General features: G+C 34.4%; 1 protein-coding gene across 1 annotated transcript; it reads left to right on the top strand.

Annotated features, from left to right (window-relative positions):
- The first annotated feature begins 31,120 nt into the window (after positions 1-31,120).
- LOC118203437 (putative cytochrome P450 301a1, mitochondrial) lies at positions 31,121-142,980 on the top strand. Its single transcript, XM_085818675.1, has 10 exons — positions 31,121-31,157; positions 48,344-48,574; positions 80,710-80,944; positions 105,975-106,165; positions 119,350-119,560; positions 124,751-124,913; positions 128,822-128,991; positions 132,350-132,428; positions 140,832-141,032; positions 142,651-142,980. The coding sequence occupies exons 2-10, from the start codon at positions 48,352-48,354 to the stop codon at positions 142,756-142,758; spliced, it is 1,581 nt and encodes a 526-aa protein (XP_085674801.1). The 5' UTR covers positions 31,121-31,157; positions 48,344-48,351; the 3' UTR covers positions 142,759-142,980.
- Positions 142,981-144,179: the final 1,199 nt, after the last annotated feature.

The raw sequence follows: 144,179 nt of genomic DNA, 5'->3' as shown, positions 1-144,179 counted from the left end.
CGCGTTTATAACAAAATCGGACACTTATGCATTTTTACGCATGCCCTTTGGGTTGTGTGGGGCCCCATCAACATTCCAGAGAGCTATGGACATTGTTCTAAAGCCTGTCCTAGGAAAATCAACTTTAATTTATCTAGATGATATAATTATAACGAGTAGTACGTTGGAACAACACATTAATGACCTCGAACAAGTTTTTAAATTATTAAAAGAGGCCGGTCTTACAATTAACGCCTCAAAATGCAAGTTCGCAACTAAAGAACTTAAATATCTAGGTTATAAAATTTCGCAAAAGGGTATAGAAACGCAAGATTCAAAAATAAAAGCTATTAAGAATTTCGCACCGCCCAACACCGCCAAGAAACTTTCGTCTTTCCTTGGATTATGTTCTTACTATCGATCTTTCATAAAAGATTTCGCTAATATTGTTGAACCCCTCTTAGTAATCAAAAGAAAAAAGATAAATTTACGTGGACAGAGGAAGCTAACACAGCTTTTGAAAGATTAAAAGAAGCGCTCATCAATGCCCCTGTTTTAAAATTCCCTGAGGGGGACGAAAACCTGGAAATTGCAGCAGATGCGTCAGACTATGCGGTGGGGCGGTTCTTATGCAAAATAACCATCCGCTGGCATTTTTTAGTAAAACATTGAATCAGACACAAAGGAATTATACAGCTACAGAAAGAGAAACATTAGCCGTATTAATGGCTGTACACAAATTTCGAGTTTATTTCGGCAAATCGCCAGTAACAGTCTTTTCGGATCATGCGGCTGTTGGTAGACTTTACTCGGGAAAAAACCTAACGCCCAGGTTAATAAGATGGGCTTTAAAACTCCAAGAATATAATATCAAAATAAAATATAAACCGGGTAAGGAAAACAATGTAGCTGACGCACTTTCTCGTATAAAACTGGACGATGAAGGAAATGAACTTAAATGCGCTGTGTTGACTTCAAAAATTTTAGATTCTAGAGATACGATTATCACTGAACTGAAAGCTGATCCTAAATTTGGAAATATCTATGCATATTTGAAAGACTCAGAAAGCTTTGAGCACACAGATATTGATGCGATAAGAAATAGAGCAGAAAACTATGAAATAATAGATAATTTATTATTTTATACGAAAACAACAAACGAAAATCTTGAGTACAAACCAGTCATCCCAGCCTCGCTTTGATTAAGCATTTTGAAGGAATTACACGACGCGAAAACAGCGGGTCATTTAGGGGTCAGAAAGACTTTAAAAAGGGTACGCTAGGCGGTATAATTCCCGCAATTATACAAAATAGTAACGGCGTATGTCAGGTCCTGCAATCAATGTCAGTTAATAAATGATATTAATTACAGCCCGGCCGGGTACTTAAATAGCATTCGCGCTACATTTCCGAATGAAATTTTAGGCATAGATCTTCTTGGTCCCTTCCCCCAGAGCGAGTTAAATAAAAATCGTTTTCTTTTAGTAATAGTAGATCATTTTTCAAAATGTACAGAAATTGTTCCACTTAAACGCGCGTCAGCCAAAACAGTCGCAGATGCATTCTTACACAGATACGTTTTAAAATACGGTGCACCGATAAAAGTCATTAGCGATAACGGAAAACAATTCATTAGTCAAATATTTGAAAACATATGCAATGGACTTGGTATACGCCATATCAAAATGGTTCCGTATAGACCACAGGCAAACATAGCAGAAAGAGTGAATAAAAACATAGTAAAAATAATTCGCAGTTACGTGAGCACACATCACAAGCGCTGGGATGGCTACATAAATGAATTAGCTAAGCTTTAAGAACGGCAAATCACGATACTACGGGAAAAACCCCAGCAGAATTATTTTTAGGCAGAAAGTTAATTACGCCTTTAGATAAATTATTCTTTGTGCAACAGAGAGATCAAGAGTTTAAACAGAAAAATCTGCAAAAACTGATTGATCAGGCGCTTAAAAGCTCGGATACGGCAAGAAATAAGCAAAAAACATATTATGATAGAAAACGCCGTGAAGCAGATTTTAAAGTTGGGGATAAAATATTGAAGCGGAAATTTTCCTTATCAAGTGCCCCAGACAATTTTACGGCAAAGCTAGCTCCAAAATTTGAAGGCCCCTATGTAATTCAGGAAATCAAAGGTGTCGTATTATATCTTAAGAACGAGAGAGGGGAGGTCTGTAAAGCAAGTCCCGACCAGGTGAAAAAATACTATAATCCAAATGATTTTGAAATCCTTAAAAGTTTCTTGCAGGACTCAAGTCTAAACGAAGTAGAAGGTCCAGAGATAACAACTGTTCCACCACCCAAGAAGCAGAGAACTGAAGAGAGACCTAGTCCTTCTACAACTCGGACGACGGTATCAAAAAGAAAAAAGAAAAACTTTCAAACTCCAGCATTTAAGAAAAACAAGAATACAGATGCACCGCGTAAAGAAACCGTGGTAAAGAGCAAAACACCACCTACAACGGATCGCAGGAGAAATTATACATCAAGGAGAACGCGCCCAGGGCCAGAGAGTCAGGTGCCAGCAAGACCGCCGTTCCGGAAACTGAAACGGCAACAGGAGGAACAAAAATACCAGGAACAGAAGAAATTCAAGAAGGACTCCAGGCCAGAGGACGTCACAGCCGTCCCATGGAAAAAGGGAAACGACAACAACCAGACGATTACTCCGCGAAGAGGCCAGCATGCAGAGGACGCAAAAGAAAAACTAATGTGGACGACACTCGGAGGTCAGTAAGGAGAAGATTGACGTCCATGAAACCTATAACTTGGGAACAATATTGCCACAAAAGAATGACGGAGTTTCAAGCATCGAAAACTCAAAGATAAGTTAAAATCTTTTATAAAATTTTTTTTCTCTTTTTTTCCGAAATGTTATGCATAAGTACGAAGTTCTATGTTTTGACGAAAGTCAATATGTCTCGGTTGAGACTTAGTTTTGTTTTACTTTATTTAGCTAAGGCAAAAGTATTATATTCTTTAAGTATAAAAGCTAAGAACAAGCATTTTCTGTTGGTGGAAAGACTAATTCTGTTATGTTAAAGCCAAAATTTGGCCGAAGATAAAAATAACTTGGTATTCTTGTATTAATAAGAATTTTAGTTTCAGTGCCGCCAGCTTGGCGAAGAATGAGTAAAGTAAAAATTTATTTCTCTTATTCATTTTATGGTTAATTGTAAAAATCATATGTATTAAAATTTTGTAAATGTACGTAAATACTTGAATGTTATGTAAAAGTAGAATTTAGTCTAGAAGCATAAAATTTTAGATGCTAAAAGTAAAATGCTCAAAAGGAATGAATTCAAAATTTAAGTATTAAACTGTAGATAAAGTCATGCTTTAGAGCGAAAGCCTGCATGTTTAAAGATGAACGAGGGGGAAGTTAGAATGAATGTGTTTTGTAGGGTTCTCCACCTACACTTGAATTTTTAAGAATGTTAAAGTAGCTCATTGAGTTGTAGAATGTCGAGTAAGGTGTGTCTTGGTCGTTGAATTCTAACAAATCATGGTGGTTAGGGGAAGTGTTGTAAGACTAAAACACGAATATTCCCGTTTGACACCACACATGGTGGAGAGCCAGGGTAAAGTTAAATTAATGCTTGAAAAATTGAATGAATGTGAATTAAGCAATAACTAAGGAAAACGAATCGTTTAAAAACAAAAATTTATTGTGTCAAGAAAGTGTAAATTATAATGTATTTAGAAAGATACTGATACTTATTCCTTCCAGATGTTGTAAGGAAAAGACCAAGATTGATTGATGAAGTCCAGGAAAAGTTGCTGTAAGAAGAGAGAGTTATAAGTATACACAGAATTTTAGTATACAATTTGTTACATAAGGTTTTTTTTTGTGTAAACGAGGTTCTCGAGAGTTAGTTCAGAATTATAGAAACTTACAACAGGTCGTTTGTAGGACCTGCTTCCAAGTTTTCCAAATTCTGGCAGCGGCAAATGTAGGGTTTATATTTATTTTAACTAACATTTATTTTAAGTTTAAACTACCTTTCCTGTCAAGCCTTACTTTCCCCTGGAACTGCCAATGCCAGAGTATGTAAATTTTAGTAGAACGCGCAAGGATTCAAATTATCAGCGGAAGTATTCTGAGTTAAATAGAAAGGAAACGAGTTCAAGGTGTGCTGTTCTTACTTCACGAGCGCGGAGGTAGTTAGACAGAAATTGAAGAACCCCGCGTTTCGGCTTGTGTGCTGGCCTGGGAGAATTGTTAATCGTTCAAGTGATCTTCCAGTTTGCTGAATTAGCAGCGGTATTGTAAAACGCGGTGAGGTTAGTTACTTTTAGAGAGTCTCGTAGTTAGAGTCTTGTCTTTAGTTTCTTTTCAGGTTATTATTTTTATTTGACCGCCTAGTTGGCGCAGTTTGTGAGTGTCAAGAGCACGCACTTGTAATTTATTACGTTGAATAAAAAGGGACTTAAACCCTTAACAAGACTCTGTCTTTTATCCAGTTTTCACAGTCACCTCTTGGTTGCGTGCAAGTTGGAGGCGCGCAAAGCTACAAGGTTTATATAGGAATCTTTGTTTGCTTAGTTACAAAAGCGATTCATTTAGAAATAGTATTTGACTTAACATCTGAAGCCTTCATTGCATGTTTAAAACGATTTTTCTCGCGTAGAGGTAAAAGCTCATGTCTGTTTAGTGACAATGCAACTAATTTTGTAGGAGCTCACAAAGAGGTTAAGAAACTTGCTTCTTTAGTTACTGTCCCTGATGAAGTTTTGGGTAAGTATTTGGCATCTGAAAATATCTCTTGGAAATTTATTCCTCCTCGTGCTCCCCATTTTGGTGGAATTTTGGAGGCGGGAATCAAATCTTTTAAATTTCATCTTAAAAGAACTATTTCTGGTGCAAAACTAACATATGAAGAATTTTTAACCATAATTGATCAAATTTCAGGAATACTAAGTTCGAGACCTCTTTCTCCTTTATCGTCTGAACCTTCAGATTACGAATCCTTGACGCCAGGTCACTTTTTAATAGGTAGACCCATAAACTCAATTGCAGAACCTCAAATTTTAGACTTGTCAGAAAGCGGATTGTCAAGATGGCAAAAATTAACTAAAATGATACAGGTTATATTGAAACTTGCAACAACCAAAGAAATGGTATTTTTCAAAGGACAATATAAATAAAAATACAATGGTTATTATTAAAGATGATTAGTTACCTCCATTTAAATGGTTACTAGGAAGAATTGATCAGACAATTCCTGGTAAAGATGGTAAGATACGAGTAGCAGTCATTAACATAAAGTTTGGTTCAATTAAAAGGCCAATATCAAAAATTTGTTTATTGCCTATTGAAGATAACTTCAAGGATTAAGTTTCATTGTTAATAAAATATGCATTGTTCTTTATTATACTTATATTTTGGTAATTTTGATAAAAAAATGTCAATATTTTTTACTGTTTGAAATGTTGATATACTTACCATAATTATTGAAAAAATTTCCAGATGTTCAAACTGTATGGAATTTTCTGAATCGTTTATTTCATTCTCTAAATGATTTACTAACTTTAAGTCTTTGTTAATGCTTAAAAAACTGAATAGCTGAATTGTTATTGATATTGAATTGTATACTTAGAATTAGTTTGCATATCATAGATATTGCAACGTGGGACGGTATGTTTCCTCCTACGTGGCAATATAAGTTATGTACAGCGCATTGTTTCTGCGCAACTTCAAAGTTATGTACAGCGCATTGTTTCTGCGCAACTTCAAAGTTATGTACAGCGCATTGTTTCTGCGCAACTTCAAAGTTATGTACAGCGCATTGTTTCTGCGCAATTTTTAGTTAGTTAAGATTCGAACTCCTAGCGTAGCATACATGTTTTGGTCCCGTATGGTCGGGAATTTATCGTTTTCGATTTAGATTTTTAGTTATGATACAGTCCACTAAATAAAATTGTTGCTGTTGTTATAAAGTTGTCTTTAGTATAGAGTCTAACCAGCGACCTCAAAACACAGTTTGACGCTGTTCTGGCTGTACCTCTTCTACCATAGGCTCGACCAAAAGATCAAAAGATGATGAAGGTAGATTGTTCTCTTTTAACCACACTGGTCCATTGAACAAAAGTTTATTTCCCACTACATTGAAGCTCTTAATGCACGTGAAACTATGTCAGGCAGATTGTCATTTCCCTTACAGTATTTCCATTGCGAAGGTGATACAAGATCTTGTATTTCAAGTACACGAAACAAAAAGTTTCCATTTATTAGCGGTACCCTTGATCCAGTGAAGAACGATTTTAGAGTCACTAAAACAAAATACATTATCTTCTTGGATATTAAACAATTTCCTTAAATATTTAAAAATTCTTGCGGCAATAATAGCTCCCATAGGTTCTAAACGAGGCAAGGTTAGTTTTTTAACTGGGGATACACGTCTCTTTGAAAGCACAAAAGACGTACAGCAAGAATAAGGATCACGAAAATATGCAACAGCTCCATATCACTTGAGGCTGGCGTCACAAAAGACAAAGTGCCCACCAGCGGCCGAGCGGTAAAGTCGCTGAACACTAGTAGTTCGGTCCGTGGTTCGAATCCCGCGAACGGGCTGGCTGCATGGGCGTTTTCGTGGTTTTCCCCATGTGTAACGTGTATACGAGCCAGTTTCCCTTAGAAAGTCCTCCACGAAGGCATCCCTCCCCTTAAGTAGATAGCCCTCGTGTGCTTTGCTATAATTAAATACACCACCACCACACCACAAAAGACATAAAGCTCTATTTTATCAAAATTTACACATTTCTCCTTTAATATTTAAACAAATTTAAATTCTTAACAAATACGTATAAAAGTAAAAAAGTAAAAAAGCAAAAACAAAAGGTGAAATGTAGCCAACTAGGTCATAAATTTTTGCCACAATCTGTAATATCTTTCACTTTGTAACGTGTTTCCAATCAACTGGTTAAAAAGGGGGCACAGTTCTATATCTCTCGTTCTAATGGGCCGATTGACGAAATTCAAATTGCATTCTTCATGTCTCGAAAGCACGACTTAGGATATATATTAGATTTATAGGTACTATTCGGTTTCGAGGGCCGTAAAAAGTCGCCAAACTATTGTTGATGCCAATGCTGCCAAAAATAATTGCGTCAACCCTAATAATTGCAGCAAGAAAGGAAGCATAATAGTAAATAACTACTATTTAAGATTGATGTTTTAATTTAGATGAAAGGTTAATTTCATATAATACTTTTTTATTATTATAATTTATATGAAAATGGCTAAACATGACTGAATGTAAGGATAAGAGTAAATAACTATTTCAAATCATTATTATAATTTATATAAAAATTGCTAAACATAACTGAATGGATGCCTGCATCGCTATTTCACTACCGACTTATCGCTAAAGCATAATTTCATCTCGTTGGTTGTTCAAACGTAATTTTCTATAATGAATGATGCCTTTTCTTTGAAAATATTCTCGGTAAAGTGCAGAATCGCTCACTTAATTGTTCGCCGCTTTTTACAAGGGTAAAAACAATTGGATTTTTGTCAATTTTCTTTTACTTTTTAAGTGAAAATAGGTCGATGTGTACATAGCTAAAGTCAAGGGTGTGCGCAATGTCATTTTTGTGCAATTCTAGGATTTTTTTTAAGTGAAAATAGGTCGATGTGTACATGGATACCGAGTATGTGCAATTCTTAAAAACGCGTCAAGCAGTGGGTGATTCTGCACTTTACCCAAAATTCTATTGCCGACTTTTCGTCATGGGCAATTCCCAAATTGTTAAAGCCATAGGATATCAAAAAAGGATTTAAAATCAAAAAATAATTTAAAAATTAAACTAGTATTTCAATGGCATCTTAAGAAATATAGAACTATATAAACTTACGCAATCTAAAATCAGCGCCGTACGCTAGATTTGGCGCGCTGTTAAATGGGCGCGTTTGCTAAATTTGGCGCTTTTGCGCGTACATTTTCTCTGCAATTTTTTTTTCGGCCCTCGAAACCGAATAGTACCGATTTATATATAGCTCTACTCTAACATAGTTATTTTGACACGAAATCGGGCTTTTTCTGAAATAACATACCAATTTTTTTCCATACCTAAATATTAAATTTTGTAAAATTTGGTGCGAAATTTACGGAAAAATTCAACAATTTATGTTGGCGCTTTTTATTCAGTTTGCGCCAAAATTAGTTCACTTGGCGAACTTCTTAATATGTGGCAACCTATTTTCATTTCCATTTTTACATAGTGCGTGAGAGGAAAAAAGACGCAATCGTTCCTTCTTTCAAATAATGTTCTTTATATTATATTTTTAATTATAATTGTTATTAATTTTAAGCAATTTTTTTCTTTTTCGAATTTTATTTTAATTGTTTAAGTTGCATGGTTTCTTTCGAATAACTGTTTTAAAAATTTCTATTTACTCATTCGAAGTGCGTAGTTTAAATCAAAGGTGCATCGTTTATTTTTTTTTTCAAATAGTTTTCTTTATATTTTTAGTCATAGTTACTATTTTCGGTAATTTTTAAATTTTTAGACTTTTATTTTAATTGTTTGTGTTGCTTTGTCTATTCAGATAATTATTTTAAAATTTTCTATTTAGTCATTTGAACTGAGTATTTTAAATATAGTTATTAATATAAATTTTCTAGAATTTGATTTTATTTATTCGAATTGCGTTTCTTTCGGAAGAATACTTTGTAACCCAGACTACGATGCATTTGAAAACTGCATATATTAAAAGAGAAAATACAGTTAACACGCCTTTCAATGTTCCGTTCAGAAAAGATATACTATATAAATAAGAGAAATGTATAACCGACATTTTAACTTAGAATGATGACTTGCATACACTGCTTTAAACAGTTTTATCATTGTACCCATTGCTTTACACAATTTTATCCTACATTTGGTTTCTTAAAATGTTATTCATATTTTAGTCAAATATTTTATTTTTGAAATTGCAAGAATAAAATATCATAAGATTAAAATGTTTTAAAATTAAAAAAATACAAATACTAAATTTTACGCATTTTTTTCTCTTTTTCTTCAGGCATTCTGCTTCATTCTTGCTCTTTTTCTTTAGGCATTTTGCAAGTATATTAAAAAGCATCCAACTTTTCGAAACATCTTGGTATTTAAGACAATCATTTCAAATAAAGTTATCCCCTTCCATTTCGTAAAGGCCCACAAATGGCCGAGCGGTAAAGTCGCTGAATACTGGTAGTTCCTTCCGGGGTTCGAATCTAGGTAAACGGGCTGCGTGCATGGGCGTTTTCGTGGATTTTATTATGTGTAACGTGTATACCAGCTGGTTTCCCTTAGGAAGTTCTTCACGAAGGCATCGTTCCTTTTAGGCAGATAGCCCTGCTTTGCCGTAACTTTTAATAATCCAATTCAATCCAATTCATCAGTATTTAAATCAGAGCCTTTATCAATCTTTAGAGGTTAGCATTTTGAAGGTATGAGATGAAAGGAAAGGCTTGTTTCATCAAGAGGTTTTGGTTTATTTAATTATGGCAAAGCACACCAGGGCTATCTGCCTAAGGGGAGGGATGCCTTCGTGGAGGACTTTCTAAGGGAACTGACTCGTATACACGTTACACATGGGGAAAACCACGAAAACGCCCATGCAGCCAGTCTGTTCGCGGGATTCGAACGTCGGACTGAACTACCAGTGTTCAGCGACTTTAACGCTCGGCCGCTGTTTCATCAGGAGGGAAAAAAAAACGTCTTTAGGTGATATCCACATACATCACTGGTTAAACTCCTGAATCTTTAAATAATTCGACTGAGAAATCATGGGATTCTCCGTTTATGATACGATATGATGTTTTATAACGTAATTTAAATTTATACAACCATTAGCTAAGTCTAAAACCAGTCTCTCTTCACTTGAATCTGCAATGATATCGTTTTTGTCTTTTATGTTAACACAAGCTGAATTGATGGTATTTGCTGGTGTACACGTCCAAGTGTTTTCTCTTTGAACACCTAAATTCTTTGAAGTATCCTGAAAGTATATTCAAAAGCGTCCAACTTTTTTAAACATCTTGGTATGTCTGACAACCAAATTTCCCTGCAAATTTTTGCTTACTTTTCTCCCTAATTTTCTTCTTTCCTTCTACAGTTATTTTCAGTGCTCACACAAGAAAATTAAGATTTTTCGATTGCTAGACTTCCATAAATTTTGCATTTTTGTCAATTTTTTTTAAATATCAGTTACATGAATTGCGTTTAAGCTGAAGACAGCTTTTCATTTTCTAGTCATTTTAACTATAAATAAAGTTTAAAGCGAAGTCCAAAGGATAAATATTTTAATTAAAAGATTTTTTGCTAAATGATAAAGAAATAAAACAGTCCAGCAGTGTTTATTCTGTACCTCCGAGTGACCTGATTCTTATATCGGCTGAAACAATGCAAATCATATTAAAGATCATGTTTTTTATACAATCTATGACTAGCTTCTTAAAACATTCTTTCTAAGAGGATTAACATAAAAATTTATATTTATATATATATTTTTAAAGCTGGGACTTGAACCAAACTGTCAAACTTTTAAAGTTTAATTTACATGGTGGTTATAATTAAAGTTCCACTTTGAAATGGTCATAAAAGGAAAACTACCGGACCAAATGGTTATCGAACTTGGGAATCGTGTAAAGGAGGTATGGGAATTTATTTTCTGCTGAAAACAAAGAGTTAAAAAACTCACCACCAGGGGAAAACTGCCTCTGTTTGCAATATTGTTAAATGAAATAAGACGTGAAAACAACGGTTTAAAATGTGTTTAATCGTTTCTGAAACGTGTTACAAAGCATGTTCAATGTAGCGTCCGGCATTTTCCGAAAACAAGTTAAATTCTGTTACTGCATTCTCAACAGCAGCTCTTAGCATATCAGGAGGAATGTTACGCACATGTCGGTGTATCACATTTTTTATTTCTGACAAATTGCTTAGATTATCACCATAAACAGTGCTTTTGAAATACTCCATAGCTAAAAGTCACCGAGGTTGAAGTCTGTTGGGAAGCGTCGGCCTATAAGACGTTCATTAGTGAAATGTTGCCTAAGTAATTGTGTCACACATGTGAGGTGGGGCCCAGTCCTGCATAAAAATCCTAGTATCTAAAATGCCACGTTACTGCAGTTCATGTATCACGAAACATTTTAACATTGACTCTAAACGAGCTGCAATCACTGTGGTCCAGCTGTCGACTGCTCTTCAGAGAAAAATTGTTCAATTATGAAACTAGCTGTCATTCCACTCCAAACGGTGTGGAATAACTGCTATGCAATGGAATGCAGTATGTTACCTATACCATGTTACCTATACCATAACTTCATTGCTAGATATGTAGTATTGCAAAAAAAACCACATATACGGGTAATAAAAGTTGCAAGAGTTGAGATATTAAAACTAAAATATGTTATATAGAGCATATTATTTAGAGTGATATATTATGGAGCAAATATTGCATTTATTTTAGCATATAAATTAGGACAGTGTTTTTCAAACTGTGGTCCTTAAAACCTGACATTGTAGTCCTCCTAGATTAAAAAAAATATCTTGTTACTTGTAAATAAAATAGCAAGATTTTACATCGTTTCTTGATGATGATATATGGTTAAGTATACTGGCATAACTTTCAGATGTATTTTCAGAACTAACTGAACTAAATTTTTGTCTGCAAGATAATTCTTTCACTGTTCTTAGTGCCCATAAGAAAGTGAAGAGGTTTGAGCACACAAGTTTGTTCTACACACAAGTTTGTGTAAAATTTCTCTATTTTACACAAACCAAGTTTATGTAAAATAGAGAAATTTTTCACCATTTCGAACATTTGAATCTTTTTAGTATAAAATTATATATCGTTATTGGAAAAGAATTATGCAATGATATATGACTCGAAACTCTGAGGTTACGGTTTGAAACTTATTTCCCAGGTGATAAATATAACATATTTTCATGGATGTTTTTTATACTCTCCATTCCAATTTTAAAAATGACAAACTATCAAAGAAGAAAAGAGCAACAGTTAATTGAACTCTCCAATGAAGCCTCAGGTAAAATGAAATTCCAAGCAGAAGGTATGGTTAGTTCCTAAACCATATTACAAGTAAAAATTAAATAGATATGTAGACCTGTACACTAGTGTTCTAAAAATTATATTTCAGTTTACTTCTACGCATTTGTGTAAAAAAGAGTTTTCAGCACTAACTCGGATAAAAATAAAACACCGAAATCGAATCAGTTTATGTGCCGATCTCAAGCTTACTAGCATACATCTAACATGGAGCAAGAAAATAAAACTCGGGCAAGAAAAGAAAGTTATCTACCTCATTAATGTGAGTACCAAAATTTATTAATTTTTTAAAATAAGATTATCCAAACTCTAATAGCCTTAAATTATTAAAAGCGAATGTAACTTTTCTTCTATGAATTTAATTGATTGCATCAGGTCGTTTGTCCGAAGCTCAGTTGTCTGACAACTCATTGGCCGATAGGCAAGTTCGCTTGAAAATTCCATTGCCCAAAAAGTATAGACTTACATTTACAGGCCTGACAGGCATACATTTACTCCTGTTATCATCGCTTCCCTTCCCTTTAATGTTTCTCAGATGTACATACTGCTCCCGAGCCTCTCACTGTTGAAGAATTTCTGAACTTCTATATTTCAGTAGACGGAATTCACAAAGATATGTCGTTAGTGATTTCGGTCGCTAATTGGGTGGGGAAGGAGTTACTTTTTCTCCCATTTTGTGCATACAGAACCCGAAGAGCGTAGAAAATAACGCTTTACCTTACTGGCTGAAAGACTAGAAAGAAATGAAATGTAGCATATTATGCTTCACCTCGCTTATCTAGTCTATTACTATCTCTTTTACTTCTTACTTCTCATTTTTTGACACGTTTCAGCTGAATGCGTTAAGGATTAGCGTATATATTACTTTTGAAAAATGGGTCAAGTGCGCAAAGTTGTACTTCAAAAAAGAGTCATTTTAAGTTAATTGATGATGGTTACTTTTGCAAAAATGAGAGGTGACTTATTTTATTGCCATTAGGAGAAGCGCAAAGCTCTGAATTGTCAAGTGTATGCTAACACCGTATTTGTAGCTGGACAGCTTCACCTTCAGAGCCAAAGAGAACATAATCGTAGACCTGATGCTAAAAAAAGAAATTGCCATAATAGTGGATAATATTAAATGAAATTCCTACTGAATTCGCGACACACTAGAGCTAGTTATTCAAGAGGAAACCAGTACTGCCCCGGAGAAAACTCACTCTGCTGTACCAGGTTTACATCATGCTCTGTGTCAAGTTATAAAAAGAGTTGTGAGTTATAGAAAGAAATTTTGCCTCCGCAATTTTGGATGATATTGATATTCCATTAAAACTTAGGACTACTATTAATGAAAAATTTATAATAAATGATGACTTTAACAATGAAAACATAATCTTGTTCACGACCCCTCAAAAAAAAAAAAAAAAAAAAAAAAAAAAAAAAAAAAAGATGCGCTGTTTAATGAATGAAAGAAGCCCTTTATTGGATTATGGATGGAATATTTAAAACTATTACAATACTTTTCTTTCATCTATATACTATTCACGTCCCTGTTGTAATGGTAAAAAATCGAAAGTGTTTTGTCTTACTTACGCTTTAGTCACCAGCAAATCAGAGGAGTTATATATGTATTTATTTCAATATTTGAATAATTTTGGTACTGAGCATGACCTAGATTTAAATCCCCATTTTAATATGAGTGATTTAAAAAAAGAAATAATTAATTTTTCTAGTGACGAATTTCGAGATGTCCCTAATAAAGGATGTTTCTTTCAATAAGGCTAAAGTGTGTAGCGTAATATTGAAGCATCAGAACTTAATAGAAGGTATGGTGAAGATGAAGATTTTAGTTTGGAACTTTGAAAAATTCCAGCTCTTGCTATTCTTCCGTCTGGTGATATTCCATAAGCGTTTGTTGAGATAAAGACGCTTATTCCTACAATGGTTCGAGGATAAATAGGAACATGGTAAAATCAGATGTATACGAGAAACGGGAGGATTACTTGAAGTGATCTTTTATTTTCTCCATATATCTGGTTCATAACCGATCATGTAAATCTTGTTAATCCAAGAACACAAAATCGAGCAGAAGCAGGGCTTGAAACGCTTGATAGACAAATATCATGTTGGTGTTTACGCAGCAACTGATGAGCTAAGAAAATAAAAGTTTCAAGTGCAACGTAGGACAGAGGATATCAATCACGGAACAGCTCTTTCGCCAACTCTCAAGGGATACGTTGAACGAAAGAACATTACTACTACATTTAACAACAGTACAAACCGAACAAATCTAGATTTCTTGCGCGGTATTTATTGCACATAATATTGCATTCTAAACCATTAAGAATGACGAAACCAAACCCTCTGTGGAGATATCCGACAAATCACTTTTAATGTTACCTGGAATGAATTAAAATTCTTGAAGGTCCAGTATTTAAAAAAGGGGGAAGGTTACTACTTTACTACTTATACTATACATATATACCTGTTGAGCAACCAAATATTTGGGAAAACGTACCTGTTTGGCAAACGTTTCAGAAAAACAAATTAAAGAAATATTAATTCATTCCTAAAACATAAGTATATTAATAACAAATACATGTTAAAAACTTACCATTGAAGGTGACAAGATTAAGGTAGTCCGCAAAACATGCTAATGTATAAAAGTGGTCCTTACTTGAAAAAAAAAAAAAAAGTTTAGAAACGCTGAACGCAGATTAATTGTAATAGAGGGGACAAAAGCAAATTCAGAAGCTCATCACCGATTATATTATTCAAATAAATATGGTACGGTTGTTGCGTGTCAAATCACTTAATGGAAAACGAAATTAGAAAGACTGGACATTGGCAAAATATAAATTCTGATATTTATGTTCATTTTGCTGTTATGTAGACTTTCACGCTAACGTCAAAGAAGAATACACTTTAGGAAATAAAGGCGAACAATCTTTTAAACGAATTCTACCAAATCAATAAGAACAAACTAATAAGAGTTAGAAAAGTTTTATCTTACAAGCAATGAGCTAGAAATAATTTTTTTTAGATGAGAGAACATCACTTATGATAGAAAACAGAGACATTCAAAACCCGATAAATGGTGATATGGAAATCTCAATTGTTCCATAAAATCATGACTATTTATAAGTATATGAAAATGCTGCCATATTAATGAAAAATGATAGGTCAACATTTCTGAGATAAATAATTTATTGCTCGGAAAGAAACAAAATTTAAAAGTGAAAACTTCTGTAGCAACGCTCCTTAAACGATAAAATGCTTGATAAGCTTAGAAAAATTCAAGATGCGTTATGATGTGTCTTTGGATTGAACTGTTAAGTAGCACATGAGTATCACAAATTCGGCGGTTATAATGTGCTTTGTATGCATTTGGCACAAAGCAATACAAGTAATGATTCAGAAGATCACCAAAGGGAGAGAGAGGGAGGCTTGTAAAATAAATAGTAAAAAAGAAACTGTATTATAAGCTCTGAAAATATTACAGAAGGCATATGCGAATAATAAATTAAAAATATAATTGATGGCAAGTGAATCCCATTCACGAAATGGCAGTGGAAGTCACGAACTCGAGACAAACACTATTTCTTTACATATTCAAGATAAACATTATACTTTATAGGGGAGCAATAACTGTGTCAAATGTACATAGCTATCCACCAGCGCAGTGAGTTAAAAAGTGCAGTAGACATAATAATGTATAGCACTGATTAAGTTTTTTTCAGAACTATTCTGCGAGATTCAATTTTTTTGAAGAGAGAAGGTTTTGATATGCGTGATTTCATCTAACAATAATGATAACAATCAATCTTTATGTATAACATCTAAGTATAATTATTTACAGCTCAAATACTATACTTATTGCAATAAAAATTTATTATATAATTAATAAAAGGCATTAGAGAAACTGAAATACATATGATGATTTTTGATTTACGTTTGTAGGGAATTAAATGCATCCCTTCCGCATGCTCTTGTGATATTGATAAGTGAAAGACCACGGATAATTCGAGATAAGATATGCGGCAAATCTTCCAAAAATTCCTTGTTGTCGATTTCATGGTATCTCGTTCTAGCACACAAATTAAAACGGTAAATGATAGTTCTTCACAAGACTTGGATTGGGGATTGTTTACTGTCCTCTAATTGGTTTTTGGGCTACAGAAATTTAAGATGTTCTTCACATATGCTTTTATAATGTAACTACATCGATCCGATATTTCGAAAATCCCGAGTTCGATTCTGGAGAATGTATTACAAATTTTTCAGATGGTAGCTGGCTTCAAACTAATCTTGTCTTTACTTACTACCACAGGCTGCCCTTTCTTCTATTTCCTATATTATTTCATAGACTGTTTCAAAATTTCGATGTCACAATAGTGATAACAGTACTCTATATAAAATCTCTCTTATGGACCGAAAAATACCCGCTTAATGAATTTTGTTTTGCATAACGAACCACACCTTAATTTTGTTACTCATTAAACACGGATTTACTTTCGGATTACAAATTGGATTTTCTTTCGGGGACTGTCAAATATTATCTCCCCCTCTCAAAGTGTCTCGTATAAATAAAGACTATAAACAAAGGACGAGAGAAAGAAACATATTTCTTAATGTTATTTGACCACTGAAGATTACAATCCATCCTTTAGTAAGGGGATGAAAAAGCCGAGAAGGTTTTTCCTCCGGTAATTAAAAAAAAAAAAAAAAAAATTCGAAGTACCATAGTTACTGCACTGAACAATCAAAGAGCTTTTGAAGATGTCCAAGTCAAGGCCAAGCAGCGGCATTCAAGTCAAGCTGAGATGAACAAAGAAATTGATCTGTTCAATGACTGTCTCCTGAACCAAATAAGAAGGCCAAAGGCCAATTTTCATTTTGAGTAGAAGACTGGAAAGATTTAGACTGGATTGGTCTGAACTGAAATAGCATTTGCATACATTGCTTATGCAGATATTTTTTATAGTTAATAAATTAGATAATTATTAGCATTTCCAGCATCGATGGTGTTTTTCGTTTTCTCTAAACTTTTTTTTTTTTTTTGCCATTTTTCGTAATTTTTAATCGAGATTAAAATTTTTACTATAGTAGGCCACGGGAAAGAGCATCCTGTAGAAGCCTATGACAGAATGAGTTACTTTGACTACGTAAGGCACCACTTTACTATTCACTGAAAAGCCAATTTCTGCCAATTATGGAACTGTTTTATTCTTATATGGAATCCATTTTAATATTTGAATTACTGAGATAAGTTAATGAGCTGCTGATATCAAAAACTGCTGAGATCAGCAAAGGAATATTTTCACTGGCTATATAACTACCGAATTTGATCAAGATTTAGTATTGCTATTCGTGATAAAAGTTCCTTCTCTTACACGAAGCATGTCTTAGAACGTAAATACGAGGAAGGTCGATAATTTAACTGAGTAGTACATTTTAATGGGAGACTAATGAGAAAATAAACAGATATTATCTTCCAGTCCTGATATTGACTAGCAGATTAGATTTGTGTATTTTCATCAATTGAGAAAATGTAATTTTATCTGCTGTATACCCAGGAGCAGATGATTTTTAGTTTATATTAATGGTTTTGGACTACATAATTAGTTGAACTCATTAAAGCTAAGCTAAAAATTTAAAAACACGTGTATTTTAATAACCCATATTAATGCCACTTGAGAGGCAAAGGAAAAATAATTCTTTGGGGATCGAGCTTGTTCTTTCAGCAGCTCTTCAGTGTTAGACCAGAAGGTGCTGGTTTTTCTCACTTACTGAGTAGTACTAGAGTCTTGTTATAACTGTGAATGGTTCTGTTCTGTAATGGCTACACAAGTATAAACAAAGAAAATGTAATGTAAAGGCCCTTATTTTCGCGGGCCGTAATTTTCGCGAAAATGAATTTATCGGTGATTTCACGACCTGAAAATTTCGCGAATTTTATATAAACAGAACCAAAAGTTGAAAAATTTCAAAAGTACCTAAGTAAAGTTGAGAAAGTTGAAAAATTCCAAAAGTACATCTTTTCCATTTTAAGAAACTTCCTTTTGCCCGAAAAGTTCGTTCCCCCCGTTCCCGTCTAAGTGGCGAGTTCAAGCGTTTGCTCAAGAATGAGTGTATTGAGTGGTATTCTAATGAGTTTCAATTTCTAGAGGAAAAAGAATCTGTGGACTTGCGAATATCACGACTAAAACCGATTCATGCTTCTTGGCTTGTGCGCATATTTAACGGTATTGAAGCCAAACATGAGATAATTTTGAATGGCTTCAAAGAAGCTGGTATAGAAATAGTATTCTAAGTGAATGAGCTGCCTTCTATTAATTTTATTGTTTTATATTCGAAAAATATAGTTGTATATTATTCAAAAAATAGTTATAAGAAAGAAAATTGTCAAGAAAAAGCTTGAAACTGTGCAATAAATCATTAAATTTTGGGTAAGTGAAAAATTTTCTGATTTTTTATTATTATTTGAGGCGGAAAAAAAAGTATTTCGCGAAGCGATTACGACGGGCTCGCGAAAATCGCGGAAATGAAAGCCTCGCGAAAATAAGGCCACTACAGTATTCAGGGTTGGTTTAGTTTCCTCCCTCAACATTTGCAGTTTCTGCTGGTGCCGAGCTCTTGAGTGAGGCCCCGAAAAATTTCGTATATTTACCGTAAATCTTCACGGAGGAATGAAAGGTGAATGCCATCGCTAGGACCGTTATATAGTAAGCATAAGCTACATTGTAAGCAAAGTCTAATTGCTGTCTAAGCTAACAAATATCAGAATTATGGCCTAAGGTTATAGAAGTAAGGAAAGTGATCACTGAAGGCTCTTGAAAGAAATCGGTGCCTAAAGGCTTTATATTACCGTAATCAGCCCCAGCTAACAGGTTTACGTTTGAGTTTGGTTTCATAATTAAACCAACTTACAACTTTTGCATTTAAAATAGTTGCTTATGAATTTAAACTAATATCTAAAGCTAATTTAGAAAACACACAAATTCTTTCACAGAAACACATCAGTAATTTATCTTCTGACATTTAGTAATTAATTAAATTACTTGATATAACACTCTATACACAGTAAATCAGTGAAATGCTCAAAAGGCACACCGTGTCTGTAATCACTATTAGCTCAAAATAGGTTCCAGTTCTAACCAACTAGAAAAAAGGGAATATCTTTATCAAAAATTGAGATTTCTCCCATCTATAATTTAATTTAAGTGCAGACTCAAGACAATTAACATTTAAAAATAAAAATCACTTTCTCAGCTTTTAATTAAATAACCAGTAACAAAAACGAGAGGAAAAAATACACTCACGGATGCCGAATACACATCAGTCTGTGGGACTCGGGGAGCTGCCGGACAATTTCTTTAGTACATCGAAAACTATATTCGGTCGAAATCTTCTCAACCTCTCTAAAGTCTGCTCAAGGCACTCACAGTTGAATATTTCTTCCTTTTTTTCCCTCATAGTTCCCTCACAGTACTATGTCTGTAGCAGTCTATCATAAAACTGCCTTCTCTTTTGACGGCACATAAGGAAATCTAGTTTAGACGAATGTTCACAAACTTCGATGTTCTCAATGAAGACAAGTGCAAGCCGCTCTCAACTTGAAAAGATGATCTCCCTCTTTATAAACCTTTCCTGAGAAATCTGGAGTCGCCACATGAGCGTCAGGAATTATTTTCCGAAAAGAACAAAATATCAGCAACAAGGCGAACTTATTTTTAGAAGGACAAGGAATTCGAGTAACGCGGAATTACTCGCCGGACAGTATCACGCCAACAACCCGCATGTCACATGGTCCGGTCCAGCAGCAGGCTAGCCACGGGGAGGCAGAAAACTGGACTCACTGACCGCGGTCGGCCCCCAGAGACCGCTGGGCTACGGTCGAACGTTTCCGCTCGCTCTTCCCTTCCACTTGTAAATTTTTCAAAAGTGAAAAAACTGCAAAAGTCTGGAAAATCTGCTAATCATCTGCACTTGCCTCTCGTGCAACTACTTTTAAAACCTCGGTAATGCTCAAAAGGCACACCGTGTCTGTAATCACTATTAGCTCAAAATAGGTTCTACTAGTTCTAACCAACTAGAACAAAGGGAATATCTAACCTTCAAAATTGAAAGAAAATCAATCCCCTCTTTTAAAATAATATACCATTTTCCCACACAAACAACATAGAATATTTTAAACCCATAATTATGTCCAGTTGCGCCGCCTGTTAAGACCTATTCCCCACCAAACCAGCAAAACACGTGTTCAGCATTGAAAGATAAGGCAAGGAAAAGTCAGCTGGGGTTGACTTTAGATCCCAAAGTGGTCGCTTAGTGAGAAACGAAAAAAAAAAAAAAAAATCACCCGCCTTTAGCTGTACAAGACTTTCCGCTAGCTAAATAAGAGCTTTACAGTATTCAAACGAAAAATGAATTTAAACAATAGTATATTAAAAAATTAATTCTCACAGATATTAACATTAAAATTTCACTATTCACAGTGAATTAATATAGTATTAACTAATCACTGTAAGATAATACAGAAAAATTCTACGTAAATCAATATAATCGCTATGCACTGTAAAATAATGCATAAAAATTCTACACAACACACTTGAACTTTTATATTGTTGATAATTCTGCAACTATTGCTGCAAATTAACTAAAAGCATAAAAATCTCAACCAGAACATAAGAACAACATAGTTCAACAAATTTTAGCAAAAAATTAAGCAAAAAATTCACAATTTACTGACATATAAGATTACTGAGCTCATTGAGCCGGGTGACAGGGTTGAAATATATATATATATATGTGTGTGTGTGTGTGTAAAATATAAAAAAATACGATGGCTTTGCTTTGCGCGAACAGGCAACCTGTAATTAATTTTCCGCAATTTCAGGATCTTTCCCTATACCAGTATTTTCGAGAACATTCTGGCATGTTATATAACCGCTAGTATAAATACAAAGTTCGCCCCATTTATCGTCAGACTGCTTTCTACTCCTGCTGCTACTACACTTTGCTGCTGCTCTTTCCATCTGTCTTTCTTTTGTTAGAACAATTATATGATGTAGTAAGTCTAAACTTAATCTTACTTAGTTTAAATCATTATTGAATATGTAATTTGGAGAATTTCATATAAAGGAAAAATGATCTGTGAAGAGAACTGAATAAAAATGTGGAACTTTAAAAGAGAGAGCCTTCTCTGTCATCATTTTTCTGCCTTCTACTCAGCCACGACAATGCCCGGACTCTGATGTAGTTATATCATCATATATACTTTGCCATTTCTGTGCCTGCCTACCAAAACATTATATATATATATACACATTTTTGCAAAAATTCGAAGCACCAAGAAGGACTTTTACGATCGTGACGAAATTTGGTATGCACAAACATCATAATCGAACATGCAAATGATCAAAGTTTTAAGGCAAATCAACAGAAATTGCGATCATAGCGCGCATTTGTAGTGTGCAATTCGAAAAGTATAAAACCAGTAACAGAGGCGGAAAAATGATCCTTTTTTGTTGCTGCCACTGTAATTCCGTAGAGAAGGAACTAAAGATGCCATTACGATGATATCGAAGACCTTACAGACAATTAAACGACTTCGAACGTGGTCGCATTGTAGTGTTGCGAGAAGCTGGCTGGCCATACCGAGCAATAGGCCGCCACCTGCAGCGTACAGACACTGCTGTGCAAAGATATTGACAGCAATGGCTGCTACAAGGAAATTGCCGACGAAATGAAGGCTCTAGAAGGCCAAGGAGCACAAATGCGAGGCAAGATAGGAGGATTGTTCGCCAGGCACGAACCGCCCAACGGTATCATTGTCGACTATTCAATGCACTACAGTCACGTCTATACTTTCTGTGGTACCGTCCATCATCTCACGACGCTTGTGTGAGGCGGGGTTACGCTGACAAAGGCTTTTAAGACGTTTGCCTTTGACCCCACAACATCGGCGAAGTGGTGTCGCAGCCGATTATGATTACTGCCATTGGACTGACATCGTCTAATGTTCAGCGATGAATTCTGCTTCACTCTTGAAGCAGATGACCACCGTGTTCGTGTCTGGACAAGACGGGGCCAGCGGTCCCAATCAGCCTTTGCTTTACAAAGGCGTACAGCCATAACCCCTGGTGTGATGGTGTGGGACGCTATTTCTTATGATAGCAGGTCATCTTTAGTCATCTTTAATGACTAAAGATTAATAGCTCAATGATAACTTTAACAGCTCAATGATATGTTAATCTTTAACAGCTCAATGAAATGTTAATACCATACTGCGGCCGGCTACATTACCCTTCATGGAACGTCGTCCTGGGGACATTTTCCAACAAGATAATGCCAGACCACATACCGCTCGCATATCTCTGGACTTTCTCCGTGCGGTTGATACTCTTCCTTGGCCAGCAAGGTCACCAGACCTTTCACCAATCGAGCATATCTGGTGCATGGTAGGCCTCCAGACTCGGTCATAATAATATATCGCAGATCTGGAGGACAACTGATGAATGCCTGGCACAGTGTCTCGAAGGATGACATTAGGAACCTTTACCATGCCTTGCCTCGACGAATTCAAGTATGCATTGCCGCCAGGGGCGGTTTGACCAGCTACTAATTTGAACACTCAATAGGTGTTTGTGAACCGTGAACAGGTACATGACCTTGCTTTTTTAATCATTTTATTATCTGTGTATGAGCTATACGTATATTCATTTTCATCAAAAACAACCACTTTTTGAATTCATTTTAAATCCATTTCACTATCCGTTCTGGAAGAAAGAGTCGTGTATTCTGTCCGTACGAGCGGCTGTCACGCAAATGACACAAATCAAGTCACGCAAGTCACTCAAATGTGTCACGCAAGCCACTCAAATGAATTCGGGAGCCACCAAAATGTACATTTTCGTTTAAATAGTATAGTACCCGAAATGCTTCGCGATTACAATACTTCTTTTACTTCGTACAAAGAAGCAAAAACATATATATCGAATTTTGGTAACATTCTTTTAGACTATTATACTGTCACCATAAATATGTATGGCTGAAAAAGTTTTAGTAAATCCGAAAATTAATTTCAGTATTTTGCTCAAATAAATAGACAGACAAAGGCAGAAAATGAATTTACAGAAAATGCTTAAGATCAGTTTCATCTGATGTTAGACACGGTAGAAATTATAGTTCGGATGCAGTGTGAATTTTCTGCTTTAAAGAAATGTGAGCTTCTTTTTCTAATTTTGCTACATTCTGCAAAGGGTAATAATAGTCTTACACCAAAAATAATTCTTTTATCATTAAACAAATATGCTGGTTTATTTCACCTCAGTATTTATTTACTGAAAACTGAGTTCGTCTAGCTTAAATGTTCCATATTAAAAACAAATTTATTTGCATAGAAAGTACATTAAAGTCGTGACCTGGTATTTTATTTAAATGTTTTATTAAGCTATGATTAAATTTCTCAAATAATTGGGAAAAGTATTCATTAAGTATGGTTTATTATGCATTAAACTTTGCGCTGAAACGTTGCTGCTTCAGAAACATAAATGTTTATGTCATCCATTAATCGTTATCTTGTATTAACTGATAATACGAACTGATGTTACTATAAAGAATCGTACAACATGCCTGAAATAAGATTAAAAAAAGACAGAGATCTGATTATTGTAGTAAAATTTTAGAAAACATGCTTTGCGTTTCGTGTACTTGCGTATAAGGATAATACGTATAAAGGTCAAGGAAAACTGATTACAAAGGCGAGCGGAAACTAGCAATCGAGCGAAGGACAAATCAATTGAAAGTGACAGAGCATAAAAAACATTGCCAATAACACATGATCACTTACGTCAATTTTATCAAAACACACAATTTCTTCAAGAACATTCTTTAAATAAGAGGATTCCCAAAATGATGTTCGCTAAAGAATTTACATAAGCTTATGGCAATGTTAACGCAATGTTATTACTGTTAACAACTCAGTCGTTTACAGAGTCAGCAAAAGCATATAAAATGTATATACCGCTGCATCATTAATGAATTGTACCCAGTGAAGATTATAATCTACAAGAAGAATACAACCTAGAATTTATCATAATAAGTAAGTAAATGATTTCTGTATTTACGTAAATTTGTAACTTCTTTATATTAGATAATCGTTAGCTAGAAATTTCATGCTTAATTCTAAAATATGTCAAATATGCTAAGCATGAATGAAGTGATAATGATGTGCGCTAAAGAATTTACATAAGTTTACGGCAATGTTAACGCAATGTTATTATGGGATTTAGTACTGTTAACAACTCAGTCGTTTACAGAGTCAGCAAAAGCATATAAAATGTATATACCGCTGCATCATTAATGAATTGTACCCAGCTAAAACTATAATCAACAAGAAGAATACAACCTAGAATTTATCATAATAAGTAAGTAAATGATTTCTGTATTTAAGTAAATTTGTAACTTCTTTATATTAGATAATCATTAGCTAGAAATTGCATGCTTAATTCTAAGATATGTCAAATATGCTAAGCATGGATGAAGTGATATTTAGGATACACACGAAGACACACACACATATATATTTTTATGTGATTAAAAAATAAAATGCAGTGAGAAAGTAAAATATTCAAGAAAAAATAAAATTTAGTCAAAAAGATAAATTATTTAAGAAAAAGTAAAATATTTACATATGTATTAATTTGTTGCTGGCTTTACATGAATTAACAGTGTGATAAACAAAATGGAATCTTGTCCTTAGATTTACATTGCTAAACCGATGATCAGAAAATTAAGAGCATGTGATCCAGAGTTGGATATGATTCAGTTACAACTGTAATTGATTAGTAATTAAATTACAATTTAATTGCTATTACTTGTAATTGTAATTTGGAAATCCTTCAGTTACAATGCAATTAGTAATTATAAATCGAGCAATTACAATTAATTCAGTTACAAAGTAATTGTATCATAAAGCTTAAAATTACCTTGTAGTTGCAATTGTAGTTGATTCAGTCACAGTATAATTCCAATCACATTTAATTCAGTTACAATGTAATTGCATTATAAATTGTAAAATTACAACGTAATTGTAATTGGAGATAATTCAATAAAATGCAACTGTAATTGCACGTTTTATAATTACATTACAATTTCAACTGCAATAAAATTATAGCAGTAGTTATAATTATACTGTATATGTACATTAAGTAGAATTATAATGTAATTAGAATGAAATTTATTAGTAGAGGCTTATTATACCTTGAGAGCGGCGCATTATTTTTACTTACGATGTAAAATATTAGTCTCGGAAACTACAATTTTCAGACACGATCATGAATTGATATGATCAGACACATGACATAATCTCTGAAAATGATGGAAGAAATGCTGTCAGTGCGTGAAGTATGAGATCTTAATTAAACTTTTCATGTCCTCTTGCGTGAGCAGGTTCTCAGAAGACTGTCATTCGGCAAAGCATAAGATCTTTAAAATTTAAACTATCTTTTATTGATTAAACGAAGTTGGTGATTCATTGTAGTTATTTTATCTTTAAAACTATATAACTAATGCAGCTACAAGTTCAGTTGTAATATAATGCTATTTAAAGTTATAATATAACTACAAAAGAATAAAATATTTGGCTCAGCAGAAACCGAGTAGCTAAGACTTTTTTTTAAATTATGGTAGATCGATTAGGATTCAAAGTCCGGGTAACAATCTAGATGTTTGGACATTTTCGTGGATTTCCTTCCATGAATACAATTCAGTGTTATGTCGCGAATTTTAATTATTAATATGCGTTTTAAGTTATTATTATTCTAATATTTTTATTTGTATTCATGTATATTTTAATCTGGAAAAAAGTATTTTTAAATTGTTAAAGCCTTATTTAACTGGTAGTTCTTGAAAGTGTAGTGTAACAACGATAGGAAACGGTTGTAAGAGCCATCTGGTTTATTTGTTTATGGCTTTTTACTAACAGTGGAGGCAGTAGGGTGTTTTATTGTCGCCTTTTACTAATGGCGTTTGAAACGAAAATTGTCTTTCTTTCGCTTTGTTATAGTTTCAATTTGTCTACTTCAAGACAGTGGAGGGTTGAACTAAGCTTAGGTAATTGGATTCTCGTAAAGTTTAGTTCCGCTTGTTAGTTGGGGTGTCCATTTTTTTTCTCACGTTGTGTATACAGATGTTTTTGGACTGCATTGTCAGATTTCTGGTGTTTGATTCGTCATGGGTGTGTCATTTTCTCAGTCTAGATAAAGTAAAATTCTGGCATTGGTGTGATTTTAATTTTGTGATATTTTGGAAAGCCTATGAACTCATAGAGGTGGAGAAACCGAGATTTCCTGGGTGCTTGCACCAGGCTAGAGTTCATTATTCTGATTCTGATTTTCAAGCTAAGAGTAAGAGGAGAAAAGAGTGGGGGCTTGACCCCTTGCGGGTCTTGCTCTCGCTAGTGACGTGTACCAGCGGCTCTGGTTATGGTTTTTCCTTTGGAGTCTGATATAGAATGATTTTGAGCAGTCGCGATGTGAAGTTCGAGCGGCGTTTGCCCTGTGATCGATTTGCCGTGCTGCGGGCTGCTTGAGCAAGAGGGTTGGAGTTGCGTTTACTTTTCTCCAGAAGAGGCATTTTTTTTCTGCGAGATGATTAAAAATTTTGTAATAGATGTGAAGAGCAATTTACTACAGATTTTCCCTCTTCACCCGAATCTCCAGATAATCCTTCGGAAACCGAAAATTTGACATTCCCGAAGTGAATATGTCTGACAGTTGGAAGTTTCAAACAGAAGTATGTGTCATTAGAATCCGGCACCTGAGGTTCCAGACTCATAAACATTCCCAGGTAGAAGTATTTGTTATTACTATCCGGCACCTGACACATAGACGTTCCACACAGAAATATGTTCCTGAGGAACGAACTTTTCTCTTATCTGGCGGTTAGTTTTACAAAAGGGACTTCATCTCGTTTCCAGGTATTCTTGTGCAGAATGGACTTCAATGCGCGAGTGTTAGTTTATTAACTGTGATCAAGGTGTTGGCTCAAGGAAATAGACTTCTTCCGTGAGAAAAATTGGACACTTGCCTCAAGATTATAAAATCTGTGAGTGATTTTAAATTTGTCTACCTCTCTATCTTTTCAAATTACTTAAACGAAAATCATTTATTTTATATATGTAAACTACTAAATGATTAGAATATTTTGAATAATGACCAGTTAATTTAAAGTCTGTAAATAGAGGTTTAAAGATTTGTTTTACCAGCTTAATTAGTGAGCTATTGAATGTCAAAAATAGTAAACTTACAAATTAATATGAGTATGTTAATTTTGGAATGAGATATGTGTTATTTTTCTTCTTAAGGTATATTAATTTTTTGTAAGCTGTAATTGCGTGTGACATTATGTGTTACTTTTCATAGTAAAATATGTGGTAGGGAATGCTGATCAGTTACCCAAGTATTTTCTAATAATATAATATATTCAAGAAATCAATAAATGTGTTTGATATATATTTTATGTTTCATTTGTTTAATTTAGTGTATAATTTACTGTGGTTTGTCATGTCCCTCCATTTGTTTGAGTCGGGAGGCTTTTAAGAAAATACGGAGTTTTATTGATTTTTCCATAGTGGGCTTCAAAACGTGCCCTTGTACTAAACAAATACCACTATACGATTGATTGATAAGATATGATATACGATTGTTTATTTGATTGATCTTTTGATATATCATGAATTAGATTTGTTTGGATTATATTATTTTTTTTTAGTTAACTTTGTCCGGCATCAAAGTTAAAGTTCAAAGTTTAAAAAAATAATTAAAACACTAATTTTCAGATATTTAACATCAGTTTCCCTTAGAAAGTCCTTCACGATGACTCCTTACCTCTGTATACTTTTCCCACGTTCAGTTAAACAAACAATCAACTTATACTTTTGCTTCAGAAATTGTATACGTATTAATTTTTATCTGGAATATTTTCTGCACAAGCTTACATTAGCTGTTTATTGCGAATATGCTTTGTATTTAATAAAAGCCTTATTCATAGTTAATACCTTTAGTGGAAGTTTCAGTTCACACATTAATTAAGCAAGATGGTCTCAGATAGAAAAATAACACATTTTTTTTTCTGCCGGCAGTTATCACCTTTAAACTCTTCTTTTTAATAATATTATGTTCGTTTATTTCTAGCTGAAGTTATGGAAATTAGTTTGGGGGAGGTGCACTCACCTGTAAAAAATAATATGTTTTAACATTTTATTGAAAATGTGGGTTATTTCATATTTAATATCATTACTGCAAGCTGGACTTCACACAATAATTATGCAGGATGGTCTCGAATAGAAAATAATTCCATTTTTCTACTGGCAATTGTCCTCTTCATAAATTTCTTTTTAGTAAAATTATTCTTGTTTATTTCTACTTGAAGCTATGGAAACTACTTCGAGCAGGTGTATCCATTTTTTAAGGGGCTAGTGCGCTTCGAAGCGATTTTTTTCAAAATTCGAATCATTTATTATTATTATTTTTTTTTTGATGAAATCGCATCATTTTGAATAGTTTCATTCTTTTTTAAATGTGGTTTTAGCAATAGTTTTTCATTCAATGCTTTGTATACCGGACTGTTTACTATTCAAAATATGAGATAAAATATTATTAACCAGTTAACTGTGGTGCTCTCGTTTAAGAGTGCGCACCGTTTTGTATCGCCAGAATCGAGCCATGACGAGTATATTCGTCAATCACAGAATAAGTTGCGCTGGTAAGATATTGGATGAAAAACATGGGTTTCTTTTATTACTAATATTTACTTATTTGGTTAACATAAAGCATATATTACAAACATATTAAACTAAAAACGCAATAATTTAAATAAATTAAATATTATACATATAAAAGTAAGAATTTAAATTCCTGCTGTGGAGTGATATTCAGCAAAACAGGGTACTATACACATGGGACTTTGCAAATCGAACACCAATAACGCGATTCCTTCCTGATCTTACGTTTGTAGCAATGCCAACATCTTCGCGTAGGGTTTTTTTTCGATGTTCCGGGTATATAATCCGGAACATGATTCCTGCCTAATTGGCTTGTATTAGGTCTAAATGGCCGAGTTTGTGTCGATTTATTTCTTTCAAATGGATAAATCGCAAAAGTTTCTTCAATAAATTTGAGCAAAAGGTTGATACGTAATAAATTATTTTTTTTATATAATATAAATGCATTTAGACACATAATGTCTAAGAAATGGAGAAATATCTTTTTGTAGTACTTTTTGAGTCGTTTTCTTGCTGTGGAGTACGCTTTGACAATTCTATCGCTCATATCCACTTTTTTATTATAATCAATCATTAGCTAAGGTTCTTTGTTATTATTTTTCTTTTCTCTTTTTCTATTACGTTGCTTTATGCGCGCGTTGCTTACACTGCTTTAAACGTATGACGAGTATACTCGTCAATACACAAAATCATGCCGCTTCTCCATGACGAGTATACTCGTCAATCACAGTTAACTGGTTAATTATACACGCAGCATACACAATGTTCTTATTCTCATGCGCATGTGTCTCGTGAGGCACAACAGAAAGCATTTCCTTTTTTTCCTTCTCTCTCTCTTTATTAGCTAATGGCAAAGTGGTTTGTATATTTTGAATTATGTCATCCGCAAAGAACAATTTGGATTGGTTATTGCTTTCTGTCGATAGTTTCATTCTTTTAGAAATATGGTTTTGGCACATTTTTCATTCATTGCTTTGGATATCGGACTGCTGCCTATTTTCTCTTGAAAATATGAGATTTATTGCTTATTTCATTGTGATTTTTTTGTATTGTGTTTTAATTATATAAAAAGTTTTGCATGATTTTTTTTTAGGAAACGAAGTTCTGAACTTCCTTTATACTATTTGAATTCTTAAGATTTTGCAACAGGAATTTGATCAATTTATTTATTAGGATAATTAATATTCGTATTAAAGGATACTGCTTTTTTCATTGTAATTTTTTTTAATACGTGATACATTATTATTATTTTTTTTGTTGTTCTGCAGAGTAAAATTCTACTTACCTTTTAAATTTAATATTTGGTGTTCTCTTTAGCCATTTTTACAGTATACTTAAAAGCGAGACGAAGGCTGGTCGCGTAGCGGCTAGTATTTAATTAAGGTCTGTTTCATAGTTATATCATTACTGCAAGTTAGACTTCGGTTAATAATTATGCAGGATGATCTCGGATGTAATATAAGGCCATTTTTTCTGCATTCATTATCCACCAGAAGCCGAGCAGTAAAATCGTTAATATTATTAGTTTGATACTGGTTTTAAATCTCGGAGAAACGGGCTGGCGGGATAAGTCTTTTCGTAGGTTTTCTCTATTGTAATGTGAATACCTTCCAATTTCCCTTAGAAAGTACTCTACAAAAGCATCTCTCTCCTCAGTCAGATAGTCTGTATTTTTCCGTAATTTATATAAACTAATCTTTTGCAGGTGGAAGGGTGCAGGAACAATGAAATCTGTGTGTGCTTATAACATATAATTATAACTCAATCTTTGTATGCTTTGCTGTAATCCATATAATATAATCTTCTGCACCCAAAATGGTGCAGGAACTATCATCTACAGACATCTATTATGCTTGTTTTATTTTTACCTAAAGGTCTCGTACAGGAAGCTCTCGAACTGAATATATCGTACAGGTGCAATCACTCGTAAGTAAATAATATCTTTTTAACTATTTAACGAAAATATGTATTGTGTTTAATAAGCTATTTTGAAATTAATACAGTTACTGAAAATTTTAGGACACAAAACAATTTAGCAGGATGATTTTGGATCAGAGTTATGTTTCTATCAGCTAAGCTGGAAAAATGTAATTCAAGCGGTAAGGCTAAACGAAACTTCGGCGGTTTTTCTGTATAATATACCAAGACCAGTTCCCTCAACAAATTCTCCATAAAAGAATCTCTTTTCATAGGCATATAGTTTGCTTCCTTTCTCTTTCTCAAATAATTCAAATCCGTATATCTGTTGGCAAACATCATAAACACATATATTTGCTTAAGCAATACGTTCGAAGCTCTCGAACTCAGTACATCGTACAGGTGCAATCACTCGTAAGTAAATAATATTTTTGAACTCTTAATTAATTTGACATTTAAATTAAATTTAAATTAAATTTAATAATTAAGTAAATTTTTATATTAATTAGTTATTATATTAAATTATTATTATTTATAATAATAAATATAGTTTATAATTGCATATAATAATATAAATTTATTAGATGATTAAATTTTTATAATTAATAATTATTATATTAAATGATTATATTATTTTAATAATTAAATTAATAGTTAAATTTAATTAATATGCAATTAATTTTGATTGTAATTAGATTATATGAGTTCTATATGACAGCAGACTTTAACTGTATTTCATTTATGCATTTACTGAAAACATGTGTAGCATTTAATAAAGAATTAGTTAAAATTTATGTTGCTATTACAAGCTGCAGTACACGGAAAATTTGAGCAGGATGCTTCCAAATGAATCATGTTAATAATATTTTTACATGCGATTATCCCTATGTAATATTTAAAAACTCGCCATCTAAAATAGTGATCATTGACATTAGGATGATTAGAGACAGTAGAATTTTTTGGAAGCAGGCAAGAGGAAAAATGAGCAACGCCTTCGCCGGGAATCGAAACAGAAGACCACCACACCACGAAAGCATGCCAAAAAGACGGGAGAAATACCTTATACCTTTCCTAAATTACGTATTTGTAATTACTTACTGAAATACAGTTGCATTGCAACTACAGTTACAATCAAAATTATATTGTAATTATTAGATTATATAATTGCAATCAGTAATTGTAATTAGTTTATATGTAATTGTATATAATGTAATTGTAATTAGGTTATAAAATTGAAATTACATTGTAATTAGATTACACAATTACTTCGTAGTTACAAGTTTAACAGAATTGCAATTATATTGTTGCGTGCGTACGGGATCCAAAACGCAGAGAAAGCTAATCCGGTCTCACCGCAAATTCACTACAGTCATCAACAACTAAGTAAACAACTGAAGTGAGATGTTTCTCTCCTGCCTTTTTAAAGCTTTTTAATCGTGGACGAGAATGTTCTGGTAATTTCTGTTTTCTGGAGATTTCTGGAAAGCAAAAGAGTAGAACTGCGAGATATCTATTCATTAAATGTTAAATGCGCGTGCTCCTGTATTTTTAATTTCCCGGCGTAGCTTTCTCTTAAAATAAGTCTCGTGCTGCATTGCACGGAGAGATAAAACAATTTTAATTATAATCCTAACTAAAAATAGCAAACTAAATACCAAATCTGTAACAATATTATAATCAGATTTCTCAATAATTATGCAATTGCAATTAAGTTATAATATTACTTTGTAATTATGATTATAGTGTAATTGCGATTGCATTGTAAAAGTAATTATATATCGCGATTATAATGTAGTTGTAATTAGTGAAACTGCATCTGCATTGCAACTATACTTACTCATTTATAAGTATAGTTGCAAATTTGGTAAAAACTGCATAATTTGGTTAACTACAATTATATTTTGCTCAATACTGACGCGGTCAAATATCTATAGATATAAAGAAGGAAGTATGTGTGTTTGGTTGTTCTCTAATAACTCTGTCACAACTATAGCTAACGTCACCAAACTTTCTACAATTCTTTTCTGGGTCCTGGAAAAGGTCGACGTCCACTTTATCCCCCTAAAAAGTAGCTAAAATCAGAGATATTAATTAAAAACTCGGAAAGACGAGAGTTTTGACCCTCATTTTTCAGAGTAGCAACAGTCTCGCAAGTTGGAGATGAAAATCTGCTTTATTTCGAAAGTTGTTGCCACTGCTCGCTTTCAAATCCTAGTGTCTGTTAATAAAAAAATTCTAAGTTTTGCAATGAAATAAAAATAGCATTGCGAAACATCAAATACATTATTCCCTATTACAAAAATTCGTGGGAAGCCATTTTGACTATTCCCATCTTCGTACAACTTACAGCCCATCTTCGTACAGCCGAAATACTAATTAAAAAGTCTGAAAGCGCTAATTTTCGCACTCATTTTTCCGAGTGGCAACAGTCTCGCGCTTTGAAGATAAAAATGTTTTATTTCGAAAAGTGTTGCTACTGCTCGCTTTCAAATCGTAGAGTTTGTTAATCAAAATTTTTTTAAGTTTTACAAAATTTTTAAGTTTTACTCTCAATCTAACTTAACTGGCATCGTGTACTTCCGCTAGTTTATATAAAATTTACATGTAGTTTTTACATGATCTTTGAATAAAACACGTAAATATAACACATAAATGTACCAAAAATGTTTGAAAATGGTAATTCTTTGCATATATTTTCTCGCTAACATATACCTATAAATTATTAGTTCAAAGGGGCTTTGTCCCTGAGGGACTATTGTCTTCGTTTTGCGATTTTGCGTGGAATTACTCTGAATATTCGTTTTACTTTTCAAACTGTTGCCAACAAATATTACCGCCCGGTATTATATTTGAAGAAATTAATGAAACATCTGCATAAGTATATGTATGTTTCTCACACTGTGATAAAACAACGGTACCTAGAGGCATTAAATTTTGAATGATGTAATCCTACTGGGAATATGGGCATCTGGAAGGCCAAATTTGAAATTTGGAATTTGTTTCATTATCGATTTCATATTTTGTAAAACTGTAACTAATTTTTGATTAATAAACTCAAACATTTCAAAACGAGCAGTGAAAACGTTATACAGAAAATAATTTTTATCTCCAGCGCCTGAGACTGTGTATCGGAAATTCTAAAAATATGCTCAATTTAAAATTATTTTGCGATATTGCTCTTGAACTGAATTTTTTGCGAAGAACATGATATTTAATAAATAAAGGTAACACACAAACACGTAAATATAACACGTAACACAAATGTTAAAAAACATTAAAAATGTTAAATGTTAAAAAAAAAATGCCCTTTTGGACGTAATTTAAAATCTGAAATCTTTCAGATTTTTTTTTTTTTCTTAGTTGGTGCAAAAATTGCACTGTTCTTATTAATTTTTTGAAATTAAAGTCTGAAGTTTTAAAAACATCTTTTTAAATAATTTTTTGAAGTAACATTTAGAGTCCACGCCCGCTGTAACGAACTTGAAGGAACAAAAAGTTTGTTTGCTGTATCCTATCGAAAAAAGTGGACCATTTTACAAAAAAGTGTTAAAAATAATTGATAACTCATATTTTCTGTGCGATTCATCAATCATTTTCACATTTCTAAAAAAGATGTCAATATCAACTGTAATTATAACATATTAAGACTGCTGAATCATACATAAAGATTGGTTAACATGCCATTTCTGTCTAATGTACGGATTTACAATTTTGAATGAATATGAACCTTGAACAGAGTGCTTTCTCAAAGCTCAAAGAAAGAACTCGAATGGAACTGCAGAACTGATTCAAGCTTTTTTTCTCAATGGATCAATGGTTCTTCGGCTTTGTTCGTGACACAGTAGGATCTGCTAAAGCAGTGTCTCAAACTTAAATCGCATGCATGCTGAATGCAAGATTTGAAAACAGCTGGCGGGCAAATTTTTTTAATGAAAATTTTTTATAAACAAATTTAAAAATACTTTAAATGACTTTTAAATTCTGCTAAATAAATATGCAATAAACATACCTAAACAAAAACAATAATAATAATATCGTCACGGAAAAAATTCAAATTTATATTTGTTTTCTGCCTGGAAACTAACGTTTGGTATCTGCAAGACGTTTTTGTTGGTTACACATTGTTATTAAAATATTCTGATAGCTAATTATTAAAATTTTCAAATGACATTTATTTAAAATAGGTTTAATATTCTTAATTAGTCTTTAAATAATTTACTTGAGTTTAAACTAAAAATTTTCGCATAAATACAAGTACGTATGTATGCATATGAGTAATTGTAAACTTTATTTCTTACTACAGATTGACATTTGATGGCCATTCGATTCTATTATAAACCTTGCGAAAGATTAAAAAAGATCAAGAAAGGAGCTTATTATAAGGTATAGGATAGGTAGGACGGACATGTATGCATGATGAGTACTGAAGAGTTTCCGTACGCATATATCGTAAGTGCACATCTGTATTGCTACTGAGGGAGTAGCATCTATAATGGACCAATGGGATTCTAGTAATATTTATATCATATTATATATAACCTTTGCCGCGTTTTAAGCAACGTGGTTGAAAATGCTTTGCTACGCAATTTTCTGTACAAAATAATTAAAGCATCGTGGACTTCCTGTGAAATTTTTGAATGCAAAGTTCGATCAAATATAACCATAATCATTTGTAAATAGTAGAAATCCGCATTTTTTATTGCAGTCTATATGGAAAAGATGTTCTATAATACAGTAGGGTTCTGAAAACTCGGTACTCGATGACCCAGCAGTTCGGATAACTCAACCACAGCCTGGCAGGTCAAAGAAACCCCGCGGGCGTACCCATTCAAGGTTACTGTCTGCGTGCGTGTGCAGTGCCTCCTCTGGCATGTGTCCTTTGTCTCGCGTCACATTCCTACTCCTCCAACACGTGACTGGTGCCGGTGCGCGTTCAGCTTTTAAGTCTACTTGCAGCCTTTGCCAGGGTTAGTCGATTTTTTAGCCGCGTTGCGTAAGTCGATGTGAGTGATTGTACTATAATGTTCAGAGCTGTTTTGAAAGTTTGTGCGTGCTGGACAGTAATCTTCAGTTAAAAGAAAACAAGTGAACTTGTCTACGGAGCAAAAGTTGGGAGCATTATAGAGACTGGATATTGGAGAAAGTGTTAGTGCAGTGGCTAAGGATTGGCAAAAGTAGGATTGAATACTGAAAGAAGCAGCGGACGGGAATTGAATAGTGGCGTGTTAAGAGAATGTGTGCAGAAACATTGAAAGAAAGGAAAAATATGAAGACAAGTGAGTTTAATGAGGCGCTTTACAAATGGTTTCGCCAAGCAAAAGAGAAGGGCACGCCAATTAGTGGGCCAATCTTGCAAGAGAAGGCTTTGAAATTTCACGAAGTATTAAAAAATGGCAACGATCCTAAATTTGTCACAAGCACTGGCTGGCTTGATCGCTGGGAGAAACAATATGGAGTGCGACATCTTAGTATTTGTGGGGAAAAACTATTTGGGGGCAGGAAGAGTATGTCTCAGTTTAAGGTAAACTTTCAGAAATTTATCAAAGTTGAAAGCTTGACTGTAGAGCAGTTGCATAATTGTGGTGAAACAGGCTTAAATTATAAACTACTGCCAACAAAAAGTCTTCCTTTCAAGGAAGAACAGTCAGCCCCTGGTTTTTTAAAGGAGCAAGGAAAGGGTAACAATCCTTGCAGTAATGCAACATGTGACCACAAATTAAAATTTAGTGTCACAGGAAAATTAAAGAAACCACGTGTGTCTAAGCACATTGAAATGGATAAACATTCTGTTTGTTATCTAAACCCAAAGTTCCTGGATGAGTTGTGCAGTATTAAAAATATGGTTCCATGAAGTATTAGTTCCATCGGTTTAGCGGTTTTTCAAATCCAAAACTTGCCAAGGAAGGCAATTCTGATTTAGGACAACGCGTTTTCGCAACCAGACATTGAAGAGTTTTTTTAACCTTTTACCACCCAATGTCACAGCGTTATGCCAGCCAATAGACCAAAGCGTTTTGATTAGTCTCAAGAAAAGATATAGATGCAAGCTGTTAAATTGAAAGCACTACGAAATTTTCTGCTCAAATGATAGCAGCTTTTATACGCTATACATTATAACTTCGAAACAAAAACAAAATGAGACCTAAACAACAACATATGCTCATATGCAGTTTCAAAGATCCAGCGTCTTAGAGACTACAGAAATAGAAGATCATTGGTCCATTTTTGAAACCCCTCCCTCAGTGCACTTGGGAATTTTGCTTCTCGTACAAATTATTACCACGGAATCAACTAGGCAAGACACTGAATATAAAGTCTTCAGATTATAGTATAACATTTGAACAAATTTGGTTTTACGAAATTGTGAAAGGAAATTAAAATTTTCAAAAGGGTTCTTCATAAATTGTGTACCATACTGCATTAAAAAAGTATTTTATAAATTAAAAAAATCAAAGTTTCATAAAATTTATGAATTAGACATATCAGGAATCAAATAGATTTTCACTTAAATCAACCAGGTATATTATTAAAAAAGGGAAAAAATATATTACCAAGGGTTGCGTATATTGCTTTTAAATGGCTTAATCTGTTACTAAAAAGCAGATTAAATTTGAAAGATAAGTAACTTACTCTTTCGCATATCAATACACTGGCACGTGGAAGATAAAGCTATTTTATTTCGCACATTGATAACACATTAAAATCATTGAGTTTGTTGATGAAATTGAGAGATAAAAAATAAATATCTTACGTTTTGCGGAATAACAATACAACTAATACGCTAAGATAAAAGTATTTTTCTTCTATCAGCATCAACGTATTCCGCTTAAATTGCGGAATTTTTTAATAAAAAATTCATTAAGTTTGCATGAAATATAAAATAAGAGAAACAGATTTAAAATCCAAATTTCGAGCATCGAGGTGCACATCTTTTAATGCAGGACTACGTGTATTAAAAAATTTGTACTTCTAGATGGCGTCATCGTGTCACAATGTGAGGTAAAAACATGCAGGTTTTTCATTATTTCAGAATAAAAGACAATGAAGCTTGCAGATTAATTTCTTTTGCCACGTAGTGAGTCATTACTGTTATTACAGCATTTAGAACTAGTGTTTTCGGGAAATCCGGTTCCTTTTGAAAGTTTCCAAGCCATATATATGAAATACTTTTTCATGCTTCTTGAAAAGCAATCTTTTCAACATTAAAAGAATAAACATTCTGTTTGTTATCTAAACCCAAAGTTAATTTCAGTCATTGATGTGATGAAGGCTGTATTTGAAAGGATGAATTTGACTCTAAATAACTACTATTTATATACGGCGTTAAATAATCTGTACTGTAAACAATTCTCACTAGCTCTGGAGAAATTTGATTTGTATTGTATGTTGTTCCATGGTGGTCAGTGGAGATTGAAAGTATGTGTAAACAAGTAAGCTTTAAAAAAAGATGCTTCAGAGCTAAATTACTTTTAAAGGATCTCTATAGGGAAAATAATCTTTGCATAATACATAGTGAAAGTGACAGTAGTCGTAACTTTTATGTACTATAGGAATTCTTTTCGGAAATAACCAATACAAGTGAACGATACAATAGCAACTGTTTCGCAAAATGTTTTTACCTCCCTCCAACCTATATACATTTTTAAGAAATTATTAAGAAAACTGAACATTGATATCATGAATTGAGAAAAGACTGAGAAATATATGGCAACGTTTAACATTCTATTGGGAATTCTAAAATTTGATGCTTTGAAAAATTATGTGGTTGTTAAGTCACTAATTTGTGAATCCAAAATTCTATGTGACTAGACGACATACTACAACTGATGCGATATTTCCAAATCAAAGCATGAGAACGGATGTGTACATAAGCAAGTATAGTTATAATTTTCCATTGTATGGGAGAAAAGAATAAAATAAAACTTGAGTGTTTATAATTAATACTGACCCATAAAGTTTGCAAACAAATAAAATTTTATTTACAAGCGATCAACCTGAAGTGAAAGCGTGTTGCTGTTTAAAATATGGAATTAGAGGGAGGTTAGGCGACACCCACATCAGATGTTTTCAGTTCTGCCCTCAACAGCGTATTCCAAACACATGAATAATTGGGCGATCAGGGAGTTAAGCAGGACATGAAAGATGATGAAGCTGATTTTTATGCTCATTAAATAAAGCTTCACCAGTTTTGCGGTGTGCACAATTATGGTACTGTAAAAGTTCCAACTCGCCAAAGTAACCGTAAAAGACTATCGGAAGGCGTTTTGTCCTGTCTCACTTGTAGCTAGAAATAAAAGCCAAAGAAAAATATTTATTGAGCATATTAACTTGACGGTTAAGCAAACTGAAATTAACTCAAACAAAATGGCCGTTAGCTTGCAGGTAGAATAACAAAGTCTTAACGAAAATTCAGGTTAAATCGAATATAATTCGCAATTCCAGTAAAGTATGGCTCTCCTCTGACTTATTACTCTCAAAGAAAAATCGCAAGTTAGCAGAAAATTAAAGTAAAATTACAGCAAACATAAACTGCCAAACCTTTTTGATAAACTTTTAAACTTGACAATTATTTATATTTTAAACTAATTTGTATCCTGTTGGAAGTCGATAAAAGTAGAAGTATAGAAAAACCAAAAGTATAAGATAACTGGTTAATTAAAACAAAACCATACATACTGATGCATTGTCACTCTGATACGCGGCGCATCTTTCGAGATATAAAACATTTGAATAAACTAGGCATGCTGATAAATGGTGACAATAATGTGCTATAAAAAATCGTGTCCCCCAAAGGTCTCCTCACAGTATGAAAACCGAGCAAAAAATACTTCGTATTAATTTATAGAAAAATAGTACTCGATTTGAAAAAAAAAAAAAAAAAAAAAAAAAGACTATAGTCTTTTTTTTTTTTTCTTTTTTTTTTTTTTTTTCTAATCGAGTATCTAAATTTATATTTCGCTATGCTTAACTCTTTTTGTGGTATTTTAGTATTTTACTCTCCCTTTAACTTTATTCAGAGCATTTTTCATTTTTCAGTATTACCTCATATACACATAAACGAACTCAATGTAAAATTGTTAAATTGACATCTGAAAAATATAGAAAAAAGATAGTAAAAATTAATTGTCCCATTTATCTATGAAACTTTTATTGTTTAATTTTCCTACGAACATACTGATTTTTAGTTACTTCATATGCTATGTATATGCTATATATGTTTCATTTATTTAATATGCTGATTACACAAAAGAAGTAGACGATGAAATTGAAACTCTTGCCGAATATTTAAAATTTCAGTTCAGAACACGCAAATTTGATTAGGAATCTTGAATGATTTCGGATTTAACCAATAACCAGCCTCAGCAGAGCCTGTCTACAAACACTGAGAATTGTAAGACATAAATATTAATAACGTGAAGTGGGTTTAAGTATAGAATAATTTTTGTAAAGTTGGAATTTAAACCTGTGTATCTTCTGTCTGGTATATAAGTATTTAACGCTGTCGGTATCAAACGCTTTGCGCAGTTATTACTGATAAATTAATATTCACGTGGAATTCTAATTTTTCTTGAAAATTTTCATTTTAATAGGATATTGTACAAAATGCCAATTACTCTGCACACCCAACGGAAAACTGGGCAAGAACGTAACCTTATAGTTAAAAATATGTACTTTCAAAAACTTCGTTTCATGTGCAATGGGGCAAGAACAGAACTATTAACAAGCCTGCTATAAAATGCTTTTTATTGCATTAAATTATATTGTTTAATTTTATAGTTATCCATTTTTAAACAAACAAGTACTTTACTGATTTAAGAGAGAAAAACATCTGTATTTTTGGGCGACATCTATAGCTCATATTAATTTATGTTAGGCTATGGTACATTAATAAATACAGGCTAGAGGAATTTCGCTCGTATTATAATAAAAATAAAAGGTGTACTCAGTTGCCCCGTTTACGAATATAAACAACTCTGCCTTATATCGGAATTCAGATGAGGATAGGTTGCTGGCTTTTCTCAGGCTGTTGAATCTTTTATTAACAGAGCAGATCCTTTTTATGTATCGAGAAAAACAAAATATCTAGGCTCATGTCTGTTAACATGGGAATGAGAAGAACGTATTACAATAACAGTAATTAGCGGCTTAAAAGAGACTTATCTAAAAAGAATGCGGGAGGTAATTTACTTTAAATGTTAATACTGGCTTTTGTAGATAATCAGAGAACTTACCTCTCCATTTTAGGTCTTAAAGGAAAGAACACCTAAGAAGGTTTAGAATAAATCTTTATATTAAAACTTCAACTTAACAGCGTACAAGGCTCGTGTAATTACAGAACGAGCCACTGCCTTTTATGAGGTTAACAGAACATAAAAGTCAAGCTAATTTAATTATGCAACTCACAGCATAATGTCTTACTAAGTTTTGGCTCAAGTCTCCCGAATAACATGAGCGAAACACGGTTAAAAAATGCGAAAGCTGACTCAGAAAAAATCTATAAATGTTCGAAAATACACTTATGTACAGATTTATCTTTAAATATCTAAAATAATGATATTCCATGAAATAGCCGATCGATGTAATCTCTTTTTGCAAAAAATATGTGAAAGACAAGTGTAATTAGCATTATGCAATCTAAAGTGATCTAACTGTTTCTGATGTGAAAACCAGACGTTACGTCATCTGACGATGAATCATACGCTTTTCACAAAGTGAGTATCTGAGTGAATTTCAGCAGTACAGTTTGTTTTAAGTGTGTAAGGACTCAAAACAGTTTGTTATTGTTCCGGAGTATCATTCGGAAGAATCCGTGAAGTGGTGAATCATCGGCCGTTTAGAAGCCGTTTAGTAGAGAAATTATGACATCAATGAAATGTGTGAATACTTCACAACAGAGAATCTTTAAGCTATGGAAACAATTTCAGAACCTTGGAACTGTTTTATGCAGGCCTGGGCAAGGTTGCAAACGAATAATAGGTACTTCTCAAAGATCGAACAATAACCTGTCTTTAGTAGCAAGTCTACTGCTGGGCAGTTGAGTTCAGAGCTTGCAGTCGTCAATAGATTGTTGCATCACGGCAAACTATATACGCAGAATAACGAAAAAGGCCTTTATGTTCAGAAAGCTAACTGGAATGAACTACAATGGTGCCATACTCTCTTTACCGATGAGTCGACGTTTAGTTTAACATCTGATTCTAAATGCATTTACATTCGGAAAGAATCAGAACACGAAATTTTCCCTCAAAAATTATAAAACGTCATTGTTTCGGTAATATTGGTTTGCTGGTATGAAGAGAAATAATGATCAATCGACGTACACTGAAACAATGAGTTTGAGAGCGGATGTATAACAGGCTAGAGTTATCGGGGTTTGGTCTTAGAATCTTTTATAGGACTTTTCAGAAGTGCAAATTTATCAGCCTTTTATTATGGGCGATGATGTTCGTCTACATAGAGCAAACCTCATTGACAAATTTCATGAAAGTGAAGACATTGAACGAATAATGTAGCTAGCAAAATCTCCTGGTCTTAACCGGATAGGAAACTTCAAAGCAGTCGTATGGAGACTTCCTCCTTCTAAAGATGTAAATGCCCTGAGTATCGTATTGCTAGAAGAGTAAAACTTATAGAGGCGTTAAGATATTTAAGCTGGAAGCGTAATAAATGAGCAATGCCCTCGCCGGGACTCGAACCTCGGACTTCTCGAATACGCGCTGAGTGTGCTGACCATTACACAACGAAGACATGCTAAGAAGGAGGGAGAAATACCTTATAAACTTAATTTATCAAACTCTGGTTAGCAATGTCATTGCTAGCATGAAAACATGTTGTGATATGTATGTATCATATTTTGCGTTAAATTCATAAGACTTAAATTTATGCTCTGAGTTAGTTGTTTTCCTGAACTCTCCTTGTAAACTATTATTGCCATTTTTATCATTTCACGTTACAGTTTTCTATCATATGCGGTGCTTTTAAATTTTTTGTTTTGTATTTATGTGTTATTAGTGCTCACAAATTACCAACACTAGTGGCTAACTTAAATTAACAGAAAATAAGTATGTAAATGCCCATTATAATGGGCAATGTTTTGAGATAACTAACGACTGGCCCCTTAGCTTAAACTAACCCTAAACTGACTGCACGCAGCAAAACCGAGCCGAGAAATGGTGTCAAAAAAACTGAAAGGTGTCAAACATCGAACTAGAGAGTTAATTTGAAACGCGCAGCATAAAAACATCGGGACTAAAGTCCGCTACGGCTCTTCTTGAACCAATACCAATACCAGTAGTAATGAATTACTGCGACGTTACCAGCTCTGCTGAAACAATGCCGTGAGAACGGCAATTGAGATTGTAATCTACGTGAAGGGTATTGTGTTCATGGGACGGTGACTTGAGTCCGGGATAAGAAGGGGGTGTCGATGTTACACCATGAGGTGAGGATTAGCATGGCTATACCTGTCGCCGTTCAGGAGAAACTGAAGCTCTGGCAAAGAACGTCTAACAAATGATTACAAATAAATGATAGAAGGAAAAACTATGTATATTATATAAAGATACGTATGTATAAATTATCCAGCAGACCTTAATTTATGTGACAACGTTTTCATTTGCCAGTGAATGGGCGGCGAAAAGGTCGAAGTAATTTGCCGTTGTCAAGAATCTCATAACCTAAAATTTTTGAATAGTTGACAGTCCGGCAATTTATAGCCTTGGTAAAAAATCTGTCATTCAGATCAAGTAGTGTATGCATTCTCGGGATCTTAAGATCTCGGTGCAGAATGTCCGTGCTTACTACGAAATGTGCGTTTGTGATTATTCTTAACACCCTATTTTGGAAAATATATTTTTTTAAATTTTAGTCTTTTCTCATTTTTTTTTTCGATTGAAGAGGAAATCTATAATCTATAATAGAAATCTATAATCTCTACATATAATAAAAGAAAGAGTCTGTCTGTGTGTATGTGTGTCTTTCGTTCGCGCTGCGCGTAAGCTAATAGACCAACGGCTACGAAATTTGGTACATAGGTGCATCTAGACAAGAGCCAGTGCACCTCGAAGCGATTTTTTCGAAATTTGAATTAGAAATTTTTAAATTTTTTGTTTTGTGACGAAATCGCGTCATTTTGAGACATAATGGGCTATAGGAAAGCGAGATTTTACTCTGCACACTCCATTTTCACATCGTCATGAAACGTAGGCTCTTAGCTATTTTACGAACTTAAAATAAATTTCGTGTTTCAATAAATCGATTAAATACGAATTTATTTAACAAAAGGAGCTTAACACCTTTACAACGGGATTTTTTTAAAAAACGTTTATTTTTTAAAATGTACAGTTTATTTTTCTTTGATTTTTGGACACGTTGAACTTTCATCCTTGCGACTGCTTTTACAAAAAGAATTTTGGAAAAATGATAATATTTTGTATTTAAAAAAATTTTTTTAAATGAAGCTTCCGAGTACACTTCTCACACCTCACATCTTTAAAAATGTGATTTTGGCAACAATTTTCCTTTCATATTGTTGTTAATAGATTTTTGATGAAATCGCATCATTTTGAATAGTTTCATTCTTTTAGAAATATGGGTTTGGCAACAATTTTTCATCGTATTTCTTATGTCACTGTTTTTAAGAGATTGGCATATTTCATTTATATACTATATATATATAATATTTTTATTGATTTTTTTATAAAGTTGTTTTGGTGCTACTTTGGTAGACGGTTGCACGGATTTTGGCGAGTTTTTGGCAATTTTTCTTTTGGCGAGTAATAGGACTTATGGTAAACCCATTGCTGGATAAGTTATTTATGGTAACCGATACTTTGTTGACATTTTATTTAAAAAATAATGCGTGTTATTATGCATAAATTCCGTGTTTTAAATAGTATTTATGGCTTCTAAATATTAAAAATCAATTTAATTTTGCAATTTATTTGAAATAAAAATTTTATTCTTTATCATATTTTATGAAATTTTATGCTGTGGATGATGTAATCAGTGACGTCACCTTACTATAAAAGTAATTGGTTTTAATATCTATAAATTTAATCTAATGTTTTAAACATTATTTATGGCTGTTAAATATTAAAATACAATTTAATTTTGCATTTCTTTCTTAAAATGATTTTATTATGTATGATTATTTAAATAATTTTAATTCTAGGCGTGATGTAATCAGCTCTCTGATTGGTTATAGAATATTTGTGCATTAATGAGCTGTAATCAGCTCCCTGATAGGTTGCTGAAAATTTGTGCATTACCGCGCCATTTTAAAATTTAATTTATATCTTCGAATTCCTTCAAAAATGTCTCCTTCAAAGATGAATGTTGTTTTTGATAAGTACCAAGAATTTTTGGTTTCGGAATCAAAAAATTGTCCTTTGAGACCTTATTTTCGCCAGCCTGGCTTTCCTAATCAAAGATTTATTTATAAATTCTTACAAGCGTCAGAGGAAATTCATTTTAAATTTTTGGAGGAAACGTCGCTAATTGTTTCTTCAATGAAGTGCGAAAATGTAGATCACAGATGAAGACCGTTAGAAGAGCCGATTCTGAGACGGCCGTATATGATATTGTGGTCATGTTGGAAGAAATAACTGCTGTAACGGTAAGAAAATTATTAGACATTCCTCCTTTTTTACCGACAATAAACTAATTGCTGTCATTTTAGCTCTAGTGTACGAAGCGTTCTTATTTACTTATTTTAAAGTATTTAATTTAAGTAATATTTTAATTCTTTTAAACGTTGGTATGATGGTTTTTAATTCGATATTCAATTTACGTAATATTTTAATCCAATTAAACGTTGGCGCAATGTTTTTATAGTGGTATTTTTATTCTATGCTATATGAAAGTAATAATAACCTTACTTTAGTATTTTATACTCGTAGTAAATGTATTTATTCTATATAATATATATATATATATTCTATTCTATATAACGTATTTTAAATTATTTAAATTTAATAATACTCTAATTCTTTTAAATGTTGGATGATGTTTTTTATTTCGATATTCAATTTCAGTAATATTTTAATCTAATTAAACGTTGGCACAATGTTTTTATAGCGGTGTTTTTATTCTCTTCTTTGCTATATGAAAGTAATAATAACCTTACTTTAGTATTTTATACTCATAGTAAATGTATTTATTTACACTTGCCTGCCATCTTAAAAAACGACATTTTCAACAAAAAAATTAATCCGTTATTTTTAACAATATTTTTTTTTTTTTTTAAGTTTCGAATACTTTACTATGCGTAAAAACAGCGTTTTTCAAGATGGCTGACGTTTGTAGAAATCGCTCCAACAATTGCGTCAACGTAAATCGCCAAAAATCCGTGCAACCGTCTACCAAAGTAGCACCGTTGTTTGTTCTGCACAGTAAATTTCTGCGCGGAATTTTATGTTTTTTTTTGAGTTGCTTTCATGTTATTTTTTGCTTATTTCACTGTTTGTAAGATATTGAAAAGTTTTACATGATTTGTTTTCTTCAACGGAAAGTTGTTAATTTTTTTATTAGAATAATTAATATTTGTATTAAGGGATATGGCTTATTTCATTGCAATTTTTTTCTCTTGAAAATATAAGATAAAATATCATTAATTATACTTTGCTTTTCAGAATTTTTTGTTTTTTGTATACTTTTATGTTATTTATTGCTCATTTCACTGTTTTTAAGATGTTGAAAAGTTTTTAGTGATTTTTTTTTAGGAAACAAAGTTCTTAACCTCCTTTATACCATTTGAGTTCTTAAGATTTTGCAAACGGAAGTTGGTTAATTTATTTATTAAGTTAAATGTTAGTTGGTTATTATTAATTAATATTTGTAATAAGAGATACTGCTTAGTATCATCAAATTAAATGGCTGCGATATGACTGCTGACACATTTTCTCAGAAGATTCCTGAAGTATCATAACATTTCAATATTTCAGAAAAAGAAACATTCGAACTATCGAGTAAGAAGCTGTTTAAAAAATTTAATTTTATTGTAGAATTTTTATATAATTTTTATGTAGTTATGGTGGTGGTTAAGAAGGGGAATATAAATTATGCTTTAACAAAGTTTAATGCACAGCTCATGCAATCAGTTTGCTAAAAATTCAAGATTTTTTTTTTTCTGGAGATACATCAGGCCGTATGCAAGGGAGGGTTGGAATCTTAACAAAGAGAAAAAAGTTGGAAGAACTTACGCGGCCATCGGTTCCAGGTTTTTATTTTAGGCATTTTTCCGGTACGTTTAAAAGCCAGACGAAGGCTGGCCGCATAGCGGCTAGTAAATGAATATTAGAGTTTCTACATTAAGTAATTTGGTTTCTGTATTTTGGTATAGTGTGGAGAAAGGATTATTAACTTTTGGAAAATTCATTCTTGAGTATGTATTTAAAAAATGTGGTTATATATACATGTTTACAATGGTATATATACATGTTTACAATGGTATATATACATGTTTACAATGTTAAAATATATACATGTTTACAAACTGGTACTGCAAAATTATTTGCGAGCAAATAAAATGCTTGCTCTGCCTTAAAATATTTATAAAATCTTCCTAATGTCTCGTAAAAGTTTCGTTATATATATATATATATATATATATATATATATATAATTTTGTAAATTTACTTTTGTCGTGCACGTCTCAGCTCTTTAACGTAAAAGCACGAATAATACTATTATTTGAATTTCGATATTTCTGGCCAGAATTAAGTTAGAAAGAGAAGGTTAGCAGGATTTAAAATAAAGCTCTTTAATAGTTTGTATAGTTTCTCAATACTTTAACTATGAACTCACAGAACCATAAAAACAGACAGTCAACTTATTGTCATGTCTTACTTCTATACTACAGTAAACGTAAACTCAAATGAAGGTTTAAAATAAACCTTTTTATTAACACATCAGCCTGATGGATACACAAAGCTTAGTGCAACACAGCACAATCTTCGCACCTTGCAAGAAATTCAGAATAGATCATTCACACTGGAATACAAAATAACATGCTCTTAAGTAAGTTTTGGCTCAAGCCTAAATATTTTCATTAAGTAATTATGGGTGGCCAGGCTAAAGCAGTTTAAGAAGTTCAGTAGCAAGGAGATATAAAAAGGTGACTGATCTGCGATAGATGACTAATTCTCCATCTAAAATTCTGCGCTTCAAAAAATTAACTAATTTGCATCATAGTCGGAGCTGAGAAAAGTAGAAGAGAAATTAATAGCAAAATAATAATATAATTGAGTTAATTAACAAATGACTTTAAAATGTATACAATGTATATTTTTGCTCCAAATAAATCGCATTCCTCTGTATCATGATCTCGCGGTGTTAGTGGTCAGCTAGACTTGCTAGTAAAGGAAGACCACTAGTTCGAAACTTAAAGTGACGAAACTTAGTGTTCGAAACTTAGTAAACTTAGTGACCAGAGTTTTCCTGTTTCTTAATACGAAGTATATAATTAATGGTCTCTTTCCACTCAAGCAAACATATTTCTGATAGTTGTGAATAATAAACGTTATTAGAAAAATTTTTACTTTATTGAGCGATAAAATTAAGTGTCTTTTAGAGAAATAAAATTTGTGTTTCTATTTCAGGCAGCAAAATGTTTCGTTATTCTCATTTTGAGAAAATATTCCAAAGTGGACTGCATGTAAACCGTTCATTCCCAAAACCTTTATCTGCTGTTAGGTGGATGGCCACTATCACTACGGGTGTCAACCAGTATGATAATCCTCAGCTTGCTGCAGCTAAGCCATTTGAGGAAATTCCTTGCCTACCTAGTCTGCCTATAATAGGAAGTGCTTGGATATATATGCCTCTCATTGGTAAAAATAGTTTTTATGAAAACATTTTGAAGTGCTTTAACATAAATCTTTTAATTTTTGTAAAAATCGAATCGAGAATGGCTGTTTGTAGTATTCCGTGATACCATCTTTCTACATAAATCTGTTTTGCATATAAAAATGTATATGCTTAGTTCATTCGTTGAAAGGATAAGATATAAATTTCCGTTTCATTAATTATTGCACAATGAGCTACAACTGAACATTGGAAGCACATGTTGTTTGGAAATCAGTATATTTAATTTCATTTGATTTGTACCTAATTTCACATATACTCTGTTTAGTTTACTTTGAAATTTATCTAAATCCTTTTTTTAAACAGTTGTACACTTCTAATATTTTAATTTATATTTTGATATTAAAGATTATTAAAAGTTAAAAAATTTCAGTTCAGCTAGTTTACCTTGTAGCTATACATTAAGTTTTCAAACGGCACGTTTGAAAAGAGATGCATTGCATTATTAGAGTTACTAAATATAGAGGCTGTTGAGATCCTTATTGGATGATTTTGATTAAATAAGTAATTGAAGTAAACAAAGCATAAAAGTTATATAAAGCAACATTCCGCGGTCCTTTACAAGCCCATAAGAGAGCGTATAAATTGACGAGCCCCGATAATACTGAAATGGACTGGCCAACATAAAACACATGTGAGTTAGAATGTCTTTCTGTTATAAAGTATATTCCTGGCAGGTGCTATCGTATAACAAGGACTATTGAGTTAGTATGATGCGAGGCAGAAACATGTTCGAATCACTAACAAGTAATGTTGTGGAATACGAAGTATGTTGCACGATTATTTAAATGGGGTTTTATCCGTATGATGTGTTTCAAATATTATTAGAGACGGAGTGGACCCTGAAGTATCCAGTAAACCGTACGGGACACAGTTTCGACATATATTGGTAAGCACGTTGTACAGAATGTTTTTCCCTTTGGGACCAACCAAGATCCTTTGCAGCATTCCCCTGAAAATAAAAAATAATACTGACAAAAGATACAGTAAAGTGTTGCGGCTTGAGATAGACGGTAAATAAAACATAAGTGACAAAAATCCGACAGCATATATAGTACATGAAATTCCGAAATGCATGTAACATGATACTCGTATTTCACTATTGGCATTTAAGTTGGCAAAGAAGCAACTATTTCAGTTTTAATTACAGCATATATTGTCTTTGCCACTTGAAATTTGCAAATTTATCATAGAATACATGATCCCTTTTCACGATAGATCACCTCAAATCTCACAGATACATTATGTTTGTCAGTCTATGCCATATTGCTGGCTACAAGCCATATTATGCATAGAGTTCTTGAATTAAAAGGTAACCGCTAAATCCATATTTTATACATATTGTTTTTTTGAGATGCTTGGTAATGCCTGGACGTTTCGTGACAATTGTCGTTAGAAACCTGATAGCTTTCCCATGGGCAGTAAATTGCAGTCTATAGTAATAAAATGTTTAAAGCTTAGGTTCTTATGATAAGATTTCGTGGAGGTGGATGCTCGATTTTATCAGTCATTAGGTATTAACTAGTACATGTATCATTTATCCAAATATTATTTTGATTATAATACATTATGATCATAACTGTCAGACTTCCTTAATAACTAGCAATACATAAGATATTGTTGCGTGCGTACGGGTTCGTTATGATTTGAATGCACAAGTCCGATGAAAAATGAACAAAATTTTTTATTATCACAACAAATAAAACGAAATGCTTAAATTTCCTCAGATATTCGTAGAGTATTACAATATCTCACAGTAGTTAACTTTTAACTACTCAAACGTTCAACATAACTTAATTCAAAACAGCTAGAGAAAGCTAATCCGCGAATTCGCTACAGTCAACAAGAGCAGTTTTCTAAACAAACTCTTAAAAAAACAACTAACAACTAACTAATTTGAGAAGTTTCTCCCCTTTTCATAAGCTTTGTAAATCACGCGCGATTGTTCTAGCAATTTTTTAAAATAAAAAAAAGATATTTATTTATTAAATGTTAAATGCACGTGCTCTTGTATTTTAGATTTTGCGGCGTAGCTTTCTTTTAATATTCGTCACGCGCTGCACTGAACGGGGAATAAAACACTTTTATTTATAATTATACTAACATTAACTAATTAAATACCAAATCCGTAACACTGCTCCCCTCCCCAAGGACTGCACGTCCCGGGCAGTACAATCTCTGGACAGGAAGCCAAACTTACAACTAAGGCATAAATGCAATAATAAACATTACATTACAATGACAAACAACATGAAAAATAAATACAATAACTAAAACAAATCAAGTGGTATCAGATACTAAATACAAATCAAATACACATTTAGAAACAAAAAGGACCATGGTCTTACACTATTTACAACTATTTACACTACGTACTATGGCCATAGTAATGAGCTAACCTGTCGTAATGAACAACTTTAAGTTTAGAGTTCGATGACTTACGGATCCGAACCACAACGTCTTTCAGCCTGTTTAGAAATGTGTACGGACCATCCCAAGATGACTGCATTTTCGGACAGAGTCCTTTCCGTCGAGTCGGATTCCACAACCACACCTTGTCTCCTTCGTGGAACTGATTTTCAGTAGCTATTGTGTCGTATCGGGTCTTCATCTTCTCCGCCGCCAAGTTGACTCGCTCTCGTGCAAAGTTGTGCATCACTTCAAACCGGGCCTGAAGATCTTGAATATCTTCCTCAGGCGTTGAAGGAACATCCGGAGGGCGACCAAACAAGAGATCACAAGGCAGACGAAGGTCACGACCGAAGAGCGTTCGGGATGGAAAATAGCCGGTAGTCTGGTGTTTCTCTTCGACCCTAGTGTTATGTAGAGAAATTACCGGATAGCGTTATAAAAATTAGGTGAATGATTTTATGATTTATGGAAATTTAAATTTTATTTTGATTCTGAATTATTTAATTTAAGGCTCTAATTTTGGGGAAAAACAGATGCTTCTGGAAATATTATTTAGTTTAAAAGAGTATTATTTATTTTCCTTTATTTGCAAATCTTGTACAAACTTTTATTCATTGTGAAAGAAGCAGGGAAAGGAAGGCAATTTTCGCCAAGTCATGATTTCGCGCGCTTTAGAATGTTCGAGAAAGAATTTTCATTGTTAGTTGACCTTAAGAGAGGAAAGTACGTGACGGAAAGGTCAAAGGTTGCTACTTGTCTTTCAATGTAAGTCATTCAGGTTTTTGGCGATTGAGGGTCCGGTTGTTGGCTAAGTGAAGAAGGGCGCGCATGCGCGATCACCCTTATTTCCGCATTCTGGAGTTGAAAACGAAGATTTTGCCATAATTAAGGGGGCGATAAGTGAAGCCATAGTGGGAGCCCGTTTTGTGAAGGAGACGAAGGAAATTCGAGTTGGATTCACACTTTCTCTGGACTCACTTACACTTGGACTCGCTGACTTTCGGGTTTGCTGGACTTGTGGACGTTGCTTTTGAAAACTGGCTTGAAGAAAATTGGAGTTGGATTCTCTCCCTTACTGACTGGTGGGTGGAACTTACTTGGGACGTTACCCGTGAAGCTTGCTCTTGGGATGAGTAAGAACAGGCGAGCAGTAATTTCCTAGCAACAACGTTTCTGACCGGCGAAATTTGAACGAGTTACCTGCGTGTTGACATAGGACTTTCAGGACTAAGCGGATAGCCGTCCTGGGCAGCAGTGCTCCTGTTTCTGTTCTACAGTAGTGAAGTGGAGTCTACATTTTTAGAACCAGTGTCAAGATGAGCCCGGCCGACATCAACGCGGGATAAGATAAGAGTCCTCCGCTTCAAGATGTCCCTTCAAGATAAGTTTTATTTTTTTTTTTGGTGTGTTTGAACTTTAGGCAAGCTTTTCAAAAACGTCCTTAGCAGAAAAAAAAACAACGTCAAATCTAAAATTTAACTCTCAGGCCTTAAATTGTTTCCCTTTCCTTTCTTTTAAATCACCAGACAAACCTTAAGTTTTTTTATGAATTTAAATGAACAGACTCTCAGATGAGGTTAAGATTTTTCTTATTGTGTTGTAATTGAATAAACTGATATTTAATCTGGAACCTCTTACAGTATGTTTTCTTTATATATTTAATATGAACTTTTCCTTTATATCTTGTATATGTTTTATGTTTTCGATCCTCTCACGGCGTGGTCCCGGAATGCATTTTTTTCACAACGCAAAAATGCTGTTCACGTTTCACTATACGATTACTACCTTTAACGGCAAGTAGTTTCATATTTAACATTTAACAATATAGGAATTTCAGATATAACATGGTACCTAGAAGTAAAACTATTTAACCTTGGTGTCGAAACATTTCTTCATAACATTGGTGCCGTGACCTCTGCTTAGTGAAGGATCGAATCAGTAACTTATTTTTTGAATTTATTTACTTTGTATAACTTACTGTTTTATGAAAGTGTTAAATTTTATGTGTGAGGACTAATTAAGGTTTTGCTTTGAATTATGTTTGCTTACTGGTTACTGCAGGATATTAATTCTCTAATTTAATTTAAGACTTGAATTTAAGATTTGTTAAACTGTTTTGGTATAATATTAACCAAAAAGATAGTGTTTTAGTACGTGTGATTCAATGATTTCATACTGTGCCTGTTAGGTTGTTTACTAGTACAAAAGTATTAGGTTTTAAGAAGGCTTGTGAATTTCAAATTTTGAGGCTTTCGAAATACTCAGTATGTTTTAGATGTAATGATCGATACTTATGTTTTCTGTAAAAGTACCGGAGTTGTCAATGAGTGGAGGTTCTTTTAAGTTTTGCGCGTAACTGGCAGCTGATTAAATTAGCTTGACAATTTGGAAACTTTTTGAATGATTCAAAACTATTAGAGGGCGATATGTCGAAGAAAACGCGCCGTTCTACTAGACAGCCTGACCCATCAGTAGAGATGTTGGAAGAGACAGCCCCGGGCGTAAAGGGTACTTCAGTTTTTGGCTTGGACCCACTGGAGTCAGTTCCTATTTTTACGGGAGGAGAAAATAGCATTAGCCTAGCTGATTTTTTAGATAGACTCGAACTGATAGCATCACATGTAGGATGGACGGAGTCAGATAAAGTTACGGTAATTCGGGTTAAACTTGGGGGGGGGGAAGCCGCGGAATTTGTTAGGAATAATCCGCGTTTGAGGAGCGAACCTGATTTTTCCTACCTGGTAGGTGCCTTGAAGGACAGGTTTACAACAGTTCAAAGTCTACATTCCCATATTCGCTCCCTTATACAGGCATTTCAAAAGCCGCGGGAGTCAGTCAGACAATTCGCTGCGCGTATCGAGGCTTTATCTTATAAAACAGTGCCAGTAGAAAGGATGGGCGATCCGGCAGCAGAGACTCAGAGACAGGAATTGCTATTATCTGTTTTTCTAGAAGGATTGCATTTACACCTTAGACGTCTGCTTTTGCCCCATAATCATAAATCATTTGTAGCAGCGAAAAACCACGCAGTTTTGGAGGAAGAGATGTGGATAAAAAACCATGCTGAGGCAGATTTTCAGTCAGCGGAAGTTAAGGCGGTCCATACTACGGGTACGGTAAATTCCAAGGACACTCTTTGTGTTTCGGGTGATAATGTAGAGCTTGTAGAGGCTATTCGATTGCAACAACAGAACTTAACCCAGTTGACACAGATGATGAATACTTTGCAGAGCCAAATGCAATCTTTGATGGTGCATAATCCTCGGTCGAGATCCTTACAGCCTAGATGTTTCCGTTGTAACCGGGTAGGACACATAAGCAGAAATTGTTATGTAAATGGCAGGTCTAATAACGAGCAGGGTAGATCAGATCACAGATTTCGACAAAGAGAGGCAGGAACGGCGAATACACTTAATTCTCATATGGCACCCGAACATTTGACGGTAGCATCTCAGGATCGAGGTGCAACTGGTAGCAAATTGAATCACCAAGCTCAGACATTTAATTTAAACTAGAAAAGGGTGGGGAGAAACACGCTTCCATTTCTTCCTCGAAGGCCCTTTTGGAGGTGACATCCGTCTTTGTAGTCACTACAGGAGAGTATTCATTACCAATAGTAGAGGGTTCTATATTACAGACAGAAATTAAATTTTTGATAGATTCGGGGGCAACGGTTAATATTATAGAGGAAAAAATTATTGCAGGGTTAGGGGATAAAGTTTCATTTTCTCCTTGTAAACTTTATTTAAAAGGAATTTCTAATCAGAATGTTCTAATCACACGAAAAGTTTCACTTCCCGTAGTATTGCAAGGCAGGATTTTTCCTGTTGATTTTCTCATTAAGGACAAGGATTTTTCTTTGCACTATGGTGCCATTTTAGGAACACAGTTTTTACTTGATAATGCACTCATGCTGGAGTTTAGCACTAAACAATTACTTGGGCAAAATTTTGCTTTACGTTGGTGTGACAGTTCAAATTGTCTCTTTCCGAGACCGATAGATTCCTTGGATAATTGCTATGCAGTTCTTAAACATAAACTTTTGCCGTTTTCTGAGAATATAGTAAAGGTAATTGCTCCTACGTTTAATGATTCGCATGACACAGTCCTATTAGAGCCGATTGATAAAAACTCTCATAGTAAATTCTCTGTGGCAAGATCAGTTAATTTAAATAATGATTCTAAGACTTTTAACGTTAAGATAGCAAATTTTACTCCACAGACTATTCATATTAACAAAAGAACTAAGTTAGCATCTATTCTTCCTGTTACTGTGTCTTCAATAGAAACTGCTTGCGTGAATAACACGACGACCATGGAGAAAGGAGAGGATTTTGAGTCGTGGGGGGGAGAATTTGACCTTTCTCACTTGTCACCGGATCAGCAGCAGCACCTGACTAAGCTTTTAAGCCATTACAATGACATTTTCGCTTCTTCTGTAACTCAGCTAACGGGCTGCGATACAATTCTACACAATATTAACCTTAAGGATAGTATTCCGGTTCGACAAAAGCCATACAAAGTGCCTTTTCATCTTCGCGAGGAATTAGATAGGCAAATAACAGAATTATTGGATTCCAATATTATTCAAGAAAGCGATAGTCCATATAGTGCGCCGGTTCTTTTTGTAAAGAAAGCTGATAATACGTATAGATTAGTGACGGATTTTCGAAAACTTAATGAAAAAACTGTTGAAGATTCATTTCCTCTTCTTAATATGCTCGAGCTTGTGGAACAATTGGGAGATGCGAATTTGTTTTCAACGTTGGACTTAACTTCGGGATTTTTCCAAATGAAGATCCACCCGGATGACACATTTAAAAGTGGTTTTTCGACCCCTTCCGGGCATTACGAATGGCTTCGGACACCTTTCGGAATGCGCAATGCACCCAGTTCCTTTCAAAGGCTCATGTCTGTTGTCTTAGCCAATCTGTCCCCGTTAAAAATAGGCATATACATAGATGACATTGTGATAGCTTCGAGTACTTTTGACGAACACCTTGAAAAGCTTAAAATAGTTTTTGACAGACTCAGAAATCATAATCTTAAGTTGAAACCGTCCAAGTGTCATTTTCTCAAAAGCCAAATAACTTATCTAGGATTTAAGGTATCAAAAGGTATCTTACAACCAGATGACAGAAATTTAAAAGTTGTACAAGCATTTGTTCCTCCTCGGAATAGAAAAGAAGTTAGAAGGTTTCTCGGGCTTGTAGGGTTTTATAGAAGATTTATACCTAATTTCGCACAGAAGGCTCTTCCTCTTACACAGCTAACAAAAGACAAAGTTGTATTTAAATGGACCAATGAAGCTCAAAATTCCTTTGACACTCTTAAAAATGAACTTTTAAAGGAACCTATTTTAACTCTACCCAATTTTTCCAAACCGTTTTCGCTTTGTACGGACGCTTCCAATTTAGCCTTAGGAGCTGTTCTTTGTCAGGAGGATGATACTGGGTTCTTGCATCCAATTTGTTACGCAAGCCGGAAGTTAAAAGATCCGGAGACCAGATACAGTACAGTTGAAAGGGAAGTTTTAGCAGTAGTTTGGGCTACTGCCTTTTTTCGCCAGTACCTTTTAGGGAAAAGGTTCACAATTTATTCAGATCAGGCGTCGCTGTCCCACGTGCTAAAATTGAAGGATCCCACTTCTCGGATAGCTAGGTGGATTATGAGCTTGTCCCAATTTGACTATACAATAATACATAAACCAGGGAAATTGAACGTAACAGCTGATTTCTTGTCTAGAGCAGTAAATGTAACGCACCTTGTTCAAAATTCTGTCAGTCCAGACTTATTACAGACGTTCAAAGAAGAGCAGGGTTCAGATATGCATTGTAAGCAGATTATTTCAGATATAAAAAAAAATTTGACTCCTAGTCCTCGTTTTTTGAAATTTTTTATGCGTAATGGCATTTTATATTGTGAATATGCTAAGCAACGTACCCGTTGGCAAAAACTGCACAGGTTGGTTGTTCCACGATCTTTAGTTTCACGTATTCTGCAAGAGCACCACGATTCGCCGGTGGCGGCACATTCCGGGTTCCATCGCACACTGCAACGTATTCAAAAATCCTTTTATTGGAAAGGCATGTATAGGGACATTCATAATTATGTAAAATCTTGTCATTCCTGTATCGGAAGGAGGGGTCACCGGCCTTCTCACAAGGCTCCTCTTCTGAGAATGCCTGTGGCTTCCCGTCCGATAGAAAGAATAGCCATGGACATTGTTGGTCCCTTACCCATTACTTTACAGGGAAATAAATACATCTTAGTTATCACTGATTATTTTACGAGGTGGCCCGAGGCTTATCCTTTGAAAGACTTTACTTCTGAATCTATCATAGAAAAACTGGAACTTTTTATTTCGGCTCACGGTGTGCCTTTACATGTAGTTACTGACAGGGGCTCGAATTTTATTTCACATGCAATAAAAGAAGTATATCAGAAATTAGGCATCACTAAGCACACCACCACCAGTTACCACCCGCAGTCTGACGGAGTCGTTGAACGCTTAAATGCTACTCTAATAAATTCTCTCAGCCACCTTGTGAGTGAGACGCAGGAAGATTGGGACAGACATTTGCCTTTCGCACTTTTAGCGCACAGAACTGGACGGCATGGCGCATTACTGGACTGCCCAGCATTTTTTCTTTATGGAAGAGATTTAAATTTACCTATTGATTTGTTGACACAAACAGACTTTAAGACTTATCGTGACACAGACACTTATTCAAGGGATTTAATTTTAAGACTCCGCAGGGTTTTCTCTTTAGTAAATAAAAACTTAACGGAAGCGGCTGAAAGACAGGAAAAGATTAGACAAGGTTGTTTTTTCAAAAAATATTAAAATAGGGGATATGGTGTATCTTTATACTCCTGTGTTGCGGCCTGGATTGACTAAGAAATTTGCGAAGTTTAATAAGGGTCCATTTAGAGTGGTCGAACAGGTCACCAAAGTGAATTTTAAAATTGAGTCAGTTACGAGCCCACAGCAGTCGCAGGTAGTACATGTGGATAGATTGACAAAGGTACCTGAACGTATAAACTTTCCTTCATTGCAGGCGTGCAACTCTGATGCTCCAGAGAGAATTCATAATCAATGTGCTGATATTCCTTATAACCTGAGACGTAGGGATTCGCAGGGTTTTGTTGCTTACTAATGTAGGGCTTTGCAAACATTTATTTTTGGACTCAGTAAATCAGACTTTAGCGAAATATATACATATAGATATATATTTTTTGTTTTGTTGTATATAGTTTGACTTTTTCAGTTTGGCCAAACGTTATTTTGTATATTCATTAGGTTGTATTATTACTATTGTTTTTGTGTGTCTTGGATAAAATTCTAATTGGTATTTGCACAGCGTATTCGTTATGCTATTTTCGGAATTGATTTTGGTTGAATTGAATTTTTGGACAATCACGTTTTCCTTCTTTCTGATCTTTGTGTGGGGTATTTTCGGCTGGTTCCGAGGTTCCTTGTGTTGTAACGTTCCTTTCTTTTCTAATGCTTGGCCCTGATCAGGCCGCTTCTGTTCTTAGACGTGATTGTTTGGGATTCATTCCTGGAAGTTATTCATTTTCGTAGTACTTAGGGGTCTTTACTCCTTATTTGAATACGTTCATGTGACATATTTTATTTGGAATTGTGTGAATTATTAGTGTGTTTATTTTCTCAGGAATTTATTTTATGTATCTGCGGCGCGTTACTTATCTTATTTTTATTTATTTCATTTTTTTTTGGTGTGAACAATTGGATTAGATTATTTCTTTCTTCAGGTGTGTGTATTCGAACACATTCAGTGGCTTATCTATCGTAAGGGAAAAATTGAAAGATAAAGTCTTCTTCAACTTTGAAAGAGTGATTGTTCTTCCTTGGTCGAAGGTGAGACGTAGGAGGGTGAAATCTGGTTTCTTTTAAGGTCAAGTTCCTCTACTAAGGAGTATTGTGGTGCTGAGTTCACATTCCGGGGTTGGTTGCTTTCATTTTCTCGCGTTGAAGGCTGCAGGGGGGGGGAGTTGTTAACACAATGATTTCTAACGACAGGGTTTTCCCTCGCTTGCATTGACAACTCCGTACTCATTTAATGTACTCCATGATTGTGCTCAGCAGAAATTGTCACAATAGTAGAATGTGTTCGACCTCAGGTGAAATTGTTTACATTAATGGACTGAAAGGGAATGAATAGATAAATAAACGTTCAGAAATGTGGCCACACAGAGACTGCAACACTAATGTGATGCAATGAACTAAAAAAAAAAAAAAAAAAAGAGAAATTCTTTTTGTCATAAAATTATTGATTGATCTTAGACATATTTTGTTTGTGATTAACGCCTTATATTTTATTTTTATTTTTGTATGTGTTCTGAGTATTTCTAGGTTTAATTAATTAAGTGATGTAATTGATGTTTTGATTAATTGTTTTTTAATGATCTTCCTTGAGTATTTAATTAGTAATTGCTTTGATTAATCTTGTTGTTTTACTTGCACATTTCGGACTTTAAATTTAATGTGTCAGTAACGTCACTGTACCAAGTAGTCGTGTGAAATATTGTTACATTATGAGTCATGGTATTTCAAGAAGTGTCTGTCTGCTAAATTTTGGTAAACCAAAATTTAATTCCTTAGGGGAAAGGAATGTTATGTAGAGAAATTACCGGATAGCGTTATAAAAATTAGGTGAATGATTTTATGATTTATGGAAATTAAAATTTTATTTTGATTCTGAATTATTTAATTTAAGGCTTTAATTTTGGGGAAAAACAGATGCTTCTGGAAATATTATTTAGTTTAAAAGAGTATTATTTATTTTCCTTTATTTGCAAATCTTGTACAAACTTTTATTCATTGTGAAAGAAGCAGGGAAAGGGAGGCAATTTTCGCCAAGTCATGATTTCGCGTGCTTTAGAATGTTCGAGAAAGAATTTTCATTGTTAGTTGACCTTAAGAGAGGAAAGTACGTGACGGAAAGGTCAAAGGTTGCTACTTGTCTTTCAATGTAAGTCATTCAGGTTTTTGGCGATTGAGGGTCCGGTTGTTGGCTAAGTGAAGAAGGGCGCGCATGCGCGATCACCCTTATTTCCGCATTCTGGAGTTGAAAACGAAGATTTTGCCATAATTAAGGGGGCGATAAGTGAAGCCATAGTGGGAGCCCGTTTTGTGAAGGAGACGAAGGAAATTCGAGTTGGATTCACACTTTCTCTGGACTCACTTACTCTTGGACTCGCTGACTTTCGGGTTTGCTGGACTTGTGGACGTTGCTCTTGAAAACTGGCTTGAAGAAAATTGGAGTTGGATTCTCTCCCTTACTGACTGGTGGGTGGAACTTACTTGGGACGTTACCCGTGAAGCTTGCTCTTGGGATGAGTAAGAACAGGCGAGCAGTAATTTCCTAGCAACAACGTTTCTGACCGGCGAAATTTGAACGAGTTACCTGCGTGTTGACATAGGACTTTCAGGACCAAGCGGATAGCCGTCCTGGGCAGCAGTGCTCCTGTTTCTGTTCTACAGTAGTGAAGTGGAGTCTACATTTTTAGAACCAGTGTCAAGATGAGCCCGGCCGACATCAAGGCGGGATAAGATAAGAGTCCTCCGCTTCAAGATGTCCCTTCAAGATAAGTTTTATTTTTTTTTTGGTGTGTTTGAACTTTAGGCAAGCTTTTCAAAAATGTCCTTAGCAGAAAAAAAAACAACGTCAAATCTAAAATTTAACTCTCAGGCCTTAAATTGTTTCCCTTTCCTTTCTTTTAAATCACCAGACAAACCTTAAGTTTTTTTATGAATTTAAATGAACAGACTCTCAGATGAGGTTAAGATTTTTCTTATTGTGTTGTAATTGAATAAACTGATATTTAATCTGGAACCTCTTACAGTATGTTTTCTTTATATATTTAATATGAACTTTTCCTTTATATCTTGTATATGTTTTATGTTTTCGATCCTCTCACGGCGCGGTCCCGGAATGCATTTTTTTCACAACGCAAAAATGCTGTTCACGTTTCACTATACGATTACTACCTTTAACGGCAAGTAGTTTCATATTTAACATTTAACAATATAGGAATTTCAGATATAACATGGTACCTAGAAGTAAAACTATTTAACCTTGGTGTCGAAACATTCTTCATAACACTAGTATGATTTCGGCAGCTTTCTGAGCAGGGTCTTTCAGACAAGACATCGGCGTTTTCAGGCGAGGATCCCTTCTGAGGATGGATAGTCATGTCTTCAGATGCTGAAAGCAGTTTGTTGTTTTTGAAGTCTAAGGAAAAATTGTATTTCTTTAAAAAGTCCAATCCAAGTATGCATGGGTCTGTAATATCCACCACATATGCCGTGTGATGGTAGTCGGCACTTCCAAACGTGTTGTTCACTTTTAACTTCCCAGCTATGTCGATCTTATCACCAGACGCAGTCTGAAGGGTAACATAGAATGGCGTCCAAATAAGTTTATCTTTAAACTGTTGAGCTAAATCACTCCAAATGATGGTAACATTAGCTCCTGTGTCAATGATCATATTACAAGGAATCAATATGCCCATTGATGGACAGTCCGTTACTGTTGATACACACTGTAGAAATTTTGAGGGCTATGAAACAAGCTTTTTCATTATCTGGCAACCTCCGATCCTCGATATGGTCATTAATTTCTTTCCTGCGTCGATGCTGGGTAATGGTCTTATTTTCCGTACACTGGGGTGTTCTGCAATTCCTTCGTACGGGGCCTTCAGGTCCACAGTTTGGTTTCTTGACATTCCTTTTCTGTCCGATGGCATTTAATTGTCTGTTCAACTCGTCTGTCTTATTTTTCGTGCTCTTGGGTGATCTACAGTTTCTTCGTATGTAGCCTTCAACATCGCAGTATCAGCACTTTCGGATTGCTTTCTTTTCACTTCTGTTCCATCTGAAGCCTCTGACTTGTCAGGTAAAATCCTCTATTTTATTTTCCGTACGCTGGGTTGTTCAGCAATTCTGTCGTAGGTGATCTTCAGTAACACATCTCCAACACCTTACAGCCAGTTTGTTCTTACTCCTACTACGTATCAAAGCATTCACCTCTCTGGATAAATCATCTAAACGAGCAATCAGTTGATCCACTGGCTCGTGGACTCACACAGCTCTGACTGGGTAGCAATCTCTACGAGTTGTTTGCTGGGCTGCCTTGAATTTCACGGCGTACAACAGAGCGCTTTTTTACATCTTTAACATCCGCCATTCGCAGAGCGTTCTGTATTTCAGGATCCCGGATGCCGTCGATAAAGTACTACAGGGACAGGATATCACTCTTTCTCTCGGTCACTCCATAAAGGCGAGCTGGAACAGCCTTTCTACATCCGTGGCGAGTTCCTGGAGTGTTTCCGTGGAGTGCTCGCGGGATTTTAATTGAAGCCTACTGTAGTCTTTCAAACATTTCCCCCCAAAGCCCAGCTTCAATGCGCCGGGATAGAGCTTTAAAGTCTAATCTCTGGTTTTCAGGAACAGTCTACAGGATATACGCTGCGTCTGCTCTCAGAGAAGCGACGAGATGACAGGCCTTAGCTTGGGAATCCCATCCATTCGCTTCCGCCGCTATTGAAAATTGAATCTTATAGACTTGCCAAGAAGTCTTCTCATCATACATAGATAGCTTCAGGGAGGGACGAGAATGCATGGGTAAGAATTTAAAACCATGGGAACTGCTCTGTGCCGTCGCTACGAATTTCTTTAAAATGTCAACTTCTTTGGGAATGGCAGCAGAAACCTTGTCATCAATTTGTCGTTGAACGGCAGACTTCCTGTTTTCAGTTTCTCCAACTCGGTTTTCAACTGTGTCAATTCTGTCTTCCATAGCTTCAGATTTGTTTTCTATTATGCAGGTGATTTCTCTTTTTATTTCTTCTTGGAACACTTCCATTTCATCTTTAACAGATTCTAGACCATCTTCCACCTTTTCTTTAATGGATTCCTGTTCCGCTTACATTTCTTCCTGTTCTGCTTTCATTTCTGCTTAACCCGCTAACATTTCTTCTTTAAACGAGGCAAAGGCTGATATCAACTGTCAAAATTGCTCTTCAATCGTTCTTGTTATTGGCATTCAGACCTCACTCCTGGCACCAAATTCGTTGCGTGCGTTATGAATTGAATACACAAGTCCGATGAAAAAAGAACGGAATTTATTATTATCACAACAAATTAAACAAAATGCTTCAATTTCCTCAAGTATTCGTACAGTATTACAATATCTCACAGTAGTTATCTTTTAACTACTCAAACGTTCAACAGAACTTAAGCAGCTAGAGAAAGCTAATCCGCGAATTCGCTATAGTCAACAAGAGCAGTTTTTTAAACAAACTCTTAAAACAACAACTAACAACTAACTAAATTGCCAATGCCAATGATTATAAATTACGGAGTGCTATGGTTCAAAACCTTGTACTCCCACATCAGAAAAATGTCTAAGTAGTGAGCAAAAATAGAAAAAATGCATAAATAGTTATCATGATGCACACTTGAGGTAGCCACATTAGCTCGAGAAAGTTTAGGAATAGGAAAAATCAAGTTTTGATATTTTTTTTAGTTTTTTTTTTTTTTTTTTGGTTCTAAACTTGGTAAAAGCGCAGAATAGGCTGCATCAACAAAGTTCAGTAGGAGGAGCTGTGTGACGTCCATAAATGGGTGGGACTAAGCTTATGACGTCACAATGTAGTCTCGCATTTACACTACGTGTACTTTCTATTTTCTCTTAAAAATAACAAAAATAAATTATTTATTATTGTAAATTAATATCAAATTCTTTACTTTTAATTTACATTTATAACATTTAAACTTAGGCGTTACTGATAATAAGTATAATAAATTATTTATATTTAAAATTATCATGATACAGTGAGCGAATTCTACCAATTATTAAAACGATAAACAACGTCGCAGTCTCTAATACTTGTAGAGCTTCAATATTTTCAAAGATTTTATTAAATTATTATTATTATTTTTATTAATTTTTTTTTATTTATACAAATAAAATATTTTTTTTTAAATTTAAATTCATATTGTGGAACATTTCAATTTTATGATTTTTACAAATTACCTTCTTGCTACGTAACGACATAATTCCTTACATACCAATAATTAGACAATTTTCATTATTTCTAAAAATTTTAAACTTTACATTAATAAAAAAAGAAGAATATTTTTTACTGCATATGAACATCATTACACAGCTTTCATATCAGTTTCTAAAATTCCTAAATCACGCCATATTCTGTGTAGGCACGCTAGAATTCTAAACATTAATAAATAAAAAAATCTAATTTCTCAGAATGAAAGAAAATAATATAATAACACTAAGCAATGCTTCACGTACGCACACACACACATATTATCAATGAACTCATATTATCAAGTGCAATTACGATACCAAACACTACGTATTAAAATATGAGGTAAACGTTACTTCAAGAGTTAAAGTTAACAATTTATTTTGCTACTGTTGAGTAGATCGTCGGGCTATGGATATTATGTCGTAAGTCGGAAAGCGTTGAAAACATATCAAAGCCAAAAAATTAAAAATACAATTTAAATGAAAAATGAAGTCTTAAATATAATTCACAATTAAAACAACAATACAAATTTAAAATACACTAACGATATGTTAAACATTTCACATAAATAAAGTTACATTACTGCTCGGCATCACACACAACCTCGTTTTCTCTTCTACACAACGATCAGTATTCGCTCGAAAAACATCAAAGAATTCCACAAACTCGGTGTCCATGTGTTCATCCATCTATTTCCACCTAAAGAAAAATCAGAGAATTGCTCAAATTCGGCATTGCGCACCACATTGACTTTGACCATGTGCACATCGATCTATTTTCATTTAAAAAACATCCCAGACTGCCGAGGTTGAGCGCGATGCCGAGTTGCACAAACTCGTCATCAAGCACAACCTCGGCATTGCGCACCACTTTGGCTTTGCCCATGTGCACATCGATCTATTTTCACTTCAAAAAACATCCCAGAATTGCACAAACTCGGCCTCGCGCACAACCTCGCCATTGCGCACCACATTGGCTTTGCCCATGTGCACATCGATCTATTTTCACTTCAAAAAACATCCCAGAATAGCACAAACTCGTCATCGCGCACGACCTCGGCATTGCGCACCACATTGGCTTTGCCCATGTGCACATCGATTTATTTTCACTTCAAAAAACATCCCAGAATTGCATAAACACGTCATCGCGCACAACCTCGGCATTGTGCACCACATTGGCTTGCCCATGTGCACATCGATTTATTTTCACTTCAAAAAACATCACAGAATTGCACAAACTCGGCATCGCGCACAACCTCGGCATTGCGCACCATATTGGCTTTGCCCATGTGCACAGCGATCTATTTTCTCTTAAAAAAGCATCCCAGAATTGCACAAACTCGGCATTGCGCACCACACAGGCTTTGCCCATGTGCACATCGATCAATTTTCACTTAAAAAAATATCTTAGAGTTGCACAAACTCGGCATTGCGCACCACTCAAAATCGTCTATACGTCTCAAAACCGTCTCTCTACTAGTTTCATATTTGTTCCACAAATTGGGCACTTATACGATATTGCAATCAAACTTTTCTCCATACACCACTCAATAACGCTCTTTTTGCCTCGTCGCTCCAACTGATTAAAAAAATCCAGATTCAGATACTCATCCATTCTGCAGTAAGCACCGATTTTGACACACTCATCAATAATCAAAACATTCTTTAAGCAAAAGAATTCTTTTCTGTATTTTCAGAAGTTGAGGTTATAATTTTTAACTCATGCATTCAATATTTTCAATCGTTTGGTAATGATCGTTTTCAATCGTTTGGTATTTGAATAATACATTTGTCAGAGATAATTCGTTGCGTTAAATGCTAACACCACGCAAAAGTAGATTTATAATTAAAAAAATCTCACGCAGAACATTATAAACCTACCATTTCAACTCAGTTAAAACATCATTTAAGTTTTCTTTAAATACGAAGCTATAGCATACTTATAACTTGTTTTTAAGGAGAGGCGTAACCAATATTACGTCATAAAAAGGCGTGTCCAAGCATAAGAGAAGTATACACAGCATCGACTGATGCAGTCTATTCTGCGATTTAGCCCTAAACTTTTTGTATTTTTTAATTTTATAATTTTTTGGTATTTTTATATTTTTATAACACATAAATACAACACTAAAGCAGAAAGCGGATAGGAAAGATTTTACAGATTAATAGGCTCATTGGCACATGGCACTAATCATAATGAAGTAAAGTATTAAATTTTCGCGAGGAAATATCCAGGGCAGAGATTTATTTCTGCGGGCATGATGTGATTACATAGTGAACAGATTGATAACAATGCAAAAGTGGCCACTTTTCAGTAAAATTGGAGTAGAAGACAACAATTATAGTAGAGCAATTATATGGCAGTACATCCTTCCTTCATGGGTCGGGCGCTGGAACTGAGAAGAGAGGGGCGTGCCTACGCCTTTTAGCTGGAGGATAGATGCCGTATTCTCGTCCAATGATGGAGCGAGGTCTTTTCTGCGAGCTGCGAATAGCAGGATCGTAGGCTGGTAACTGTTGAAGTGCGCAGTTATCCATCTGTTCAGTTTTGAGGAATACATTTTGACTACGATTTTTAATAACAACATCAGTGGGTTTAATGTTAAGATCCGAATGGATCACATCAGGACAGACATGATAGGCTGTATTAGGGACTAAGCGCAGGGTCTTACTTTGAAAGCCTCGGAGTATTTTTATGTGTGTTTTTGCAGCTGTACCCCAAATGGTGCAAACATACAAAAATATTGGTTGAATGATGGAAGTATAGTGAAGAGCTTTGTTTTTAAATGACAGAGGGCTCTTTTGAGCTAAGAGGGCGTAAAGTTGGGTTCTGACGGTCTTTGCTTTATTGAGTGTATAATTAATATGAAGACGCCAGATTAATTTGGAATCAAGTATCACTCCTAGATACTTATATGAATTTGACCAGAGAACATAGTCATCGAAGAACTTTACATTCTTTAAACTTTAAACTTTACTTTAAAACTTTAAATTAATGGTAACGTACGGGATTCTGCAGCGTGTGAATATAATGGCAGCACATTTAGCGACATTAATTTGATTTACCAAGTAACGAGCCAGTGCTCAGGGCTATGGAGATTGTAACGTTGCGCGCCTCCAACTTGCACGCAACCAAGGGGTGACTGTGAAAACTGGATAAAAGACAGAGTCTTGTAAAGGGTTTAAGTCCCTTTTTATTCAACGTAATAAATTACTATTGCGTGCTCTTGACGCTCACAGACTGCGCCAACTCGGCGGTCAAATAAAAATAATAACCTGAAAAGAAACTAAAGACAAGACTCTAACTACGAGGCTCTCTAAAAAAACTAACTCACCGCGTTTTACAATACCGCTGCTAATTAAGCAGACATGAAGCTCACTTGAACGATTAACACTACTTTCCGCCAAGCACATAGGCCGAAACGCGGGGTTCGTCAATTTCTCGCTAACTACCTCCGCGCTCGTGAAGTAAGAATATCACACCCCGAGCTCGTTTCCTTCCTATTTAAATCATAATACTTCCGCTGATAATTTGAATCCTTGCGCGTTCTACTAAAATTTACATATTCTGGCATTGGCAGTTCCAGGGTAAAGTAAGGCTTGACAGGAAAGATAGTTTAAACTTAAAATAAATGTTAGTTAAAATAAATATAAACCCTACATTTGCCGCTGCCAGAATTTGGAAAACTTGGAAGCAGGTCCTACAAACGACCTGTTGTAAGTTTCTCTAATTCTGAACTAACTGTCGAGAACCTCGTTTACACATACAGAAAAAACAATCTTATGTAACAATTTGTATACTAAAATTCTGTTGCTCGTTATAACTCTCTCTTCTTACAGCAACTTTTCCTGGACTTCATCAATCAATCTTGGTCTTTCCTTCCAGCATCTGGAAGGAATAAGTATCAGTATCTTTCTAAATACATTATAATTTACACTTTTTTGACACAATAAATTTTTGTTTTTAACGATTCGTTTTTCTTAGTTATTGCTTACTTCACATTCATTCAATTTTTCAAGCATTAATTTAACTTTACCCTGGCTCTCCGCCGTGTGTGGTGTCAAACGGGAATATTCGTGTTTTAGTCTTACAACACTTCCCCTAACCACCATGATTTGTTAGAATTCAACAATCAAATAGACACACCTTACTCGACATTCTACAACTCCATGAGCTACTTTAATAGTCTTAAAAATTCAAATGTAGGTGGAGAGCCCTACAAAACACATTCATTCTAACTTCCCCCTCATTCATCTTTAAACATGCAGGCTTTCGCTCTACAGCATGATTTTATCTACAATTTAATACTTAAATTTTGACTTCATTGCTTTTAAGCATTCACTTTTAGCATCTACAATTTTATGCTTCTAGACTAAATTCTACTTTTACATAACATTCAAGTATTTACGTACATTTACAAAATTTTAATACATATGATTTTTACAATTTACCATAAAATGAATAAGAGAAAATAAATTTTTACTTTACTCAATCTTCGCCAAGCTGGCGGCACTGAAACTAAAATTCTTATTAATACAAGAATACGAAGTTACTTTTATCTTCGGCCAAATTTTGGCTTTAACATAACAGAATTAGTCTTTCGACCAACAGAAAATGCTTGTTTTTAGCTTTTACACTTAAAGAAAATAATACTTTTGCCTTAGCTAAATAAAGTAAAACGAAACTAAGTCTCAACCGAGACATATTGACTTTCGTCAAAACATAGAACTTCGTACTTATGCATAACATTTCGGAACAAAAGAGAAAAAAAATTTATAGAAGGTTTTAACTTATCTTTGAGTTTTCGATGCTTGAAACTCCGTCATTCGTTTTTGGCAATATTGTTCCCAAGTTAGAGGTTTCATGGATGTCAATCTTCTCCTTATTGCCATCCGAGTATCGTCCACATTACTTTTTCTTTTGCGTCCTCTACATGCTGGCCTCTTGGCGGAGTAATCGTCTGGTTGTTGGCATTTCCGTTTTTCCCTGGGACGGCTGGTCTTGACGTCCTCCGGTCTGGAGTCCTTCTTGAATTTCTTCTGTTCGTCGTATTTTTGTGCCTCCTGTTGCCGTTTCAGTTTCCGGAACGGCCGCCTTGCTGGCACCTGACTCTGTGGCCGTGTGCGCGTTCTCCTTGATGTATAATTTTTCCTGCAATCCTTTGTAGGTGGTGTTTTTCTCTTTACCACGGTTTCTTTACCCGGTGCATCTGTATTTTTGTTTTTCTTAAACGCTGGAGTCTGAAAGTTATTTTTTTTTTTTGATACCGACGTCCGGGTTGTAGAAGGGCTAGGTCTCTCTTCAGTTCTCTGTTTCTTGGGTGGTGGAATAGTTGTTATCTTTGGACCTTCTACTTCGTTTAGAATTGAGTCCTGCAAGAAACTTTTAAGGATTTCAAAATCATTTGGATTATAGTATTTTTTCACCTGGTCGGGACTTGCTTTACAGATTTCCCCTCTCTCGTTCTTAAGATATAATACTACTCCTTTGATTTCCTGAATTACATAGGGGCCTTCAAACGTTGGAGCTAGATTTGCCGTAAAATTGTCTGGGGCACTTGATAAAGAAAATTTCCGCTTCAATACTTTATCCCCAACTTTAAAATCTGCTTCACGGCGTTTTCTATCATAATATATTTTCTGCCTATTTCTTGCCGTATCTGAGCTTTTAAGCGCCTGATCAATCAGCTTTTGCACATCTTTTTGTTTAAACTCCTGCTCTCTTTGTTGCACAAAGAATAATTTATCTAAAGGCGTAATTAACTTTCTGACTAAAAATAATTCTGCTGGAGTTTTTCCCGTAGTATCATGATTTGCCGTTCTTAAAGCATAAGCTAATTCATTTATGTAGCCATCCCAGCGCTTGTGATGTGTGCTCACGTAACTGCGAATTATTTTTACTATATTTTTATTCACTCTTTCTGCTATGTTAACCTGTGGTCTATACGGAAACATTTTGATATGGCGTATGCCAAGTCCATTGCATATGTTTTCAAATATTTGACTAATGAATTGTTTTCCGTTATCGCTAATGACTTTTATCGGTGCACCGTATTTTAAAATGTATCTGTGTAAGAATGCATCTGCGACTGTTTTGGCTGATGCGCGTTTAAGTGGAACAATTTCTGTCCATTTTGAAAAATGATCTACTATTACTAAAAGAAAACGATTTTTATTTAACTCGCTCTGGGGGAAGGGACCAAGAAGATATATGCCTAAAATTTCATTCGGAAATGTAGCGCGAATGCTATTTAAGTACCCGGCCGGGCTGTAATTAATATCATTTATTAACTGACATTGATTGCAGGACCTGACATACGCCGTTACTATTTTGTATAATTGCGGGAAATATACCGCCTCGCGTATCGTTTTTAAAGTCTTTCTGACCCCTAAATGACCCGCTGTTTTCGCGTCGTGTAATTCCTTCAAAATGCTTAACCGAAGCAAGGCTGGGATGACTGGTTTATACTCAAGGTTTTCGTTTGTTGTTTTCGTATAAAATAATAAATTATCTATTATTTCATAGTTTTTTGCTCTATTCCTTATCGCATCGATATCTGTGTGGTCAATGCTTTCGGGGTCTTTCAAATAAGCATAGATATTTCCAAATTCAGGATCAGCTTTCAGTTCAGTAATAACCGTATCTCTAGAATCTAAAATTTTTGAAGTCAACACAGCGCATTTAAGTTCATTTCCTTCATCGTCCAGTTTTATACGAGAAAGTGCGTCAGCTACATTGTTTTCCTTACCCGGTTTATATTTTATTGTGATATTTTATTCTTGGAGTTTTAAAGCCCAACTTATTAATCTGGGCGTTAGGTTTTTCCCCGAGTAAAGTCTACCAACAGCCGCATGATCCGAAAAGACTGTTACTGGCGATTTGCCGAAATAAACTCGAAATTTGTGTACAGCCATTAATACGGCTAATGTTTCTCTTTCTGTAGCTGTATATTTCCTTTGTGTCTGATTCAACGTTTCACTAAAAATGCCAGAGGATGGTTATTTTGCATAAGAACCGCCCCACCGCATAGTCTGACGCATCTGCTGCAATTTCCAGGTTTTCGTCCCCCTCCGGGAATTTTAAAACAGGGGCATTAATTAGCGCTTCTTTTAATCTTTCAAATGCTGTGTTAGCTTCCGCTGTCCACGTATATTTACCCCTTTTTCTTTTGATTACTAAGAGTGGTTCAACAATATTAGCGAAATCTTTTATGAAAGATCGATAGTAAGAACATAATCCAAGAAAAGAAGAAAGTTTCTTGGCGGTCTTGGGCGGTGGGAAATTCTTAATAGCTTTTATTTTTGAATCTTGCGTTTCTATACTCTTTTGCGAAATTTTATAACCGAGATATTTAAGTTCTTTAGTTGCGAACTTGCATTTTGAGGCGTTAATTGTAAGACCGGCCTCTTTTAATAATTTAAAAACTTGTTCTAGATCATTAATGTGTTGTTCCAACGTACTACTCGTTATAATTATATCATCTATATAAATTAAAGTTGATTTTCCTAGGACAATCTTTAGAACAATGTCCATAGCTCTCTGGAATGTTGATGGGGCCCCACACAACCCAAAAGGCATGCGTAAAAATGCATAAGTGCCCGATTTTGTTATAAACGCGGTTTTATGTATATCTTCGGGTCTGATAGCTATTTGATAGTAGCCAGACGTTAAGTCCAAAGTAGACATATATCTTGTCGATTTGATCTGTCTAATGATGTCATCTATAACCGGCAAAGGGTAAACTGGAAATTTGGTAATACTATTTAGTTTTCTGTAATCAATAGCAAACGTCCAAGCCCTTTTATCCGAAGGAGGAAACTCGTTCTTTTTCCTACATAGTACGACTGGACTCGCGTACTCACTATTTATGGGCGTTATTATTTTATTCTTTAACATCTCCTGAATATGTTCTTCGATGATTACGTCTTTTTGTTTGTCATACCGATAAGGTTTAGTCCTACAAGGTTTTTCGGCATTTAATTGAATCTTGTGCGTGACTATTTGGCAGTTTCCTGGTTTTTCTGAAAATAAATGAGAAAAATTACTCACCACTTGCTGTATTGCTTTCCTTTCATGGTCATTCAGATGGCTAAGGTCCACTTGTGGTGTCTCCACAGGTTCCACAACCCTCTGGTCCATCTCCAACACCACGGAAGTATCTTGAAAATTTAATTTGGCTCTCGCGGCCCTTAAAAACTCCATACCTAAAATAAGAGAGTTTTGCAGGTCTTTCACTACAAAAATTAATACTTTGAGACTTTCCTCTTTTACCTGTAAGTTTAATGATAATTTCCCGATGCAGTGACATGTTTTTCCTTGCGCCGCTATAATTTCCGTATTTTTGGTTTTAAATAATCGTACCCTATAAAAATTCTTTTTGAAGAAATTTTCACTCATAAAATTTCCTTCTGCTCCTGTATCGATGAGGGCTTCTACTGGTACATCGCCAACCAGGACTTGTATAATTGGTAGCTGTGAGTTTTTTACGATGACCGTATTTAAATGTCTATTTGAGGGTTTTTTTAAAACTTCTGGGGTCTGGACCCTCCCTTTCACAGGCCCCTCTACTCGTTTAAAGCTTTCCTTTCAATCTGTGCCTTCTGGGTACGCGGATGTTTATTTTCAAATTTTCTTTTTGGGCTTGGACCTTCGAGTTTCGATGAGTTAGCTTGATAGTTCTTTCCCCCATAAGAGCGATTTCCATTTCTGGTTTCCTCATTTGAAGATTTCCTTCGGGTACTTTGAGAATATGTTTCCTCTCTCGCTTTTTCCGCTATTCTGCGATTTTGAAACTTCACCGCCAATTCGAAGAGTTCCTGCAATGTGCTTGGGTTTCTAATTTCAAAGTAGTCTTGAACAGCGGGTAACAATCTTGGTAATATTATTTCAATAATCTCCGCATCGGGTTTCTTTCCATACAGCATATCCGTTAGCTTCGATTTTTAGTAGAATAAAATCCGTGAATTCTGCTATATCCCGTTGATAGAAACTATATAGTTCGGCTTCCAGCCGTGCGCAATCTTTCACTATGGGGAAGGCCTTTACTAACGACTTTTTGAAATTTTCAAATGTATATGTCTGGCTTCCAAATTCCCCTAATAAAAATTTGCCTATATTTTCCACCATAGCGCGGCCTGTCTTCTTAGTGCTGATGTGGCGATGGCAACGTTTTGTCTTTCAGGAACAGGGTAGAGCTGAAAGTGGTTTTCTAGACCTTCTAGAAATACCGCCACCGAATTTTTTCCGTCGAAATGGACGTTTGGCTTGATTGACGCTCTCAAAGTCTGGACCAGGTATCCAAATCCTTCCAACTGAGTTGTCATTTCTTGGTGTTGTCCAGCGGCTTCCATCCAATTTTCGGCCATTTCAGTTCGATAAGTGTTCGGGCGCCAATGTAACGTTGCGCGCCTCCAACTTGCACGCAACCAAGGGGTGACTGTGAAAACTGTATAAAAGACAGAGTCTTGTAAAGGGTTTAAGTCCCTTTTTATTCAACGTAATAAATTACAATTGCGTGCTCTTGACGCTCACAGACTGCGCCAACTCGGCGGTCAAATAAAAATAATAACCTGAAAAGAAACTAAAGACAAGACTCTAACTACGAGGCTCTCTAAAATAACTAACTCACCGCGTTTTACAATACCGCTGCTAATTCAGCAGACTTGAAGCTCACTTGAACGATTAACACTACTTTCCGCCAAGCACATAGGCCGAAACGCGGGGTTCTTCAATTTCTCGCTAACTACCTCCGCGCTCGTGAAGTAAGAATATCACACCCCGAGCTCGTTTCCTTCCTATTTAAATCATAATACTTCCGCTGATAATTTGAATCCTTGCGCGTTCTACTAAAATTTACATATTCTGGCATTGGCAGTTCCAGGGAAAAGTAAGGCTTGACAGGAAAGACAGTTTAAACTTAAAATAAATGTTAGTTAAAATAAATATAAACCCTACAAGATAACTCAAAAGATTGTGAACCAGCACATTCAAATGTTTGTGATTAGTTAGGATGGCTGTGTCATCTGCATAAAGTGCTAGAGTGACATTGGGTGATTTTGGAATGTCATTGATAAAGATGTTGAATATAGTCTGTCCAAGTAGACTACCTTGAGCTGCGCCACTTAGGATTGTACGGGGAGTCGAAATGATAGAATTAACTCTTACTGAGAAAGAACGTTTAATGAGAGACGAGTTAATTATGTGAATAAGTTGAGCCGGAATACCAAGTCGGATGAGCTTGATAATAATACCCGTATACCAAGTCCTATCAAATGCTTTGGCTATGTGAAGTAAAAGGGCGCCAGTAAGCAATTGGCTACGAAAGCCTTCGTGAATGAAATCCACTGTCCTCAGAAGCTGGTGCGTTAGGCAGTGTTTTGCTCGGAAAAAAAATTGCTCGTTAATGAGAACTTTTTGGCTTCGGAGAAAATCATTAAGGCGTTTAAGTAGCACAAATTCGTCTATGTTTGATAACGAGGATAGAAGGCTTATGGGTCTATAATTTTGAGGATTTGAATGGCACTGGCCAGATTTTGGATTAGGCATAATAAGTGCTCTCTTCCAGCTTTGAGGAAAATAGAAATGCAGTAACATATAATTTATGAGTATTACTAAGAAAAATAGATAACTGGTGGGCAGATATTTAATCATGCAATTAGAAATAGAGTCCAATTCGGGCGATTTCTTAGGATTTAATTTAGCGATATATTCGCTAACTTCGCGCATGGTTGTATATTGTATATCTCTCTGACATGGATATACTAGAAATCTTTCAACATTAAGCTGGAAGGAATTTGCGGTATTAGCAAAAGTCCCTTCATCATGTGGCGTGAATTGTGTTTGAAAACTGTAATTCAGCTTTCTCCGTGTCTGTATGAGCCACCACTGCATCCTTAGCTAAGGACAGAATGTAAGATTTGTGTTTGCGAAGTATGGCAGATGCACGCCAAAGACTGTTATCTGTGGTCGTTCAGGGACTGGATGTGAGAGTAGCGTGATTGGTTGAACTGGTCACAGGAGGCCTTAATCTCGTTTTGAAGAGTACGAAGTTGTAATTTTAAGTCAGGACTTCTAATTCTCTGACGAAGCTTTCTTACTTGAAGCTTACATATTCTTTTCTCGAATTTTGTGTTTGATTTTAGCTGCAAGTTTATTAAATTTGGGGCGATGGGTGGGTTTTTGATACTTCTTTAAAAGTATGTATTGAGGTAGAAGTTAACTGATCAACTGTCTTATCAATATCGTCAATGGATTTAATTTCTAGGGAGGGTAAACGTTTACTATTAAGTTCAAATCGAAAATTGTCCCGATTTGTAGAGACGAGTGCCGGAGAATTTTGATTAAAAAGAATTACAGTTAAGATCGATGAGTACGGGGCTGTGATCTGAGGATAGACAATAACTAAATTGAGAGGTTTTTCTCCTTTTTATAACCTTTGTAAATCCCGCGCGATTGTTCTAGCAATTTCTTGAAATCATAAAGAGATATTTATTTATTAAATATTTATTAAATGTTAAATGCACGTGCTCTTGTATTTTTAATTTAGCGGCTTAGCTTTCTTTTAATATTTGTCACGCACTGCATGGGGAATAAAACAATTTTATTTATAATTCTACTAACATTAACTAATTAAATACCAAATACGTAACAATATTAACACCAATCCCACATTTTTTCTAATATTCTCTTTTTAACTCTTCATCTCTTTAATCCCTTACATCTGTAATATTAATAACAATTAATCCTTAATATTAATAATCAGTAATCCTTACTATTGATAATCTTTAATATTATAAGTCTACTATATCTTTAATTACATTATTTTACATTTTTCATCACACTGTCAAATTCTATTGCATTATACGATTTTTTTCTATAACGTTTTTAATAATTAATAATAACACATTGCAATTCCACTAACCTTAATACCAGATAGTTGTTTTACTCCTATTCAATACTAATACTATTATTGTTAAAATTTTTATTGCTTTTACATTTACTGTTTCATATATTAATAATAGCAACTCGGTTAATCATTATATCATTTACATTTAATTATCAATAATATAATTTTGTATTACATTGTAAGGATTATGTTAATTTTATTAACAGTTAAATTTTGAGTTAAACTTTTTTCCTGTCAAATTCTTAACTTCAACTCAATCCACTTCTGCCTTCCGGCCAAAAAGTAGTTTTAGATTCACGGCTGAGTACATAATGAGGAAGAGCGGTATTTAAATGGCGAAGTTCTTCGGTCTAAGCGAGAGAGTTACCAGGTATTCTGTCTGCACGCCTCCGCCTTTTTAGGCTTCTCTCTCGTAAGCTATTATTACGCTCGGCCGTACTTAAGCTTCGCAGTCAATTAGTGTTAAGGGGCCAACTCGGTTAGAATCTCGATAGCTTCGGATATATCTCCCTTAGTTTAGATTAATTTTAGTTTACTTCTTAGCCTCTTAAGTTCGAGCCCAAGTGTCGGCTTTTATTATACACTCCAAGACGGAGTTCTGTTAAGTCTTATCTGAATAATAAAGGGTTATTTACCCTTCCATCTTGTTGTTTCTTGTTGCACGAATTAAAGCGATCATTCACTTATCAGTTCTTAAGATTCTTCACATTCAACTGTAAATTAGCATTTATAAAGTAAGGAACTCTATAACGTGTATTAGTATTATAGTTAACTGGGTATTTTAGTTATCAAGATGTATAGCTGTAATATTTAAACATTTATAACAGTGCTTCAATATAAATCATCTTTCCCAAATCTTTCAGTTTACAATTTATTACCTATTCACCTCCTTTCTTAATACTTACCTTAAATATTTTCTCGTCAATAAATTTAAAATACTCCTTTTCTTCTATTGATTACAATACTTACCTAATACCTCTTTTCTCATAACTATAAGAATATTCTTGTATTATCTAATATTAATATATCAATACTACTAATCATTACCATTATTTTTCTAGAATAATTAATATTCTTAATTTCATTTAATTACTATTTTATCTATAGTAACTGTTACTTTTCTTAAGTAAGTTACTTTTCTTGTCACATCAACGTTATTGTAACAAATCTTACTACATTAATCTTTATATATATTTTAATATGATTTATTTATATATGTCAAGTGTAATATATCAATCAGTAAGCAATCAGTAAGCAAACGATAATATTGCTACTGTTATTACATTTACTTATACTTCTTTTATAATGCAGTAATTTGGTTGTAATGCTGTATTTATTTTTTACAATTTAACTTTGGATGATTATTAATCACTTTTCTATATTCTTAATACCATTTCTTTACTGTTCTCTAATCTTTAAAATTGAAAAAACTCCTCTTTTTCCAATTACTCATAAGGCTTCATATTATTCATAAAATACTCCTCTATTTATATCTCCTTATCTATATTAACACATGCACCTATATTTATGTCTTCTATTCTTTCTCTCTTTTTTACTCCTTTACAAATAAAAAATTTTAATATTTTTGTAGTATAACTAATATTTTATGTATCTATTTATTATTACTATTTTTATTATTTAATTTATCATTTACTTTTAGCATATCTATAATATTTATACGTAGTCTATATTTTACATTTTTCTAAATTTATTTAATGTTTATTCTATATTTAGTGCTTTTCTCATTCTTTGTTGATTTGGCTTAATTATTCCTAAATTATATATGTCTAAATTCTTTAAAATATATAAGGGTGTTTTATGTTATATAATTTGGTTATTCTTCAAAATTATAAATAAAAATTTGTAAACATAAATTTTAAACACATGTAACAATTCTCTAAATACTATATTATGAGCTTTAACATTGCCATCTATGTAAATACCATAATAGCTGAATGATCTGTTTCTGTATGTCAAATGTACATTTGTAAAACCATTGTGAAACTATTTCAAATAAATATCGATGATAGCGGATGGTAGGTACTTTCCATCAATAGAGCATAGAAGCTGAAAGTTGAAATGATGGTGTAGCTGCTCTATTGATGGTCCCCTGTCCTATATATATATATACCATATATATATGTGCTAGTGTCTAATGTATCTTTCTGAAGTGTATAATATAGTGCTGAGAGTATACTAAGTGTATAAGAAAGCCGCATGTGTAGAAAACTTTGAATCAACTGATTTATTTAATTGATATGACGAGCCACCACTGCCTAACACTAACGATGGCTAATTAAGAAATAAAATGAAAACCTGTTTATGTAATTTCAACTTTATTAATTTATGAATTTTTAATATATTCATAGAATAATTTTGATGTTGTGCTTGACATTTTACACATAACGCGTTTATTATAAATGGTACATACCCTTACAAAGATAGCAAAAATCATAAAATCAGTGGGATATTTGGCCTTGAATTTGAGAAAATAATGCATCAGTGTTTATATAAATCGAATAGATTGCAATTATCAGGAAGATCTCGAGTTGTCCATGCGATATTCTGGTTCTACTTTTAGTGTACTTCACTCTTAAATATGCGTTCCGCCAAATAATGATGGCATGAATAACGCATAACTTTGCAGCAAGGTATAATTTTCTATGGCTAAGTGCGATTTATAAAAGTCCAACAAAGAGACGTATTCAGAGTTTGAGTGTATGACTATAACACTATGCATTCTGTTTGAAAATTTGGCGGGAGTGTATATATGGCGACTGTAAAGAAAGATGGAAAAAATAGAAAAATGTTGATAATTTTCCTAAAAATTTTGAAAGTTATTTTCAAATTCTTCTATCAAAACGAAAATTAAGGCTGTGTAGTTTCCCCATTTTTAGGGTTATGTTTGCCCGCACATAGCAATAATTCCGCAAACAGCTCGAAATAGGATTTGAGAATACGGTTTTCTAACACACTTTGAAGCAGTTGGAATATAACGCTGCTGGTATGAATTGCAGCTTGAAGTTGAGAAACTCTGAAAACACTAATCTTCATAACTTCACTTTGGAGATACGGACAAACTCAAACAACATATCAAAATGAAAATAATCACCTCGCGGGCAAGTCAAAAGAAGATTTGAAACCATCACTCCATTCAAAACGCATTTCATTTCGTTCCAACTCTGAGCGTCAAATGACCCAGTCATTGCTATTGATATTTCTTTTGTACATACCTTGAGATTTATCATACATATTAGTTTCTTATACATATCTCAATGTTTCTTTTGCCCTTCGCATTCACTTCTTGGGCCGCATGTTTCCTACGTGCCGTGGGTTGGGCACAAAAGCCCTGTAGCATCCTATGAGTACTAGTATAATTAGGCTACATGCCCTCAAACCAACATACAAACCTTTACGACCACTACCCCTATGCCCTGGAGCACTGCCTAATAATTACTGCTACAACATCCTCGTGCTATTTAAATCAAAGTTTTTTTATCTATGTTCTTAGTGAAGCTACAATAATCAACGCCTTACGCAATCTAACTGCAGTCTTCTGCACACGAGTACTCACGAATTCATCATTCATGACCTACCTGTATTTATATGCAACAGAACTGCCCAACACTAACTTTGTGCTCCAGCCTTCATGTGACTTCATGTACTCCATTTATCCTTTTGTGCCTTAAGTGATTATGTGTGTGTACCTGTTTTATGTGTTTTCTGTTTATGCATTTTGAGCTTTGTATTTTGTGTATTATTTGCTTATGTGTATTTATGTGTTTTTATGTGTACGTCTTATTGTATTTTTAGTTTAAATACCTACCATCTGTAACACCACAGCTTGCCTCTTCAATCTGTAATACAATCCTACTAATGCACTTGTAAGGCCATCTCCTGGTGCAGCCTCGTGGGGCTCCAGGGAGCTTTTGCTATAGTTGGAGGAGGGCGTGGAGCACATGCCTGTTTACCTCTGTTAGACACCAGGCGTTCCAGTCTTCCGTAACCTACCTACCCCTCTGCCTCAGTAAAGTCACCATGCATTGCAGTGTTTCCCCGCGAGAGTACCTGGGAGCCGTACTAAAAGACTGCGGGCTATACTTAATGACGAGTATGACTTCAGTCTTAACATGGAAGATCAACTTTCCCCGCGTATGGAGTTAATGTCGTCAGCGACAATATGAACTTTTTGTTACATGTCTAGATCGATATATATCGGGACTGCACTTGAAGTGCGATCAGTTTTGTTCTTTAGCAACAGAATTTTATAGTCCAACGTTACGTGAAAACATCTTTTGACAAGTGGGGTCGCCATATGAGAACGCTCGCTTAGGTGTGTTGTTCCAACAGTTCCTTTTCCTAACAGGCCTTCTTAAAAATTTACTTAAATGCATGGGCACAATACCGTAGCCAGGCCCGTCTCTGTACCTGTCCTCTTTGTTCAAGGAGCAAATGGTGGAGGAAAATTTCGCAATGAAGGGTCCAGTTTCTAATGTAAGGTCTCCTGTTTTCCGAAATTTTAATTTCTGCTATTAACTTATTGCCAAATCAATGCGGATTTTACGAAGTAAGATAACTTTTTTAAGCAGATTCCCAGGATACTTTGTTGCGTATCCAAACAAAACAATAGAACTTTTTTAAATAAGAACTATTTTTTTTATTATATTTTCAGTGCTTTTTTTTTCAAAACTGTTCTCTTTTCAGGTCGTTACAAACTTTCACGACAACACCTAGCAGACCGTCATAAACATGCTGTATACGGTGATATCGTACGTGAGAAAATTGGATCCTTTAATGTTGTGCACACCTTCGTACCAGAGGTTATGGAGATATTATGTAAACATGAAGGACAGTATCCTTCAAGGGGTGAATTATCCACTATCAAAGCATACAGGGAATATAGAAAAGAATGGTACAAATCAGGAGGAGTTATGGTTCTGTAAGTATAGAAAATATAGTTTAAAAGCCGTAGATTAACTTTTTTTTATTTTGTTTCTAACTGCATTATTTTCTTTATTTTATTTATCTTGATAAATTACAAGGCAACTGAAATGTCAATAAAATAACAGAACAAAAGTACAGTGCTTTAAAGAAGAATTTTATATTATATGTCTTACCATCATAGCATATCGCTAGTTTCCGAAATTCTGTCGCTTTATTACTTCAGTTTGAAAAATCTGAATATCTATGAATTCACTAAAACTGTTTTTAAAGAACAGAGTGGGTACCCGAATTAGCTAATATACAAGTATGTACTAAGACATATTTATCAATTAATTGGCATGAATATTCAATAGAAATGTATAGATTTTAAAATTAATTATGTATGTGGTTTATTTTAGTTCCAATATATATATATATATAATTGAAACACAAATTGTAAAGCTAACTAGTAATGAGACGTAAGACCTATTTGGTCTTAAAAATTTTTTGCGCATAATGCTGCAAAAAGATATGAAATAATAGTAGGTAGAAACATTGCAACGATCTTGCTAAAAAGTTACCAGGACATGTAGCTCCACGAAATAGTTCAACGTTGTATTATCAGGTTCTGCGTTCCTCCTTACTTGCTTAGGGAACATTTAACTGTCCTGACTCGGAACAGGGAGCTTCCTAAAGCTATGTTCAATAAATTTGGGAAGTAGACAATACACGCAGGAAGGGTATACGAAACCCTTTATTTTTCTCTCTTTACAATGATTTCCGGACTTCGGAATACCGAGACCAACCACTTGTGGTCTGAACGTAAGAATATAAAATATTAACTAAACTCTAACTAAACTAACTTTGGATTAATCAAACAAGTGCCTAACTCTAAGATTGGCCGTATATTAACAAAAGGCCGTATGTAGTACAGAGAACTGCTAAAACTACGATACGTTTAAAATTATCAAGAGGATTAAACCTCTGGCCTTGAAGGCAACCAGCAACCGAGTAAAACTGCTATGGCAAGCGGCCTGCTTCTAATAGCTCCTTCCTCTCTCTTGCTTGGCAAAAAGCAACAACTTAAGTATTTTGGCGTTCCCAAGACAAATTTGCATGAATAAGTTAAAGCTTTTAAATTCTGCCCGGAAGTAGAAAATAAGAAGTGATAGTAAAGATTTAAAATAAAATAAACGTTAGTAAAACTTAGGATCCTTACATACTTCCCGGCAGATTTAATTAGTTTGAAACTGAGGTCTAAAACGACCTTGTTGAAAATTTTTAGCTCTAGAATCTAACGCAAGGCCAAACTTTTACAAACATTTTTCACTAGAAACTAAAAATTAAAAAAAAAAAGTCGTTTCTACATTATCAACTACATGGACAAGATTTTTTATCTGTACTGCATCTATAAACAGGAGTTTCTTAGTTGAAATCTGGTTCCTTACAGAGTTCTGGAAGGAAAACTAGGTTAATGAAATGTTACACAATTAAATGGCAAGTAACATGAATACTTATATTTCTCTTTTACCATTTTTATTTCATTCATGACGTTATTTAATTAACTCCCCGTGCTCTCTGACATATGTTGTAAAGTAAAACACCAAACACGAGCGTGTCTATGTACAAGTGTTCAACACTACCGCCTGCAATCAAAACACTAACGTGTTAAAATTCAACATAACAAGACCTCATAACACACCTTATATTCATCTCTAAACCCTGAGGTACTATTCTGAAAGTGGCTAACTCTGAAGTGTAGCGTCAGAGAGCCTAACTACATTCATTCAACCTTTGACACATATTCACAATAATTTGCTCTTTTTACAGTCACACGAATAAGTTAAAACGTTTGGCATTACTTTCACTTTTAACATATCACAGTATTTCTTAACGTTTAAAATAACAGTTCACATTGTATATAAGGACATATTAACATGCCGTTAATTTTACGCATTTTAAAACATACATTAGTAGTACATTGTTAACTTCTATTCTTTTCCAAGCAAGTGCCAATTCTTCTACATTGAAATACTACATTTCAAAAGTCTTTCAGACTAAAACTTCTTTCTTGCCAGAATCTTTTAACTAAAATTTTATACAATAACTTTTACAATTTTCTTAAGGTACCTTTCTCAAAGATTATCAATGCTTTTACAATATTCAACTATTTGCACATTCCTATTATACATTAATTTAGTTTTACTCCTGAGTAAAAGAAAAACATAATAACAAAATAGGTAACAACTCATTTCTCGCCTTTTTGGCGATAAAGGTAGACCTCACATGAGGTAAAACTTCTTGAATTCTGCCACTTGCAGTAAGAATGAAAGATTAACTTAAGGTTTCAAAGTAACATAAAGTTTTACTTATCTTTGTGATATTCCGACATTCTTTTTTCTGCCCAGTCCTGGAAGGTAGCGAAGACTACGGTTTGGTTTATATTCCTTCTTGTGCGGGTTCGCCCTTCAGTTCCTCCCTCCATGAGCTTTCTTTTCCTTCCAGTTCGGTCACCCTTGAAGACCTTCTTTTTAGCCTCTGCCTGTGGTCTCCGCCGTTTGATGGCAGCTGGTCTTGGCGGAACCGGGACAACTCTCTCTCGTTCCTGCTTGGATCTCGTTGCTGGCTGTTCAAATTTTCCTTGTCTCTTTGCCTCCGCAGCTGGTGTTCCTTCATCAATTCGTCGACATTTGCTGCGTAGGCTCCTATCCGATGGGTAGATCTTCCGTTTATTAGCCGTGTTATAGTTGCTGTCATTTCTTCTGGCTCTCTTTGCATTCGTCGTACTTCTCCCTTCTTCATTCTGCGGGTGGTCGTGCCCTCTCTTTTCTGGTCCGTGGAACGGCTTCCTTTTCTTGTTACCTTCAATTTTCCAACGGGGAAACTTTCTTTTCAATTGCTCCTGCCTCCTAATGGCTTGCCCTTGTGATTGTCGTTGTTTCACCTCTGGAGCTTGTGCCTGCAGTGCCTGCCGTGCCGGATCCTGCATAAGATCTTTAAATATTGGCATTTTATTACGATTATAGAATGGTTTTATCTGGTCAATGTTTGCGGAGCATGTTTCACCATTCCTGGCTTTTAACTCCACTACAGCCTGAGTTATATTTTCTATGACATATGGTCCTTCAAATCGTGGAAAATCTTGGCAGTTTTATCTTCTGGTGCTGAAGAAAGTGAATGCTTAATTTTTAACACTTCATCTCCTACTTTATAAGTTACTCCCCGTCGTTTCATATCATAATAAAGTTTCTGTTTTCTCTGTGCTACTTCAGTGTTCTTTTTTGCTCCTTTAATTAATTTTTCTATATCGCCCATTTTAAATTCTTGGGTTCTTTGTTGAACATAAAATAATTTATCTAACGGCGTTATAATCTTTCTGCCTAAAAATAACTCAGCAGGAGTTTTGCCCGTCGTATCATGTTTTGCGGTCCTAAGGGCGAAAGCTAATTCATTGACATAGTTATCCCAGCTTTTATGAAAATTTTTAACATAACTACGGATAATTTTCACTATATTTCTATTGACCCGTTCCGCTATATTTGATTGCAGCCGATACGGGACCATTTTTAAATGACGTATGCCCAGTTTTTGGCACATGTCTTCATATATATTACTTTCAAATTGAGGACCATTATCCGATATAACTTTTAGGGGCGGCCCCGTATTTTAAAATATATTTATTTAAAATAGAATCAGTAACTAATTTCGGGGAGGTTCGTTTTAAGGGAACAATTTCGGTCCACTTACTAAAATGATCATCCATAAGAAGGAAATACCGACTTTTATTTAACTGACTTTTTGGGAAAGGGCCCAATAAATCGATGCCAATTATTTCATTTGGAAATTCGGATTTAATGCTATTTAGAAACCCGGCCGGGCGGAAATTAATATAATTAACTGCTTGACATGTTGGGCAGGACTGGACATACGCCCTTGTTAACTTTTGCAGTTCAGGAAAATAAACTGCTTCGCGTACGTGTTGGATGGTTTTTCGAATACCAGCATGAGAAGCGAATGGGCAGTCGTGTAACTCCTGCAGTATATTTAATCTAAGACTAGCTGGGATAACAGGTCGAAATTCGTTGTTGGAATTCGTAGTTTTTGTATAAAATAATAGACCATCTATTAGTTCGTAATGGGCCGCCCTATTTCTTATCGCCACAATATCTTGGTGGCTAAAATTTTCAGGATCCTTTAAATACTCATAAATGCTTCCAAACTCAGGATCCTTACCCAGTTCGGTTATTACAGTTTCTCGGGAATTCATCGTACATGCTGTGAGCATTGCCACCTTTACAGTATTACCTTCTTCATCTATTTTTATTCTGGATAGGGCATCTGCTACGATATTTTCCTTTCCGGGGGTGTGCTTGATTTCCAGATTATACTCTTGTAACTTGAGTGCCCATCTTATTAACCTTGGGGATAAGTTTTTTCCTGAGTACAATCTAAATACCGCCGCATGATCAGAATGCACTGTTATTGGCGCCCTTCCAAAATAGACTCGGAACTTTTGCACTGCTAACAGAACTGCAAGTGCCTCTCTCTCAGTCGCGGAATAATTTCTTTGTGTTTGATTTAAAGTTCGACTAAAAAATGCCACGGGCTGCTGATTTTGCGAAAGAACCGCTCCTACCGCATAATCCGAAGTATCTGCTGAAATTTCTAAATTCTCATCATTTTCAGGAAATTTCAAAACAGGGGCTTGCGTTAATGCTTGCTTTAATTTTTCGAAAGCACTATTGGCTTCGGCCGTCCACGAGAATCTTGCCTTTTTCCTTTTTAATTTTAACAATGGTTCAGCAATAGCTGCAAAATCTTTTATAAAGGACCTATAATATGAACAAAGTCCTAGAAAAGAAGAGAGCTTCTTCACCGTATTTGGCGGCGGATACTTTTGCACAGCGATTATTTTTGATTCGTCTGTCTCGATTCCTTTCTGAGATATTTTGTAACCTAAGTATTTTAATTCAGGGGCTGCAAATTTGCACTTTTCGACATTAACTTTTAGACCGGCCTCATTTAATAATGAAAACACCTGTCTTAAATCCTGTACATGTTGGTCCAGATTATCACTAGTAATAATGATATCGTCTAAATAGATAAATGTGGTCTTTCCAAGAACAGGCCTTAGCACAATGTCCATACATCGCTGAAATGTTGCCGGTGCCCCTAAAAGGCCAAACGGCATGCGCAAGAATGCATAAGTGCCAAACTTGGTTATAAAAGCAGTCTTAGGCACATCTTCCGGTTTAACCCCTGTTTGAAAATAACCAGTCGTTAAGTCTAAAGTAGTCATATACAATATTTGGTAGAAGTTATATTCCTTAGAATTTCTTCAATAATAGGTAACGGATATACCGGATATTTAGTCATGGAGTTTAATTTACGATAGTCAATTGCAAAACGCCACCTTTTTGGATGTGTTACCGGATAGTCATTATTTTTCTTACATAACACAACCGGGCTAGCATAACTACTTGAGATGGGCGTTATGACCTTTTTACGTAACATATCTCGAATGTGCCACTCTATAATTTTTTCTTTATTCTTATCATATCGGTATAATTTGTGGCGAACTGGCAGTGAATCTTCGGTGTCGATACTTTGGTTAGTAACTTGAGTAAATCCGGGAATATCACTAAATAATGAAGCAAATTCACTTACCACTTGTCGAATTTTTTGTTGCTTTTCCTAAGGCAGGTGGTCGAGGTTTAACGTTGGTGGTTCTGTTTTTACTTCTCGAACTGGTTTCATCGCCAGCTTAAGGGACGCTTCGTTAAAATCCAGCGTTGCTTCTGCCTCTGAAAGAAAATCTATCCCTAAGATGACATGTGCTTGCAAATTCTTTACGATAAAAAACATAATCTTTACTTGCTCGTCCTTGATACGAATGTATAACGGTAATTTACCTATGCACTTGCATCTTTCTCCCTGCGCAGCTAACACTGTCGTATTATCCGAATTATATATGCGGTATTTACGGAAATACTTCCTAAAAAAATCTTCTGCCACACAGGAACACTGCGCGCCTGTATCCAGGAGTGCGGTGGCTGGGATGTTATTCACCAACACTTCAATCTTTGGAAGGGTCAAATTTTTCACCATCACTGTATTTAACTTGAAGGAAGAGGGGTTTTCTTGGCCTTCGGATTTCCGCACCCTCCCGTCAGCAGAAATCCGTTCTAGTTTAAATCTTGTTTCTTCCTTTCCATGCTTTTCTTCTTTTTCCGCTGGCCTTCAGACTTTTTTTCTGGCTTACTATTGAACTGTCGACGTTCGCCGGTTGTTTTTGGATACTCGGGTTTCCTTGCCCACTGATTCGCTTTGCTTCCGTATCCGTGTTCTTGACTTTGCTATGGTCTTGGCGCACCAAATTGGCTTCGTTGCTCATACTGGCCTCTTCTTTCAATGTCCGCCGTTCTTCTACTTTCAAACTGGATTGCTAGCTCAAATAACTTTTCCAGTGTAGTCGGATTCCTTAATTCAATAAAGTCTTGTATTTGGGGAAGTAACCTCGGCAAAAATGACTTGAATTATCTCAGGATCCGGACGGTTTCCATACAAGAGTTTGAAGACGTGAATTTTTCTTAAAATAAAGCTTGAGAGATTTTCAATTCGTTTTTGGTATATGCTGAAGAGTTCCGTTTCTAATCTTGCACGATCTCTTACGACAGGGAAGGCTTTTACTAAGGCAGTCTTAAAATTTTCGTAAGTATAGGTGGGACTTCCCGCTTGACTCAAGAGGCTTCTGCTTATACATTTGAACCAATTAAGCGTTTGGCCCCTCAAAGCGCTGGTAGCTAAGGTGACTTTCTGGAACTCATGCACTGGATACAGCATGAAGTGGTCATCCAATTTTTCCAAAAAACGGGTTACCGGTGAGTTTCCATTAAATGTTGCTTCTGGTTTCATCGATGCGCGCATGGTCTGGACGATGTAACCAAATCCTTCCAAAGCGGCAGCTGTCATTTCTGGATTCTGAGCCGCTTCTGCATGCAGCACAGGTTCTTCTTGAAACTCGGCCATGGTTATTCTTCTTCGTCGGTCGCCACTGTCAGGTTCTGTGTTCCTCCTTACTTGCTTAGGGAACATTTAACTGTCCTGACTCGGAACAGGGAACTTACTAAAGCTATGTCCAATAAATTTGGGAAGTAGACAATACACACAGGAAGGGTATACGAAACCCTTTATTTTTCTCTCTTTACAATCATTTCCGGACTTCGGAATACAGAGACCAACCACTTGTGGTCTGAACGTAAGAATATAAAATATTAACTAAACTCTAACTAAACTAACTTTGGATTAATCAAACAAGTGCCAACTCTAAGATTGGCCGTATATTAACAAAAAGCCGTATGTAGTACAGAGAACTGCTAACACTACGATACGTTTAAAATTATCAAGAGGATTAAACCTCTGGCCTTGAAGGCAACCAGCAACCGAGTAAAACTGCTATGGCAAGCGGCCTGCTTCTAATAGCTCCTTCCTCTCTCTTGCTTGGCAAAAAGGCACAACTTAAGTACTTTGGCGTTCGCAAGACAAATTGGCATGAATAAGTTAAAGCTTTTAAATTCTGGCCGGAAGTAGAAAATAAGAAGTGATAGTAAAGATTTGAAATAAAATAAACGTTAGTCAAACTTAGGATCCTTACAGTATTACTAAAATATTAAGAAAGAAGAATTAAAAAAAAAAAAATTAATCTGGAAAAAAAACTGCCTACATGCGAAAAAAACTGTTAAAATTAAAGTTGGAAGACATGCACGAAAAAACTAATCTGACCTTGTGATATGTGAAAAGTTAATACACATAAAAATAGATTGACGGAAAAAAAATTAAAACATAAAATGCAAAAATTATAATGAAAACATAAATCGCTAATTATAATTATATATATATATAATTTTTCTATGGCGATTTACTATTTAACTGTTTTTTAAACATTTTTAAAATTGAATATTTTTAAAATTTTACTTACAATTTACGAATTTATAAATTGAAATTTATTTAGATTTCAATTTGCAATTCTTTTACTTTATTAGCTTTCTTAATTTAATTTGAAATATAAGAATTTAATAGGAATATTCCCCTTTAATTATAATTATGTTTAATTAATTCTTAATTTAATTTGAAATATAAGAATTTAATAGGAATATTCCCCTTTAATTATAATTATGTTTAATTAAATCATTGTAGCCTAGGCACAGGATTCTTAATAGCTAAATAAATTAAAACTTACATTTAATTATTTTTTAATATTTATACACCATATATACATATGCGCCCATTTATATACAAACGCTTTGCATTTTGTAGACAAAATCAGGCATTATTATTTCAGGAATAATATAGTGAGATATTTCAAAAATAAGTATAGTAGACATGCAGACATTTTATATACAGTATTAATGGTTTTTTAGGGAAGTTGAAATCTCGAAAGATTTTTTATGCATAAATAAAATGAGTGCATCTGTTGCAAAAGAACAGATGGAAATGTGTTTCGCTTTTTTAATGATTAGTATGAGATTTTCAGGTAACTTTGCACATTATCAAGAATTTATGCTTTCTATTTAGTATTTTAAAAACCTCTTTAATATTGAAAATTCTTTTTAGGAAGTTTTGTAATTGAATTGTACACATATGGAATATCAGTGACGTACAACGTTATACAGTAAATTTTATTTACAGTGAATGCAATGATAAATAGACAGCAGGAGCTGCATTCTTAAGAATTACTAACTACTAATACAGAAATCGTTTATTGATATTTTATTATTTTGAATTTTAATTTAAAGTTAATATTCCATGAAATACGCTTCAAAAATATTATACAAATAACTAGAAAATGTAACTATAAGCTTCATTTTCTTATTGATCCTGTTCTTGTATTTCCAATTAAAAAGATATTGTCGATTATAGCAAACTTGTCAGTTAAAATTGTATTTTCCCACTATAGCAGAAGTGGGTTTCCACTGAGTGAGAAACCCACGGTTATTGAGCTGCACGTGCGTATATACACCAAGAGTTATTACATTATGAACACCCTGTTAATAACATATAGAACCAACTTTAGACCTCAAAACTGCCAGTAGTCGTAGTGGCATTGACTTTACAAGGTGCTGATAGGTAGTCTAAGGTATTTGGTACCAAGCGCTTATCAACTTGTCCTGCAATTCTCGCACATTCAAAGGGAGAGTAGCGTGGTAGCACGAATTTGGTTTTCTAGGTGGGACCACAAATGCTCTATTGTATTAATGTCAGGTGAATTTGAATTCCAAAACATGACTTGAAAGCCACTGGAATCTTCCTCGAACCATTCCCTGACTATTCGATCCTTATGGCATGGTGCGTTATCATGTTGGTAAACACCATTCCCCGCCGGAAATACTGTTGCCATGAATGGATGAACCTAGTTTGCAACGATGTTCATGTAGCGCACAGATGTCACGTATTGTTCTATGTAGATTATAGGTACTAATGTGCTTCAGGAAAGCATTGCCCACCCCATAATACTTACGCCATCGGCTTGTCTCCGTCCAACAGTGCATCCGGGAGCCAGGGTTTCGTTTGGAAATCGACGTATTAGCATACGCCCGTCAATGTGATGGACCAGAAAACGTGATTCGTCGGACAATGCAACTTTCTTCCATTCTTCTAATGTCTAATTCTGATGTTTCTTGGCCCACTGCAGACGTAGCTGGCAATGACATGTACATGCTTCGGCCTCCAGCTGCGTCCTGTAACTTATTTTTCAGTATTTAACGAAATAACAGATGAGCTTCTTAACAAAGCATAAATTTTATTCTCAGTTCACTGAGATAGATAATTTAAAATACAGTTTTATCTGTTACAGCATCACACTCTAGCTTACTTTTACTATTTTTTTCTTGATAAATTTTCAATCAACTAGTACTGGTAAAGTCTTTTAGAATAACAATTTTTAAACATTTTCTGACGATGCTTAACAATGGTTACACGATACAAACATGGCGTTGCCACTCCAGTATCAAGTATAATAAATATAATTATTTGTTAAATAATGAAATATTACAGCCCAATGTACGCTGGACAATGTGTTGAGAAACACTGTCTGGGTCGCAAATGTAGTAGCTGGTGGTGATTTCGGCTGTTGTAGCTCTTTCTTCATGGCGAACCATGCGCAGCAATCTCTGCTGTCCTTTGAATCAATGCAACGTAGGCGACACACTGCTGGCCGGCAACTTGTCGTTTCACCATCCATAGACAACTTTCGATATGTGCTCACAACAACTGCATGGGAACAGGTCAGTAAACTAGCCGTTTATGATATTGATGTTCCCAGTCACCGAGCCAAAACGATTTCACCTTTATCGAAGTCTGATAAATCAACTGCTTTTCTCATTATGTCTCTAATCGCGCTATGTTTGGAAAGAATTGAATCGAATCGAACCTTAATATTCCGCGAATATCGAGCAGAGCGCGACGCTTCCGAATTAATAACACATATTGCCAAAAAGGTACATAACACTGATGCAGTCATGATAAGTAGGACCTTGAAGGGAGTAGCAGTGAATGAAGGCAGAGGGAGGTAAGAGGATCATAAATGACCCGACATCGAAAAGAAAGAAAGGCTGGAGTGTGTGATAAAGCAAGTCAATAAGTGTAGTAAAATTAACTGGCAGTGGCTTAAAATAAGACAAATTTTCTCACAGTGTAAAAAATACAATGCAAAACAAGTACAATGAAAGAAAAACAAATGCAAAACAATATGGAAGGAAAACGTGAAAAATGATTAAGTGATAGAAGATCAGTGTTTTTGTGGTGTGCTGCAAATAGCCTTAAATTATAGTCCTCTTGAAGTATTTTGCGGTTGAAGAGATTAAATGAATTTAAGTATAGACATCCAAGGGCTTTATCGAATAATTTTGTGTTTGTCTTGTTAAGATAATTTTCAATGGTGTTTAGTCCGAGATCTTCAGGAAGTGTGACATTTCTGACATAGTAATATGTATTAGCGATAATTCGAAGGAAACGATTTTGAATTTTCTGTAATTTCAGGAGATAATTTTTTGCGTCAGATGTCCATGCAAGTGAAGCATAAACTAAAACTGGTCTGATAATGGAGGTGTAAACAAGACGTTTTGAATACATCCATACTTGAACGTTTTCCAACAATGGGAATTAGACTATTGATAACCTTATTTGCTTTGTTTCTAATTTTGTTAATGTGATCATTCCATTTTAATTTAGAATTAAAAGTTATACCCAAAGACTTGCGAGTCTTGACTAAAGGAACAGTTTCTTTGAATAGGGTAAGCTGATGAGTAGGATTAGTCCGGGAGCTTCTCCTTCTAATGATAAATAATTGAGATTTCGTTGCATTAATAGCGATTTTCCGTAAAGTGAATCTTCTCTCGATATGAAGTTCTTGTAATTTTTCAATCGCATGGTTAACATTTGTAGATCTAGCCTCGAGAGTCGTATCATCAGCATAACACTCAAGGAAGTCGTGATGGCTTAAGATTTTCCTTGGGGAAATCAGCGACGCAGAAGAAATAAAGTATGGGGCCAAATCCTTGAGACCCTATTTCTAATGGGTCTGATGTCTGAATATCCATTTCCTTGGGTTACAATGAATTTCCTGTTGGAGATGAACAACATAAATAGGATAATTTCTCTGTCAATATTCAATTCAATAAGTTTATATATGAGCCTCTCATGCCAGACGTGGTCGAAGGGTTTCGCCACTTCCAGCATGAGTAAGGCAACATTTTCTCTATTATGTCTGGCTGCACCCGCAAATTCAGATAGTCTAACTAATTGTTTCGTGGTAAACAAAGATTTTCGAAAACCAAATTGTTCGTTAGATAAAACAGACAAATAAGGTTGCAATCTGCGATAAATAATTTTTTCGAAAGTTTAACTAAGTCCGCTAAGTAAGCTTATGGGGCGATAGCCATCCGTCTTAGTTGTATCTTTACCAGGTTTAGGCATTAAACCTGGTAAAGATACAACTAAGACGCATTAGTTTAATTTTTCTACATTTCCACAAATCCGAAAAATAAGAGCGAGTCAGACATGCATTAAAATTTTACTAGTAAGTTTTGTGATCGAGTTTAAGAGTAAACTTCTGAGAACAATATTTGGAATATCAATCCTGTCCTGGTGCTTTTCTGATTTTAAGTTTCTTAGCAATATCTTATTCATATGGAGTAGCGAATGGTAAATTTTTAACGGTGGGAGCATTGAGCCAGTCTCTGATTGTATAATAAACTCCATAAGTGAAGTTAATATCTCTGGATTTAGCATTAGGCGTAAACTGACTCTCTAAGTGATCAGCAAAGATTCTAGCTTTGATATCATTAGAGAGGGCTACTTCGTTATTTGTATGGAGGTTGATCACATGAGTACGTTTTCCTCGTTCTGTAAATATAAACTCAAAAGGTGCCATCATTGACATAATTGATATTAAGAATGTTATTCTCCCAAAGTTTTCAATTTGAAGTCTTTGATGTGTTTTTTGATTTGTCTATTTTGTTAATTTATTTCTTCAAGTTAGGGCTCCAGGTAAGATGCCATTTCTTTCTTTTTCTGTTTCTTTCTTTAATATGATCTCTAATATGTGAAGGGATTCGATCAATATTGTTTTTAGGAGTACATCAAGAGGCATTTTGGATAGCTGTTTTGATATTAATATTAAGTTTTTCGATTGCAGTATCAATTGTTTTTAGTATGAAGAACACTAAGATTAAAAGGATTAGTAGTTAAAAAGTAATTGACAAGTATCCAATTAGTGGAGATTTTATATTGATCTGAAGCAGGTTTAGCAGTTCCTGAAGTAGTAAGTATACGAATATATCCGAAGAAAGTTCGTGTTTTACATCGAGGATCATAGGACTATTAGTAGTTGAAAGGATTAAAGAATTAAATCCAAGATACCTGCTTTTTGTAGACAGCTTGGTCGATAAGTCAGCAGGTACACAGCGCAAGAAAAAATGGAACAGTTCTATAGCTCCCGTTCTATTGGGCTGATTGACGGAATTCAAGTTGTGTTTTTCATGTCTCGAAATCGCGACTTAGGATATGTATTAGATTTATATATAGCATTGTTCTAATATAGGTATTTTGACACAAAATCCGACTTTTTTCTGATATGACTGCCAATGATTTTCCACATTTTGATTCTACGACTCAAATTATGGCAAACTGCCAAGTTTTGTAAAAATCGCACGAGTAGTTTTAAAAAATTAGCTTTCAAAATTTTAGCTCCTCAGTGTTAATTGAATTTGATAAATGTATGTTTATTAGTATCTCTTCTTATTTTAAACTTATTTAATTCTTCCTTTCATATTTCAAGATTTAGGTTCATTCCAAATAAAATTCGCCAGTTTTTTGTGACTTACATTTAAAATTTGTAATTTTGTAATTTTTTGAAAAAAATTTGAATTATAACCTATGCAATTTTTGCCACTATCTTAAATTAGATATATTTCTAACATACCTGCAAAAAATTAGTTTTTTATGCAAATTTCTTAAGATATACGTGAATTTATATTTTGGCGCGTTTTGAAATTTGGCGTATTTATTATAACCGATAATAACGAAAATGTGGTTTACGCACACTTTGTCAAAATTATTTGAAAATATGAACAATGACCTTTTCTACCACTCTTGGATAAAGGAAAAGGAAAATAAGTTGCTATAAATTAAGAAGTTCACCAAGTGAATTATTCTTGGCGTAAACTGAAAAAAATGCGTTAAGACAAATTTTTAAATTTCTCCGCAAATTTCTTAGCAAAAATTACAAAATTTAATATCTAGACTTAATTTTAGAATAATCGAAATATGGAAAAAGTTAGTATATTATTTCAGAAAAAGTCCGATTTTGTGTCAGTACCTATGTTAGAATAATGTTATACATAAAACTAATATATATCCTAAGTCGCGTTTCCCAGACATGGAAAACGAAATTTTAATTTTGTCAATTGGCCCAGTAGAACGAGAGGTATATAATTGCCTCTCTCTCTTTTTTTTTTTTTTTTTTTTTTTTTTTGTGTGTGTGTGTGTGTGTGTGTGTAGTGTTATGTATTGATATTGGCTAATTTGCTATAAAGTTATGTAGAATTTTGTTGCTTTTATTGGTTCTTCTGCAGCCCCAGTCTTTGTATTTAGAATTTAAATCCCCTGCTGAAATGACAGATTTATTTTGTGGAAAAAGTTCCGGTGCTACTTTGGTCGACGGTTGCACGGATTTTTGGCGATTTACATTGGCGCAATTGTTGGCGCTGATTTTACAATCGTCACAATCTTGAAAAATGTTGTTTTTACGTATTTTACGCATAGTAATATATTTGAAACTTTAAAAAAAAATAAATATCGTTAAAAATAATGGATTGATTTTTTTGTTTAGAACATTGTTTTTTAAGCTGGCTGGCAAATGTAAATAAATACATTTACTAAGAGTAAGAATTGTAAGAATTGGAGGCTCCCTTCAGCCCACCTGGACACGAGTGACATTTACTAAGAGTATAAAATACTAAAGTAAGGTTAAATTATTACTTTCATATAGCAAAGAAATAGAATAAAAACACCGTTATAAAAACTTTGCGCCAACGTTTAACTGGATTAAAATATTACTTAAATCTAATATCGAATTAAAAAATCATACCAACGTTTAAAAGAATTAAAATATTACTTAAATTCAAATACTCTAAAATAAGTTTTATATGATATAATTAATTATTTAACATTTAAACACAGGTGGCAAATTTCTCCGCAATTTTTGAAAACAGTGTATTAATTTTTTAATAAAAATTGAAGTATACAATGATAAAGTAAAAGAAAAATATGTACTTACATTTTTTTTAGTATTTTACTTGTCGTATATTGATAAGTACCACAAAGAAAATCGGAATCATAATTTAGATAACAATGAAAAAAATTTGCCGGTAAAAAAGGAGGAATGTCTAATACTTTTTTTTTTATATATACCGTTACAGCGGTTATTTCTTCCACCGTGACCACAATACCATATACGAGCGTCCTCAGAATCCGCTTTTTTAACGATCTTCATCTGTGATCCACATCTCTCGCACTTCATTAAAGAAGCAATCAGCAAGGTTTCCTCCAAAAAATTAAAATATATTTACTCTGACCCTTCTAACAACTTATAAATAAATCTTTGATTAGGAAAGCCAGGTTGGCCAAAATAAAGTCTCAAAGGACAATTTTTTTATGCCGATACCAATAATTCTTGGTAATTACCAATAATAAAATTTATCTTCGAAACAGACATATCCATTCGCTTTGAAATCTAAGGGATTCGAAGAGATGAATAATAAAATTTTAAAATGGGGCGGTAATGCACAAATATTTAATAACCAATCAGGGAGCTGATTACATCACGCATAGAATTAAAATTATTTAAATAATAATACATAATAAAATCATTTTTTAAAAAATGCAAAATTAAATTGCATTTTAATATTTAACAGCCATAAATAATGTTTAAAACGTTAGATTAAATTAATAGATATTAAAACCAATTACTTTTAAAGTAAGGTGACGTCATTGATTACATCAGCCACAACATAAAATTATATAAAGATCATAAACAATAAAATTTGTGTCAGTAGATAGGTTTCTAATGACAGCTTTTAGTTTTTTATCTTCCAGTAGAACAAAACAGTTGAATTTAATGTTCATATTAAGTAGTAGTTTAGTTATCATTCTATATGATGTAGCAGAGTTGGTAACGATTTAAGCCGCCACGTATATGTTTTGGCCATAAAAGTCCTGAATTCCTTCTTGTATAAATTTGTTAATCTGTTTCCGTTTGTAGGTTCCGTCTTTAATAATGATAGGTGGTATTTTAGTCAAGTTTCTTTTTCATATCGTTATTACGAATTGCTGAAGTATTAACAGTATCCTGTTACGCAACGGTGTGTGTTAGTAGTTAGCAAGTCAGATTCTGCGAGTGAGATTTGCGTGAGTTTGGGATATTAAACAAATATTCACATAGTTCTGAGAGAGAATTGGGGAGCAGTGCAGGGAGGAATTATTCATGATATTCTTCTGTAATCTTCCCTGGATTGACTGATATAGGAGCAGTCGGTAATATTTTAGCAACTTCGTTTGGAAAGACAATGTATAGCAGCTTTATATACTCCAACATCAGCCGCGCTCGCTCAGCGGTTTTGTTTCTGGGCGAGACCATTGTTATAGATGGAGGGTGATAATAATGTAATGGCTCTTCGGTTTTGAATTTCTTATTGTATCACAAGCCTAAAATTCCTTACCTGATATTCTCATTGACGTTCATTACCTAATGTTTGCATCTCCTTATCTCACTTTTTCATTGTATTACAAGCTTCTTGATCTTGAGATTACACGTAAAAGTACTCATCTGCCTTAAAGGCAAGCTTTTAAGTACTTGGGCGTCGTCTTCGCCCTAATTTAGTTTCGTCACGGAATTCCTAAGTGGAAGAGCGTGCCGTCATGGAATTCCTAGGTGGAATAGCAGAAGAGCATGTCGACATGAAATTTTTAGATGGAAGAGCAGAAGTACAAGTAAATAACCTTTTGAACATAAATAAACAACTATCAGATGTTCTTTAGAGGTATGTGGTTTTTACTTTACTTGCAACTTAAAAAATGTTTGTAAAACCTGTTATGAACTATTGTTGCGCTCATTTAAAAGCTGCTTTTGAAAATTTGAAAAAGAAGCTGGAATGTTTGCAAAACCAAGCTTTTCGCTTTGTTACAGGCGTTCTAAAACATTCAAAATATATGCCCTGTTCTATTATATTGGAAAATTGTATATATTTCATGATATTTAAATTTCTAACCCAAAGCGTTTTAGAAAATTCATAAGAAATTCATAGAAAATTCCTAAAAGACTTCATAAGAGGCCTAAATGTCTTACGATAATTGGCCTGCCACAAGGTTTAAAACTTATCAAGCTTTTTTCATTTTGCTATGAAAGATAAATTGAAATGCAAGCTAAATTTCGACCTATTCACTATTAGAACTCTGTCATTCTTCTGGCTTTGCTATTGGAGTTTTGTCAGCCTAACCTGAAATTAGATTGAAGAACGTTATCCAAATATTGAATAGCTGCATTTTTACCAGATACTCTAAGTTTAACAACGCTCTATCTGGCCGACTTCAAAAGTTTCAAAAAGTAGGTTTGAAAAGTTAAAAGTCGTCATCCTGATCGATTCATCAACGAAAATATAAAAAAAAGCGAAAGCAAACATATTGTAGCTGTCAAATAAAATATTTAACAGAACTGATTGAAATTTAATCCTTGAAAAATTAGGTCAGAATACAAAAAATTCTGGAAATCATTTTACTGAGGAAAGATGAGCTATATTTTAATCATTTTAGCGTAATATTCATAATGAATGCATTTATCACTGCAACATTCATTATGAATTGAATGTCTAGCACAAGTGTCTGAAGTGCAGTAAAATGTGATAAATGTATTAATCAGCCTTATATCAATTTCGGATATCGAATTGACTCGAATTACAAAAGTTTGGAAAATGTAAGACCACCGACGGCTGAGCGGTAAAGCCTCTAAACACAGCTTGTCGACGTAGGTTCAAATAGCGATGAACGGGATGGCTGCGAGGACGTTTTCGTGTTTTTTTTTCCTCGTGTAACGTGAATACGAACCATTTTCCTTAAACGTCCTCCCTTTCTTTTGAAACAAAAATATTTAAATTTTTCATCTTCATAGGTTTATTTTGAACACATTGCAAGCTATATTTAGATTTTTTAAATAGTTTTTTTTTTTTTTTTTTTACATTACGCCAGAAATTACCGCTTTTTTTCTTGTAATCATATGATAAATGACTGAGGTTTCGAATAATTTTTTATTTTCTTTATTTTCCCCCAGATTTATTTTTTGACTAAACAACTGTTATATTAATTCACATTCAAGTGTGCTATTTATTTTCAGAGTTAATCTCCTTAACTGACAAGGCGAGAGTCATTTCTGTGAATTGGTTAAGTGCAATTTCCCTTGGTCTTTAAGTTCTCTTAAAATCTCTGAATAGAATTTTTCATATTAATATCCTCTTGAGCATAATCCTTTAATTTTAAGATACTTATCTTGAAACAATACTGAAACCTAATTGCATGCATTTATACCAGTAAATAAAGACTTTGTTTGGTATTAAAATCTAAATCAATGCTTCTATCATTTTCAGACAAATCAAATTGACTGCAAGTTAAAATAAAGTTACTTGAAACTTGCAAAAGTAAGATGCGTTAAAAAAAGCAGCAATTTGAATTTAAGTGAATATATGTAAGAAAACATTAATAAAGTATAAAAAACAATTTAGTACGATTAACTTCAAAAACAGATTGCAGTGTTTTGGAGTGCAAATAATGTCTTGACTTAATACGGTTCTAGGGAAAAAATTAAAAGGACTGCTTACGATAGTCCAACTCTTTGTTGAGCGAAATATATCCACTAGATTTGTTTAAGACCTTTATTTATTTAAATGGAAACGACATATAAGAGCGCATTTTATTTGTTCAGACTAAATTTCTACTTTAACAATATATATTTACTATAGGAATTAAATATAAAAACCAGCAGAACACACAATCATAAAACTAAAACAAAATTTGTCGATAAATAGGGGCAAGAAATCTGTTATATTAAATGCAAAATGCCTAACTAATAAGTTTCAGAAGTAAAATAACACAAGCAATTTATTTTTGGAATATTTGAAAAGGTAGCATTATACCAAAAAAATTTTGAATAGTAAAATGATATTTTATACTTTTCAAAGAAATTCCTGCAAAATTTCGTCTTTTCGTTTAAAAACATGATTATTTTCATTATTTTTGTTACAGCTGTAGGAATTTAACAGTTAATTTGAGTTTTCTTTTTGAGGTGCAGTATCAACTACATTTTCCTCCAAATCTAGTTTGAGTTCATGTAAATGTGACTGAATTTTATTGCAAAATTAATTAAGCACTTACGATAAATCATTGTAGAATTGTCAGAATTATTGGAATATAACAATACATACACACACAAAGCAAACTGCTCACTTAGAAGTACGTGATGTTATAAAGGTTAATTAGATTAGGTTAGATTAATCTATTATGACAAAGCAGCGGAGTAGCTATATGCCTATGGAGAGAGAAGCTATCATGGAAGACTTTTCAGGGAAACTGAGTCGTATCTACTTTGCAGGGAAAGCCACGGAAACGTCCATGCAGCCAATCCGTTCTCGGGGATTCGAGCCCGGATCGAACTACCAGTATTTAGTCTCTTTTAAAGCTTGGCCGCTGAGGAGCTATGATTTTATAAATTATTACTTTCTAATTCAAAGCGAAGAGGAAACTGAAAATATACAAATCTACTTTATGTGAAGTTTAGTTGTGCACCTAATTTGTTCATAAATAAATTTAGTAATAAAAATAAAATGCTGAATAAATTCGAGATGTCTTAAAAACAGACATTAAATGTCACAAAATCACTAATGTGTGAAAAATATTAATTTTTGAAGCAGAATGGTTTTGAATGGATATTAAATGAGTTGAACGAAAACATAAACTTATCCAGCTTCAACTCAATAGATTCTGAAGTCCTCAAATACTTAACACTAGCGAAAGTACCCGATGCCAGTTAATGGGACTCATACACCTTAAACCCCTCATGATCTTCGAATATGTGAGTGTTGCAAGAATTTGGATATTTTATTTATTTTAAAAGCAATTACTTCCAACTTTTTACAGCTGACTACATAATATAGCTGCTATAGAAACTAGTAACCAGAAAATTTGTGTTGCCACAAATATTTTTGTAATTTAATCCTCTTTGTGACAAAATATTTCGCCATGTTTCCACCTTGCGCGCATGATATTTTAAAAATGGCTAATGGTACATTATTGAAATTAGATGGGCACTATTTTCGAACTGAAACAACAATCTGATGAATATTTTAATATTAAAAAATTTTATGCAAGAAAATATTACAGATTTTTTAAATAAAATACATTTTTTAAATTCAACTCCAAATAAAATAAAAATTGAACATGAAATTTTTAGAATTTTAGGTTCACAGTAGTTTCCAAATGTTATAAAAGCTATGTATTAAATATGGAATTAAATTATGAAACAGAATGTTTTAAACTGTGCGCTCAAGTTGGAAACATAACGAAAAATGTTGTCACAAAGCGGATTAAATTATAAAAATATTTGTGGCAACACAAACTTTCTGGTTACTAGTTTCTAAAGCAGCTATACTATTTAGTCAGCTGTAAAAAGTTGGTAGTAATTGCTTTTAAAATAAATAAGTTATCCCAATTCTTGCAACAGTCACTTATTCGAACATCTTATGGGTTTTAAGGTGTATGAGTCCCCTTAAGTTAGATTGAGAGAAATGCGTCTAACAACAGAGAGAACGATACCGCTGTAATCTGTCTCTAATAAAGATGCATAAAATACGATTTAGTCATATATTTTTCAGTTTGATGTGATATGGACCCCACATAAAAATTTCGAGAGAAAAATAAACTAACTCTCTCTCATTATATCAGAAACAGTGACACGCAGTTTTTATTGATTTTCGTCTTTCTAATCAAAGGGTCGTAAAAGCTCAATCCAATATTTCACCTATATTCAATTTTAGTGGAATAACGTGACAAAAAATGGACCACAATTGATCGAGAAATCAAAAATGCGAACCAATAAACAAACACACAAGCCGACATTTTTCTTAATATGTATAGACTTTGTTAAACTTACAAATTTTTGATTAACAAAGTTGAAACTTGACGACTTGAAAGTGAGCAGTAGCAACACTTTTCGAAATAAAACATATTTATCTCCAACGCACGAGACTGTTGCTGCTCAGAAAAATGAGGGCGAAAATTAGCATTTTCAGAGTTTTTAATTAATAACTCTGATTTTAGGTATTTATTTTTTGAAAACTGTGGACGTTGACCTTTGCCAGGACCCAGAAAAGAATTGTAGAAGGTTTGGTAACGAGAGCTATAGTAGTGACTGCGTTAATCGCGAGCAAACACACAGTGTAACATATTATAATATATACCTCTTTCATGTTTTGTTCAGATACTAATTCAGTTAGAACATTGAGGAAAGTTGTTGCGGAAATCCCCTGGTGCGGTTTCCGGACATAAGGGACTTAGTAATTACCCCATTCCGGATATTTCCGATAAGGACTTTTAACCAAACGAAAGAGAGGGCTTTTTGTGTGAGCTTTTTATGAAGTGAAAGACTTGGAAGAAGACGCAATCCAGCGTCGAGGCTGCATTCAGCGGCCATTGTTTGTATTATGGCTGAAATGGTTGATTATTTTATTTATTAGTATTCAAGAAATTCTTATTAAGTTTTCAAAATAAATATTAAAAAAAAATGTTCTTTTTTCACAGAACACGGGTGTTCAGACGTTACAACAGGCATTCTTTTATGTAGATGTCATAGGGAACTTAAAATCCGCGTTTTAAAACGAAAAATTCTGCTGGTCTTTTGACTGCTAAAAGATGGATTCAAAATCTTGTCATTAGGAAGGAAAATTACTGCTGCTGTTTTTCTGAACTACATACCTCAATAAAGCAGGATTCTCTATCTATACAAAGCATAAAATAATATGCAGAATCCATGTCAATGGAAAACAAGGGATTTTTTCGCAAATGCGATCAACAGTTGAACATAGAATTCGAAAATTTAACACAAAATTGAAACGAGAGATGCCTCTGAAACGCTTTTACTTTTTTATGTTATGTTTAAATTTAGGCCTACAATGCATCACAGTTGCATAAAATAAAATAAAATTAAAATTGTCATCTGTAAGAAGTAATAAAAATTTCAGGTAAGAAGTAATTAACGCATATGCATTTGAATTGACTTGCGTGTAATGATTAACTTGCAGTAACGGAATTCATTGTGAGGAACGGCTCTCTCAGCAATAATATAAAATACATGTTGTAAAACAATTTGATTTGATATATTGAGCTTTGCAAGAACCTTTATATATTTGCAATATCACTTAGGAATAAGATATTGTTACAAACGAGAATAACGAGAACACTTGATGAAGAATCGAAATCCACTTTATTGACCAGTATTATTCAAAACACCTCCAATAACACGTTTACACAGTCGTCGAAGAACAACAATAAACACGCTGACACGATCAGTGACACAGTCTTCACAATATCAGGTTATAATGGTGGAGACAGCTTCACGGCAAAGCACCAAAGTACGGCTCCCGACTCTGCTCGGTCGCTCTCGGAACTCTACGTACTCTCGAGACTCTCCACGCTACCACTCGCGATGCACTCAACGATACACAAGAGTACAGCTTCCGACTCCTCGGTTCAGTTGTTCCCGGAGCTTAACACACCTAGACGATGCACTAACCGCGATACACTAAGAAACTCTTTCGGTGCACTCGACTACCAACTCGGCGCTAGACTTCGAGACACACGCTCAATGACCAACTATCAACTCGATCGACTCCGCATGGATTGACTGTCCGCGTACCAGCAGGGTTTATATAGCTTTTGGCTTGTGTTCGAGAACATTTTGGGCTAAACCAGTAAAAATTCGTTCTAGAAGGTTCTCCATACGTCTATGGGATATCGCCAATTCCGTAGCCAAATATCGCCAAATGGGCGATTTCTCGCCTTATGTGGCAACTCTGTCTGCTTTTGTCATTTTATGGCAACCCCAAACCTGCTTTGCTGGGAAGCTATCTTACCACTCCTGAACATTTCTTAACAATATTATAGTAAAACTGAAAATTTTTAAAATGTAATTTAATTTCTTAGACATTGGGCAATTCTTTAGATACTTATTTAATTTTCATTCGCTTACTACATGTATCTTTTTAATATTCGTGTAATACTGTTCTTAAATTTCATTATTTTTTTTTCCGATGACGTGCTGTAGCCGTTTATAAGCGTTGGCCACTACTAAGGCAGGAAGCAGGGATCTCTTTATTATGGAGGGGCCTAACAATTGGGCCATTTTGCATCTTATGAAGGGACGACAGATTACATCCATGCCTTTTCCGGGAATCGAACCTACGCTCTTCGTTACGGCAGTCAGAGTCACTAACCACTTTCCCGTCTGGGCAAATCTCATTAACTTATAAGACAAATTACGTAGAATAAAAGGCCCCGTTAGTGAAATTGATTCTAGATACGGCTCTGTGAGTCAAACTGTTAGGAAACTGCTGCCCTAGAGAGTCCTTTTCGCAATTTTGGCTTAATGGATGACTATCACTTCCGTCTTTGTCATAATGCAACAGAGGTCTGTTCTGTTCAGACGCTTTTGGGAGTTTCGAGACCGTATGAAACTTTTTTCACAGCAGTTTAAGCTTTCATTCTTGAGTTCTAATTTTTTACCACTAAATTTTATCGGTACTTTTCCTCTCCTCCTTATATTTTATCGCCTAAGAACAAATTTAGAAAGACATTTTGTGCATCGGGGGATTAAAATATGCATAAACGCAATTTATAGTTCTTCAGCATTGTGAATGTAGTTTGTAATTTTTCAGTTAGCTAAAATTTTCAGCTGGCTTCCTTTGTCAAATATTAGATATGTTGTTTGGAAGAAGATGTTAATAGGCTTTTTAAGAGAAATATATTTTATCATTTTGAGGAATTTGTGAAAATAGCCGTAATACGCAATCATATGTTGGTAAAGAAACCATACTGTGGTTACGAGAAAGTTGTATTTCGGATATGGTTTTACGTGCTGTGTACATTCGTTATTTGTTGTTCTATATATTATATGTTCTATATGGGCCGCCCAACCAGTTTAGTAGTTAGCGTCGCTGACTGGGGTGCCGAAGGACTGGCTTTCGAATCTCGGAGAAGGTATGGATGTTCATAAATGTATAGTGTCGGTGCGGCATGGCGGCACTCTAAATATGCGGCAAGCCGAAAATCCTCTCGTGTGGTTTGGTGGAAGGGGTGGGAGATCCTCGGATCCGTCCCCCCCGGGTGCTCTGCATCAAAGTTGGGGGCGGAACTGAGCTAAATCGCTGTCATCTGAATGGTGCTGAAGGCTGTTGCCAACGGCAGGCGTATTACAGCGCTCCTTGCCATAAGGAATTTCGAGTGCTTGGGCTGACTCTGTCAGACAAGTGAGCTTAAGAAACAACAACATGAGCTCTATAAATCGTTGTTTTATACGTTTTGGCATGTTGTACGTTCCGACATGCTATTTATTTTAAATAAGTTGCTTAGAATGTCTATTAAATAAAATAAAAATATGAATTTATTTTTGCATATGTAACTAAATAAATTATGCACTGTAGATATTAAATGAATTGATAGTGTGTATAAATGATTGCATGTTTCCCAATAAGGCTAAAATACTACCTTACCATTTCTCGCCAAGACCGCTATAATCGTCAAGTACCTAAAAGTTTTAAAAATAATTCTATGAATGAGAATTTAATGAAAATAATTTTGACACTAGCGTAGGAGTTATTAACAAAAATAAACTAAATTATTTTATACTATAAGCGTAGAACAAAACTTACTGCTCAGAAATATTTAATCTTGCTTTTATGAGATAATTACACGAAAATTTACATTTACTCTAATTACATTTAACTCTAATTTAATGTGATTATGCTCTATTGATATAAGTAAAAGAAGTAAGTATTGTGGCATTTAATTTCTCTTTTAAAGAGATGAGTATTTAATACAATACTAATCATGCTTTAGAAAGATAATGGAATAAGTTTTAAGAGGATCTCAATAAATGATTGAAATTGATAAATTTTACATTCATATTATCAGAGAAGTCTATTAACCGAACATGTAAAAGCTAAATTATTTTTAATCATGAAATTCGTAATCACCCTTGACAGTTTCTCACTTAACATTATTCAATATTTATTAGCCCTATTTAGTGATAAGAGTATGATATGCTGATGACATAAATTTTCTTTACTCATAACGACAAGCGTATTCGCTTAATTGTATCACGTGCTTTCAGTTTTCAGTATTTTCTTTTTAAAATTGTTTGCACTGAATAAAAATTGTTTTCTTTTATACAGGCAAGGCAAAGAATGGTGGGATCTAAGATCAAAAACTCAGAAACACATGATGAAACCAAAAACCATACAATCCTACCTGTTTCCCATGCAAGACGTTGCCAGTGATTTTGTAAAACGAATGTATAGTCTGAGAGACAGCAATAAAGAAGTGCCACATTTTCTTGAGGAGTTATACAAATGGGCATTAGAATGTAAGTTGGAGAATTTAAAAATTTAAACTTTGCGTTCCAAACGCAATTATTCATATATCTCGTAGTTCATATTTCTGGCGATACAAGTGTCTGTAGCCTAAGAGCCTAACTCTCTTTCATGCATTCTTTCTTTCTTTCTTTTTTTTTTTTTTTTTCGTGTCACCATGCTAGAGCACTTATTGCCAGTGTTCTGCTAATCTATTAGATATATGATCTTTACTTATAATTCGAGTTAAAACTTTAAATTCATTCAGCGATTTTTATTAGGCACTTATTAATTCATATACTTATTTTATTTTTACTAGTGAACTAATTGGTGTAACGGATAATATACTTACGCGTCACGGACGAAACTTCTGCAAAATAAGTGAAACTTCTGCAGGGCGGCCGTAACGCGCTTCAAGCTTTCTTCTAGATTTTAAAATTTTTAAACGTTTAAAACGCTTTCTAAATGTTTACTTGTTTGAGTTTTTATTTTTGTTTGTTCTAATACCTCCTAGAGGGCAGAACTAATCAGGCATTCTATTTCTAATTGAAGTTTCCCCGGATTTTATGAATATTCGCGCAATTTTACATAAGCTACAAGAGATGGCTTCAACGTCTACTCAGCAGGAAAAGAGAAGAACTGAGGTTGTGAATTGGAAAGAAAAGAAGGATATAAGTTTGATAAATACAGTCCATAATAACTGAAGATTAATGTTGAAACATGGAAAAGAAATAAAAAACAATAATTTTTAAAAGGTTAGACCAAAAAAATGGGAGGAGGGGATCTCCTGGATCAGATGTTATCAAATTATCCTGCTGTTAGAAATAAGCAGACATATTATTACTTTTCAATTATGCTTTATTTCCTTATAATTTTACTTAATATTCATTGACATTCATCCAGTACGAAAGTTATGTATGGAAAGTTATTTACAGAGAAAACAACATTACACGCTACGAAAAACAGAGGGCCGCTGGGGAGAAATTTTCGCGGACAGGAGAGGACGGCGAAAAGGTTAATTGCTTGCTGTTAAGTTATACATTTTGTGAACATTTGTACCATTATCGCAGCGTTTCCCAACTTTTCAGTATTTGCAACTCAATTTTCAGTCATATCTTTCATCGCGCCCCTCTCTTATACAATAACAATGCATACAATAATAGTGCATTTTGAGTAATTTGACGCTAAGATGCTAAAGCTACACTATAACCTCAATTTACAAACCTTACAAATTACTAATAATAAGTAAATTTATTAACATTTGGCATCACCGATGCGCTGCATTGACAAAAACAGAATCGAAGTCTCTCTGTTGCTCAGTGTTGCTTACACCATCCATATCGGCCATTCTCATGGTTTAGCCAGAAGTTCTGTTTTGTCTCGAATATTCGGGAACATCTGGGAGAACGCCACGCAAACGTGTATGAATAAATGCTGCACCTTATTCAATTACAGCCAGTGTCAGTCGAGTCGATCCTTCTATCGCTATCGAATCTGCCGTAATTGTATATATTATAATTTGAGGATTAATTGCAATTCCCGATGTTAAATATTCCGTGGCAGTAGGTTTATACAGAATCGTGGATAAATATTTAAGTGGACTCAAGCAAGCATTAAACGATAGTGAAACATCAACAGGTGTACAAATGAGTGTGATTGAGAAATAAAATAAAATATATATTTTCAAGCATACTTAAATTTTGGGTTTACGAAGTGAACGAAGAAGAAAGGTTCCTACGTGTCATTTGTTCAGAGATGTTGGCAGCAGACAACATCCAACCCAATAAACGTAAAAAAGTATTTGGAAACGATGTTAACAAACACCAAGTATTTTTTGAAGTAAAATAATTAAAAAAAAAAAAAGAAAAGAAAAAGAAAAACCTCTGTAAATGTAAAAGCTTTACCTGTCTCTTGCAAAGTTTCGTATAAAATAGAAAAAAAAAAAAAAAAAAAAAAAAAAAAAAAAAAAAAAAAAAAACCCTCTGTAAATGTAAAAGCTTTACCTGTCTCTTGCAAAGTTTCATATAAAATAGCCAGATTAAAAAGGTTTGCGATGTCAATCGATGTGGGAAAGACATCGTGCACGAAAATGCTGCGGAGAAAAACACTAAAGATGAAAACATCATCAAAATATGAGAAGAAAAGAAAGCATCTTGAAGGAAGGTAGTCGAGAATAAAGCGGCTAAAAACATCACAGTTTTAAAGCGTCGTCTAAAATATAAAGCACTTACAAATGATGGCCTGATGATAATATCGCAGACGTGTGTTTTTCAGACGTTAAAAGTTGTAAATGTATATTCACATAATTATTTGTGAGCCAAAGAAGAAATGAGGCACATTTTTATCTCTCTATTTCATATTGTTGAATTAATTAGTAAATTTTTGCTAAGAAAGCAACTTAAACATTCAAAAACTGAAAATTAGAAAATGAATGCTGCGCGTAGCAATTAATAGAATTTTAAACTTACGTAGTTAATTATTAAAAGTCATTATTTAATTAATCTCTTTTTATAAAGTTGTAGTGATAGTTTTTCATTATAGTCTTAAAAAGATTACAAAAGCGAAGACGAATTATTGCGAACGATTATCTATTTTAAAATTGTTGAATTAATTAGTTCATTTTTAATTTTTGATTCCTTAAATTTCCTTCTTGCTTTTTTAGCAAAAAATTATTAATTATTCAAAGATATGAAATATAGAGGTAAAAATATTCCTCATTCTTTCTTGCGCTCACAAACTTTACGCGAATATATATTTACAGCTTTTAAAGCCTGAAAAGCACATGTCTGCGATGTTTTCGTCTTGCGATGATTTGTAAGTGCTTTATTTTTAACGAAGATATTTTTTACAACGATGTATTAAAACTGCGATGTTTTTTAACTGCTTTATTTTTGAAGGCAATGTTTCGTACTGCGATGTTTTAGAACTGCGAGGTTTTTCTCCTTGCTTTCTTTTCTCCCGCGATGTTTTGCACGACGTCGTTTTCGCCTTGCGTTGTTTTTTCCTATACAGTTTCGTCCGTGACGTTTTTGCCATGTTTTCGCCTGTAACCAGCCTCTAACCATTGTTGAAGATCTTATTTTGACAGCTGCAAATGAGATTGTAGGTTATGTTTCAAGATAATTTTGCCAAACGAATGCAGTCCATGCCTATGTCAAATGATACTGTTGCTGGTCGATACAGCTGAAGATGTACAGTATCAGGTTTCTGAAAACTGCTTGAAAAATGGTTTTCATTTTAGTTTTTATGAGAAACAGATAGCAATAAAGACATTCACTTCATTGCATATATTTGATTTTGAGGTTGTATGTCATCAGTAGAAGAATTAATTTTCTTCAAAACAACAGAACTCAAAGCAACAGTGCTCGCTTTATTTGCTATCTTAAATGAGTTTATAAACGAGGCAAACACAGAGTGGAAAAATTACGTCGTTCCTTGATGGTATTCGTTCAGTGTCTGGAAGATTCCAAAGTATACAAGCACTTGTGAAACAAAAATCGACATTTTCTAGCAGCCAGAAAAGAATTGTAGAAAGTTTGGTGACAATAGCTATAGTAGTGACTGAGTTAATCACGAACAAACAAACGCACAAACAGACATTCTTCTTTATACATATAAGATATTATATAAAGGTAAGAGTATATTTTACTTTTTTAATATTAGAATGTATTTTGTTTCATTTTCCTTTCAGTAAAGTAATGAATTTTTTATAATATTTTCTTTCCGATATGCTATGTCCTGTTATTACGCCCCCACTAGGGGGTGTTCCCCACATGTTGAGAATCTCTGCATGATAGTAATTAATCAAAGGTATTTCTGATGCTACATTTATTTATTCCAGCCAAAAATACAACGTTTTGTCTTTAAATATTAATCTCACAATTACGTTTAGGGAATTTTATCATTATTTATGAGAACAAACATTGTAAGTAATTTAAGCCTTAATCATTTGAAGACATTCATTTAGATTCATGGATCCTTGATAGGCAGCTCTGGCTTTTTATTATATCGAATCCACTAAGATTAGGACATAAATTAACGTAAAATTTAGCAAATGTTGTTTAGTGTTTCCATTCGAGTGATAATTGCAAATGCTATGCCAGTAAGCTTTCTTCAATTTTTTTTTTTTATGTGTGTTTGTGTGTATGTATGTGCCAAAATTTAACTAATAGAGGGTCATTGCTGTAGTTTTATATCCTATATACTGGAGCATTTGAAAGTAAAAAAAATTCTTCATTGATATAGGATTTAGGTAAAAATATTTTATTATTATTATTTATTATTTATTTATTATTTATTATTATTCATTATTTTATTATTTATTACCGGTAACAATTTGCGAATTTTTGATACGCATTTCTCAATTGTAAGTGATGTTCTAGTGTATCAGAAATAAGAATATTGTAATTATGAAAACATATAACTCAGAAACTGTTTAAAATGCCATAATTATTTGAATTAAAAAATAATAATAAGTATTCAAATTTATCATCTGTTACTGTTTGATTTCTGCAGTATTCTGATTCCTGTACGATGGAACTCGGTAATATAATCGATCTCGTTCTGAATCTACTGAATCATGGAGCCTTATTCCGCATCTGCGGAATAATGGAATATCGTCCCAAGTCATTTGAATTATGGATTTATTGTAGCAATAGCTTCTATCATCCTTTATCATAAGCTCTGAACATCATGAATCTTTCTTATACATAATGGTGCCACAATGGTTAAATAGTGCCACAAATAGGTCCACCAAATAAGTTAGCCTGTTCGAAAATTGATCTGATATATCAGATAAGCTGAGAACTTTCTAACAATACAAAACTAAATTCGTCTATCCTTTTCGATTCTGAAACTAGAAAACCTCATATTGACATCTTTAACTTACATCTACCAAACCCAATTTTTTCAAGTCTTATTGATGTATGAGCAACAATTCGAGTTTCAGCCCATGTTTGAATAAGAAAACTGAATCTACAAACTGAATTACCATTTCTATGCGTGTAGTGAGTTCCGGTGGCGAAGTGGCTAGCGCATCGCGCAGCAGCACAACAGGTCAGGGGTTCCATTTCCAGGCTGGGCAAGGTCGACTCAGACTTTCATCCCTTGATTTCCATCACTTGGATGCATAAAATGAGTACCAAGTTCATTTGGAGACTAAACACTGAGGTCCTGCGACAAGCTGACCACTTGTTCAGGGCATATGCTTATGCACCCCGGGGCCCACGGTCAAGAAAGCAGATTTTCGGGGACTGCAGCGCTTGGCCAATTAGGCTGTTACGCCACTAAGGTTTTTTCTTTAATTTCATGCCTGCAGTGTAATTAGGCTATTTTGAAGCAGGAGTACCGGAAAAATGTGCAATGCCCTTGTCAGGACTCGAACCTGGACCTCTCGAATACGCGCCGAGAGTGCTATCGTTATACCGCGAAGGCATGCAGAAAGAAGGGAGAAAATTTAAAGGGCCATTGGGGATTAGACTAGTCGCCAAATCCTGGTGGTGAAGAATCATCTACCACCTTTTAGTTGGGGCGCCACTGTCGAGTCACTAAGTTAGCAGGAGTACAAGAATAATGTGCAATGCCCTCGATGGAACTCGAACCTGAACCTCTGGAATGCGTGCCTAGTGTGCTACCGTTACACCGCGCCGGCATACAGAAAGAAGGGAGAAAACACCTTATACACAAATTTGCATGACAGCAAGTTTGACGCATTTTTACGAAATCATATAATTCCGAGTCTTGTGGTGATAATTCACGAGAAGATATTTGATCAATTCTATGCAAAACTTCTGTTTTAAACAATGAATGATTATCAGTCCGAAGAACCATGTGAGGATGAGAACTGTCGTGATATTGAAACTGAATTCGCCACCAAACGTCTGTTACTTTACCTTATAGTATATCATGGATTCTTGAAAAAAAGTAATGAGGCCATTAAGAGGAAGCTTGAAATGGCAAGAAATAATTACAGGATTAGATGCAACCAAACGCTGTGTTGCATGTAAATTAAGGCCACTAGGATGCAGGTCTGCTCTTCCATCTATATCTGTAAAACTGCTTTTATATTCAGCCAGTGCAAATCATCGAAACTGTAATGACGTGGAACAAGGCATTTATTCCTGCTATTAATTCATAAAGAGATTGGCACCAGTATGCTTCGAGCCTTTCAAGTTTTTCAAATGCCAATGTATATCATCTACCATTCCGGGCCCACCAGCGGCCGAGCGGTAAAGTCGCTGAACACTGGTAGTTTGGTCTGAGGTTCGAATCCCGCGAACGGGCTGGCTGCATGGGCGTTTTCGTGGTTTTCCCCATGTGTAACGTGTATACGAGCCAGTTTACCTTAGAAAGTCCTCCACGAAGGCATCCCTCCTCTTAGGCAGATAGCCCTCGAGGCTTTGCCATATTCACACACACACACATCTACCATTCCATTTTGCCCTCTATGTTCTTTCTAGAGGCTGAAATTATGCTCTTGATACATTCATATCCGTACATAGACAATGCATAAAAAGATAATTTCTTTGGAATTTTGTACTTCTTCTCAGAATTTGAAACTGAAAATAATCCAAATAGGTAATTTTTATTGTCTTGATGTCTTATTCAAACCATTTATTCCTTATGAAAAGAGATAAAACCACCCAAATTCCTCTGCTTTCAGTTCTTGCTGTGCATTGACATATTTATCTTTTGAATTTCAGACAAATGTGTTTGCTTGATCTGATACATCAAATTTTTTTTTTCAAGGTTAGTTTTTCTAAAACAATTCGGAGCCGTTATAGATGTTTGAGTAGATGCATGCTGTGTTTGTTTGAGACTGCACGTGAGTTTTATTATTAGAATGGGGATACAATTCTTCTTCACATTTTTTTCTGTACGTTCTTCTGTCATATTCTGAGACTGGATCATATCTTCACATTTTTTTCTGTACGTTCTTCTGTCATATTCTGAGACTGGATCATATCTGTTAGTGACTTTTATACAACCTGCAGTGAGCTGTTGATTTATAGAGAAAGCTGATCATCTGCATATGCGCTGAAGTTTTTCAATTGTGTCACATTCAATTCTACAAACTGAATCGTTGTTTGTTTTCACTCCTCTACCTTTTGGACCACATGAGCAGGAATCTGTGAAATAGAGTTTTCATTATAAGACATTGATCCAATAGACATCGATGAAGAAATTAAAATTCCAGTATCACATTGATTTATGCAGTGCTTCATATAACATTATTCGGATAGTGTTTCGATTTAAGTAATCTTCCAGATTTCCAAACAGATGAGTATCAACATAATATTGTATAGAAAAACTCGTGTTGTACTTGATGAACTCATTTTGATGACAGCAAAGGTTCGTACTTCTAAATATTTATCGTCATGAATATTAGACGAAATTGAATGACTTTGATTTTGCTTTAACATTCTAATTTCTACATTACTGTGACTCTCTTCAACCATGTTCATGTTTATAGTTTTTTCAAATAATGTTTATAGTGGAGATATGTATGCTTTTACCAAGTTTACCAGTGGCTTTACGCAACACAGAAAACCTGCAAAATGTGGAAGTAAACAAGCCCCTGTTACTTTGCTTCCATGATGCTCGTAAAAGTTTTGACAATTTAATTAATTTTTCTGTAGGTTTTATTTTGATTTTGACGTGCTGGATTTAGTTGTTGTTTCTCAAAATTTGTTTTTTTCTTTAATGAATATCTACTTCGTGATCAACAATTATACATTCGTACAATAAATTATTTAAATTAACCCTCTGAATCCGTCATAAATTTTTGTATGTGAAATTGAGAATTCTCTGATAATAATCAAGGTTTCAAAATGTTTATTAACCAGCCACTAATTACTTGCATAACAGAATTAGTTGAAGGTCTGGGAAGTATAATGGTAGTTTTGGACTGACTTCATGCATGTCTTTAGAAGATAACACTGCTTAGCCACGAAACCCCTACTGACCAAGTTGTCTATCAAAGTGTTTAATTTTAACGAATAGAATTATTTTTGAATAATAATCGTTGTTCTGATTAAGTTGTTTTAAAACATTTGGCTGAGAGAGAGAGTTCAAACCATTCCAGTAAGCCTTTGGGGGTGGAATCACTTTATTACTGGTAACGTGTGTTTTGCACCTGCGACACACTAGGAAACTTGAAATACGGCGTAAACCATTAAATAAAATGCCGCTATTGGGCTAGATAGACAGAATGAAAGCTGATTTCGATAATATAATTTCGTACACACTTCACATGCTGTACCTCAGAAATGTATTAATTCTTTTTCGAAAGTATCCACGTTAACTTGTGATTTTGTGCCTGGAGGCGTCGACACTTTTCCAGTGTAGCATTCTAATGTTGTGATGTTTTGGCTTCTCTAATTTGCGATATACTAATATGTGCTGACGTCTGTTTTCACCCTTTTCGAACGTTTCTGATTTAACTTGTGAATGATAGATATAGTGACCTTCGATCTGTTTTGAATTGGCTGTATTGTCTTTTCAGCTTTTTTGTCTAAAAATTGTCTTGAATGTTTCAGTCAGTTTTCACGTTGTTCACTTACTTCTGGCTCCTTTTTCTCTTCGGTTTCTCAGTTTTGTTTTTTTATCATCAAATTTTTAATTATGAATCTTATTTAATTGTTTTTATCCCTTTTTCCCCAATCGTCGCTTTCGCTGTGTGGCAGTTTCTATTCCAGACGTAACTTTTGTTTCTTTGTGGCTCGATTGAGAAGAGAATGTTACTGACGACATACGTTGTTGACAGATTATTATGACGTTAGAATGTTAATCAGTAATGGCAGCATATTTTAAAATAGTTACAGAACATTATGGAAAATATAATCCTGTGGAAGGTTTGCAAATAATAAAGATGGCGGGAACTCTCAGACAGAGTTGCTGTTTAGTACAGGAGGCTCAAAGATCAGCACAACCATGCTTAACAGTTCGCACTGATTTATTTAGAAAATGAGGTGGAGGGATATGAATCAAATAACTAAATGAATAAAAGTATTATTTTTTATCATTCTTGCTTTAAAACAGGGTGAAGAGTTTGTTTTATAACATATCAGAATTTCAAATATTTAAAACAGTAGGCAGAACTCTGTAGCAGTCTTGACCTTGAAACGGAATCTCCCAGTACTGGAACCTGATAAAAGTTCTAAATAATTCCAGCTATCCAAAGTAAGAAAAGCCTCAGTCGAATGTTCTATCGGTTGGTGATGTTAATACAAGAACTAATAAAGAAAAGCAACTATGCTTGCTACACTCTATGAAAATTCAAGCAAACTAAAGTTTACCGCAGAGGATAGAAAATATTATAGGGCATATAAATGAATTATTAAACTTAACAAGAATGTATCTGATGACTGCCTTTTCACATTTCATCTCACCCTTGAGGAACTAGAATCCGTTATTCAGCGACTTGATCTTAAGAAATTCCCTGGATCTGATCTCATCTACGGCCAAATGGTAATGCATTTTGGCAAAAATGTGAAAAGATCCTCATTCAAATTTTCAATATTTCTTGGCGTACTGGCAAGATCTGGAAGAACTCAATTATTATACCTATCCTTAAGCCAAAAAAGGCTTCTACCAACTGCAAAATTTATAGACCCATTTCGCTGACACTTTTTCTTTGCAAGCTAATCGAAAGAGTAATTCATATTAGACTCATACTGGATTGATGAAATGGCTTACTGAGGAAAATGTCCTGCATTTTTATCATACTGCCTACATGGATATGCATAGCACCGTAGATCCACTCTTTTAATTTTGCCAGTCAGTAATAAATGGATTCAAAAGAAAGGCCCCACAAGGAGACCACCGTAATCTTCCTGGATCTCTCTGCTGCATTTGAGAGTGTCTGAAGACAAAAATTGATTGATATCATCAACAGTGTGGGTATTGTGAGTAATTCTGTCATCTGGATAAATGACTTTCTTGAAAGGAAGAAAATTCAGAATCAAAGTAAATGGCAAAAATTCATCGTACTCGGGTAGGAGTTCCTCAGGGTTCTGTGCTAATACCTCTCTTCTTCCTCCTGTACTTGAATAACATTGACCCCTCACAACAGTGGGAAAGCTGAAGTGGATTGCTTTGATGACGACACTGCAGTCTGGCATACTCAGTCAAATATTTCTTTTCCGAAAAAGACTCTCAATAGTTGTATGCAGGATAATGAAACGTTGGCTTATTATAAATCCTGATAAAACTAATTATTGTATTTTCTCTACTCATAGCAAAAACAGAAAATCTTTTCATCCTTTTATAAATTTATGTGGTTCTGAGATCAAACAAGTATCCAATCCCAAGTATCTTGGTCTAATTCTAGATGCAGAATTAAGATTTTCACAACACCTTAAACTCTTATAAAGCCTTAAAAAGGCTACAAAGTCTAAAACTATTATATGGTACATCTTGAGGATCAAGAACAAAGACACTTAATACATATAATTTGCTTGTTAGGCCCCCTCTTGAATATGCTGCACCCATACGGGCAGCAGCTTCATCTTCTGTAAAGGAAAAGATCGACAGTGTTCAATAAAGGCCTCCAAAATCATCACTGGAGCTGTTTCATCCGCAGACAACATTAAAACAGAAATTGAGTGTGGTTTAAATTGTTTAGAAAATAGAAGAAAATTAGTTATCATCTAATTCACAACCAAAATTTAAAACTTTGCTGACCATCACATCTCCAGCAAAAAAATCAAAGCATGGACTGGAAAAAATGATTTAAAAGACCCTTCATCTTAAAATTGAACCATGCGATCAGGAGTGTAATTGACTTAAAGCATGAGGTTTTTGATATAATTAAAGAACCTATACTTTCGATCTGTCCATTTTCACAGGCAAATATCAACTTAAATTTTTTACAACCTGGTAAGGTTTTAAAGTTAAACTAACCAAATTTCTTTTTATTTTAAGTTACCCTTTCCTGTAAACTCTTATTTCAACTTCCCTTCAGAATGAGCACGCGGTTCAGCTTTATGCTAATTTGTGTTGGAGCCAAGTTTTGTATTTAAAGGTTAGTGAGAAACTTCTCAAGTGTGAGAGAGCTTTTAGTCTCAGACCACGTCGGCTCGGTGGACGTTCGCCAGAATAGTTAGTATTTAAATTCTTACGCCTTAGTGCTATTCCTCTAATACTGATTGAAGTAATTTAAGTGCGTTAGTACTTAGCAAAGGCTTGCTATGCACCATAAATAGCCCAATCTCGCGTTTAAGCTCTGTGACAGCGGCTAATTAAATGTCTACTGAAGTTATCACCCCCGAGCTGGGAGTTGCTGTAAATAGTGATTTAAATAAAAGGGTCTTTTACACCCTTCTTACGTTGTAATTCTTCTAGCACTCACAAGAACATAGCTGAATTCAGCTCAATATTCGAGTTCAGGACCTTGATACTGCCACCATTATGTTTGCCAAAAGTATGCATAGAACAGCTAGTCCTGACACTGGCGCCCGAAGAAAAATAAGAGGATGGCCTGAAAGGCAAGAAGATGAACCTGAGCTACCAGCAGCACCTGTACAGAGCCCGGAATTACCACCTCCTGCCCTAGAAGGTTTTGGCTACATTATGCAAAATATGCGGGCATCCATGAAACCAGCGGCAAGTTTCGACGGCAGGACAACCGTAAGTAATTTTCCGGAAAAACTAGATGCACAGTTCATGTTATATCCAGTCCACGTTTTCAGAAAGTTTGTTTTTCAGAAAGAGTTTCAGAAAGTCACGCTTGCTACCAGCGCTTTGAAGGGCCAAGCGCTAAATTGGTTTAAATATATTGGAAAGAATCTTTTGGGTGAACCAGGAAGCCCCACGTATACGTATGAAAATTTTAAAAGTTCTTTGGTGAGAGCATTTCCGGTCGTACGAGACAGAGCCAGACTAGAGACGGAACGTTTTAGCAGATATCAAGAAAAAATCGAAGATTTGTCAAATTTTATTTTAAGAAAGATTCAAGTTTTCAAGCATTTGTATGGAAGTCGCCTGGATCCTGAAATCATTCAAGTGATAATCCCTAGACTACTGCCCCAAGTTCAGGATTTCATCGAGCTCAGAAACCCAATGACTTTGGATAAATTATACGAACTCGCCGTACAGTTGGAAAGTCGAAGAGCTGCAGACAACGAAAGACGTCGCCAATTTGAGCGAAGAAGTCGGTGGAATACGCCAAGACTGCAGCAGAAGCAACAACAGAACTACGGGAACAAGGCGAAGCAATGGCAGAAGAAAGATTGATTCCCCAAAACGACCGGCGAACGGCGAAAGTTTCATCGTAAAGCAGGAAAAAACTCCGAAACTGGGCAAATCAAGAAGGATTCGGCTAAGTAAGATTTAAACTAAGGGGGATTTCTTTAGGGAAGGTGGAGACATCCGAAGTCCAAAAAAATTCTTATATGTTTTAGTTTGTTTGTTAAACAAAGACATAAGCGAAAAATCGGTCAAACGTTAAATAAAAAAAACTTATAGAATAAACATTATAAAATCTTATTTCTTAAAAAGCTTGTAATGAAACATTATAAAAAGACCTTCAATTAGGTGCATTTTACAAAATAAACATTCAATAAAATTAATCGAATTTTGAAAACACCACCTCACCACATTGTATTGTTATCGGCCAGCAGTGTATATACAAAATTTGAGCTCGACAATTTATCAGAAAACAAATTTAAAAAAAATCGATGACAAAATTCCATCTATAATGAAATATGTGAGTGAAGTAATAAAAGATTTTAATAATCGTGACTTGCAATATGCAAAAGTGAAACAATAAAAACCTCTTACGATAATAGAAACTGTCTATTATACATTGTCTCTTCGAGGGCGGACGACACATGGCATAAAACATTTACAAATAGTAATGTCAATACGTGGATAAATGTTATACGCCTCTCTTCTACGCGGCTAATAAAAGAGTTGGAAGACGAAGCTAGGAGTGCAAATTTTGATGAAATATGGTGTAAAATGAAAAATGAATTTATAAATATAAAAAGATGTAAATAGCTATAAAATTGCTGATTTACTAAGCAAAAAATTTTCTTTATTCAGTTTTATTATATTTATTTTCATTTCTATCTCTCTCTCTCTCTTTCTATATATATGAATAAACTAGTATTTAATGAAACTGAGCTGTGATATGTAGTTGTATAATTATATTCCACCCTTTCTAAAATACTTCAATAATTATTTATACTTCTTTTAGCTGTTGCATTTGTTGGACTAGATACAAGGTTAGGATGTCTTAACAGCAATTTACCCGAAGATTCAGATGGAATGAAAATGATAGATTCCGTACAAACACAGTTTTACTGCATGAATAGATTAGAGGCTTTTACAGGGAACATTCAGTTCTGGAAATATTTTCCTACTCCTACTTGGAAGAAATTCGTAAAAGCTTCAGATGTTTTTACGGAGTAAGTAAGGGAATCTATTTAGTTCAAATTTGTTTTGAATGAATGTTAATAAGGATCTATTACAGCAATAGTACACTTCAGATTAGATTTTTCCTTTTAATATATACAGTGGTGGCCAAAATTGTGGACACTTTTTGGAAATTTTTATATTTTTGAACTTTGAATGCTTATAGAAAACGTTACGTTTCACAAAATGCAAACTTGTATATATCATTTTAAAGAGAATTTATTACTGAATTCAATACAAAACACAAAATTCAAGTATTTTCAATACAAAAAAAGTTAAACGATAATAGTTATCGATATACATTAGATAGTGATGATTGCAGTGAGTTATCAGTTCTTAGTAGGGTACTCTTTATTTTTGATTACAGCTTCACATCGACGTTTCATTGAGCTGGCAAGAGTTTTAAGCTCTTCTTTCGTTATTACATGATGCCAGGAAACAATTATAGCCTCAATTAGTTCCCTTTAATTTGATGGGCGCTTCATTCGGACAAGAGCTTTCAAACGGTGCCACAAAGTTTCGATAGGATTGAGGTCAGGACTGTTTCCTGGCCATGACAACAATTTAATGCTCTTTGTACGAAACGACTCTTTCGATATTTTGGCCGTGTGGCAAGGAGCAGAATCCTGCTGAAAAATAAACGAAGCATTGTTGGGAAAGAGGGAAAGAGATCTCTGATGGAAGGTAGAAGTTTTGGTTCTAGAATAGTGTCAATGTATTTTCTGGCATTCAGTGTCCCATCGATGACATGAAGGCGACCAATACCATCTGCTGACATGCATGACCAAATCATAACACTAACTGGATTCTTCACAGTTGCTTGAATGCAGTCAGGATGTAGCTCTTCTCTTATTCTACGTCTTACATATTTTCGCCCATCACTACCGAATAACGATATCTTAGTTTCATCACTCCATATAACTTGTGACCACTGATCATCTGTCCAATTAATGTGTTCCTTTGCCCACTGTAGTCTTTTTTTTCATTGCTGAAAATTAAGATAAGGCTTCTTTCGTGAAATTCTACCTCTCAGTCCAACATCTGTTAATCTTCTCCTGATTGTTCGTGAACTGACAGAAACACCAGCATCATTCAAATCACTTCTAATGGCCGCCGATGACATTTTTCTATCTTGGAGACATAGTCTTTTTATTCTTCTGTCATCAATAGATGTGGTGCACCTCTTTCGGCCTTTTCCTTCTTTGTTTTTTATTGAATTTGTCTCCTGATATTGTAAACAAAACTTTCGGACTCCAGATTTAGTCACTGAACCACCCTTGTCACCTGTCTTGCAATTTCAGCATAGGAAAGACCACTTTCTTGTAACGAAATAATATTACATCTCTTTCTAGGTGTCCAATCTACTCTTTTATTTGATGTTATTGCTTCTTGACTAAATAATAAAAATTTTTACAAAAATTCCTACTTGTAATTGCACTGTATAAGAAACAGGTCCTCCTTCTACAGAACAAAGCAAAATAATGAATTGTTTCAAGTGTAAACATGATGTCAGCCTCTACTGGCAATTACTAACATTTGATTGGTTCTCAGAATAAGAATAGTGATTGGTCAGGAAAGCTAGACATTACAAACCACTTCATAACTGTGTTTTTTATTTATATTAAAGTACATGTAACTTTTTTTGCATTGCAAATAATTGAATTTTATGTTTTGTACTGAATTCAGTAATAAATTCTCTTTGAAATGATATATACAAGTTTGCATTTTGCGAAACGTAACATTTTCTATAAGCATACAAAGTTCAAAAACATAAAAATTTCCAATAGAGTCCACAATTTTGGCCACCACTGTATATACAAAAACGTTTCGTATTAAAATTAATTATTGAATGAAAATAAAAATAAAATGATTTAATATTTATTTAATTTTTATTTGTTACTGTATTGTAATAATTGTATTTGTACTATATTGTACTGTTTGCATTAATTTTTATTTGTTACTGTATTGTAATAATTGTATTTGTACTATATTGTACTGTTTGCATTAATTTTTATTTGTTACTGTATTGTAATAATTGTATTTGTACTATATTGTACTGTTTGCATTAATTTTTATTTGTTACTGTTACGTTATACTATATATTAAAATTTTTTGTACTAAAAATAATGCTTTCACAACTAAGCACTGATCTGTAGCAAGGTGTTTATTTTTCTATGACTTCTATTCATCGTGAGTAGTACAGTGAAAATAAAACCAAAACTGGAGGCCTTAAAACTATCATAAATACAAATGTTTACAGCGTAAATAAAACGAGATGCATATCAATGGCCGAAGGAAACAAAAGTAGCAAGTAATGATCTAAATGATATACTGGGAGGTCCTGGGAGGTCATAAAGAAACTTTGACAACATCTGCACTTCTAGCTTTCGTTTCGCTTAACCGATCGAGATGAGATTGCAAATATAGTTATTCGGAGGTATGCGCTTGAGAGTCTATGAATGGCAACACAGGGGCGCTCACGGTTACGGTTATAGTTACAGAAACTTGAAAATGTCGAATGGTAACGCAAACTTTTTCTGGTCGCAAAATGTTCAACGCATGCGTAAACTAAATAGCATTGGAACGGTGCCTATATGTCCAAGAACGGACGTGTTATGCATACACAAAAAAAGAGTTATGAAAACCGGCCAACGAAACACGATCTGGACGCACGCAGAAAATTTGCATATGACAGAAACAAGACACCTGTCACTGATGACAACACATATTGGACAAAAATAATTTTATTTATATCAAACATTTTCCACATGGATGCCATCACAGGCAAGTATGCATTGTATGCGGGAGACTGTGGACAATACCACTGAACCCATCGTGACATGAAGAATCTCACGCTGTATAAAATCCTTTAAATCAGGCAATGTTTGCGGATTGCACAGGTAAACTCTGGATTTGAGATACCCCTAAAACCAGAAATCCACAGGCATCAGATTGGGAATCGCGGAGGCCATGGAAAAGGATAATGGCTTGAGATGATGCGATTACCAAAATGCTGTTCCAAGACCCTTTTTAGAGACCTCGCTATATGTGGAGGTGCACCACCTTGCATCCGAACGATGTCATTGAGTGCAATCCGCCTACGCAATTCCGATAGTACATAATTTTGCAGCCAGATTATATACCGAGAGCTTGTTATAGCCATGTTATACGGCCCGTATAACATGCTTATAACAAGCTCTTGGCCTTAAAACAAGCCCTTTCTTCTTTGAGGCCCGCTTATTCAAAGAAGAACGAGCCGAGAACAGGTGTGGCTCTAATGTCGCAATATACAGTCACTTTGGCGTCAAATAATGGTACTGGTGCCACAGCGTCAGGATTCGTCTCTGCCCAGTCCACACAATTCTTGGTGTTAATCTTACCCTTTAAGTTGAAATGCGCCTGGTCCGCCCATAGTATGGGAAGGGGGCAGTTGTTACCAGCATCATATCGTATTAGAAATTCACTTGCAAAATCCAGACGTAGTTGTGAGTCCCCCGGCTGCAACATCTGGTTGCGCTGGTATCAGTAGGGGAACAGCTGGAGAACCAAGTGCTGTAGCTTGAAGACCGTTGTCTTCGGAATATCCAACACATGCGTTGTGCCTATTGTGGTTAACATATTTCCTGCAGTCACTTTGGGATACATTTCCATAACAACATCCTCAGAAACTGTTGGCCGTCCGGAGCACGGCTTATCACAGGTGCAACCCGCATCTTCGAATTTGTGCACTAAATTAAGCAGAGCTTGTGGAGTACATGGACCACGTCGTTGCAGATGATTTCGGAGATACATACGCAAGGCTTCCGAAGCGTTCATCCTATTTTGACAATACAGTTTTATCAATTCACCACGAACTTTCCCAGGCAGAGTCATTTCGTTACTATGTGCGAGTTCCCGAATGACGACTTCGCATACCCGCCTAGCATTTTATCGGTTTCCTACGCTGAATATCTTGTGATCGACGTTTTGTGATTGGTATCTTGCCTCTGTCATATGCCAATTTTCTGCGTGCGCCCAGAGCGTATTTCGTTAGCCGGTTTTCAGAACTCTTTTTTGTGTATGCATAACAAAGCAGTTTTTGGACATATGGGTACCATTCCAATGCTATTTAGAGTTTTCGCATATGCACTTAACATTTAGAGATCGGAAAAAGTTAGCGTTGCCATCCGGCAGTTTTGAGATTCTGTAACTGTAACTCATCTCGATCGGTTAATCGCAACGGACGACAGAAGTGCGGATGTTGGCAAAGTTTCTGTATGACCATCCTGTATTATCGAACTGAACTTTTTTAAGCTGCTCTCAACAACCGAAAATTAAATTTAAGAGAAGTACAGTTTTTGATAAGTGTACTATCAACAATATTAAAGAAAAGGAAAACTAGCAACAGAATTTGCCTTAAATGAAATAAAATATACAGTAGTATAATTTCGAAAGTTCTTGAACAGAAACTTGTTTTTTAGACTTGTTGTCATATGTTAGCTGCTTATATTGACATAATATTTTTTTATTTTAAATTGAATAAAACTTAATTTTTAGTAAAGAACTTATAATTCTTAACGAGTAAAAGAAGAATTTAGATAACATATGAAATTATGTGCTGCTGTTTTATATGTATGAGCAACAGAAGCATTTTTCATTTTGGAATAAGTACTTTGTAATATAAAAATTCTGTAAAACAGTTATTAAACATTGATTTCTATCAGGAAAATTCGAAGTTATATTAGAATATTTATATTTGTTTGAAAGCAAACCTACGATCCTTGCTGAAGTCATTACGAAGGACTGATTATTACTAAATCAATCTATATTTATTGTAGACGTTATGACACATGGCATTTTAAAATTTCAATGTAAATTGTTCATTTGCAATAAATGTTGAACTATTTCACAGATATGAAAGAAAAAGTAACCAAGAATAATATTCTGTGGGTGAGTAAAACATTATAAACTTATATAATAAAATACGAGCTGAATCTCAAAACGCATCCCACCTGAAAATCAGATTTAAGAATTGCGTATTCTTCTACAGATTTACATACTTCTGGGGACTTACATACTTCCATGGACTTACGTGCTATGTTATTTCTGTTGCAATGCTTTTCCTTTCAGTAGATATGATTTAAAATTCAAATTGACTCATTTCAGTTAGATTGCCATGAAATGAAAAAAAGTTTCATTTTCAGAATTGCTTTCAAATATATAAATCAGGCGCTAGAGAGGTTGAAGGAAGACTCATTAGAGGATAAGGAACTTACAATGCTCCAATCTATGCTTTTGACTAAAGGTCTTGATGTATCAGGAACCATGGTAACCGCTGCTGATATGCTGATGGCAGGGATAGATACGGTAATTTCCTTTAGAATATTCATTTGACTACAAATTATTCATAAAAAGTATTTAGAGGGCTTAGAATTTACTATTGTAAAAAACTGCAAATCAGTTACCAAACTCATTAGTAACTCATTTGCAGTTTTAAATTCATTTTCACCTAACTAAACTCTTACTCCAATAAACTTTAAAAAGATTACAATTTTTGCTGTCAGAAGTAGGACTGATGCTGGTGACAAGAGCGATGGAGGAGTAACTAAGACCGTCGGTGACAGCCTGTGCTGCATTCTAAGAAAAGATGGAAGGGACCGTTAACTCTTTAAGGAGAGATGAATGTGGTCAAAGAAGAATTGAAGCAGGTCAGAAGGTAATGAAAAGAGAAATTATTGCCATAAGAGAAAGTAAATTCAAGGCTATGGAGAGCAGAATAGATACTGGTGAAGATAAAGTTCGAGAAATTAAAAAAACAAAAGTTTATGCAATCGAACAACAAATCGAAGAAAGTTTTTGCTGTTCAAAAACAAATCTAAGAAAACGTTTTTACTGTCGAACAACAAACTGATGACTGAATTTCTGCTATTGTCATTACGGAACTTGACAGTTTAAAGAAATCCATAATGACCGATGAATTAATTCAGACGCCTGCAAATTCCTAACCATGTCTTCTCATGCCTTTTTAGGGCAGTTCACCACTTATGATGGAAAGACATCCTCTCAAGTGTACAAGGGTCAGTTCTGGGCCTCAGTAATACAAGGATCAGTTCTCAGTAGTGGGAGTTTCTAAATGTTGAGAAGCCCCATTTTAAAGCACTTCAGATTTCTGCAATGGGTGGCGGCCGTAATGGACTCTTCATCGTGGGACATATCAACAGAATGTTTTGCAGTATGATCCTGCATACAGGAGCCAATTTTGCTGTCATCCGAAATGATCTGGCTCAAAGACTGGAAGCTAAATTCATATGACTTCACCCTGCGTTAAAACTGTGTCTGGCGACAAAATCGAAATCGAAGTTAATTGTTAACATCATGTTTGGAAGTGCCGCTCATCACGTTTGGAAGTGCCGCTCACCACGTTTGGAACTGCCGCCACATAGAGGTGATAGGGGTGATCATCCACCAATCAAACAACATCCACGACATATATCTATTGCTAAATAGGAATAATTAGAAAAGCATCTAAAGGAAATGAAAGGAATATATGTTACTGAGTCTTCAGCAAATCCTTGGGCCACGTCCATCGTCCTGCTCAGAAAGAAAGCTGGTTCAAATAGATTTTTCATTGTCTATTGCCGGTTAAATGAAATTACGAAGAAAGACAATTCTGAATCCTAAAATTCTGAATGCTTTTACAGGAACAAGTGGTTTTTCGAAGCTTTGTTTAAAGAGCGATAGATTTTGCAGATAGAGCTATACACTGATGGCCGAGAAAAGACGACATTTACTACTGGACAAGGACTTTTCAATTCAAAGCGCTGCCGTTTGGATTATGTATGGACAGGCAACATTGAACGCTTATTGTAAACCGTGCTAAGAGTTCTTTCCTACGAATCCTGTCTGATAAACCTGGATAACACCATGATCGCCGAGAAAAGTTTTGAAGGTCAATTAGAAAATATTTGAAATGTGCTCCAGAAATTGAAAGAAGCCGATGTAAAGTCCTGCCAAATAAAAATTGTTCAGCCAGGAAGTGACTTACCTAGTATATGTCACCTTTGGCAACGTTGTGTGTATGGATAGAGAACTAGCGTCAGCAGTTAAAGATTATAGATGTCCCGAAAATGTTCATCAGCTGAGAAGTTTCCTCCAAGTTTGCACCTGCTACAGAATATTTGTGAAGGACTTTTTCCCCCATCTCTGTACCCCTTCACAAATTGAGAGAGAGCAACCAAAAGTTCTTGTGGAGAAAAGAATGTGAGGATGTATTTAACAACATAAAGGCAGCTTTAAAATTTGCTACAATCCTGACGTATCTTCAGCTCGACAAACCATTTATTCTTGATGCAGATGCAAGTAATAAGAGTGTCGGCTGTTTTGTCCCAAATAAACGCTCAAGAAAGTGTCTTTGCTTACTTGAGCAAGGGTCTGTCTAAACCGGAGAGGAATTACTGTGTCACTAGGAAAATGTTGCTCGCGCTAAGTATAGCCTTCGAACATTGCCACCATTACCTCTACGGCAGAAAATTCCTAACCCATACGGATCATGCATTGTTGACCTGGCTTTTAAATTTCAAGTCTGCAGAAGGTCAAATAGCCAGATGAATATGGCATCACTATTCGTCATCAGAATGGATGATTACATGGAAATGCCGGAACCCCGTCCAGAAGGCCCTGCACAGAAAGCTAAAGATATTACACCAGGATCGAAGCGAAGTACGAGCTGGTTAATCCTGTCGTATATCACGTTACCGCTTCAACATTGGCTGATCGAAACCCATGGATTGTCGACGAAGTCAGGAGAGACCATTTGGAAGAACGCTATCTTAAACCCGTAATTGATTTAATGAAATTTTCAAATATAATTCATTTCACTTTCGATCTATAGTCCTAAATTCCGAGAAAACGACGATAGGCCTTTTTAAGTTTCCCTGCATATTCGAAACAGCAAGCTCGAATCGCATGATGAAAAGGCATTCGGATGGCAGCTTATACTTCCAAGATCCCGGATGTCGGACGTTCTGAAAGAACTATATATTAGGTCGACAGGAGGTCACATCAGAAAAACGAAGACTTTGTACAGATTTGGCGAGCACTTCTACTGGAGCAATATAAGGGCTGATGTGCAAAAGAAGTGCCAAACTTGCGATGCCTGTACGGGCCGTTAAAAGACCTAAGAAACACAGCTGAGGGAAGCTGCAATGTTGCAATGTAGCAGTGTCTTTGGAACGCCTCGCCTTCGACATCCTGGAAACTCTGTCACGAACTGCTGATGGCAACAAATACATCTTCGTTGTTATTCATTACTTTCCAAGTGGCGTGAAGCATATCCCGTCTCTGTTCAAGAGGATGTCAAAGTAGCACTAATGATATCGTATTGGATTTACAGGTTTAGAGTATCTCTTTAGTTACATTCTGATCAAGAAAGGAATTTTATTTTATCTGTAAACTATTTGGCACAGATAAAACCCAAACGACACCTATATATTCGCCGACAGACGGCAGTATAGATGTCCTTAATAACATCACTGAACATAATTTGACTTTTAATAATGCATTTGTGTTTCATATTATTATAATTGTTTTTTAGATTTCACATACTGGGGTTTGTTTAATTTGCACTTAATAATTTGTATTTTATGTAGTAACTCGTATCATTTAGAGTTTGAGCCACTGGCTTGTAATCTAGAAATTTTTCTGTATTGATATCTGTTATTAGATGAAGTGGTGCAGAGTATGTTCAAGTTCTTCTCTGCACAAGAGTACTTTGCGACGCTCGCAATGTTTTGTGATGTATCTAATTGTTAACAGAATATTCATTAGATTTTAGTTTGATTATCAATGTATGCTGATTTTTGTAACGTCTGCAGTATTAAAAGAATGCATACCTTCTGAGTTCCTTTCCTGAACCTGAAATGTCCACTGAAACACAAGTATTTAAATAATGTTTTTAAAAATTTGAAAATTGAATTTATATTACCTCATTAAGACGAGCTCTATTGTGAAGGAGAAAAATCATTTAGGACCGTTGGGCGGTAAGCTGAGAGTGAATTGCATAGTTCTTTAAAATTAAATTACAAAATGTTTATTACATTCTGTAATTTAATACTACAACTAAACAACAGAAACATCTAATAACCTAAGTTTCAATGATTTAAGCTTAAAACAGGGCTTTGATATCGATATGACTGTAGGCAGTCACGAAGCTAATGGTGAAACTGGTATTGTATCTAGGAAATTCTGTTTAATATATGTATTGTTTTTAATTTTAGACTTCGAATACTATTGGCTTTTTCTTTTACCACCTTGCGAAGAATCCAGATAAACAGCAAATCTTGTATGAAGAAATAAAGAAATTGCTTCCGAATAAAAATGACAAAATAACTCCGGCTATCTTTGGCGAACTCCGATATCTGAAATCGTGCTTGAAGGAAGCTATCAGGTTAGTAATCTGTATGCATAATAATTTTATAATTACTGCATTAAAATAGTAAGAGCAGAATTCTTATATTTATTGTGCTGTTTTCCATACTATGAAACGATAGACGGGTACTCACGGTTTCAGATTATTATAGTCTTCCGTGGAAGTGGTTACCTTTAAGAAGAGATCAGTCTTTGTTTAGGCTCTGAGAAACACTGGTCCGTTTTGAAAGTTATCATCGCACTTTTTACAGTATATTGTAACCTTCGACTTCCCTTGACACGAGACACGATGAAAGAGTAATACGTCAGATTGAAAATAGATTTGGAATAACAGCAATTAGGCTGAGTAGCGATGTTGCATTTATACAGATGTCTTGAGTAGATCTGTGATCTTTATTAGTACTAGAATCAATTCAGTAGTTTTCTGAAATGTTTGCTGATGTGATTTTGATTCCTTTAACTTTTGAAATACTCAGTTAATAAATTCTCAATTACAAATCATCTTTTGTTCACTTGATATTATTTGGTTCACTTTATGAAGATAATATTTCAACTAAATTGGGAAATTGGGAAATCTGTAAGCATAAAAACACTCTGTTATGCGATATTTTTTAGCAATTTCTGTATTGCTTTAAAATTAGACTCAAATGTTTTTATCTTGGAAATTATTTTTAAGTTTCAATGACAACGTGTTAAAATGCTTTAGTAACTTTGTGGATTGAACAACATATTATTTACGTACTCATGAGCTCCTTCAGAACAATCAACCGTAAATTCAACCGTAAATTATTTCATTCTGTCAATAAATGCGCCTTTAACTCAACACTAGATAAAACGGAACAGCCGGTGATAGCAAGAAAGAAAAATTTATAATTAAAATAACAAAATTCATTGTGGGGGAAGGAAACCAGCCTGTGTTATATTTTTTCTTTTGTGAATATGTTTTTGCCAGTTTCCCCAATTTTGTTCATAGGACAAGAAAACAAGGAATTGGCGCATATATCTGTTATCTAATTATTGTAAGGAACCATTGCCTTGCAATTCATTTTAGGAAAGTTTTAGTTCATAAAACTCAATAGACGTTAACTCCTGACACAATAAGTAAAGCCTTCATACGGCAAAGCCACGAAGGCTATATGCCTAAGAGGAGGGATGCCTTCGTGGAAGCTATTTTTAGCGAAACTGAGCTCCTACTTATATGACACATGAGAAAATCTATGAAAACCAACCACGCAAACGCCTGGGTTTGAACCTAAACCAGGTCAAACTACTAGTAATCAGCAGTCTTAAATACTGTGCGATTGGTAGTTGTAGTAACAAAGGGAATGCGTGATTCATCCAACCACGATTGTGTATGAAACACCATTTTCTTCACGGCATTAACGAAGGTTTTGTAATCAATTCGGCTTCCAGTCGCATTTTAATTTCATAGCGCTGTTATTCGAATGTGTTTTTCTTTGTGAGAAGTATACCTTTCTTGAAGAAACCGAATAGTTGCTTGTTCCTAGTGTTAGAGATCAGAAGTTTAAAAATCCATTGCAATATCAGTAATGATAAAATTTGATTTTATAATTTGGTTTATTTAATTACGGTAAAGCACTCGAAGGCTATCTCTCTAAGGGAATAGATGCCTTCATGGAGGAATTTCGATGGGAAACTGGCTCGTATACACGTTACACATAGGGAAAACCACAAAACGTCCATACAGTCAGCCCATTCACCGGGATTCGAACTCTGAACCGGTTTTATAGAGGCAAATATTACCAGGGAAAAAATAAAGCAAACTGGTGCACTTGCTTAAAGAAAATACTGTGTAACGGAAATGGAGCCAAGTAGTACGGCTTTGGCTTTAATGGAAAAGTACCAAACACATTTTACATTGAACTGCATAATTCAAAAGTCAACATTTTTACTGACATAAGGCTAGAGATGACTGATACACAGAATCGCACTACTAGAGCATTAAAACAATTACAGAGAAAGTTGTGGTACAGAATTCGGTCAACATAATAGCGAATAGTTTTGTCTCATGCTAAAACACATAGGTCCGGCAAGGCGATGAATAGGCAAGGCAATGCCTGTTGTAGTGTAGCAGATGGGCCCATATTTGTGGGGAAGGGTGTGTTCCATATTCTGGATATTGCAGTGCAACTTCAACTGGCGCTTTGGTCGGACGCATGCTCGATAGCCAGCAGGCATATCCGGGCAGCAGGTTATAGACGTGTGGTAACATGAGATAGAAAATTTTATACAAGCTCAGCTCATGTTCTGCTGCATTATCTTATCGAAATACTGCATCTGGAATCACCGTCAGGAATGAGAGCATCTGCGGCCATAGCATTTCATCCAGATATCGACGACAGTCAGAAATTCACGTAATCATTAATAGAGAGGATCGGCTAACATAGATTGTATTTCTCCTGATTTTAATGACTGTAGTTGGAGTAGCGTATCCCGATAGTGAGATGAGGATTGTGCCGTTGACCAGGGGCTTCCAAACCCAGAAACTATTATTATTTGTTCCCAAAACGAAGCGGTAACCATCACTAAGCATAACACATCGGCATCGTAGCATTCTATGCTGTTATGGGCTGGCGTCGCTGCAAAATGAATTATTCATGTTTCGACGTGGACAGCATACGTAAGCGAGGTATCCGAAAATTACTCATTGGCGTATAACCAATACGGCTACACGGGCTTGTGATTAGCACATAACCAATATGGGAGGTCTGCGGAATTTATAACATACTTGATTTGCGTGATCCTATAAAACTTTTATTGGTGTTCTTCTTGGTTCTTTCGGAGCCGGTCCGTTATAAATGCAATTACATGTCTCTACTTCCCAAACATTAGACAGTATAGTCAGAATAATGAGAAAGGCGGAAAACTTTGCAATTTTCAGCCATATAAAATTACAGTTCTCACGAAATTCGTTAGTTGCGCAAATCGACATCTCTGACTTAAATTCATCATTTTCAATTTTTTTTTCTCGCATTACGTTTGGTATTTATAGATGCCACTTATAGGCTAGATTATGCAACTGCTAGTTCGTGCTTTTAGCTCTATTGCAGCCTATTTGGTCAAGAGCAATTGCACTAAACTTGGATCATTGCTTTATCAGCTTACATTCTGTTTTCATTCTAGACTCATTTTTATAGCATTCCTTCTTAGCGCATTAATTTCATTTTTAGCAAGTGTATTATAATGTATTCAGTTTAAACTATGAAGTAAACTGATATAATTGAAGAATTACAGGTATAAATTCGTAAATTTTCCCCGGTATAAGATTTTTAAAATCAGTAGTTTAAGTTATTAATAAGCCAAATTGTTAAGAAATTAAATATCCAGAAAAGAGTAATTGTTTAAATTTATTTTAGGTTAGATCCCATAGTGAGAGGAAACGCACGAACTTTGGATCATGATGTTGTTATATGTGGATACAGAATTCCAGCCAATGTAAGTATTTCTCGAGTTTTGCATTTACTTTGGAGAAATCTTGTACAAAATGTTACATTTTAGAACAGTTTAAGGAAAATTAACGGAAGTATAAAATTTATATTATTTTAATTAGTTTTAGGAAGAATCTTTGTATGAAAACGTCATTTAAATAGCTAAAGAACATGTGAGGTGTTTCTTTTATTGATTTTAATCTTAAAATATATTTAGTTTTAGAGTAACGCTAATTAAAATACATAGAAATAAACAGTTCAGTAGCATTGTAAAAAGGAAAATATTCAATCTCCCCCCCTATTCTACACCTCACAACTATTTTACAAGACTAAATTCGATTTTTTATGAGTTGATAATGTATGAATATTATTTAACTATTACATATGGTGAAACGACTCGTTTTTATAACTTAGGTATATAGTGCGCTTTAAAAATCTTAGATCTGAATTTAAAATCATTGGCGTTTAAAGAAAATCAACTTTATTACCATTTAGCTTTCTGCACATGTTGTTTATAACTCTTTGTTTTTTTAATATAGTCATAAAACTCCTGAATGCTTTCATTTTCGTGTTTCTGTTTTATTCTGTGATCAAAATTTTCTAAATTTTTGACAAGCTATTAAACATTCAGAACGTATGAAATCTGCAGTCTGTATGAAAACAAGCTGTTTTGAAAGATGCTATGACATTTATCGACTTTTGGCTAATTTTCAATCGAAGATTTTTATTTAAAGAACCGAAAGTAGTCCATAATGGAGCGTTCATACGACGCTTTTCGGATATATAAGTTGAGTTACTAAGTCGAGCGTTGTGGCTAGGTAACCAGACCTTGCTACGTCATATAATCTAGTATAAAGATTTCATGTAAATATTATAACTTATCAATTTTATGCCAACCTACTATACGAACCGACCAATCACAACAAAGGAAATACGACTGACATTCGATCGCCGATTTCGTTGAATCAGCTGCACATACATGAATGCATAACTATATCTTCCCTACTGGTTATTGCTTAACTCTGTATTAACTCTGTTTCACAGGTGTGATCTGCTTTTACGTCTTAGTACTGGGAAAATAATAAAGACTAGTCCATCATGTAAATGCTCTCTTAGATGATAAAAAAATTAATGAGCAGGAAAAGATTATAAGAGCTTAATTTTTTATTATACTGAAAACTTTGATAGCAACTGCAATGCACAAAGAAGCAACACAAATATAGATCAAATATTTCTTGGTCTAATGCGATGAATTCTGTTGTAAGGCGGATACGTTACATTTTTTCGTCTCCGAAGAGCTTAGTACAGAAGATCATTCAGTAATGGTAGTTCGACTTGCGCATGAATCCCGGCAAATTAGATGGATGCATAAACATTTTAATGGTTTTTCCAAGGATGACGTGAATATCGATTAGTTTCTTTTATGTATGTTATGTGTATATGCGCTGTTGGAAATCGATATATGTATATAATACTACCCTTACAAAAAGAAACATAATAAGAAGCTAAAAATTAAAAAAAAAAATTTAAACCCATTCTGCTCTATAGTTGCTGGATTGAAGTAAAATAGACTTAAAGCATTTAAAGTTAAAATTAAATTCTAAACAAAGCAAGGCAATTCCTCGACAATATCAATACTTGAAACCGTGCATAAGAGATTTAACACAATATCTAAACAAATCAAATTTAAAATAAGAATTCATAGTAGAGTGAACTCGAAAAAAAAAAAAAAAAGGGGCGAAAGGAAAAATACGCAAAATTATAAAAATATAAAAATTAATATCCTTTTACTGAGACTCTAATTCAGAACTCATCGGGGGGAAATGAATTAAAGCTTAATAAAATTCGATTAATATGTTTCGAAAACATGTTTCGTTCTTTTGTTTCATTTCAGATCAAAAACCAAAAAAAGATTTAATTAAGTTTTCATTTCAGACATTAATATTCATACAAAACCGAAAAATCTAGTCTAAAATGTACCAGAATTTTCCCTACATGCTTTCGAAACACTTGGAAAAAAGAATGAAACATAACATTGTGCCATATTGACTACTCAAATGAACCATAAAAATTTCATTATGTAAATTGACCATTCCCCCCAAAAAAATTGTTCTAAAACCATACATTCAAATTCGAATTTCAAAAGCATTTACAATTAAAGAACAAGACAAATATATTTTAAATCAAATTGCTATTTAAACAACACAAGAAAAATTGGGTGGTCCGCAATTTTGCTAAACTAAACTTTTAACAAGAAAACGGAAAACTTTTCATAGAGATTTCTCTAAACAATAAAATCTAATCTGGGCCATTAAACAGCTAAAAATTGAAAACTCATTTAAAACAAAAACAAAAACAAACAAACAAACAAACAACAACAACAACAACAAAAAAAAAAAAAAAAAAAAAAAAACGCAAACTTACTGAATTTATCCTTAAGATGACCATCTTAACCTAAACTTACTGAATCCTTAAGAAGACCAAACTCCGTTCCTTGTAGAAGAAAGTAGAAATTCAAAAAGCTACTCTGGAGAAGCAAATTTATATATTAAATGGACTAATGTCTGTATTTGGATTGAGTATTAATTGTGACTTATGGCTTCCAATCTAGCAAATAATTTGATGCTTACTCTTAATACTCTCTCTTAAATTTAGTTGTTGTTAATTGATGGCAGATTAGTTTATTCCCTAAGTCGATTAATCTGCGATCAATGAGAATAGCTACATTTTTAATATTTAAAATTTACTTTTGGTATATTTGCGATTAGATTTTTTAAATAAGAAGTTGAAATTATTTAAAATAGAATTTAAATTCTAAAAATTTTTTCATTGATGGTTTTAAATTTAATTTGTGTTCCTTGGAGATGGTATGTAGAAAGTTTTTTTATTATAAATTATATATATATATATATATATACGGGTAGTATCATTCAAAAATTTTCAGAACAGCTGTTTAGTGATTTTTCTCCATTGACACATGACATATTAACCCATTACCTCGTCACTTTATCCCGTAAAAGGAAAACTGATTCTCCATTAAAAATACGGAGATTTTCAATAAAGAAGTCCCATTTAAGCTGGATGCTGATTCCGTGAAGACGTGCAATCTACAAAGTTTTAGGGAAGGCAGGAAAAAATCCATTGTTCTTACTTATAATGACATAACTGGCAGAAAAAATGTTTGAAACAGTTGTTCATCCCAAACAGAAGTTGTGTGATAGCTTTCCAGCAGAATAAATAAATCAAAGGTTCTTTAACACTTACTCAATTTAAATTTCTGATTTTAAATTAAAAATAATGATAAGTATAACTAATACAATATTTAAAATGAATTATGTTTCCATTTTGAGTTAAATTATTTAGAAAGCTATTAATTATGTTTTGAGAAACTGATGCTCTTTCATAGAAATGGGCATTTCATAGGACAAAAATCTACTAAGAGTATTTGCGTTTTTCATTTTTTGAATGCGCGTCTTAGAATATATATTACAGGGGTTGGACAAAAATATGGAAACACCTTTAAAAAAACATGTTTCTTTGCTTAATATGGTGTAGGAAACCCATTGGCATCCAAAACAGCTTGCAGTCTTCTCGGAATGGATAAATACAGTTCCTGTATGTTTGCCAAGGGAATATTATACCATTGTTCCTGCAAAACGGTGGCAAGTTCAGATAACGATGTTGGCGGTGGATAACGAGAACGCACTTTCCGTTCCGATGCAGACCACAAAGGTTCGATAATATTCAGGTTTGGTGACTGTGGTGGCCAGGGGAGATGGGACAACTCATCCTCGTGCTCAGAAAACCAGTCCTGGACTATGTGAGCTGTTTGAACAGGGACTTTGTCATCTTGTAAGACACCATCACCATCGGGGAACAAAGTGTGTACCATGGGATTAACTCGATCGGCCAAAATGTTCACATAAGTCTTGGCAGTCATGTGCCCTGACACAGTTATCATGGGACTAGCAGAGAACCACGATATGGCTGCCCAAACCATAACAGAACCCCCGCCATGTTTCACTCTTGGCAACAAGCAGTCTGTATTATAGGCTTGAGATGGCGTTCTCCAGACGTAAACTCGGCCAGAAGTGGGAAACAATGTGAAAGAAGATTCGTCAGACCATATTACTCGCTTCCACTGCTCTATAGTCCAGACTTTATGACTTAAACACCACCTTTTCCTGTTACGAGCATTAGCATGACTGATGAGTGGCTTCTCAATTGCAGCACGGCCAGCAATTCCCTGTTTATGAAGCTCCTTTCTAATTGTTTTGGTACTCACAGGGTTCGGTAACACAACATTCATTTCAGCAGTAACTTTTGCAGCTGTGGTCATCTTATTTTTCGTCACAATTGCCCTTAATGATCGTCTGTCACGATCACTCAGGACACACTTTCGTCCGCTCTGTGATTTAGCAGATGATGTTTCTCCGCTTTTCAAATATGCGGAATAAATCTTCGATACAGTACCTCTTGAAACACTAAACCCCTCGGCTACCTTGCTTACGGAAGCACCTACCATACGTGCTCCAACAGTTTTCCCACGTTCAAAGTCTGTTAACTCTGAAATAATGCAATGACAACCTCACATAACAGTACTCCGACAACAACTGAACTGTTTAGCACATTTACGAAGTTGTATAGGTGACGTCAGTAGTCAAAAACGCCAGCGCCACCTACATATTTCATTAAAATCAATCTTTGTTTCCAAACATGTATTTCACAAGGTGTTTCCGTATTTTTGTCCATCCACTTAGATTAATAAATAGCACTGTTCTAATATAGATATTTTCGTACAAACAAAAATCGGACTTTTTATGAAATAACATGCCAAATTTTTCCCATACTTCAATTCTACGACTCAAATTATGACAAACTGCCAAAAATTTTAGCTCCTCAACGTTAATTGAATTTGATATATAATTATTCATATCTCTTTTTTATTAAGCTCATTTGATTCTTCCTTTCAAAGTTCGAAATTTCTTTTCATTCTAAATAAAAGTCTCCCATCTTTTATGATTTTTTTTTTAAATTTGTATTTTAAAATAATTTTTATAAATTTTTCGAAAAACATTTTGAATTATAACCTACAAAATTCTTGCCATCATCTTAAAGTAGATGTATTTCTAAGCATACCTGCAAAAAATTAGAGGTTTTTATTGAGAATTTCCTAAGACATTCGTAAATTTACATTGTGGCGCGTTTTGAAATTTGGTGTATTTATTATAAGCCATAATAACGAAAATGTGGTTTAACGAAATGCGATGGACTTTTTTTTCCGCTCGTGCATCAATGGAAAAAAAAAAAAAAAAAAAAAAAAAAAAAAACAGGAAAGTAAATAGGTTACTATAAATTACGAATTCCGCCAAGTGAATTATTTTTGGCGCAAACTGAAAATATGCGCCAAGATAAATTTTTAAATTTCTCCGTAAATTCCTCACCAAAAATTATAGAATTTAATATCTATGCATGATTTGAGTCGTAGAATCCAAATATGAAAAAAATGGGCATGCCATTTCACAAAAAGCTCAATTTTGTGTCAAAATACCTATGTTAAAAAAATGCTACATAGAAATCTAATATGTATTCTAATCTTCTAGGCGTTCTTTCGAGACATGGAAAGCGCAGTTTTAATTTTGTCAATCAACCCAGTAGAACGGTAGATATAAAATTGTTCCCGTTCTTTTTTTTTTTTTTTTTTTTGGCCTAGTGTACGATCCTGAAATATGCATATTTAAATCAATATCATCTTACATATTGTGTATGCCATTGTGAAACTTGTGTTTATGCTAGCAGAACATAATGCTGTGTTTGAATTTAGATTGAAGTTATCCTTTTACATTTGATCACTTCGTAATATTAAGGTGCGAGTCCGATGTGATTTTGAACACTCAGCCTTCTCATCTGGAGTCTGAACTTTAGCAACTTCTGCCATTTAATAACAGTACGATCATTAATTTGTAATAGTTAAAATTCAACACAGCAGAATCCATCTTTTGTGACACATCTCTAAATTGCTTAAGACTCTATATACCTTCCATTTTTCGACTAATGTTTTCCATTTTTTTTCATAAGATATGCCTTCATAGAATGCGTGCCACTGAAACGTTGATACAACACTGTTATATGACTTTTATGCAAAATGATATTATAAAGTAGATATGATATTGTTTGCAGGACCAATAGGATAAAGACCTAGAGGCATACTTAATGGCTGTTTATCAGTCTCCAGTCACATATAAACGTTTCGTGCATGTACATCCAGACTTGGTTAGCCAGGTTTTGCCATCAGAAGTTCCATCTACTTTATAATATGCATAGATCCGATGGCCGAAAACAATATCGGTGTCTGATATTACTATTGATACTGTAGCAAAAAAATTTTAATGCCATTGAATTACTCGTTTTGGTGTTCTTGACCAAATAACAACAGACAATGTTGCAGCAATTTCAATTTAACCTCTTTGCCTTAAACTAGCTCTTGTTTGATTAGTTTTCATTTGTAACGTGAATACGAGCCAGTTTGCCTTAGAAAGTCCTCCACTAAAGCATCCCTGCCTTCTAAGCAAATAGCTTTCATGTTCAGTGTTATGTTTAAGGTAACCGTATAAGGTATTTCTCCCGCCTTCTTAGCATGCCTTCGTGGTATGGTAGTCTGCACCCTGGGCGCGTATTCCAGAGGTCCGTGTTTCGATTCCCGGCGGAGGTGTTATTCATTTTTCAATCGCTCTTGCTTCTAAAAAAATTCTAATGTATCTACAGTGGCACCCTGAACTATAAAAAGGGTGGTGGATGATGAATCTCGCCACCCAGGATTTGGCGATTGGGTCCCCTAAAAACCCCAGTCGCCCTTTAAAAGGAGGAGTATATGAGGTATTTCTCCTTCCTTGTTAGTATGCCTTCGTGTTGGTGTGGTGATTTGCACGCTGGGCGGTATTGCAAAGGTCCGCAGTTCGACTCCCGGCGAAGGCGTTGTTCATTTTTCATCTCTCCTGCTTCCAAAAAATACCTAATGTCTCTACAACCGAACCTAACTTAACCTACATCCGCGGCAATCATAATGGACAAATAATGTGGCAGCTCTATTGTACCCGTTGTTACTTCAGTAGGCAGGTGTTACCACTACTACTTCAGTCGACAGGCAACCCAGTCGACGCAACGGATACGTACCGTGAACTTGCATCATACGCTCATAATGATGATACCATTATTAGACTAATATTATGTGATGCATATACCATTTTTAAATATTGCTACTTTAATGAATTCATTTTATGTGTTGTGTATATGATTGTAAAATATGTTTTGTGTTAGAAAAAGTTATTGTGGTGTTCAAATTGAAGGGGCAGTCATCATTTAGCATTTGATTACATCAAATCGGTAACACTAAAATATATACTTTAACAACTTGAGTTTAATCGAGACAATAACCGTTTAAGGATGTAAATGTGTTAGAATACTACGCTTTCCATAAACTACATAATAATGTCGTGAAATTTTAACGGAATAAAATATGACATTTCTTCTCAAAAAATTTTAAAAGCTGTAAAGAGTCTAAAAATCGGAAGAGTATTTGCATTTGAATTTAGAAAGTATTTACATTTGAATTTGTATATGCTGTAGTAATAAATAAAGTAATTGGACTTAGATTTTATTCACAGCGTGATAGAACGCTCTTGTGCAACAGTGTCTGACAATGTAAACTTCAATCATATCGTGCAGTGACATTTTTTAAAATTTGTGTTTTAAATTCTGTAAGGAAAATTGTATAGAACGAGCACGTGTAGAGCACGTGTGGGACATGCTTTGCGGACGAGTTGCAGCCCGTCAAGCTCCTCCTACATGTCTACCGGAACTTCAGAGAGCATTGCTTTGGTGTAATATCTCCTAAGATCAGATCGATAATTTGATACTCAGCATGTCTAGGAGTTGTACGGACTGTATTGCATCGTCTGGGAGACATACAATTTATTAACAGTCATACCAGCGATGTAATATTTGTTTTTTGTAAATACTTTTTTTTTTTTTTTTTTTTTTGTAATTTGCTCCAGGGAGAAAAATCACTAATTTTTTTAATATCAAACATATAGCATCTTTTTTTTTTTGCTCTTTACTATTTGTTTAATAAATAAGCTTTACAAATAAGTCAAATTTATTTTGCTTCTATCTCCTCCTTTGCCTGATTTTGCATTATCCTTAATTTATGGACATGAGTGTAATATGCCTTTCTTTCAATAAAAATTTACGATGAAAGATGTGCGTATATTAAAGTCTAGTTCATTGTATAGAATTATTCTTACTAAGAAAAATCAGTTTATGTGCATATGAAAAGAAACATCGCTCTCTGATGAAATTAATTACATTAAAATTGTACATAACCGAAAAAATATTTTTTTGTTTCTTTCAGACTATGATATTCTGTATTTTACATGTGATATATAGAGACGAAAAGTACTTCAAGGATGCTGATCAGTACAAACCGGAACGTTGGTTGAACAAAGAGGAGAAGCTGACTAATCCATATGCTTTTCTTCCCTTTGGAACTGGTGTAAGAAGCTGCATTGGTAGAAGACTAGCTGAACTGGAAATGATTTGTATTGCCACAGAGGTGAGACTAGTAATGTATATCTATAAATTCTTTCCAATTTTATTAAAAGGAGAAATACTACAGAAACCTTTTATATTCCCGTACATTACAGTTGGAAGTGCATCTGTAGAGTAATACAGCATGTGAAAGAAATATGGTACTGCACGGTATTAAGCAAATGTGTCCTTAAGCATTTTATTATGAATAAGAATTACAATTAATGCAAAGCTGAAAATATCTTATGATTTGCAGTCCTTGTCCCTATTATTATGAACGTTGTTTATTTACTTACAATGTCCCTTTTCCTAATAAAATCAACTCCGTCCCAACGAAAAGGGACAATTACTAAGTAAACATTATTCGTTTGAAATGCTGGTATCCTGCTGGGCCTTATCCTGTTGAATAATACTATAACTCCGGGATAATATATAATATATTATTTTGGAGAATCTCGAAAGGAAAGGCAACACATTGGGGCGTATAATGTTGTCGGCGTATCACCGTGCTGTAAGAACGCCAGTTTCAACCAAAGGCGGGCATCTATTAAATGGAATGGTATTTCAGGCTGCAACTCTGTTGTTGAGCTATGTGACGGCGGCACTCAGGTATCCTATCGATCTTTTGGATGGACTAACGAAGATGTATCTATTCGCGGTCTTTGTAACTCACTTCGAAGTGGGATTCGTTGCTGAAGACAATTCTAATCCAGTCAGTCAAATTCTCCATCTATCGAGCTCAACATCACTATAAACGTACTTAGTTAGCTTGCACAGATGTCGGCTCAATGGGCATTTTAACTCAGACCCCATCCTCTGAGTCGCCTATCAATGGTTGAGATCATTATATCCTGATTGCAGGTCAAATCTATGATTCTGATAAACCAGACGTCGGCAGCCGCTCTAATCTGTCGCTTCGTCCTCACGTTCTGTCATCTCCCTAGAGCTTGATTGATTGTTACCTTCTTGACAATTTGTTTTGTACGATTCAACCATTTCGGCCAACATTGTCGAATAGCTGCGTCTCTCCCATCTAAATGTCGAGAGAGGCTTTGCTTTGATCACCCAATGTCTTATAAGTCTACACGTTCTCTCTGAATTAGTAATATATCTGCACACTGCGTTGGAAACCATTTGCTAGGTATTCATACAGTCGAAGCGAGTAGACGAAATAAAATTCGAATACATTTTTATGCCCTTTATTTCGAAATTCTTTTCTTCTTTAATCAACCTGGACGCTCAGTTACGATGCTCTGCAGCCACAATTACCCATTCCATTTGCCCCAAAATTGAATCATTTGCATGTTGAACCGAAATATATTCACATATAAAATTTCGTCACAATTGAATTATTCTTTTTGATACGCAATTTTTTTTTTGATTGAAGGCGGATGTAGAACATAAAAAGAAATGCTTGCGTGTTTTTGGAATATGTAACATAAATAGTAGGGATTACGTAATAGGCCTTATGTTAACTAGCTGGTCTTAAAATTATTCACAAAATTATTAGCTATTGATTGAAATTTTAATTCTTTTATTTAGGAATATTTATGCTTCAAGACATATCTAAAACTCAATTGCATATTTACTGATTTATATTTTATGCTACCCTATATAATGACTTGATGCTTTGCTTTTTACAGATAATAAGAAACTTTAAAGTAGAATATCACTATGAAGATATTGACATGTATACGAGAATGGTCAATTGTCCAGACAGGCCACTGAAGTTTACTTTTATAGAAAGATGAAGGATATCTTGGACATTTCTTGAGTGTAAAAGAAGTATTTGAGAGTATACTAGACTGTCTTGAATTATTCACTAATAATAAATTTTCTTTCTTTGTACTTTAATATACAGATAACAAATTCCAAGTACTGACTATTGTTCTTCATACCAGCTCACTGATATAAATAAATCTGCGTATATTGTTATTAATAAAAGAATTCTTACTCTATCATAAATATAATAATGAATATTATATTTTATATAATATTGTTCGAAAGAAGATCTATGCTTGTTTAAATTATTTCTGTAAAACACGTGAAGACTATCTGCCCAGGCGCAAAGAATGCTTTTGCGGTTGTTAACTGTTAGTTATTCCCAATACATATTACGAAAACCATGAAAAGTTTATTCAGTCAGCCTGTTCGCTGGTATCTGAAGTTGGGTCGAACTACCAGGGCTCAACTGTCTTATACACTGGGTTGCTGGTGATTCTGCGAAACATCAAAAGAAATTTTTTTAAAGATAATTTTAGAAGTTTGTTCTTTATATTCAGCTAACTATTATAATTATGAGAAATACTCAAAATTTCTTGTATATGAAGTATCGCATTTGAAACTGATTACTTTATTTCTTTCTTTGTCATGACGTATACATGATAAAAATTTTCTTTTTCATTTAATGTATACTTGTTTTCATTGGCATAAGGGTGAGTAAATGTACTTGTTATCTCTTTAAAATATTTTCCCTTATTTTGCTGCATTCATTAGAAAATGTTTTTTATGTCATTATTATTTACCAACGCACTTTGAAAGTTTAAAAAAAACATTCCAAATGGTTTTCATACTTCGCTAAATTTTTTATTTTATAACAATTTTCATATTTGTGCTTTGCTCTGGTACGTTAAAAAAGAACTAAATTTTATGATTCTCATTTTAAAGCTTTCAATCGTAAAGTCATTTATTAGGTTATTATTAAGTAGACAAAAGATTAGACAAAGCTCCATGATTTCTCGTTGATGTACAATGACGGGAAAAGTATCAATGCGAATATATCGTGCATAAACAATTTTTATGGTAATTTATTTTATACTAGCAGAAGTAACCAAATGCCAGTTAAGTTAGATTGAGAATAATGTATCTAACAACAGAGAGAACGATATCGCTCTAATCCTTCTCTAATTACGATTCATAGTCAAGTATTTTTCAGTCTGATGCAGTATGAAACCAACATAAAAAATTTCGATAGAAAAATAAGCTGATTCTCTCTCATTATATCAGTAAAAATGGCACGCAGTTTTTAATGATTTTCGTCTTTCTAATCAAATGGTCGTAAAAGCTCAAGTTCCATCCAATATTTCACCTATATTCAATTTTAGTCAATTAAATGTGGCAAAAAATTTATCATAATTGATCAGAAATCAAGAATGCGAACAAACAAATACAC

This window comes from Stegodyphus dumicola, chromosome 6, assembly GCF_044657685.1.
Source record: "Stegodyphus dumicola isolate Sdum_Otavi_A_Nest chromosome 6, ASM4465768v1".
Taxonomy (NCBI): Eukaryota; Metazoa; Arthropoda; class Arachnida; order Araneae; family Eresidae; genus Stegodyphus; species Stegodyphus dumicola.
This window is presented reverse-complemented; position numbering and strand designations above follow the sequence as displayed.

Bases quoted from the DNA above. Each gene is read 5' to 3' on its own strand.
- LOC118203437 (XM_085818675.1), top strand. From the start codon at position 48,352: ATGTTTCGTTATTCTCATTTTGAGAAAATATTCCAAAGTGGACTGCAT. The intron at 128,992-132,349 runs GTTAGTAATCTG...AATTTATTTTAG, and splicing joins TGCTTGAAGGAAGCTATCAG to GTTAGATCCCATAGTGAGAG. The intron at 141,033-142,650 runs GTGAGACTAGTA...TGCTTTTTACAG, and splicing joins TGATTTGTATTGCCACAGAG to ATAATAAGAAACTTTAAAGT.